General features: G+C 54.5%; 11 protein-coding genes and 2 non-coding genes across 22 annotated transcripts; 7 read left to right on the forward strand and 6 right to left on the reverse strand.

Annotated features, from left to right (window-relative positions):
• Nucleotides 1-2,980: 2,980 nt before the first annotated feature.
• On the forward strand, nucleotides 2,981-5,944 carry UBE2M (ubiquitin conjugating enzyme E2 M). Its single transcript, XM_022564888.3, has 6 exons — nucleotides 2,981-3,308; nucleotides 4,499-4,593; nucleotides 4,716-4,754; nucleotides 4,867-4,970; nucleotides 5,280-5,343; nucleotides 5,429-5,944. Exons 1-6 carry the CDS (start codon nucleotides 3,200-3,202, stop codon nucleotides 5,567-5,569), a joined length of 552 nt encoding a protein of 183 aa, XP_022420596.1. The 5' UTR covers nucleotides 2,981-3,199; the 3' UTR covers nucleotides 5,570-5,944.
• A 636-nt stretch (nucleotides 5,945-6,580) lies between these two features.
• CHMP2A (charged multivesicular body protein 2A) lies at nucleotides 6,581-9,480 on the forward strand. Of its 2 annotated transcripts, none has more exons than XM_022564883.2 (6): nucleotides 6,581-6,749; nucleotides 7,510-7,701; nucleotides 8,604-8,783; nucleotides 8,857-8,987; nucleotides 9,078-9,139; nucleotides 9,258-9,480. In XM_022564883.2, the coding sequence occupies exons 2-6, from the start codon at nucleotides 7,534-7,536 to the stop codon at nucleotides 9,383-9,385; spliced, it is 669 nt and encodes a 222-aa protein (XP_022420591.2). In that variant the 5' UTR covers nucleotides 6,581-6,749; nucleotides 7,510-7,533; the 3' UTR covers nucleotides 9,386-9,480. The 2 variants fall into 2 exon arrangements, with proteins under 2 accessions (XP_022420591.2, XP_022420592.1); XM_022564884.2 differs by having other exon boundaries at nucleotides 6,636-6,749; nucleotides 7,488-7,701.
• Nucleotides 9,481-10,145: 665 nt separating this feature from the next.
• Nucleotides 10,146-16,519, reverse strand: TRIM28 (tripartite motif containing 28). The gene is made up of 17 exons (XM_022564814.3): nucleotides 15,900-16,519; nucleotides 15,453-15,565; nucleotides 15,094-15,226; nucleotides 13,299-13,434; nucleotides 13,106-13,222; nucleotides 12,892-13,006; nucleotides 12,587-12,733; nucleotides 12,369-12,483; nucleotides 12,181-12,287; nucleotides 12,054-12,090; nucleotides 11,926-11,971; nucleotides 11,593-11,845; nucleotides 11,186-11,505; nucleotides 10,984-11,107; nucleotides 10,815-10,901; nucleotides 10,599-10,736; nucleotides 10,146-10,504 (listed from the first exon to the last, which is right to left on the reverse strand). Exons 1-17 carry the CDS (start codon nucleotides 16,246-16,248, stop codon nucleotides 10,328-10,330), a joined length of 2,514 nt encoding a protein of 837 aa, XP_022420522.2. The 5' UTR covers nucleotides 16,249-16,519; the 3' UTR covers nucleotides 10,146-10,327.
• A 14,611-nt stretch (nucleotides 16,520-31,130) lies between these two features.
• ZBTB45 (zinc finger and BTB domain containing 45) lies at nucleotides 31,131-36,380 on the forward strand. The gene is made up of 2 exons (XM_089901992.1): nucleotides 31,131-34,658; nucleotides 35,283-36,380. Exons 1-2 carry the CDS (start codon nucleotides 33,374-33,376, stop codon nucleotides 35,537-35,539), a joined length of 1,542 nt encoding a protein of 513 aa, XP_089758118.1. The 5' UTR covers nucleotides 31,131-33,373; the 3' UTR covers nucleotides 35,540-36,380.
• A 1,087-nt stretch (nucleotides 36,381-37,467) lies between these two features.
• Nucleotides 37,468-44,915, forward strand: SLC27A5 (solute carrier family 27 member 5). Its single transcript, XM_022564838.3, has 10 exons — nucleotides 37,468-38,160; nucleotides 38,553-38,762; nucleotides 39,163-39,321; nucleotides 41,189-41,313; nucleotides 42,221-42,415; nucleotides 42,498-42,588; nucleotides 43,610-43,808; nucleotides 44,012-44,109; nucleotides 44,240-44,370; nucleotides 44,454-44,915. The coding sequence occupies exons 1-10, from the start codon at nucleotides 37,482-37,484 to the stop codon at nucleotides 44,628-44,630; spliced, it is 2,064 nt and encodes a 687-aa protein (XP_022420546.2). The 5' UTR covers nucleotides 37,468-37,481; the 3' UTR covers nucleotides 44,631-44,915.
• Nucleotides 44,916-49,978: 5,063 nt separating this feature from the next.
• On the reverse strand, nucleotides 49,979-60,987 carry ZNF446 (zinc finger protein 446). 2 transcript variants are annotated; one of them, XM_089902023.1, is made up of 6 exons: nucleotides 60,640-60,987; nucleotides 59,046-59,426; nucleotides 58,769-58,970; nucleotides 58,330-58,424; nucleotides 57,108-57,192; nucleotides 49,979-56,945 (listed from the first exon to the last, which is right to left on the reverse strand). In XM_089902023.1, exons 1-6 carry the CDS (start codon nucleotides 60,985-60,987, stop codon nucleotides 56,341-56,343), a joined length of 1,716 nt encoding a protein of 571 aa, XP_089758149.1. In that variant the 3' UTR covers nucleotides 49,979-56,340. The 2 variants fall into 2 exon arrangements, with proteins under 2 accessions (XP_089758149.1, XP_089758150.1); XM_089902024.1 differs by lacking the exon at nucleotides 60,640-60,987 and having other exon boundaries at nucleotides 49,979-56,758; nucleotides 56,849-56,945; nucleotides 59,046-59,408.
• A 3,399-nt stretch (nucleotides 60,988-64,386) lies between these two features.
• Nucleotides 64,387-68,914, reverse strand: ZNF324 (zinc finger protein 324). 3 transcript variants are annotated; one of them, XM_022564835.3, is made up of 5 exons: nucleotides 68,584-68,914; nucleotides 66,846-66,972; nucleotides 66,407-66,523; nucleotides 65,990-66,319; nucleotides 64,387-65,786 (listed from the first exon to the last, which is right to left on the reverse strand). In XM_022564835.3, exons 1-5 carry the CDS (start codon nucleotides 68,611-68,613, stop codon nucleotides 64,387-64,389), a joined length of 2,004 nt encoding a protein of 667 aa, XP_022420543.1. In that variant the 5' UTR covers nucleotides 68,614-68,914. The 3 variants fall into 3 exon arrangements, with proteins under 3 accessions (XP_022420543.1, XP_022420545.1, XP_022420542.1); XM_022564837.3 differs by lacking the exon at nucleotides 65,990-66,319; XM_022564834.3 differs by having other exon boundaries at nucleotides 65,990-66,523.
• On the reverse strand, nucleotides 67,860-67,990 carry LOC115802616 (small nucleolar RNA SNORA30/SNORA37 family). The gene has a single exon (XR_004023118.1). It is a non-coding gene; the product is annotated as a small nucleolar RNA SNORA30/SNORA37 family (small nucleolar RNA).
• A 2,998-nt stretch (nucleotides 68,915-71,912) lies between the features above and the next one.
• Nucleotides 71,913-71,985, forward strand: TRNAV-CAC (transfer RNA valine (anticodon CAC)). The gene has a single exon. It is a non-coding gene; the product is annotated as a tRNA-Val (tRNA).
• A 2,276-nt stretch (nucleotides 71,986-74,261) lies between these two features.
• LOC111170044 (uncharacterized) lies at nucleotides 74,262-79,817 on the forward strand. The gene is given in 4 exon segments (XM_022564845.3): nucleotides 74,262-74,743; nucleotides 76,687-76,813; nucleotides 78,003-79,586; nucleotides 79,589-79,817. Coding segments are annotated over 4 exon segments (1,773 nt in total). The 5' UTR covers nucleotides 74,262-74,713; the 3' UTR covers nucleotides 79,621-79,817.
• Nucleotides 79,818-91,074: 11,257 nt separating this feature from the next.
• LOC111170033 (uncharacterized) lies at nucleotides 91,075-112,672 on the forward strand. The gene is made up of 3 exons (XM_022564823.3): nucleotides 91,075-91,692; nucleotides 93,875-94,001; nucleotides 97,339-112,672. The coding sequence occupies exons 1-3, from the start codon at nucleotides 91,594-91,596 to the stop codon at nucleotides 99,267-99,269; spliced, it is 2,157 nt and encodes a 718-aa protein (XP_022420531.1). The 5' UTR covers nucleotides 91,075-91,593; the 3' UTR covers nucleotides 99,270-112,672.
• Nucleotides 103,291-110,670, reverse strand: ZNF584 (zinc finger protein 584). The gene is made up of 3 exons (XM_022564879.3): nucleotides 110,320-110,670; nucleotides 109,332-109,458; nucleotides 103,291-104,403 (listed from the first exon to the last, which is right to left on the reverse strand). Exons 1-3 carry the CDS (start codon nucleotides 110,335-110,337, stop codon nucleotides 103,400-103,402), a joined length of 1,149 nt encoding a protein of 382 aa, XP_022420587.1. The 5' UTR covers nucleotides 110,338-110,670; the 3' UTR covers nucleotides 103,291-103,399.
• A 5,493-nt stretch (nucleotides 112,673-118,165) lies between the features above and the next one.
• On the reverse strand, nucleotides 118,166-122,409 carry RNF225 (ring finger protein 225). 6 transcript variants are annotated; one of them, XM_089902003.1, is made up of 3 exons: nucleotides 121,065-122,409; nucleotides 119,769-119,804; nucleotides 118,166-119,485 (listed from the first exon to the last, which is right to left on the reverse strand). In XM_089902003.1, exons 1-3 carry the CDS (start codon nucleotides 121,958-121,960, stop codon nucleotides 119,305-119,307), a joined length of 1,113 nt encoding a protein of 370 aa, XP_089758129.1. In that variant the 5' UTR covers nucleotides 121,961-122,409; the 3' UTR covers nucleotides 118,166-119,304. The 6 variants fall into 6 exon arrangements, 5 of the variants coding, with proteins under 5 accessions (XP_089758129.1, XP_089758130.1, XP_089758132.1 ...); XR_016390806.1 differs by having other exon boundaries at nucleotides 119,407-119,485; nucleotides 119,769-120,514; XM_089902004.1 differs by lacking the exon at nucleotides 119,769-119,804.
• Between the last annotated feature and the right edge of the window lie 502 nt (nucleotides 122,410-122,911).

Raw genomic sequence — 122,911 nt, forward strand, 5'->3', positions numbered from 1 at the left:
ATCTGTGCAGACACAACTACATAAAAACATGAAATTCCACACAGGAAAAATTACAGCAAACATAAAAAGCATGGAGACATCCGGCCAGGGCCCCACACCCGAAGCCTTGAGAAGTCCATGGACCCACCTGCCAAAACAGCCCTCTAAGAAGTCAACATGAACAGCTATGTGAGCGCCACCCATGAAAGGTCATTTCTGCAGCTGGCCAGGCACACCTCTGCAATCCAGTCATGTGGCTGCAGGTCGAGAACCCAAGTGTTACCATACTATCATCAAGGGCTGAGGGCTTGGACAGAATGACCACTTCGCCCCACTTGGCCAGAGCCGTATGAGGAACCCAGGAGAGGAATACCTAAGTACTGGTCATCTAAGAAAGCTACAACAGTGCCCAGCCAGCCTGTCCCTGGACTGTCTGTACCTGAGCCCATATTGTTCACTCCCAAGCCCGGCCTCCCCATGCCACGTCCATCCAATTATTCTCACCGGAAGCCCAGCCTCCCGAATCTATCCACTTCTCTCCACCCCCCAGCACTGTTCTGATCCCAGCCGTCCATCTCCTGGAGGCCCACGGCACTCAGCCTCTCTTCCCTGCCTACTCCTGCTCCCTTGTTCCCCAAACAGACCCTTTCTTCCCAGTGTCAGCTCCCAGAGGCTACGCTAACAACCCTACGTGCACTTCCACCCTCACAACTCACCCGCCACGTTCTGCCCAGTCCCTCCAAGGCACTGGCCCCAGCTTCCCTCAGGACCTCTGCATGCGCTAAACCCTAGGTTGCATCCTAAGAGGCTGCAGGCCCAAGGGCCACAGGCACCTTTGCCACCAAAACCACCTGTGCCTCTCTGCCACTTGAGTGGCCACGAAGGTGACAAAGAATATACAGCTTAGCTGCACCACTTCCAACCCAGCCCCCTGGGTTGAGGGGATGAGGGGGATGAGGCCATCCCCTCCTCCCTGGTCCAGAAACCATGGCCCCCTTTGCCTAGCATTCTGTTGCATGGTCAAGTCTTCCCCCACTGGACGGTGGGGAAGCCACAAGATCAGAGATCACGTGAGTCGAGCTTTGGCTAGTCCTCTCCAGGGAACCAATTCCCCATCCCCAGATGGGACCTTAGCGGAAGGGCCTAAGCAACTGGCCTGGGGATGGGCACATGAACCAGACTGGCCAATAGAAACCACCCCTGAGACTTTGGCTGGAAACCACAGTATGGTCATCAACCCTCACGTCCTGTACAAAAATAAATAATCAGCAAGAGCAGAGCGAATGAGAAGAGCGGAGAGGGAGAGGGAAATTGAGTCTGGAAGAGCCCTCTGGGTCCCAGGACCAGCCATGTCTGAAGCCTGAGAACCCTGGGATGGCTGCAATCTTGTCAGCCCCAAACCTGAGCCGTTTGCAGCTTCTGATCTCCCATCCTCACTCCGGCGCCTCTCCAGCACTCAGCTCTCAGGGGAGTCAACGAAGCTGGGAGTGTGAGGCTAGGACAACTACAGGGCTGAAGAGGGGCGTGTGGGATGGTGGAAAGAGAATGGAAAGGGGCAAAAGGGGGAGCGGCTGCACAGACACCACTGGGATCAGTCCACGGAGCCCAAAGACGCCGAGGATACCCGGGCAGGGCCTCTGAGGAGGCTGGGGCCGGGATGGACGCCAAATCAAGACCCGAAGGGGTAGAGCCGACTCCCTGGGGTGAGGATGGGGCCGGGGTCGTTCGCCAAGAGGAGGCCATGGACTGAGCCTGCCCACCCCCAGCGCGGGCCCAACTGGGCCGCCGCGACTACTTCTCCCTTGGTGGTCCGTATGATGGCGGCACGTCGCCTCAGCGACTGGATGGGACGTGCGGCAGGAGCCTCATTCAGACGCGGGCAGGCTGAGAGACAGAGCCCCCGCCGCCCCACGGGCCCGGCCCCCCGCCCCAACCAGCCCTCGCGGCACCGCTCACCGCCTGACGGTTCCCTTGGTGACAGCCTGAAATCGCAGAACCGCTCCGCGCCGCTTCCTCCCGCCCCGCCGAGGCACGCTGAGCCGTGATTGGAGGGGAGATTGGCCCCGCCCACATCTCACGCGCAGCCGGCGGAAGGTCGTAGGGCACCTCCGCTGGAACTGTAGACCCGCGCAGAGAGCGGCCCTCCCCACTTTCCGCTTCCGAAGTGTGTCAGCCTGTGTAAACCTCCACAGTGCTTACTACTCTCTGACACAATACACGTTTTATTTGTTAGTTTACCTCAACCAGACTCTCTGCGAGAGGGTTCTTTGGGTTTGCGATGGGACACCGAAAGTGCTGGACCACGCACCCTCTAGGCAACGCCCCTGCCTTGCTCAGGCTCTGACCTGACCCAGCCTCAGTCTGTGACCCCCGGGGCCAAGTACTTCGTTTGGCCCGCCTACGCCGCCGTCTGCACAAGTGCAAGTGGGAATGGTTGGACCGGAAGCGAAGCTGCCCGCATCTGCCCCACTTAAAGATGGCGACAACACCGCCCCACTCCCTGGACTCGCAGGCGTCCCCGGAAGTGACCGGCCGGCCCGGCCTGCGCGAACGGAAATACTCGAGCCTAGCCGAAGGAGCCCGATCCCCAAGTCCCATCGCGGAGCAACGCGGGGCGGTGGCGTCGGCGGCTGCGCAGGCGCACAGCGCAGGCCGGGCGGAAAGAGCCGAAGCGGGCAGGCGGCGGAAAGAGCCGAAGCGGTGGGGCGCCCGAGGCCGTTGCGGACCTCCGCGCCGAAGCCGTTGCTGCCGCGGAAGCCGACCCTCCTCCAGTACACGGCCGTCACCACCGCAGCCCCCGCCTCCCTGTTCCGACCCGAGCCGCAACCCCCTCGGGAAGGGAGCGAGTGAACGGGCCAGTGGTGCGGCCTGAGGACCCCACGTCCGCAGCCGCAGCTGGGCCTGAGGACACCGGGGCGGGAGAGGGGGAGGAGGGAGCGGCGGGTGGGGGCGGGGCCGAGCGGACACGAGAACAGCCGAGTGGGCCCGAGTGCTGCCGAGCGAGGCCGAGGCGCCGGGCCAGGCCGGAGCCGACTACGGGAGCCGACGCGGGCCGCGCGGTGGGCGCGGAGCGGCGCGGCAGGCCGGGCGGGCGGCGGCAGCAGCCGAAGAGGCCGCGGCGGCGGGTCCGAGTGGCGGAGGCGGCAAGGGCGGCGGCGGCGGGGGGCCGGGTGGCCGGGGTCCCGGGCCCCGCAGGGGCGGCAGCGGCGGCGGCGGCAGGATGATCAAGCTGTTCTCGCTGAAGCAGCAGAAGAAGGAGGAGGAGTCGGCGGGCGGCACCAAGGGCAGCAGCAAGAAGGCGTCGGCGGCGCAGCTGCGGATCCAGAAGGGTAAGGAGTCGGGATGGGGGTGGAGGTCGGAGGTCAGGGCCTGGCTTGGGGTAATGCGGTCGCCAGGGGTCAGAGGTGTCAGAAATGGAGGGGCCGCGGATGTGGGGATCGGAGATCAGGGCCTGGGGATTGAGGGATCAGGGGTGGAGTAATAGTCACTGAAGTGGTCAGAGATGCGGGGCCGAGGATGGGGCACTGAAGGTATTTGGAAAGCCAGATGTCTGATATTAGGGACTGGGAATCTGAGGGTGGCAGTGTAGTGGGGGGACCGGGAACTCGAGAGTCTGCGGGGTCAGACGGGAACCTGGGTGAAAGGCAGAGGAGATATGGATAGTGGGGGCCGAGGATTGAGGATCCGAGTGGGAGATTTAGTGTCTTATGCTGGGGTCAGTGGGAATCAGAGTCAGGCGTGGTGAAGTACGTTCTGGGGCCTGGGTTTCGTGAGTCTGGGGGGGGGCGTCACATGGCAATTTGGGGTTTAGGGTGACAGGAGGAGGAGGGAGGGACAGTGGGTGCCAGAGATTAGAGATAGGAGTAGAGTTGGGTTTAGACCATGGTGCTGGAGATGCTGGAAATCTTATAGTCAGAACAGTGTAAGGTAGGAGGGCTGGGAACTAACAGATCTGGAGGTCAGATGGGAACCTGGGTTTGGGATGATAGGCAGAAAGAGGAGTATATGGATCGTGGGGACCAGGGATTGGTGGGGGGATGATTTAGGGTGTGGAGGGGGAATAAGGTCTTTGAGTTTGGGCAGATAATTGGGGACTCCTCTAGAAGGTGGGGGTTATGGCCAGGGATCCTGGGTGTGGGGTAGTCAGAGGCTCTTGGAGGGCACAGGGGAGTGGGGGCATTTAGGAGCTGGGTTGCGGGGGCACCCAGCTGTTGGGTGCTGGGACTTAGGGCTGTGGATTCAGAAGAGTTGGAACTTACCCTGGGCCAGGAGCTCAAGCACAGTCACAATTGAACATGTGTGTTTGTGGTGTTCTGTAGATCCAGAAGAGCCTGCCTGGAGACTGGGGAGCAGAAAGAGCAGGGAGAGGGTTGGGGATGTGTCCCACTGCCCAGGACAGAGCTGGGGTCCTGGAGGAGGCTCTATGGAGGCTCTGCTGTTACCTGCACCTGCTCTGAACACCCCCCTCTCTCTCCCTCTTCCTTTCTCTCTGTTTCCCTTTTCTGCTGTGAAAACCTAGACATAAACGAGCTGAATCTGCCCAAGACGTGCGACATCAGCTTCTCAGATCCAGACGACCTCCTCAACTTCAAGCTGGTTATCTGTCCTGATGAGGTGAGGGCACACTCAGCTGGACTCCCAGGCACGGCGGGTGGCCCCACCTCAAGTAGGGATACCTGGTTCACCTGCCAGGCCTTGCTGGATGGGATCCCAACTCCTCTTTTCTTCCTTCACAGGGCTTCTACAAGAGCGGGAAGTTTGTGTTCAGTTTTAAGGTGAGTCTCGGTGGGCCGGGGTGGCTCCCTGGGCTGAGGAAGCAACAGCTGAGGCCCCGGCCAGGCACTGCTGGGGCATCTATCCACCTCCCCTCTCTTTTCCTGGAGCCAGGTGGGCCAGGGTTACCCGCATGACCCCCCCAAGGTGAAGTGTGAGACGATGGTTTATCACCCCAACATTGACCTCGAGGGCAACGTCTGCCTCAACATTCTCAGGTGAGGGCACTAGCCCTCCACAGCTCTCCCCAGCCCTGCCTGCCAGGCACCCTTCATGGCCTTGCACTACACCAGTCTCTGTCCATTCCTTACCCCTTGTGGTGTGTGTTCCTCTGTCTCTTCATCTCCACGTTTTCTTCCTCGTGGCTTGACCTTGGCTTTCTCCAGCGTCTGTCCTTCTCTGCACCCTCCTGCTAGCTTCTCCCATCCGCACTGTCCCGTGCCCTGGGCCTGATCTGTCCGGTCCCAGCAGGGCCTCTGGCGGCTTCCCACTCACCAGCCCCTAATCATGATGTTCTCTGCCCACAGAGAGGACTGGAAGCCAGTCCTTACGATAAACTCCATAATTTATGGCCTGCAGTATCTCTTCTTGGTGAGTAGGGGCGGGGGCGCTGGGGCTGGGGGAGGTTGGACTTCTGCCCCTTGGGCTTGTTGACCCCCACCCATACCGGCCACAGGAGCCCAACCCTGAAGACCCACTGAACAAGGAAGCCGCCGAGGTCCTGCAGAACAACCGGAGGCTGTTTGAGCAGAACGTGCAGCGCTCCATGCGGGGTGGCTATATTGGCTCCACCTACTTCGAGCGCTGCCTGAAATAGGGTTGGCGCATACCCACCCCTGCCAGGGCCACCAGCCCCGGCATCCCCTGCAAATATTTATTGGGGGCCACAGGTGGGGGGGGGCATGGGGCAGCCGGTGGGGGAATCCCATGCCCTGACCTGCCACCCCTCCCCGCCACCCGCTCCTAGTTTTTTTTTTTTTTTTTAAACCACCATGTGATTGAGGTCGGTGCTGCCTCCCCCGACCCGCTCAGCGATGGGAAATGAATTGGCTTGTCTAGCCCCACGCTGGGTGCTGTCCAGCCCCCCTAATCTGGGCTCTGGGGTGGGAGGCCAAGGGTGGCTGGGCACCCGGCACCCCACCCCTGCACCACTGGAGGTCCCGCCAGGCTATTAAAGGGGAATGTTACTGCATGGCCTCTGCCTCTTCCTTTTGTGGGGTGGGAGGGGCAGGTGATGTCCACCAGGGCTCCTGCAGCAAGCGTGATGGGAGTTGTGTGATCACAGGTGGCATTAGGGCCCCCCCCCCCGCCCCCGCGTCAGCAGGCTGCCCAGTGCCTGGGGCAGCCCTGGGAGTCGTGAGGGGACCAAGCCGCAGGCCTCGGCAGGGTGGGATGAATCCCACTCCGGAACAAAGGAGGGGCAGGATCCAGTAACCACAGGCTTCCTGGCCAGTAAGCCAACATACAAGAAAGTCCGCACCATCTCCTGTTCTGCCCCCTTCTGCCATGGGAGGGCCTGACGAGGAGAATGCTGTCTGGTGCCACCGGCTACCTGAGGTCCAGAAACATCAGCGAGAGTTCTGGGTCCCTGAGATGAGCTGGGCCCTACAGTGGGTAACGTGGTGGGGTGCAGGGCCTCTGGGTGGCTGCCCGGAAGGGCGCCAACCCCGCAAGGACCAGGACCAGGACTCCGGCCGTGGCTCGGCTCCCTTAGGCTGGACTTGAACCTGTGGAACACCGAGTCTGCGGCAGGGACACGGAAGCTGGTGCGCATGCGCCTGGGGCCGGCCTGGTCCCCGGCGCGTGCGCACGCGCGCTGTTGTCCCCGCCCAGCATTCCGGGCGCCGGCGGGGCGTGTGACGTCAGGTGGTTTAATCCGGAAACGGCGGCGACCGCCGACGCGACAGAACCGAGGGTCTGTCGTTGGTGGGCGCTCCGGGGCTCCCAGCGAGAAAAGCGTGACCCGGAAACGGAAGCGAGTCCCTGTCGCAACTCCGGTGAGTGGCCCCTACTGGGGCGCGGGCCCTGGGTGGACGCGTGGGTGGCGGCGTACGAGGGCCTCGCCCCTCTCTGGGACCCGGCCTTATCATCAGAGGACCCCATGCTGTCTTGCCTTCAGTGGTCAACACCCCGAATGGCCCCCCAGGCTTTCCTGCGTGAACAAGGCACCCCAACACTTAGCATCCCTCCCTCTGTACAGGAGTCCGCAACCCTCCCCAACCTTATTCTCCGCGCCCAGATTCCCTCGGCATTTAGGACCCCCGCCCCAAACCGAATTCCATGCATACGCTGTCAGCTTCAGGGCCGCCCCCATCCACCCTGTTTCTAGCACTCGCAGCCTCCACCTCCTCCTGGCAGGGACCCTCTCAAGTGCCCTGTCCTTGGCGCTCAGGGTTCCAAGTGCCCCCTACCCCCGTCAGCCCACACACGGCCATCTCCAGTCTCAGTCCACCGAACACGCTAGGGCCTCATCGCAGGGTCTGCAGGACGAGGTGGACGCCTTGAACCTCTGTGGGGGCACTGTGATGGAAGAGGGGTTGGGGTGGGCACGTTGTCCCCACTCATGTCCCTGGGGCTACCCAAGTTCCAGACTCCACTCTTTTGGCCTTCCATTCACGCCTTTTCTCCCTGCTCAGCCCTTTCCATTTTGGGAGTCCGCATCTGTCCCTGCCCATACACAGTGTGACCCCAGCTCTGCCTCATGCTCTCGTTTTGGGCCTCACACCACTCTGCAGTAAGGCTTCACACTTGCCCTAGTCCTACCGGTGGGCTCCTGCGGCCATGGACCTGCTGTTTGGGCGCCGGAAGACGCCGGAGGAGCTGCTGCGGCAGAACCAGCGCGCCCTGAACCGCGCCATGCGAGAGCTGGACCGTGAGCGACAGAAGCTAGAGACCCAGGAGAAGAAAATCATTGCAGACATCAAGAAAATGGCCAAGCAGGGCCAGATGGTAAGCTCGATTGGGCACAGCCTGGGACACAGGCCAGTGCTGTTGCTTGTTCAGACACTGGGGCTGCAGCAAACTGGACATGCTGAGCACCAACAGGGAGGTACTTCTAGGGAAATGAAGGGTTGAGTGGGGCTTTCCCTAGTTTCAGGGTCCAAAAGGCTGCCTCTGTGGAGGTGGTATCAGAGCCAAACGTTGAGTAAGGAAGAGAGTGAGCCCGTGAAGATCCAAGTGGCAAGTGTGTCAGATAGAACAGCAAGTGTGTCAGATAGAACAGCAGATGCTCCATGAGAGTGATGGGTGAGCTCAGAGGAGTGGATGTGGGCCAGACCACTTGGAATCGTGGGCCACAGTGGGAGCCCACGTGGCATGGGATGCACTGGCCCTGGGGGCCAGTGAGCAGAGAGATGGGCACAGCCTGAACTGCTGGGGAGCAGCACCTTTGATGGGCGACAGAGTTTTGGCCTGAACAGCTGGGTTGAGGTGCCATTTCCTGGGATGGGCAAAGCAAGGAAGAGCTCTGGGGAGGAAGTGAAAAGGTGAGGTTTGGAAGTGTTCATGTGTGAATCAGGATCCTGTACTTGAGGTGAGGGCCTGTGTGAGGTGGAGGGAGACACACATTCTTTGGCCAGGAGAGAAATTCAGGAATGGGTGTTGACTCTATAGACATGGAGAGAAAAGGACCCCTCAAGGGTGGCCCCACCTTTCTCCCTCTCATTTCTGGAGCAGAGATGAGAAGCCCGCGGAGGAGTCTGTGCAGTGGTGACCCAAGAGGCCTGAGGGCGAGAGGGAACAGTGGCCAGTGGGAACAGGCACATAGGAGCCCCTGAAAGCCTCAGTGGGCATGGTGGAGTGGCAGTGAGCATACTCCCAAGGCTGGCTCACTGCCACCTGTCCCCTCGCAGGACGCTGTGCGTATCATGGCAAGAGACCTGGTGCGCACAAGGCGGTACGTGCGCAAGTTTGTGTTGATGCGGGCCAACATCCAGGCTGTGTCCCTCAAGATCCAGACACTCAAGTCTAACAACTCAATGGCACAAGCCATGAAGGGCGTCACCAAGGCCATGGGCACCATGAACAGACAGGTGCGCCTCTCCCGATCCCCCTCCCTACCCCTGCTAACCTCAGGAGCCAGACTCACCCTCCTCCCACTTCCAGCTGAAGTTGCCCCAGATCCAGAAGATCATGATGGAGTTCGAGCGGCAGGCGGAGATTATGGACATGAAGGAGGAGATGATGAACGATGCCATTGACGATGCCATGGGTGACGAGGACGATGAAGAGGAGAGGTTTGGAGACAGGAGGCAGGAGGGTGGGGACAGAGGGGATGCCTGGCCCTCCGGGTGCCTGACCCTCATGGTTCTTTTTTTTTTACCTAGTGATGCTGTTGTAGCCCAGGTCCTGGACGAGCTGGGGTTGAGCCTGACGGATGAGCTGTCAAGTGAGTGTCCAGACCCTGGGCCCTGTCCTGCGCGCAGCTCAGCCATCGCGCAGACCCTCCCTCTCCCAGCATTACTCCTTCTCGCAGGGGCTCTCTTCCTAACCCCCCTTCTCTGCAGACCTCCCCTCCACTGGAGGCTCCCTCAGTGTGGCTGCCAGTGGGAAGAAAGCAGAGGCTGCAGCCTCCGCCCTAGTCGATGCAGACGCAGACCTGGAGGAGCGGCTCAAGAACCTTCGAAGGGACTGACTGCACACACAACACACCCCCGTGCCACCCTAGGGAGCCAGCGGAGGGCCCAGCATTTTCATTGTACCTTCTGCAATAAAAGAAGTTGGGCACTAGTCTTGGGCCTGTGTGAGTGGCCTGACGTGAGCCAGGCTGGGTTAGGGAGTCTGGTGACAGGGCTGACAGGAGTTGCTCAGGCAGGGCTTGGTAATGTGTGCCACATTAGCTGGGGTATAAGACAGAGGGCTGGAGGTTTTCTCGTTTTGGCGGGAGTGGACAGACCAAGCCCACCCGTCTTCAGGGCTTGGGATGTGAAAATGAGCAGCAGACACTGGCCCAGAACCCCCAAGAAGGCAGGCTCCCCAGACATCCTGATAGCATCCCAGGAGTCCAGGCCTGTCCCCCAGGGATACACTGCCCAACTCCGCGTAGCCCAGCCCACCCAGCTCACTTTGATGAGCTGGTTGCGAGAAACGGTTCCAAACCAGTCCAGGAAGCTCTCGGGGAGAATGAGCTGCCGTGCAGCACCTACCTGGGGATTCACCCTGCCTGCCCACAGGTTAGCCTGGGTCTGCCTACCTACCGGGTGGCCCTCCTACCCACCAGACACTCCCCAGATCGCAAAGGGCCCAGGAGGGATGCTGCTCCCCACTCCCTGGACACCCAGGTGGCTGGAGACAAGTGCCCCACCCCCATCTGGCCCAACAGGGTTTGGTGAGGGATCGGTAACAGCCAGAGACCAGGCCCCCAGGACCACTGCCCCCACCAACCAAGGCCTGAGTAACGGGTGAAGTTTTTATTAAATCCACAGAAGTAAAAACCATATTGTGAGGGGCTGGGGTATGGGCCACCAAGGAGTGGGAACCAGGCCACCGGAGAGAGGAGAAGAGGAGAGAGAAGAGGGGGTGACAGGACAGAACAGAGAACAGAGCCAGGTTGGAGCGGCTCGGGGGCTGCCCAGCCTCAGGGGCCATCACCAGGGCCACTGGACAGGTCCTGGGCGCTCAGGCCAGCACCAGGCAGGCTCAGCGGCGGGGGCTCCACCAGAATGGCGGAGAACTTGGTGTCACCAAAGGCTTCGTTCATGCGAGTCTCAAAGAAGCGCTGCAGGCCAATGATGGACTGCACATCGGCCTTGTCCTGCCGGGCAAATTACAGTGGATGGGTCCTAGGTCGCCCACCTCTCTGCCCCCAGCCTCCCCTCCCCAACCCATCCCCACCCCAACAGGCTCACCTCTGTCAGCTTGTTGAACTGCTTGAACATGCGGCCCACATCCTGGGCAAACTCCTGGGGGGAGCTGTAGGGGGGTGACAACTTCTCCTGGAGACGGGCTCGAATCAGCGTCAAGTCCAGGGTGCCGCCGGGCTGATCCTTCAAGCAGAGGCCACAGGCTGAAGGTGAGGCCAAACAGCCCCTGCACCTCCCACCCTCCCAAGTCCCAGAACTCACCAGGGAGAAGGTGGAGTCAGTAGCCAGCTGGTGCAGGGGCCGGCAGGGCTCATGGCAGAAAAGGGCCAGCAGGACGCGCTCACACTTCTGCAGGCATTACATGAACATCAGAGTCATAGGGGACTTGGTGTGCTGCTGGCCAAACCAAGGGAGTGGGCCCCACCCTCACCTGCTGGTTGGCTGGCGAGAGCTTGGCCACCACACCAGTGCTGTCACCCCCATCCAGGTTTAGGCTGCCATCCTCCTCCTTCAGGTCGGGTAGCACGTGGCAGAGAGAGCAGCTCCACTCCTCCCTAGAGGGAACAGACCGTGAGGGGCTGCACGGCACCTGGCCCAGCCCTCCACCCTACAGACCCCGCACAGCCTCGCACCCTGGCACATCCTGCAGGGCAGGCAGGTGGCAGTCCAGGTGGAAGCAGAACTCGCACTGGTTGCACATGACCAGGTCACCTGGCTTCTGGCAGACACGGCAGATGGTGGCACTGTCATCCAGGGCACCTGCGCCACCAGCTGGGGCTGAGGTGCCCTCTGGAGCCACCACCTCCAGGCCTGAGCTGGTGCTGCCACTGGGTGAAGCCAGGCGGGGGCCCTCGGCGCCGGGGCCCTCCGCCAGGGCCATCAACACAGGTTTGGTCTCGGGGCCCTCAGTGGCAGCAGGCGGGGCCCCAATGGCAGCCTCTGTTTCTTCCTCCTGTGAGGAGGTGAGGGGTGTTCAGTGGGGTGCCGGCCTGGGCAGTAGATCCTCATCTCCCAGCCACAGTCACTTGGGCAGGCTCACCTTGACGATGGCCATGCCAGGCAGGGGCGGAGCGCCAGGGGCCCCTGGGGGCGCAGTCCCAGGCTGTCCAGCTGCAACAGCTGCAGCACCTCGCTCAATGACGATGAGGTTGTAATCCTCAGTGGTGCTGCCTGGGAAGACCTTGAAGACTGGTGGCTGGCTGTCAGCCGTGAGATCCAAGTCCAGGCGTTCGAGGCTCACCCGTGGCACCTTACGCATGAGGCCACTCACCTCACCATCACTTGAGCGGGACCTGTGGGCGTGGCTTGGTGTGAGCGCCCCACCCCTATGGCCACCCTGTCCCTATAACCACCAAAGGGCAGCTACACTCACCGCTTCACCCCTGACACGTGGGGCTCTGCACTCGAGTAAGGGTCATCTGCTCGGAACACAGAGAACAGGTTGGGGTGGACATAGGGCACTGCAGCTCTCCCACCTACTGGGGGGGCAGAATCACTCACCTGACCCGAAGCCATAGCCTTCCTGCACCTCCATAGGCTGTGGGCAGAGCAAGTGGACCTCAGTGGACAGGTATCCCACAGGACCCCGTGCCTCTTTCCTCCCACTATGGTCCCCTCCCTGGCTCACCTGGCTGCTGCCAGAGCCCTGCTTGCTCAAAGGCCCTGGAGCCCGAGGAGGGGCCATGGGTACAGGGCCTGTGGAGTTGGTGCCAGGACGTTCTGCCACGATCTTGCCTGCAGTAAAGAAGTAAAACAGTGTAAGAAAGTGCAGTGCCTGGGATGGCAGGGTACAGCAAGAGAAAGACAAAAACCCACCAAAGGCCTCTGCACTCTTGGTCCAGGCATTGAGGTCCCACTGGAACTTCATCTCACCGTGTGGCTCCACGGGGTCCACGATCATCTTGAGGGCCCGGTGCAGCTGGAAGTAGATCTGGGGGTGGGCAGTACATGAGCACACGGGCAGTGAACAGGGCTCCAGGGTCTTGGGAGGTGCCTACCTGGAACCCACCACCTGGGTGCCCACCAGCACACACCAGCTTCTTGGACAGTAGCAGAGCAGTGTTGTTGTCACTTTCCAGAGCCCATGAGGCAAAGCGCAGGATGTGTTCCTGGTGCTTCTGGATCTTGGTCATGGTCCAGTGCTGGCGCTCCAGGCGCTCCTGCTGCCCCTCAGTCACCTTCTGCAGGTGGAGAGCAGATGGGGTCAGGGAGGACAGAGCACTAGAACCTCTCCCCACCCGAGGAGGGCATCAGCAGCCAGCAGAGGGCGCCAAACCCCATGACGATTCCACCTGAGGCAGAGTGAGCTGCCAACAGAGAAGGACCACGCAGCGGGTACCTGGGCGTCGTTAACCAGCACACGACCCCGCTTGTTCAGTTCCTTCATGATCTGCAGGATGGCCATCTTAACGTCCACCTGCACGCGCTTCTGTACGTCAGACACTTGGCGGATCCTGGGTAGCAGGGTGGGTGAGGTCAGGGCCACTCAGGCAGGTGCTCACCCAGAGCCACCCCACCCCCCGCCCCAGCACAGCACTGGCACCCACACTTACGAGCTGCGAACCTCCTTGGTGTTCTTCTGCAATGTCGCATGCTTGTCCCCGAGGCGCTTCACCAGTGAGGCCAGGAGCTTGCGCTGGTTCCTCACAGCATCCTCCAGGAACTGGTACCTGAGGGCAGATAGAGGTGGGCCCGGGCGCCCAGCACAGAACAGGCAGAACCCACCCACCAAGCCTCAGGACTCACTGGTGGTCCTTGTGGGCGTTGAGCTGGCAGTCCCGGCAGGTGAGGGTGTCGCAACTCTCGCAAAACAGCACAAGGGGCTCGTGCTTGTGCACGTTGCAATACACCGTGCGCTCACCGTCCCTCGACTTGGCTGGTCCTGGGGAATGGGATCTATGAAGCGGGAGCTCATCCTCACCACCTCCAGCTCGAGGAGCAGACAGAGATCAGGGCCTCACTTCCTGCCTGTCCTGCAACCCTGGGCTATCTGCCGGAAGGACCCAGAGGGCCTACAGCAGTGGACAGGGAGGAGCAGAGATCCTTGCTCTCAGCCTGACCAACAGGGTCACACCCCTCTCCTTTCAGCTTCTGGAGGTGACAGCTTAACGTAGAGTGACAGCCTCTGCCAGGAGAGACCTCCCCGCTGTTCCCTCTGCTGAAACCTCCTCCAGATGGACACTCAAGAAAGCTCCTCCACCTCTGAAGCCCTGCCCCCATCCGCCACTGGGCTCCCTTTCTCCTCCACTCACAGAGGATTCTGTCCAGCAGGGGAGGGGATTCTGGCTACTGGGGCATCCCAGCACACACAACATTTGCTTTCTGGCTCAGACAAAAAGCAAATCAGGGCTTAAAGAGACCGTCAGATACATTTTCCTCATAAGCCATGCCTGGTGACCTCCCCTCTCTTCTCTGCTAAAAGGAGACCACACCATCTTAACAACCCACGGGGGAACCTGCAAAGCCTTCTCAGGCTGGAGAGATATCAGACCAGGACCCTGAGAGAGACATCAGGCCCCTGTGCTGGGACAAAGGTCCTACTGCTCAGAGCAACACTCCCCCAAAGACTAATATACCACGTTGACCCCCCAGCCCTCCCCAAAGGCTGTTGCCACTAGAAAACCGAGAACATCCATCCTCCTTTCCTCCCCAATCCCCATCACGTGTCGTTACTACACCAGCCCAGCGTGAGACATAGGAACATTTCGATACAAATAAACCGAGCCTCAGCTCCTCTAAATATTGCCCGCTCTTGCACCCTGACCCTTGCCTGGAACCCAGGACCCCCTGGAGACCCCTGCCCTTCTCTCCTGGCTCCTCATGCCCCACAGGAACCATCTCTACCCAAGTTTTCCCATCAAAACTGTCCTCTGGCCTGGCGGAGCCACAGTGTGACTACCAAAACGCCACTCATGGGGAGTCCTGGGCCAAAAACCAAGCGCAAGGCCCTCTCCATAGCACTTCCAGCACATTCACAGAAAAATCTGGAAATACCAAGCTAGGCTGTGAAATACCTGTGACCCAATGATAAGAACACTTCCAGCACTCACTGGTCAGTGATAGTCTGATGACCCTACCAGCTTGTTAAGACACAAGGCCCAAAGACCCCACTTTCCCCTACAGTGGCTTAAAACAGGTGCCAAGGAACCTCTGGTCCAGGAGGTCCCTCACATCATTGCCCCAACACCCTGCATCTCCCTATCCACACGTGCGGATCTCTCTACCACTGGAGGCCTATCCCCTGCCTAGGGGGGTTCCCTGATGAGCTTCCTCAAGCCCTCTATACACCCCCTGCAGCACCATGAGATCCCCTGTGAACTCCCCCCACTCCCTGCCTGTGGCTTTTCTCCTGCCACTGGACCTGCAGAGACTGCCCACCAGAGCCCCAGCCTCCCCCTTTTTGAGTTCTGCCCTCAGGCCCTTCAGTTGGTGCCCCGTAGAGAAGCTCCCTGAGATCCTTCCACCATCTGCAACTACCATCATAAACAACGGAAGGCATATAGAGGAGAACAGCAAGGGCAGCCCCCTGCACGTTGCATACCAGTGGAACGCACAGTGTGGTCCTTGGTGTACTTCACCCGCTGGTGTGCCTCCACACACGTCTCACACAGCGGCTCAGAGCACTCCACACAGTAACTGGTGGCCGGGGCATTATCCTCACAGCTAGTGCAGCACTGCTGAGCAAAGGCAGAGTCAGAAGAGACAGAACCACCAAACAAATCTGCATTTAGAACCAAGAAATACGACATGAAGAAAGATGGGGCCCTTACTTAGCCTAGACAACCTGCCCTAAGCTTTCTACTACGGGGACACTAAAGCCCGGAGCTGGTACCACGCTCTGGTCTAGTGACCCCTACTCATGGCCAGAGACCTCCTGGGGGTTGCTTGGGCGAGACATACCTGATTCGCATCCTGGGAATCGGTGGCAGCCTTGCTGCCACTGTCGCGCATGAAGTAATTCTCCACAATATCTTTGGAGAAACACTGCTGCTTACATACTGGACAGTCCACCACTACGAAGAACACGAAGAAACAAAACCATCGCATGGTGAGCGCATCCCCCCACTGGGCCCCAAACTCCATCCCCTGCCGAGCCGAGGCGACCCTCCCCTCTCGGGGGAAGAACCAAACCCTTCTTTTACCGAACTTTAAACAGTCGCCCCATCTCAGTACCCGGGCCACAGCCCACTGCCCACACACGTTCCGGCCACTCTTCGGGTCCCCATCCTCTCGCCCAGGCGACCCCCGCCATCGTCACGCTGGGAACCGACCCCCAGTCCCCGAGCCTCAAAGGGATCAAAGGCTGCGGGGTGGGGGAGGGGCCGCCCCCGGCCCCACCGCACTCACCAGCGCCGTCGCCCGCCGCACCTCCGTCCCCTGAGCTGTTGGCGGCGGCAGGCGCCGCGGGCCCGAGGCAGGCGCTGCAGGCCGAGTGCAGGCAGGGTAACAGGCGCGGTTCCCTCTCGGGCCGCAGGCGCTCCCGGCACACGCCGCAGTGCTCCAGCAGTTCCAGCGCCTCGCCGCCGCCCCCCGCGGGCGACGATGCCGATGCGGACGCCGCCGCCGAGGCCGAAGCCGAGGCCGTGGCCGAGGAGGCGGCGGCGCGCTTCTCGGCGCCCGCCGAGCCCTCTCCCGGGCCCGGGCTGCCGGAGGCAGCCGCTGCCGCCGCCGAGGCCGCCGCCGCCGAGGCCGCCATTCACACGCCGCCGGGGGCGCCCAGGGGGGAGGAGGGGCGCGGGGCCCGCCGCGCAGGCGCAGACGCGCTCGCCGCCAACGGCTGGGCCGCTGCCGCCGCGAGGCCTAGCGCCGCCACGCGCCGCCTAGGTCGCCGCCCGCTGCGCGCGGGGCGCTGCCGAGGCCCGGCCGGCCGCTGCCCGCTCTCCTGCCTCCGCCGCCGCCCGCGCTTCCTTCTCAGCGGCGACCGAAACCAGCGCCACGCGGCACGCGCACAACCGCTCGACCGCGCGCCCGCTCGCAGAAAGAGCCGCGGTTGGGGGGCGGGACAGAAATAACTGGCGCCGACGCCGTCGCGCACGCGCACTGGGCGCCTCTCGCCCGGGGGCGGGGCCGGGGCGGGCCGGGGCGGGGGAGGCCATGAGTACGCACGCGCCTGAGCGCGCTCCTCCCACCCCCGCCTCCACCACCCGCAGCGCCGCTCGTGCGGCAGGGGCGGGGCATCTGCGTCGTCGCCGCCGCAGCCTGGTCCACCGACCGGGCTCGCGTCCGTTATTGTAGTCCCTGCTCCAGGCCGTTTACTCCGCACGCGCGCCGGCAGTCCGTTCTTCCACCTCGATCCCCGCGCCTTTGCCCGCCTGGGGAGGTCTCCAGTTGCTGCGTCGACTAGCGTTCCCTAGAGGGGGCGGGGCCGAGAGCTAGGGAAGATGCTGGGCCCAGGGAGAGGGGCGAAGGGTCCCCATCCCGTGGAGGAAGTACTCTTCTAAACCGGGACTCAGACTTTGGGGTTTTAACCTTTTTATTGTTTAACATGAGAAACACTGAAACCTGACTAAATCAAATAGATCCCACGGGGCTCAGAATACCGAGACTGAAATCCCGCCTGGCCCTGCAAGCGCCCCTTGCCATATTTTAGCCCGCCACTGCGCTGGCCTTGATGCTTTTCAAGCGGGCGGACTGAACCGCAACAGTGGGGAAATTCTGAGAGGGAAGCAGGGTCTGCGTGGGGCGATCCATCTGTGGGCGGAGGCAGGATCTGTAGGGAGGGGAAGCCTGCCTCAGTGGGGAGCAGGATCTGCGTGCGGGGAGGGTGTTCCCGTCTGAGGAAGGACGTAGAGTGTCTGGTGAGAATTCTGTCAGATGGGGGAAGCTAGGCCTGGAGGAGGAATCCTATTCGAGAGAAACGGGGGTGGGGCAGGGTACGTGGGGAGAGAGGAGTCCTGTCTGAGCTGAGAAGGAGGGAAGCAGGGCCTAAGGCTGGAGCTGGCGGAGGAGGGGTCCTGACGGAGAGGAAAGCAAGATCAGTGGGAAGGGATCCCGTCGGAGGTGGGAGTGGGGCCTGTGGGAGGGGATCCTCTCTGAAGTCACTAGGCACGGAGAATACTTGAGGCAAGGGTGCCTTGGAGCCTCTGCCTGGGGTGGGCCTTCGTCCCTGTGCAGGGCTCCTCAGTCCTGCGGTTGCCAGTCCAGGGGGAGGCTTGGGCGGCAGCTTTGAGACGATGCAGAGAATCTGGAGGGCCGGCACGTCCAGCCCCCAGGCCCTACTCCGCCTCGCGCGGGCTCGACCGCGCAAAAGCTTCAGGGGAGCGGGGCGCAGCCTCCCCCACCCCAGCTCCCCTAGGCGCCCACACGCGGTGTAGGTGGCGGTGGTGGAAGTGCGTCCGGCGCTGCTCTTGTTCCCGCAGGGCCTGGGGGGAACTCGGGCCTATTGTCTCCGCGCCTGCCTTTGTTCCAGCTCGAGTGCGGCCCCCAAATCCGGGCCCCGCCCCGCCCCTTCAGCCGCCGGAGCGCCCACCGCCCGGTCCGCGCGAGGCCCCTCCCCCCCCGACTGGCCCGCCCCGGCTCAGCCCCTCCCCCCGAGGCCTGGGCTGCAGACCGTCGCCTCCTTCCTCCGACAACTGGGAAGCAAAGTTGGTGGCTGGCAGCGCCCAAGTTGAGGTGCGGAATCCTTTAGTGATATTTGTTAAGTACTTTCCATGCCCCCTCCCGCTCTCTGCGCTGGGCCCCAAAATCACCGGGTTGTGTGGGGTAGAGATGATCCATACCTACCCTGGCTGCCCAACCCCGCCCGGGCAGATGCGGGGCTGTCGAGGGCCAGACAGTCACAATAAGTAGGTGATGGTAAAGAGTGTAGGAGTGGACTTGCCTCGGGGCTGCCCCCAAACACCTGGGGGAAGAACCGTTCAGGGGAGAAACAAGTGCAAAGGCCCGGAGGCAGACAGGCACACCCGGAGGAGTGACAGGAAGAGTGGTGGGAGATGCCTAGAGGTTGCTGGACAGCTTGCTGGGGATGGGTTGGGCCCTCCGGTTGCCCCTGGTATGGTCCCTTCACTAGACCTTGGCAACTGTTTCAGAACAGCATCCGTGCGGGCAGGTTCACCTGGAAATCAGGCTCAGGCAAACTCAGGGAAGCGCACGGGAGCATCCTGGGACTGGCCGAGCCAGAGTGGGCATACAGGAGGGCAAGGCCAGGCCAGAACCCTTCCTCAGAGGCCCTCTCCAAGGAGCCAGCCTGTCCAGAGGTGAGTGGCAGGACATGGGCACATCTTGACTCTGCCTCCCAGTGGGCCAGTGTCATCGTATACTCTCATCCCCTGTGTGCCTTGTCCACCCTTCACAGGCATCTCACCCTTTCCAATCCTGGACCACTGGAAACTGCCTATATCCTGGCTTTGCAGACAGGGCTCAAGGGGTGAAGCAATGTGTAGGAGGTGCCAGCCAGACCACCACCCATTGCAGGCACCTGCCTGCAGACAGCCATCCTTACTGCCTCTTCACTTCCCAAACTCTGCGCTTGCTCCCGATTCTCCCTCTGACCTTCAGGTGTCACCCCCAAAGCCACTTCCTGGGGAAGCCTTGTAGCTGCATCACTCTGATCTCTTTCTCCATCTTCACAGGTTTCATTTGGGAACTAGGCGATTGTGGTAGTTGCACAACATCATGAATGTACTTAATGCCACTGAATTGTATACTTACAAAGCGTTGAAATGGCAATTTTTTTTTAAATTTTTTTTTTGGCTGCGTTGGGTCTTTGTTGCTGCGCGCGGACTTTCTCTAGTTGCGGCGAGCGGGTTTCTCATTGCGGTGGCTTCTCATTGCGGAGCACGAGCTCTAGGCGCGCGGGCTTCAGTAGTTGTGGCACGCGGGCTTCAGTAGTTGTGGCTCTCAGGCTCAGTAGTTGTGGCTCGCTGGTTCTAGAGCGCAGGGTCAGGAGTTGTGGTGCACGGGCTTAGTTGCTCCGAGGCATGTGGGATCTTCCTGGACCAGGGCTCGAACCCGTGTCCCCTGCATTGGCAGGAGGATTCTTAACCACTGCGCCACCAGGGAAGTCCCTGAAATGGCAATTTTATATGTATTTTAGCACACACATAAAAATCAGATTTTGGTGAGTCTGTCCCTTCTGACCTCTGACCTCACCGCTTGGCTCCAGCCATACAGGCTGACCTGTTGTTCCCACCTCACAGCCTTTGCACTTGCCGTTCCTTCTAGCCAGAATGTTCTTCCCACCTCCCCTTCTGGCTGGCTCCTTCTCTTCCTTCACATTTCAACTAGTGAGAATCACAAGGAAGTGAGCTCCAAACTGTTTACGTCACTGCTGCGTCTGCCATGTCTTGCTTGGGGCCTGCTCCACAGTGGGCACTCAGTCAGTGAGTAAAAGGACAAACAAATGCATGAAGATAATGACTGTCTCTACCCGGCCAGTTTTGTGGGCTACAAGATAAGGTTTGAGTTCTATTACTTTTTAAGCTTTCTTTTTAAATTGTGTTAAAACTCACGTAATATCAAATCCATCAATTTAGCTATTTTGAAGTGTAAGTTCAGTGTTATTTCATACATGTTGTGCAACCACCAGTTCATCTAATTCCAGAACGTTTTCATCACCCCAAAAGGAAACCCAGTATCCATCAGCACTTACCCCCCATTCCCGCTTCCACCGGCCCCCAGCAGTGACTACGCTGCGTTCTGTTTCTATGGACTTTTAAACCTTTTGATGGAGGCTTATGATGTATAGAGAAAAGCCTACACAGTGTACGTACAGCGAGCACCCTTGGTAACCAGCTCTGATAGCAAAACACAGAATGTCTCTGGCTCTCAGAAGCCTTCCACACCCCTGGCATCTGCCGCCATCCTGACTTCTCCCACCCCGGACAGGCTTTCCTGGTATACATACGGAACCACACACAGTTTGCATGTCCACACCGTGTGTTCACACGCCTTCTTCCCCGCGTTCACATTCACTTCACATTCACGTGGCTGTGTGTGGCCTTGATTCCCTCTGTGCCCACAAATATCCTACAGTTTGTTTACATGTTCTCCTCTTGGCGGCGCTTGGGTCTCTGTCCTGCTTGTGCTGCAAGCACAGTAGGGCTGCAGCAGCACCATAAGTGGCTTTTTTTTTTTTTTCGTCGCCAGGCGGCTTGCAGGGTCAACCAGAGACTGAGCCTGGGCCACAGCAGTGAAAGTGCCGAGTCCTAACCACTGGACCACCAGGGAACTCCCAGTTCATGGCTTTTGGCTGGGCTTTTATTTCACTGTAAGGCGCTAACAGAAGGGTTTAGAATATGGCAGGATCGGACGCCCATTTTAAGTGTTCTAGGTAGGGAATGGATGGTAGGAGCTGGAAAGCAGAAGGTAAGCGTCCATGCCGGCCAGGCAGAGAAGGCACTAGATCCCCTAAAACCACGCTTTAAAGTAACTATGGTTCAGGAGTTCCCTGGTGGTCCAGTGGTTAGGACTCTGCACTTCCACTGCAGGGGGCACGGGTTTGATCCCTGGTTGATCCCGCAAGACGCCTGGCGTGGTCAAAAATAAATAAATAAAATTAATTAATTCATTAATTTAATTAAACAACTATGGTTCCTCCATTAGCTTCCTGTGGCTACTGTAACACATTACCACAAACTTGGTACCTTAAAACAAAACTTTAGGGACTTTGCTGGTGGCGCAGTGGTTGAGAATCCGTGTGCCAACACAGGGGACACGGGTTCGAACCCAGGTCCGGGAAGATCCCACATGCCATGGAGCAACTAAGCGCATGAGCCACAACTACTGAGCCCGCGGGTCGCAACTACTAAAGCCCGTGCACCTAGAGCCTGTGCTCCTCAACAAAGAGAAGCCACCACAATGAGATGCCCTCACACCACGACAAAGAGCAGCCCCTGCTTGCTGCAACTAGAGAAAGCCCGTGCGCAGCAACAAAGACCCAATGTAGCCAAAAATAAATAAATAAATAAATTTATATTTAAAAAAATTTAATTCACAGTTCTGGAGGCCAAAATTATGAAATCTAAATGTTAGGGCCACACTTCCTCTGAAGCCTCTAGGGGTGAATCCTTCCTCACCTCTTCCAGTTTCTGGTGGCTCCAGGGGTACCTAGGCTTGTGGCTGCATCACATCAGTCTTCAAGGTCCACATCTTCAAATCACTCTCTGTTCCAACTTCATACTGACTTTTCCTCTGTTTGTCCTTCTATGGACAGAAGTGTGTCCACCCCAAAATATAATGTGATAGTATTTGGTCATGGGGCCTTTGGGAAGTAATTAGGGTTAGATGATGTCATGAGAGAGGAGCTCTGATAATGGGATTAGTGTCCTATTAAGAAGAGGCACCAGGGAGTTCCCTGGTGTCCTAGCGGTTAGGATTCCGGGCTTCCACTGCCGTGGCCAGGGTTCAACTCCTGGTCGGAGGGACTGAGATCCTGCAAGCCGCATGGTGCAGCCAAAAATAAATAAATTTTTTTAAAAAGAGGGGGAGACACCAGAGAGTTTGCTGTGGTCACAAAGAAGAGGTCACGTGAGCGTACAGCAATACAGCAGGCTTCTCCAAGCCAAGAGAAGGGGCTTCAGAATGAAACATACCTTGCCGGCACTTTGATCTTGGACTTCCCAGCCTCCAGAATTGTGAGAAGTAAATTTCTGTCCTTTGAGTCACCTAGTCTATAGTATTTTGTTATGGCAGCCAAGCCCAACTAAGACAGTTGACAAATTTCCCTCTGCCACTCTTGTAAGGATGCATGTGAATTTACGTTTAGAGCCCACCCAAATAACAAAGAATGATTTCCCCGCTTCCAGATCCTTAATCACAATTGCCAAGATTCCCTTTCCTGATAAGGTAACACTTCCAGGTTCTGAGGATTAGGATGTGTATATCTTTGGAGCCACCTTTCTGCCTATTGCAGCCCACATTCCACGGATGGGAAAACTGGTCTCCAGAGAGTAGAAGGTGTCATCCAGGGCCGCACAGCCTGCATGAGTTCAACCCAGTTCTGGGGAATCTCTGGCCCCCAGGGAGGGCAGGGAGGGAAAGGACAGGACACAACCAGAGCCCAGAGTTTCAGCCCTTTCCCTGCAGTTAGGAACCAGGGCTCCTGGGAGACAGCATTCCAGGGAAAGCCCCAGGTGAGCCCCAGGAGCACGAAAGAAACCTGTTAAAAGGACACAGAAGCCATACATGATGATACGACTCAAGCATCAGAAAAACAATGACTGTCATTGACTGACACACAATGAATCCACCCTATCCATGAGTTAAGGGTTCTCAAAAGGAAGAGTTGAAAAATAAGCCCATCTGTCACCACATGGTGCTGCTTTTTTTTTCTCTTTTTTAGTATATTTATTTATTTTTGGCTGTGTTGGGTCTTTGCTGCTGCACACGGGCTTTCTCTAGTTGCCGCGGGCGGGGGCTGCTCTTTGTTGCGGTGTGCAGGCTTCTCATTGCGGTGGCTTCTCTTGTTGCAGAGCGCGGGCTCTAGGCATGCGGACTTCAGTAGTGGTGGCACGCGGGCTTAGTAGTTGTGGCGCACGGGCTTGGTTGCTCCGCAGCATGTGGGACCCTCCCGGACCAGGGCTTGAACCCAATGTCCCCTGCCTTGGCAGGCAGATTCTTAACCACTGTACCACCAGGGAAGTCCCCATGGTGCTGCTTTTAAGGCAGCTCCTCACTCTGAGAATTCAGCACCGATTCTGCCTCCCCAATGGAACCTGTATTTCAGGGAACACATGGCCCCAGTCCTTGATGAGATAATTAAATGCTAGAGTTTGGAAAACATCACTTCCCAAGTGGTAATGAGATTCCTGAGCAGGCTAGGATTATCTGGTGTACATGCTATGAGGTGAATGGAGGGTGGGGTGTCAATGTGGACATCTGGGGGTGGGGACACACGAGTGAGCAGAGCCAGGCTGTTACTGCCCTCTTGTTAGGGTCAGCAGCACCGAGGTCCTGCATGGGATGCAATGGTGCCCATCTAACACCTCCTGTGAGGGGTTCTAGCCAACAATATTTGGCCCAAAGCCCAGCGAGTCTTTAGATCTAATTTTCCATCCGTGGGCGCTAAAGGGGATGTTGGGGGGAGGGAGAGAGGCCATCTGGATGGGGCGTGTCCTGCTAGAAGCCAGGGTCCACTGTGCCCGCCCAGTCCTCACTGAGGGGCTGTGTCTCTAGCCAGACGTTGGAGCAGTTGCTGCTGGGGCTGGAGCAGAAATGGACACAGACCACACAAAGGAAGTTTTAAGGTAGAGGGAAATGCTCTAAAACTGAATAGTGGCGATGGCTGCACGATATGAATATTAATCTACTACAAGTCTTTGAAGGGTACCTGCTGTGGGTGTACGTTATGGCATATAAATTCCACTTCAGTACAACTGTTGAAAAAGGAGGGCAGGTCCAAAGAAGATATACAAATGGCCCGGACAATAAGCACATGAAAAGACATTCCGCATCATTAGTCATTAGGGAAATGCGAACCAAACCACAGTGAAGTACTGATTCACACCCACGTAGGATGGCTTCAAAAAAAAAATGAAAAAAACAAGTGCTGGCAGGGATGTGGAGAAATTGGAACCCTCCTACATTGCTGGTGGGAACGTAAAATAGTGCAGCCATCCTGGAAAAAAGTTTGGCAGTTCCTCAAATGGCTAAACATAGATTTAACTTGTTGATCTAGCAATTAATTCCTAGGTATGTATCCAAAGGAATTGAAAAAGGTGTTCAAACAAATCCTGGTACAGGACTGTTCACAGCAGCACTATTCACGATAGCCAAAGGCGGAAACAACCCGAATGTCCACCAATTGATGAATGGAAAAATAGATGTGGTATTTCCATACAATGGAGTCTTAGCCATAAAAAAGAACAAAGTACTGGTATGTGCCACAACATACATGAACCTTGAAAACGTTATGCTAAGTGAAAAACTCAGACACAAAGGACCACATATTGTATGATTCTATTTTTATGAAGTATCCAGAATATGCAAATTCATAGAGACATAGAGATTATTCATTGCCAGGGGCTGGAGGGAGGGGAAGATGAGGAGCTACTGGAGTGAGGAAAATGTTTTGGAACTAAATGGAGGTGGTGGTTACACCACTTGCAACTATACTAAAATCCACAGAGGACTTCCCTGGCGGTCCAGCGGTTAGGACTCCATGCTTCCAATGCAGGGGGCACAGGATTGATCACTGGTTGGGGAAGTTTGCAGGCCACGTGGCACAGCCAAAAAAAAAAAAAAATACAAACAAACAAAAAATAAAATCCATTGAAGTGTTCACTTTAAAATGGTTAATTTTTGTGTTATGTGAATCACCTTAATTTTAAAAGGAGAGGTGAGGCTTCCAGATCAATAGGGAGCAAAAGACTTGAGCCATCCTGAATGGGTCCTGGGCAGGGACAAACCAGCCATCAGGGCCTGTTTGTGGACAGCTGGTGACGTGGGGATGTGGATTAGACATGCTAAGGAGTCAAGGAAGCTTCCAAAGACAGGCAACTAGGCAACCTCCTTGTTTTTAAAAGATGAATCCGGAGGTTAAAAGAATTAACCAAAGAAGACATAAGGATGGCCAACAGCCACATGAAAAGATGCTCAACATCGCTAATGATTAGAGAACTGCAAATGAAAACTACAGTGAGGTACCACCTCACACTCGTCAGAGTGGCCATCATTAAAAAGGCTACAAATAATAAATGCTGGACAGGGTGTGGAGAAAAGTGAATGCTCCTACACTGTTGGTGAGAATGTAAATTGATACAGTCACTATGGAAAACAGTATGGGGGTTCCTTAAAAAACTAAAAATAGAGTTGCCATATGATCCAGCAATCTCACTCCTGGGCATATATCTGGATAAAACTATAATTCAGGGCTTCCCTGGTGGCGCAGTGGATAAGAATCCGCCTGCCAATGCCGGGGACACGGGTTCGATCCCTGGTCCGGGAAGATCCCACATGCCACGGAGCAACTAAGCCCATGCGTCACAACTACTGAGCCCGCGTGCCTAGAGCCCATGCTCTGCAACAAGAGAAGCCGCTGCAATGAGAAGCCTGCGCACTGTAATGAAGAGTAGCCCCAGCCACAACTAGAGAAAGCCCGTGCACAGCAACGAAGACCCAACGCAGCCAAAAAAAAAACAACAAAAAAAACCTATAATTCAAAAAGATACACGCAGGGACTTCCCTGGCAGTCCAGTGGTTAAGACTCTGCTTTCCAATGCAGGGGACACAGGTTCAGTCCCTGGTCGGGGAACTAAGATCCCACATGCCTCACAGCACGGCCAAAAAAAAAAAAAAAGAAAAAGAAAAAAAAAGATACATGCATCCCAATGTTCACAGCAGCACTATTTACAATAGCCAAGACATGGAAACAACCTAAATGTCCATCAACAGATGAATGGATAAAGAAGATGTGGTACAGGGACTTCCCTGGCGGTCCGGTGGGCAAGACTCTGCTCTCCTAATGCAGCGGTCCCAGGTTCGATCCCTGGTCAGGGAACTAGATCCCACATGCATGCCACAACTAAGAAGTCCACGTGACGCAACTAAGACCCAGCACAGTCAAAATAAATAAATAAAATAAAGTAAAAATAAAATTAAAAAGATGTGGTACATATATACAATGGAATAACACTCAGTCCTAAAAAATAATGAAATAATGTCATTTGCAGCAACATGTATGGACCTAGAGATTATCATACTAATTGAACTAAGCCAGACAGAGAAAGACAAGTACTGTATGATTTCACTTATATGTGGAATCTAAAATATGACACAAATGAACCTATCTACGGAACAGAAACAGACTCACAGACATAGAGAACAGACTTGCAGTTGCCAAGGGGAGGGGGGTGGGGGAGGAATGGATTGGGAGTTTGGGATTAGCAGATGCACACTAGTATATATTGGATGGATAAGAAACAAGGTCCTACTGTATAGCACAGGGAACTATATTCAATGTCCTGTGATAAACGGTAATGGAAAAGAATATGAAAAACAATTGTATATATATATATGTATAACTGAATCACTGTGCTGAACAGCAGAAATTAACACAACATTGTAAATCAACTATACTTCAAGAAAAATAAAATAAAATAAAAAGAGTTAGGACTTCCCAGGTCATCCAGTGGGTAGGACTCCACGCTCCCACTGCAGGGGGCTGGGGTTTGATCCCTGGTCGAGGCACTAGATCCTGCACGCATGCCACAACTAAGAAGTCTGCATGCTGCAACTAAGACCTGGTGCAGCCAAAATATATAAATTAAAAGAAAAAAGAAAAAACAGAAGAGTTAATCAGTGTCTTAAACACAAAGAGGGCAGAGTGGAGGGAACCAGGTCTGGGTGGGCGTCAGCCACCATGGACCCAGCAGGAACACAGCCTGGAAAAGCAGGCCTGGGAGGTTTCTGCATTAGTCACCCACCTCGGCAGGGAAGTGATTTTCAGACCTGAAGCCAAGGGTACAGCTCCTGAATGGAAAACAAGGAACAATCCAACCAGACGAAATTCACATCTGGGTGGCTGGCACACCAGCCTGAGGCAAAGTGATGGAGACCCCATATTGTGCCGTTTCATTGCTATGAAATGTCCAGCACAGGCAAATCTATAGAGACATTAGATTTGCAGCTGCCTGAGACAGGGTGGGAACAGAGACTCGCAGTAGATGGGCAGAAGATTTCATTGGGAATGGCAGAAATGTTCTAAAACAGGAGGATGCTAAGTGTTACAGAAAATGGTAGATTTACTAAAAATGACTGGATCATATGTGCACTTGAGATGGGAGAATCCTATCAGAGAGTTTGGTGTTCAGAAGTAGGAAAGGTGGACTTCCCTGGTGGCGCAGTGGGTAAGAATCCGCCTGCCAATGCAGGGGACACGGGTTTGAGCCCTGCTCCGGGAAGATCCCACATGCCACGGAGCAACTAAACCCATGCACCACAACTACTGAGCCTGTGTGCCACAGCTACGGAAGCCCGCGCACCTAGAGCCTGTGCTCAACAAAGAGAAGCCACCGCAATGAGAAGCCCGCAGACTGCAACGAAGAGCAGCTCCTTCTCAAGGCAACTAGAGAAAAGCCCACGCACAGCAACGAAGACCCAACACAGCCAAAAATAAGTAAATTTTTTTAAAAAGTAGTTTAAGAAAAAAAAAAAAAAGGAAGTAGGAAAGGCTGTACTGGGCCCCTGTGCCAGGGTGCCAGGAACTCCCAGCCCCAGGGCACCGAGGAGCAATGATGGATGGGAGGGGAAGGGATTAGAACATTGATTAAAACAAACATTTTAATCTGGCCTCAGGGATGCATTAAACCGGGATGGAACAAGAGGCCATAAGGACAGAATTGCCTAGGTGTGCCACCTCCCAGGGCTTTCCCCTTCACCTACAAGCTTTACTTAAGAAAAAAAAAAAAAAAAAGGTTTTTACTTGAAAAAAATATTTTTAGTGTACTAAAAACAGGAGGAAAAAAAAGGACAAAACAAGAATATTTGCTAATTTGAGAGTGTGAGTGGTCCGGTGTGTGCTCTACTGTTTTCTGTTTCTTGGGGGTTTTTTTTGGTTTGGTTTTGTTTTTGAATTTCTGAATTTTATTTTATTTATTTTTTATACAGCAGGTTCTTATTAGTTATCTATTTTATACATATTAGTGTATATATGTCAATCCCAATCTCCCAGTTCATCCCACCACCCCCCCGCCACTTTCCCCCCTTGGTGTCCATATGTTTGTTCTCTACATCTGTGTCTCTATTTCTGCCCTGCAAACCGGTTCGTCTGTACCACTTTTCTAGGTTCCACATATTTGGGTTTTTTAACTTTTGAAAATTAATCCAAGGGCCCGGTACGTGACCTAGGTGCAGGGACCCTGGAGAAGCGACATCGGTAGCTGTGCAGTTAAGATTGTTATTTCAGTTTAGGTCTCCTCCTCCCCACAGTTTCCTCAGGCCACAGGGCTAGTAGGAGGTTCGTTGTCTTTCATATATAAAAGCAAATTGAAGTAGCAATTATTCCCCCCCCCCACCTCTACCCCCTCAGTGACAGTCCTTGATGTCTATCTGGATGTTTCTTTCCTTCTAGGGCCTTTCTGGTGTATTAGGGATCCTGCCCCTGCCCCTCCCCCAGCCCAAAGGGCTCTCCATTTCCTCTCAGCACGTCTGGAGGGCTAAACTCTCCACTGCTGGTACCTGCCTTGCCAGGGACCTCCCTCGGTCTCCACCCAGTTTCCTGGGGACATCCTTGGTGTCTAACCCCGGGCTGGCCGAGGGAAGCTCCTGGCAGACTGAGGTGTGTGCCTGAGTCTTGGGCCCTGCATCCCACACCTGGCACAGTCCAGAACCACTAGGATAGGGCTGGGCTTGGAGACCTGAACACTGGGCTTCCCCCGTGGACAGTGGCTGGCACGGCAGGAGGTTGGAAAGAGGCTGGGGACCCTGGTTGAGCTGGGAGGAGGGGCTGAGCCTCCTGACTGCTGACATAAACTGTAGGGGCTTCCCTGGCCGTCCTGTGGTGAGGATTCCATGCTCTCAGTTGCGGGGGGTGGGGCACGTGTTTGATCCCAGGTCGGGGAACTGGGATCCCTCAAGCCGTGCAGTGCGGCCAAAAAATAAGCAAATAAATAAAACGAAAACTCTGTGTGTGTGTTGGGTGGCTGGGGGTGGTGGCCTGCCTCCCCGCTCAGGAGGCCCAGTCATGTGGGAGCTCAATTTCCTCTGCTCCTTTCATGTGTCTGTGATAGCCCTGAGCTCTCGGCTTCTTCCCTTCAGTGTGGCCTTCTCATCCCCACCGCCTCCAAGACTCTCAGACCTGGTCGGGAGCTTGCCATATTGGCAGGCCACACGGGCCCACCCCTGGCATCTTAAACCTGCGTCCTCAGCCACACTATTTATTCTTCGAGATGCTCCCACAATCACAGGCCAAGGTCTTTGGAGAGAAAAGCAAAATAGACATTTTCTGGGCCTCCCTGGTGGTGCAGTGGTTGGGAGTCCGCCTGCCGATGCAGGGGGGTGTGGTTTCGTGCCCCGGTCTGGGAGGGTCCCGCGTGCCACGGAGCGGCTGGGCCCGTGAGCCGTGGCCGCTGAGCCTGCACGTCCGGAGCCTGTGCTCCGCGACGGGAGAGGCTGCGACAGTGAGAGGCCCGCGTGCCGCAGAAAAAAAAAAAAGACATTTTCTGAAGGCTTGTATCGCTGGAGGCCACTGCTCCCATCTCCTTTGCAGCCTGAGAGGGGTCGGGGCTTGGGTGTTTCCTCTTGTCTCTCACACTCCTTCAGGACCAGGTCCTCCATCGCACCCTCATCTGCTGAGAACGTTTCTGAAGCCGCGCGTGTCCTCTCCTTCCTACCCTGACTCTGCCCGCACCTGGCCTCCCCTGCTGAGGTCTGAGCCGCCACTGCTGCCTTCGGGACCTCTTATGTGTGCTGCCCCACTAGGTCCACTGTCCTCCCATTTGGGTCGCAGTGGCAATAGTTGTCTGTCAAGGTGAAGGACACAGATGAACCCCTAGTCTCACAGGTCGAGGTGGGCACAGCAAGGGGCCTGTGAAGCCAGAGAGGAATGAACAGCGATAGGAACTGGGTAGAGGAGGTTGGATGGAAGAAGACCCAGTGAGCCGGGCAGGCCATCGTGGAGGACTTAGATTCTGAACAACGACAATGAGGACAATGAGGCCACGGGACTGGGATTTTAAGGAGGTTCCTCGGGGCATGGGCCATGGAATGCTTCCCACCTGGCACATCCCCTCCCTTCCCTGCCTGGAACACGTCTACAACACAGCCGCTCGCTCGGCAGCTGCCTGAGGCTGGCATGCTGACCTTGTCCTCATACTGGCAGCAGAGAAGTCAGCCCCTCCACTCTGGACTCCACACCTGCTGCACAAGGCATGGGGTCCACTGAGGTCTAGGCACCGCTCCCCCCCGACTCCCCTCCTTCCTTCAGCCCCCATGAGTAGGGCACAAGGCCCAGCCAGCCCACCACTGCAGCCTCACCATCTAGTGGGCCTGGTTCACGGATGTCCTGGACAACCAGCCCCACCTCAAGGCCCTTGCGGATCACGGCTGTTCCTCTGCCCAGACAGCTCTTCCCACAGATTCTGTCCCCTTAAGTGTCTTCTGGTCTTTGGAGTCTGGCTGTTCACCACCCTCCGGGCAGACGTAGGACCCAGCTCACACACATACACACACCCCCACTCCCCTTCTTTTCTCAGCTTCGGCCCAGAGTGTGGCATGCAGAGGGAACTAAGTGAACACTACTCGCCCTGGGGCAGGTGGGCCTGGTGTAGGGGCATCGAGTCTGGCTGCCTCCATCTTCTACCTGGGATCCAGGCTCAGGGCCGGCCCGAGTTGGCGTCCGCTCCCACATCCCACTTGCAGCCCCCAGGCCCCACTCGGGCTGGAGTCCCACACCAGGGGCGAGCCCTACTGCTGCTCCATCCATATGGGTGGAAGGCTGGGGTGCAGTGGGGTTTAAACCTGCCGGGACCCGCCGGGGTCTTCGGAGCCGACCGCCCTCCCACCCTCTTTCCCTCTCACCTTCTTCCGCCCCTTAGCACAGGCGAGTGGGTGCGGCCCACAGATTGACGGCACAGGTTCCGCCCCCGCCCCGTCTCTAGGGCGACACTGCCTGGTTGTCCCAGCCCCTGTGACTTTGCTCGGAAGTGCGACCTTGCAGCGGCGACTAGTCTCCATGGAGACACCGGAAACTTGCTCTGACCTAGTAGTTCGCCGCGCCGCTACAGCGGCGGACTTTGGTTCCGCCGGCGTTGCGGCCCGGAAGTGCGGCCTTGAAAGTGGTGAGCTGGAGGCGGCCACCGCCCGGCCTGGTGCCTGAGGAGGAGCCGGAGGTGGGGTCAGGCGGGCATCCCCCTGCCGCAGGGCCGGCGGGGAGGCCGGGGCGTGCCAGGGGAGGGGCGCCCGCGCTAGGCTTGGAGCGCGCGCCGCAGACGTGAGGGGGCGCTGCAGGACGGGGGCACTTCGCGGGCAAGAGCGCGGAGGCGGGAAACCTAGTCGGCTGGGGCTGGGGCGGGCGCAGCCGGGGCAGGTCAGAGAAGGGGGTGCTGGACTCAGGGTGAGGCGCGGGCAATGGCGCAGAGAACGGGAGAGGGTGCTCGGAGCAAAGTGCATGGCGTGGGCAAAAGCGTGGTGGCGAGGACGCCTGGGTGCAGCGTCTCAAGGTGGGCCTTTGTTCCGAGGCGCCCAGAGGCTCTGCTGCACCTGCACTATAGTTGGAGCCTGCTGGGGAGCACGGCGGGGGTGGATCGGAAAAGGAAGGGTTCAGTCCCTACGGATTGAGGCGCAGGTTTCTGCCCCCGTTGCCCGGGCACGGATTTGAAGTCCTTTAGGTGCTGGGTGAAAAAAGACGGTGAAGGGTGCTTGTGGCAGAGGTAACGGTACGTGCGGAGTTGGCCTGTTTAAGGAATTGCCTGGAGAGCTCTGAGCTAAGGAGGGTCCCGAACTGTTAGATCTGAACAGGCTCCCTCTGGCTGTCGCGTCGGGAATAGACCGGGAGGTGGGGGGACGCGAGGAGGTTACTGGGGCAGTGGAGGTGTGCAAAGTGGTCTGAGGCGTCAGATATGGATCATGAATGGCCCCAGCAAAGGAAAGGATGTTTGGGCTTAAGGCGCCCGAGGGGGTGAGTCTGAGACCGAAGTAGACCCCGAGGAGTTAAGAGAGGCCTCACCTGAGCCAGGCTGGCGCAGAGTGGGTGAGTCTCAGGGTGTGTCTTTTGTCCTGACTGATGCTTCTCCCCTAGACTGGAGGTGTGTGTGGCCTGGGTGTGGGGTGAGCCAGGTATCTAAGACAGAGGGGAAGCTGAGGCCAAGCAAGCATGTTGCCTGTTTGTTGGTGAAGTAGCTGAGCTTCTCAGATTCCCATTGTTCCCAGGGGGGTGGTACCCCTTTCCCTTTCCAGTGCCTGAGGCTGGGCAGTGCTGGGATTTCGAGGCCGCAGTTTAACAAGAAGTGTCCATATTGCTCAGCCATGCTGATCTTGAGGCCTCTGCCGCTCGACCTGCACCCAACCAATCACACACCCCTGCACAGTCCACAAGCCCCCTCTCTATGCCTCACCCACACCCTGCGCCCCACAGGCCCAATCAAGATTCCAGGAAGCATCAGGCTGCAGGAGGCGTCTCCCGCTAGCTGTGCTGGAGCGGGCCAGAGACCATGTATTTTCCTCCCGCAGGGCACCTGCTAGGCTAATGCCCAATCTAGTCTCAACTCTGTGTGACTATGCACACCCCGAATCGCTTAGCCCCAGAGGCGGTTCATGCCAGCCACACCCCTGCGAAGACTTCCATATACACTAGTTAATGTAGCCAGGTTCCGAGGCAGCAGACCTCGGTCTGCACAGGGCCTTGGATGTTCCAAGGTTGGGGGCTGTATCAAGGGGAGATCAAAAAGAAGCCACTCGTGGTGGGAGTCGCAGCCAGCAGGGTGGGGAGTGGGTGAGACGTGGAAGCCTGTTCTAGATAGGGGTCCCCGCCCTCTCCTCCACAGGGTGTCGTGTCAGAGGAGGATGTGGGGAAGGCTATGGATACCAGAGTTCCGGGAAGGGTGGGTGGGGCAAAATAGGGGAAGCGAGCCCTGGAACTCCCCACGCTGGCAGTAAGCAAGACCGGAGGGCAGCAAACCTTTGGTATCCCCAGCCCTCTCACAGCGGTGTGCTGTGGACTTCAGAGGTAGAGGGGGCTGCAGAAGTCCTGGGGCGGGGGCAGGGAGTCCTGCTGTGTTGGGAACCAGGACTTCGAGGGGCCAGGGGCATTGGAGAAGGTTGGGGTTCCTGAAGCCTGGGGGTGTGGTTCACCCTTGGGCCCTGTCCCGCTGAAGGGATGGGAACGCTGGGGCAGGGGGGGATCCCTGGCTGACTTCCTCTTGCCCACACCCGCTGGTCCGGTGCAGATGGCGGCAGCGGAGGCGGTGCACCACATTCACCTGCAGAACTTCTCCCGATCCCTGCTTGAGACCCTCAACGGGCAGCGGCTGGGTGGGCACTTCTGTGACGTGACTGTGCGCATCCGCGAGGCTTCACTGCGTGCACACCGCTGCGTGTTGGCCGCCGGCTCGCCCTTCTTCCAGGACAAATTGCTGCTCGGCCACTCTGAGATCCGCGTGCCGCCTGTGGTGCCCGCGCAGACGGTGCGCCAGCTCGTCGAGTTCCTCTACAGCGGCTCGCTCGTGGTGGCGCAGGGTGAAGCGCTGCAGGTGCTCACGGCCGCGTCGGTGCTGCGCATCCAGACGGTCATAGACGAATGCACGCAAATCATAGCCCGCGCCCGCGCCCCTGCCCCGGGCCCCCCAGCGCCCGCGCCCCTGCCCACGCCCGTGCCCCCGCCGCTCGCGCCCGCGCAGCTGCGCCACCGCCTGCGCCACTTGCTGGCCGCGCGCCCCCCGGGCCACCCCGGTGCCGCGCACACACGCAAGCAGCGCCAGCCCGCGCGCCTGCAGCTGCCCGCGCCCCCCGCGCCTGCCAAGGCGGAGGGATCGGATGCCGACCCCGCCCTGACCGCTGCGCCAGACGACGGCGCGGACGACGACGACGACGAGACCGATGAGGAGACCGACGGCGAGGATGGCGAAGGCGGCGGCCCGGGTGAGGGCCAGGCGCCCCCTTCTTTCCCCGACTGCGCCGCCGGCTTCCTACCCGCGGCCGCGGACGGCGCGCGCGAGGAGCCGCCTGCGCCCGCCGGCCTCTCCGATTACGGTGGCGCCGGGCGGGACTTCCTCCGGGGAACTTCGGCTGCCGAGGACGTGTTCCCCGACAGCTACGTCTCCGCTTGGCAAGACGGAGATCAAACCGCCCCTGAAGGCTGTCCCGCCGAGACCCCTGCCCCGCCCGACTGTGTCCTATCCGGACCCCGCCCACCTGGCGTGAAGACCCCCGGGCCGCCCGTCGCGCTTTTCCCCTTTCATCTGGGCGCTCCCGGGCCGCCAGCGCAACCCCCTCCCGCGCCCTCGGGGCCGGCCCCTGCGCCCCCACCCGCCTTCTACCCAGCGCTCCAGCCGGACGCAGCTCCCAGCGCGCCTCTAGGGGAGGCCCCGGCCCCACCGGCCGCTCCCAGCGCAGCCCCGTCGACCACCCCTGCGCGCGCCCCGGGTGCCGAGCCGCCCGCCTATGAGTGCAGTCACTGCCACAAGACGTTCAGCTCCCGGAAGAACTACACCAAGCACATGTTCATCCACTCGGGTGAGCCGGGCTGGGTCTCTGAGCCCCTCGATCATTGGAGATAGGCTTTTTGTTAATACTTGATGACCCTAGGGGTCAAACACGGCCTGTCTCCCCCTGTCTGATTCAGGGGGAGGGGGCAGCCTACTCTGTCACCCCTGGAACATGATAGCAGCCAGAAGGGAGGGGGTAGGTATGCCGGGGTCTTTCCCAGTGTAAGCGTGCTGGGCCTTGCTAGACTGTCCCCAGAATGGTGGCCAGCGACCAGACAGTCCAGAACGCTCTGTGAGCGCGGCAGGGATGGGGGAGGGGTAGCCCGCGGCCCTGTGCCAGGCACGGTACGGTTTGGGGGCGGGAAGGTCCTTGGAGGTGGGGGTAGACCTGAGTGGTCAGCCTCAGTGGGCAACGATGTCCCAGACCTGCGGGGTTCCCCGCTGGGAGGCTACCTGTTGGAGTTGTGGGTCACAGACTGGCAGTGACATCCCGGTATGACCCTAAGGTTCGGGGAGAGGGGCGTCGCTGCCGGGCGGGGGGATTCCGGATGGATGGCTGGTCCGGTTGGGGAGGGGAGTCCCTGCCTGGCAAAGGCGCCCCGGGGCCCTTCCCCAGCTGACCTGAGTTTGCTGCCCGCCCTGTCGCCCGCAGGGGAGAAGCCCCACCAGTGCGCCGTGTGCTGGCGATCCTTCTCGCTGCGCGACTACCTGCTCAAGCACATGGTCACGCACACGGGCGTGCGCGCCTTCCAGTGCGCCGTCTGCGCCAAGCGCTTCACGCAGAAGAGCTCGCTCAACGTGCACATGCGCACCCATCGGCCGGAGCGCGCGCCGTGCCCCGCCTGCGGCAAGGTCTTCTCGCACCGCGCGCTGCTGGAGCGCCACCTGGCCGCGCACCCTGCGCCCTGATCCGGGCATGGGGCCTGGCCACGCCCACCGAGGGATCGGTCAAGCCCCACCCGCTGTCACGCCTGCCGCGGCCACTTGACCACGTTCCCGCCACCAGCCCACGCTTTCTCCTGAGATCAGGCCCTTCTCCTGCTTCCACCCTTCTCTCCAGCCCAGCCCGCCTTTTTCCTCTCCTCCTACGTACTCAGCCCTCCGGGTGGGGGCTGGCTGGGGATGGTCAGGGACCCGACCACCTCTGAGAACTGGATCATCTCCAACCTGAACTAGGGCTCAACCACGGTGCGGGGCCCAGGATTCATGGCTCCGACTCTGGTTCACGCCCCTCCCCTCCCATGAGTGGGGTGGGGTCTGCTCCCCTGCCCCTGTGTCAGGCCGGGAAATGTCCCCAGCTCCCCGACCCGAGCTAATCCTCCCTCATCTGGCGCCTGGGGCGTCTCAGGTGGGCCCATCATGGACTGAGGCGTGGTCTTGGGACCCCTGCTCTGTAATAAAGGACTGTGGGCCGTGGGGCCGAAAGCTGGAAGCGTGTGCTCCCGGACCCGTGTGTTCCTCTTCCTCACAGACCGTCTGTGGGTGTTGGGCCTCAGTGCCCCTGTCCCTGGCAGCATCCCTGCTGCTCCCTGGGCTCCTTTGGGCTGCGAGCGGATGATCCGCTTTGCCATCTCGCGTCTCTGTTCTCTGGGTGGGAGTGGGGTGCACGTATGACTGGCGCTTGACTCTCCCAGAGCCCTCGGTCCTGTGGGGAGGGGTACAGGCGGGTCTCGGAGAGGGAGGCCACGTGTGGGAAATTCGCAGCCACAATCCCAGCTGCTGCCACCCAAGATAAAGATTTCGAGGCCCCTCCTCCCATATCTTCCAGACAGAATCTCTAGCCTTCAGAGTTCTCCTCCCCTGTCCTGATGGGCATGATGGTTGAGCACCTCACTTTTGGGGGTCCAGGGGGTCTTTGGGGCCAGGCTGCCACTAGGGGGTCCGAGCCCCAGGATAGCTGTCCTGGCCGGCAAGGTCGGGAGTGCCAGGCAGGGCTGGGGTGGGGGCAGGGCAGAAAGCGGCAGCCGGGACCCTTGGGCCGCCCATTGGGCTGCGGAGGATGGCCAACCAGTGTCAGTTCGAGGCTACTCTCCGCGTGCCCCCAACACACTGTCGGCACGTGGCCTGGGCACCCTGGTCCAAAGTATCTGGAGCCGGTGAGGGGGGTGTGGCCTGTAGGGCACTCCAGTAGCCCAGCTTGCTGTGATCCTAGGCCAATGGCAACGTTTCTCTGTGCTACCCCCTGTGACTGCCTCCCAGAGGAGGGGGGCTAAGGCTTTCCTGGTCCAACCGTGCATAGACTGCCAGACCCACATTCCAGGCAGAGTTCAGCCTCCTGAACCCTAAGCATGGTCCCCATTGATGCCAAGGGTAAGGCAGAGAGTCAGAGTGGACCACATGGGTTGGGGGTCAGAGCTGGGTTTGAATTCGGGCACTGCAGGTGTTCAAGGGCTTACTGAGCACCTGCTGTGTACCTGGCAGGAGGCTGGGGGCTCATCCCAGCCAGGCCCCATCTCCCGGAGGATTCAGATTAAGTAGTTGCCACAGGAGAACTTCCTGGTGAGGTTTGCAGATGGGAAGGCAGTGCTTACAACCAGAGCTGCCCTGCTATCCTGCTGAATTTGCATTTGGCATGGCTGGAAGTTCAGTTTCCTGATAGAGGGTTTTCTGCCTATTTCCCAAGTGCCTGGGCCACAGCGTGGGGGACAGAGGCAGAGGGGCTGGAGCCACGCGGAAGACCAGGCAGAGTGAAACAAACAGTTGGGGTTAAAAAGGGCTGGAGGCAGAGTCCTGGAGCCACCACCATGGCCAGCAGCCTCTGGGTCACCGCCAGGGGGTGGGGCTGACGGGTTATCAGCCCGGGCAAGAGGTGGGCATTCCTGGACGTGTCCCTGAGGCAGGAGCAGGTACGATGGGCATCTGGGGACGACTGGCCTTCTTGCTGTTGCTGCTGCAAGGCCTGGGGCAGTCCTCATGGCCTGCAGCAGTGGCCCTGGCTCTGCGCTGGCTCCTGGGAGACTCTGCCTGCTGTGCGCTGCTGGGCCCGGCTGTGCTGGCGTGGCCCTGGCTCGGGCCCTGGATGCCCCACTGGCTGAGCCTGGCGGCCGCGGCCCTCACACTGGCTCTGCTGCCCAAGCAGCCGCCCCCAGGGTTGCGCTGGCTGCCTGCAGACCTGGCCTACATCTTCAAGGTTCTCCGCCTGGGCCTGAACATCCGGGCGCGCTTGAGCCGCCAGCCACCTGACACCTTCGTAGATTCCTTCGAGCGGCGGGTGCGAGCGCAGCCAGGGAGAGCGATCTTGGTGTGGACGGGGCCGGGGAGCCGCTCGGTCACCTTCGGGGAGCTGGACGCCAGGGCCTGCCGGGCGGCGTGGGTCATGAAGGCCGAGCTGGGCGGCGCCACGGGACCCCACGCTCAGGAGCCCACCGCCCTCCTCGTGCTGCCCTCGCAGACCATTCCTGCCCTGGGCCTGTGGCTCGGGCTGGCCAAGCTGGGCTGTCCGGTGGCCTGGATTAATCCACACGGCCGGGGGGCGCCCCTGGTGCACTCGGTGCTGAGCTCTGGGGCTCGGGTGCTGGTGGTGGACCCAGGTGAGGACCTCAGAGACCAGCGGAGGTCGGATGTGGTGGGGACAGGGGCAGGAGACAGACGTGGAGGATTGCTGTTCAGAGGGTCCTGGTGGGGGCTGGGCAAGAGCTCCGCGTCCCTCACCCACCCCCAGGCAATTAGGGCCAAAACTTAGTTGCTGGGAAGTAATTCTGAGGGCACCAGGGCTTTGCTTTGTGTTTTCTTCAACATGGCTATTTCAACTTTTTTGCCCCCCAATACTAATTACGGGGTTCTTTACAGATAAGGCAGATGCTCTTCTCTGCTGGCTGCTTCCTCCATGGCCGGCAGTGGGCTCCTCTCCCACATCTCGGGTCCCCCCCACCACCTCAAAGGTGGGCCGCCTCTAAATTCCTCCTCTGGCCCATTCCCACAGACCTCCGCGAGAACCTGGAGGAGGTCCTTCCCAAGCTGCAGGCAGAGAACATCCGCTGCTTCTACCTCAGCCATTCCTCCCCCACGCCGGGGGTGAGGGCTCTGGGGGCTGCCCTTGATGCTGCACCCTCAGACCCCGTGCCCGCTGACCTTCGAGCTGAGATCAAGCTGAGAAGCCCAGCCCTGTTCATCTACACCTCGGGGACCACCGGTGAGGGCGCCCAGCAGTCCTAGCCCAACCTCTGAACCCTTCTGCTGACATGACTCCAAGCCTGACCTGTGCCTCAAACTTGACCTCTGAAACCCACCCTGCCCTTTGATTTTGACACCTGGCCGAACTCTGACCCCCAGTGTTATTTGAATGGTCAGTGCCAGAATCCTGCCTCTGCCCAGTAAACAGCCACTGAAACCCTGAACTTTGGAATTCAGCCTCTGAACTCCAGTCCAACGTGTCCTCCCTAAACCCACCCACAGGTCCCATACTTGACCACCTTTCGAGAGCCTCAAACCCCTGGCTGTGCAGACCTGATCCTGGAGACCCACTCCCGCGTGCGGGTCCCTCTAGCGCTGTCCGCGCACCACCCCACTCTTCCCATTGCTTCTTCCCCCAGGGCTCCCGAAGCCAGCCATCCTCACGTACGAGCGGGTGCTACAGATAAGCGGGATGCTGAGCCTGTGTGGGGTCACAGCTGATGACGTGGTCTACACGGTCCTGCCTCTGTACCACACGATGGGGCTGGTCCTTGGGGTCCTTAGCTGCCTGGAGCTTGGTAAGCCCTTCGCTGAGGACCACCCCCCAATCCACAGGACTGCCAGACTTGATGTCAAGGCCCCATAGGTTACCCAGCACCCCAGGTTCTTACCTTTGACAAGGGACAGTGAGCCCCAGGGCTACCTGGACAGAGGGCTGGACACCCAGACAGTCCTTAATGGCTGTGCTGTGGTCGGGAGGTGAAAGAGCTGATGTGAGTGTCGGTCACTCATATCCGTCATCGTCACAGGCGGAGCCAGTGAGGGAACACTCACCAAACATTCCATCTGGTTGTCGTCTCCCTAGACACCTGACCATGAATTCTGTCAACAGACTGCGCTGGTCTGTTTTTTTTTGTTGTTGTTGTTGTTTTTTGTTTTTTTTTCCCTGAAATTTTAACATGGAAAATTTTGAAATATAAAAATTTCTAAAATTCTCTACATGTATCCTCAAGTACTCACCACCCAGCTTCAGCCACCATCAGCATTCTGCTCTTCTGTGTTTTGTTTATCGCCTCCCCCTTATTCCCACTTGTCTTTTTACTCATACTTTATTTAAAAAATTTAAGTCATGGACAATTTCAAACATACACTAAAGCAGAGCAGTCAGCTTGATGATGCTTCCCATATCCTCACCCAGCCTCAACAATTGTTAACATGTTGCCAATTTTATTTCATATGTACTCCCTTCCTTCTTTCTGGATTATTTTGGAGCAAATCCTAGGCACTATCTTTTTGTTGGTAAATATTGCAGTATGTATCTCTAACAGGCAAGGCCTTAAAAAACTGTAACCAGAGTGATCGTCACACCTGAAGAAATTAACAGGAACTCTTTGATATTATCTGATGTGCACTTCATGTTAAATTTTCCCCAATTGTTTTACTGTCTTTTGGCAGTTAAACTGTTATTGTACTTGCTTGCTTGGTCTCCCTCCCACACTTCCTGGTAGACTAGATGTTCACTCTAGAGATGTTTTCAGATTCAGTCCAAGTATTCTTGACAAGAACCTTGGTGGCTGCAAAGTGCCTCCTGATTTGTCACGTTGGAGGCTGCTCAAAACTGGGATCCTACCTTAGGCTAAGAAGAATTGGGAAGCTTTCATTGGAAAAATCCTTATCAACCTCCCCCCTGGCTTTAGCAGCTCTTGAAGACCTTTCCAGCATCCAGGCATCTCACGAGGGGCTGCTAACAAAGCTATCGGTTTCAAGGACCCAGCATCCATTTTCACAGAGAGGGCATTATATTTCACCTCTGTCAAGATACAGCCTCGAAGAAGACACACTTGCCGCCTCACCAAGCACACGAGCCATCGTCCCTTTGGGTGCAGGGATGACATTTAGCTTTCGGGTTTTGTTGAGGATTAGGGTTGAGGTAAGGAGAGTGCCATCCATGGAGCCAGCTGCAGAGGAGGGGATCAGAAAAGGAGGGAGCAATTTCCTGGAGTGGATGTAGTGGCCCCTAAGATGTATTAATCCATGTGTCCATCCTTCAGAACATCCATATATCCATCCACCAACCCACCCATCCATCACCCATCCACCCTTCCACCCACCTTTCCATCCACCTACCCATTCACCCATCTATCCATTTGCCGAGCTAGACATTCCTAAGACAGTTATCACAATCAAGAGTGATTCCTACTCACAGCCCTTATTCGGCAGTGCTCACTTTGTACCAGGCACCGAGCTTTCCACACATACTGGAGACGGGATTCAAACTCAGGCTTGGCTGTGCTCTTCTCATGGGAATAGTTCTGGCTGGGCCAGCAACACAGAGATGAGCCTGATGTCATCTTGGGTTTCAGGGGCCACAGCCAGGTGATCAAAGCAGCTTCTCACAGTGGCTTGGAAGCATGACCTGAAACCCTTTCCTCTCCTCCCTCCAAGGAGTGACCTGTGTCCTGGCCCCCAAGTTCTCTGCCTCCTGCTTCTGGGACGACTGTCGGCAGCACGGCGTGACTGTGATCCAGTATGTGGGCGAGGTCCTGCGGTACCTGTGCAACACTCCCCAGGTGAGGTGCTAAGATTAGGGCTCCAAGGTGAACACCCCAGGAATCATCCCAGGTAAAGATCTCAGGTAGATTCAGTCCAGGACTCAAGCAAGGTCCCTCAGGTATCAATAAAACACCCCAGACAAGGGGCACGGACAGTGAGTCCCACACAAGGTTTCCAATCATGGCTGCTTTGATGATCAGCGGTGCTATCTTGGGCAGGTGACTTCACGTCTCTCAGCCTCAGTGTCCTCTTTGGGAAATCAGGAATAATACCTCAAGGGGGTATTGTGAGAATTAAACACGTAAAGTGCCTAGAACAGGGTGTGGCTCAGGATAAACTCACTAGATGCGAGCTGGCCTCATGCTATGTATCAATGATGTATGGACCCTGGGTAACTGTCTCTAAGCAAGATCTCCAGGTATCCTTCCAAATATAGTCTCTAGGTAACCCCTCAGGGAAAGGTTCCTGGTAACTACCCCCAAGTAAGGCTCCCAGATAACTCCCCAAGATAAAGCTTCAAGTCACTCCCCAGGTTACCTTCAGGTAAAGGCCCCCAAGTAACCCCTCCTGGTAAGGCCTCCAGTTAACCCCGCCCCCCCAGGTAAAAGCTTCAGGTAACTACCCCTATATAAGACCCCAGATGTTTCCCCTAGGTAAGACCCCAGATGAGGCCTCCCATCGCCCCTAGATATCGCTCCAGGTAAGGTTCCCAGGTAACCTCTGCAGGTAACCCCTGCAAGTAACTCTCCAGGTACAGACTCCAGGTAACTGCTCAAGTAAGAACTCAGGTAGATCACCTAGGTAAAGACCCCCCATCACCTCCCAGGTAGCTGCTCAGGTCAGGACCCAAGATAGCCCTCCCAGGTAAGGGTTCCTGGGCACACCCGAGGGCACCTCCTCACCCTTCTTGGGGCATCCCTGCAGCGGCCAGAGGACCGAACACATAAAGTCCGCCTGGCGATTGGCAGTGGACTCCGGGCAGAAGTGTGGGAGACCTTCCAGCAGCGCTTTGGCCCCATTCGGATCTGGGAAGTCTACGGCTCCACGGAAGGCAACGGTGGCTTTGTCAACTACCCAGGGCGCTGTGGGGCCCAGGGCAAGACAAGCTGCTTCCTTCGAGTGAGTGTGTGGGCGTGACAGTGGCCCTGATTGAGGCTGAGCCCACAGGACCTCTGCTGACACCTCCCCACCCTCCACTCAGATGCTGTCCCCCTTCGAGCTTGTACAGTACAGCATGGAGACAGAGGAGCCTGTGAGGGACAACTGGGGCCTCTGCATCCCTGCGAGGCCAGGTATGGGGGCTGGGGGACCTTCCCTGGGTGTGGGGAGGGTGGAAACCCTAGGTCTCCTCCGTGGCTGGAACAAGCCACCCAAAGCCTTGAGGTTGACGTCCAGTGGCGGTGTCTGCGGTCCTCACCTGGACCCCGAGTCCCAGGCCTGTCTGACAGCGGTCCGGGGCCCTCTCCCTCTCAGCTTGTCAGCTCTGCCCAGCTCCTCTGCCTCAGCCTCTTGTCCATTTGAGTTGTTCTCTTGAGCTTTCTGTGGAAGTCACATCCTCCCAGGCATCAGTCTCTTGTCCTGAACCTTCTCCTAGGGTCTTCTCTCCGGGGGCGTTGCAAGGTCCTGGAGGAATCTCTCTCTTCCCACCACCATTTGCCTCTCTCCCTCGTCCATCCTTGTTAGCCTTTCCCTATTTCTTTTCTTTTCTTTTTTTTTTTAAACACTTAGATAACATTTACTATGTGGCAGGTATTGTGCTATACATACAATTATTTAATATCTACCCCCAGCATATTGTCTGGCCCACGGCCAGCGGTCAGTTTGTTGAGTGCATGAACCCAGCCCCTATGTGCACACCCGCAAAGTTGCTGACTACCCCCTGGAACAGCCCATTACACTGAGAGATAACTGGTGATTGGAAGGATCTTCTTTATATTGACCCCAGCTGCCTCCCTGCAGTTTCCACCCTCTGATTCTATTTCTACCCCTGTGGGGCCACACGGTACGAGCCTTAACTGTCCTCCCGCAAGCTCGACTTCGCAGCATCTGAAGACTCACCCGTCCCCCTAGCTCCTCCCTTCCCGACACTCCCTGCAGAGACTCCTCCGGGCTCCTTTCCGCGGCGGTGGTCCCCCTGTTTCTAATGGACTCCCTGACGCCACCTTCCCTCTCCTTCTGCCTCTCATTTTCTGTCTCTGGATCTGTTTCTGGGTCTCTCTCTGCCTCTTCTTTGGCAGAGTCCCGGCCGCGGCCTGGTGGGCTCCTGATGTCCTCGTCCACGGCTAATGCTGGACTCCCACTCCTACCCCCCAGGGGAGGCAGGGCTCCTGCTGACCCAGGTGCTGCGTCACCAACCTTTCCTGGGCTACCGTGGGCCCCGGGAGCACACAGAAAGGAAGTTGGTGAAGAACGTGCGGCGCCCGAACGACCTTTACTACAACACCGGGGACGTGCTGGCCCTGGACGACGAAGGCTTCCTCTACTTCCGCGACCGCCTCGGGGACACCTTCCGGTCCCGCGGGGTTTCTCAGGGCGGGGCTTCTGGATTCTCGAGGGGGCGGAGCTTCGTGGACAGGAGGCGGAGCCTCTCCTTTTCAGGGGCGGGACTTCTGAATTCCAGAGGGGAGGGGGCCTAGTCGCCAGGAGGCGGGGCTTGGTCAGGGGCGGGGCCTCCTTTCCTGGGCCCTGGTCCCAGCACCCCCTCCAACCCCGCAGGTGGAAGGGTGAGAACGTGTCCACGCGGGAGGTGGAGGGCGTGCTGTCACTCGTGGACTTCCTGCAGGAGGTGAACGTCTACGGTGTGCCTGTGCCAGGTGCGGAGGGTTCACCTCATTCTAACCCCCCAACTGCTTTGTGGGTGGTGCCGGAGCTTTGTTACAGGTGGGGGGCTGCCAGCCGCGGGCACTGTGAGGTGGGTCCGCCGAGGATGCATGTGCTCCACAGGATGTGAGGGCAAGGTGGGCATGGCTGCCGTGCAGTTGGCCCGCGGCCAGGCGTTTGACGGGCAGAGGCTGTACCAGCACGTGCGCACTTGGCTCCCCGCCTACGCTACCCCTCATTTCATTCGTATTCAGGTGAGCTCACCATGGCTGGAGTAGGTGGGTGGGAGGTCTCGACGGGACAGTCACAGTCGGGGTCACAGTCCCTGCCCTTGCAGGACACCTTGGAGATCACAAGCACGTTCAAACTGGTGAAGTCGCGGTTGGTGCGTGAGGGCTTCAACGTGGGCATTGTTGCTGACCCCCTGTACCTGCTGGACAACCAGGCCCGAGCCTTCCGGCCCCTGACGCCAGACATATACCGGGCAGTATGTGAGGGAGCCTGGAGACTCTAACCATCGGGTCAGCCCACAGGACATCCGAAGGCACTAGGCCCAACGCTGATCACCACCCCCTCTTGTATTGTCACCCACACCCCAGACCTGCACGGCGTCGTCAGGAATCCCAGCCTCTCCTTATCCCCAGCTGCACACGGTGGGATGACCCTGGCCCCGCAGCAGAGCGAGAATAAACTTGGATGTGTACACAGATGTCTGTGTGGATGGGGAAACAAGCAAGCAGTGCAGGGGCCAGTGCCCTCACTTACTTCAGGGTCCCCCCCTCCCACTTGAGGAGTGGCCTTGTCTGGTCAAGGCCAGGGGTGTGGGAGGAGCCCACAGCTCCACAGCCACCCCAGGTGGAGAGACAATTCTATCTGTGGGTCATTTGTGGCCTCTGATGCAGCTGAGGCTTGGCTAGGCCAGTGGATGTGGACGTGGTCTGGAGGATGTGGGGAGAAGTGCCATGATGGGCAGTCTGACAAAGGCCAGAGGGCATTGGACTGAGGCAAGAAGGGTGTGACTGGGGGAGGAGTGTGTCTGGCAGAGTGCATGTGCAAAGGCCCTGTGGCAAGTCCCTCTGGGGGAAGCAGAGGCAGAGGCTTCTGGAGAACAGCGTACACAGTGTCTTAGGGTCCATTGTGGGAGCAGTGGGCAGGGGGATGTTAGCAGGAGCAGTTGTTGCTGGGTGGCGTCCCCGAGGCAGTATCATGGTCCCACGGGCCCCTGGGCACTTTAAGGTGGGTTTGCTATGAGGATCTTCTGGTCAGTGGCGGCGGCCGGGCGCTGTGTGCGGCCTGAGCAAGCAGACCAGGCACTGCGGCCATCCCTGTGCTTATCTTCCGGGATGTGGCAATTCCTGTTGTCATTGACTGTTTCTCTGCCCCTGGGGCCAAGGGAGCCCCGTCTGTCCGCCACAGAACCACAGCCCCTTCTTGGCACTGGTGCACACAGCTGGGCTCAATCTGGGCTTACCGTGGTCCAGCCCGCCTCCCTGCACACACGAGGTCATCAGGTTTGTTCACACGCCTGTTCCCTCCATGACAGACCCTGGCTAGGAAGGGAGCTGGGGCTGTGTGAACATAGCAGCAGAGGCCCAGGCTGGCCATCCCTGCTTTGGCCCAGGCCTACTTCCTCCTGGAGCACACAGTAGGTCCAGTATCGTTTGACAGCTGGCACGTAGCAGCAGAGACTGGGCTGGTCCACGTTGAGGCCCAGTGTCCTGCCCTTAAGGCCCTTGTACCCTCCGGGACCAGAAACCAGCTTGGAAGAGAGCTTGGAGTGTATGGATGAAGCAGTAGAGGCTGCCACTGGCCACCCCACTGCGACCAAGTGCTCCTGCCATGACTGGTCACTGTCCCTTAAGACCTGCTGGGCACTGCTCTACAGGTTCTCCAGGCTTCCCTGGAGAAGGAAAAGCTGCCCATCGCCTGTGCCAGCATGAGCCGATACGTCCACTTCTCTTGCATGTACCATGCTGCGAGTGGGGTGAAGTTGTGGCCATCCCCCGCGATGAGGAACACTGCATTCCTGCACCCAGGTCAAGGGGCCCTGACTGGTGAGGCCGTGTCACTGCATTTCCTCTTGACAGAAGAGGCTAGCATCTGGGATGTGAGCCAAAGAGACCCACCCAGTCAACAGAAGAACATGTGCTGGGATGCCTGGAGAGTGGCGCGGCGGGACATGTGCTGGCGCGAACCTGGGTCTGTGGATCCCGGAGGTTTCAGTGTGGATTGAGAGCTGGCCGCTTACAGCCTGGATGGCCTGGGTCAATGCCTAGAACCCCTTACCTCCCGAGCACTGTCTTTCTTCATTGTAAAATGGGACTGGTGATCGTGTCCACCTCAACAGATGTTTATGGGGATTAAACAAGATAGAAGTGCAGGGAAAGTTCCCCACAAGGGCTACCTGTCGGCCCTGACATTGGCATCCTGGCTCGGCCCTCACTGCGCGCCTGTTTCTTCATCAGCAGCGTCACTGGGAGGGATCATTGTCAGCAACAACAGGATTAAACTGTACCTAAGAACCCTCAAGATTGCCCTTGTAGCTGGGCTAATGCGGGTACGTCTCAGTCAACAGTCTGTGTCACCCTCATCCCATCTCACAGGGTGGGTGTAGCGTTATTCCCACTTTACCGTCAAGGAAGCCCCGGCTGAGGGGGTGCTTCAGCCATGAGTTATTTAGCCAGCACCATCAGGGCAGGCGTCAAGTCCTTCCGTCATCGCATGGATGTTATAAAAAGATCTCACTATGGATCTGAAGGCTTACAGGTTCACCAGCACTTTAAACAAATTCCTGCCCCTGCAAGCCCCAGTCAGCTTCGGACATTCACAGTTTTTGCTATTACCTTTGCAAGGATTAAAACATAATTGTTGGGGCTTCCCTGGTGGCTCAGTGGTTAAGAATCCTCCTGCCAATGCAGGGGACACGGGTTCGAGTCCAGGTCCGGGAAGATCCCACATGCCGTGGAGCAACTAAGCCCATGAGCCACAACGACTGAGCCTGTGCTCTAGAGCCCGCAAACCACAACTACTGAAGCCCGCGAGCCACAACTACTGAAGCCCATGCGCCTAGAGCCCACGCTCTGCAACAAGAGAAGCCACCGTAATGAGAAGCCCACGCACCACAACGAAGAGTAGCCCCCGCTCGCCGCAACTAGAGAAAGCCCGCGTGCAGCAACCAAGACCCAATGCAGGTTAAAATTTAAAAAAAAAAAAAAATGTGGCTGGTGGCCCCAGCTTTCTCTCCCAAAGGCTGCTTCATGTTAACACCAGCAAGGAGGTTTGCATCTGTTGTTGTTTTCTGCTGCCTTGTCAGGTAGAGTCACAGCTTGTAGCTACTTTAAATCCCGTGTCTTCAAGCGACAGGGACATTGGCTGTTCCTCCTTGCGACTTCTCCATTTGTGTGTTTTGCTGACTTTCCTTTGGAGGTTTGCCTTGTTCTTAACAATTTAAAGGAGTTCTTTAAATTTGTCTTTTCCGGATATTAGCCTTTTATCTGTACTGGGTGGCACAGATTCAGTGCAGACTCTCTTAATCTTGTTTCTGTATCTCTTTGCTGTACAGAAATTAGACTTTTATGTAGTCACATAAGATTAAGCCAGTTCAGTAAAATAACTGGATAGATTTCTGTATCCCTGGGCTTCTGTTGTAGAAAATCCATTACTAATGGATTTTTAAATGTGTTGCCATGGGGTTGCTCATAATATACATAAATTTATATTTCCTTATATCTCTGATACAAGTCTATTTGGTGGGTACATTTCACTCTTTTTTCATGACTAGACTTACATGCTTTAGTGGCCTCTCTCATTTCTTTGCTCAGGTTCAGTGGTGTCATCTATTTTATTTATTGTTCTGTGCAGAGAGCTCTACTTTGGATTTATTTGCTCTACTCTTCTGGATTGGTCTTTTAAGTTTGTGTACTGTCCCTGCCTGTGTAAACTTCTGGGGTGACGAGCGGGCATGGCCGGGAGAGCCGGCACAAGCAGTCCTCTCCGCTGGGCCAGGCTGTCCTCGCTTCAGCCCTGAAAACAAGATCCCTGTAAGCCTACCCTGTGAGCAGAGTCTGTGAGCCACATCTAGCTTCACTCTGCCGTTGTTTTGTGACTTCAGGCCTTTACCCCAAACCATGTCTCCCTCACGCTGACTTGGGCCTCAGGGCCCTAATATACATTTTGCAACAGAAGAAAAGCAAGTTCGATAGCCCCCGCGAAAGACTCTTTCCCTTTTGGATGTCAGCAAATAGATCGTACAGCAAGACACAGTCTGATTTGGGAGTCCCTTCTTGGCCTGGCAAATTCAGTGGACAAGAGTCAATTTACTATGAAACAGCGATTCCTTCTCTGATCCAGAGGTCTTTTCGGGAGAATTGTCAATAGTTTGCTTTTTTGGTCTTATTTCTAAATGTGTTTGATTACGATTAAAAAGGTAGATCCTATAACACCTCTTTATCACACTTCACACCCTTTAGCGTGGTTCTAAAAAAAGACAATAACGGGCTTCCCTGGTGGCGCAGTGGTTGAGAGTCCGCCTGCCGATGCAGGGGACACGGGTTCGTGCCCCGGTCCGGGAAGATTCCGCGTGCCGTGGAGCGGCTGGGCCCGTGAGCCATGGCCGCTGAGCCTGCGCGTCCGGAGCCTGTGCTCCGCAACGGGAGAGGCCACAACAGTGAGAGGCCCGCATACTGCAAAAAAAAAAAAAAAAAAAAAGACAATAACAAGTGTTGGGGAAGGTGTGGAGAAACTGGAACACTTGTACACTGCTAGTGAGAATGCAGAACAGTGCAGCTGCTTCAGAAAACAGTCTCAAGGTTAAATGTAGAGTTACTGTATGATCAGTAATTCCAGTTCTAACATAATCTTTTTTTTTCCCTATAAATTTATTTCTGGCTGCGATGGGTCTTCGTTGCTGCGCGGGCTTTCTCTAGCTGCGGCGAGCGGGGGCTACTCTTCGTTGCGGTGCACGGGCTTCTCACTGCGGTGGCGTCTCTAGTTGCGTAGCACGGGCTCTAGGCGCGCGGGCTCAGTAGTTGTGGCTCGCGTGCTCTACAGCGCAGGCTCAGTACTTGTGGCGCACGGGCTTAGTTGCTCTGTGGCATGTGGGATATTCCCGGACCAGGGCTCGAACCTGTGTCCCCTGCGTTGGCAGGCAGATTCTTAACCACTGCACCACCAGGGAAGTCCCCTAACATAATCTTATACCCAAGACAGATAAAAACATATGTCCACACAAACCCTCGCACATGAATGTTCATAGCAGCATTATTCACAGTACCAAAACATGCAAACAACCCAAACTGTCCAAACAACTTAGGAATGGATAAACACAATGTGCTACATGCATACAATGGAATATTATTCGGCAGCAAAAAAAGAAGCCCTGATAGATCCGCAGAGACAGAAAGGAGATTGGTGATCGTCAGGGGCCGGGGAGGAGGAGTTAGGGATGACTGCTCACAGGTGTGCATTTTTTGGATAATGTGAGAAAATGTTTAAATGTGTGATGATGGAGGCACAGCTCTGTGGATAGACTAAAAACCACTGAATTGTATACCTTCAAGGGGTGAATTGCATGGTATGTGAATATCTCCATAAAGCTGTGAAAAATCTCTACACTGAAATGTAACATTTTATGATGTTTGCATTCATTTTTATTTTGTAGAATATGAAGCTATTACCTGTCTTGATGGTGAGCCTGTGGCCTCCCTTCAAAGGCCTGCTCTCCTCGCCCTGCTTCAGCCTTGCTCAGCAGCTTTGGGGTGTGGTGCCCCACCCAACTCTGGAGCGTCTTCATCTAGTACCATGGCTCCCACAGTGGGCAGTGGGCACCCGAGGGGGCCCACTTTTTTTTTTTTCCTTTAAAAATTTTTTTTTTGAATTTTATTTTATTATTTTTTTTTAGACAGCAGGTTCTTATTAGTTATCTATTTTATACATATTAGTGTATACATGTCAATCCCAATCGCCCAGTTCATCCCACAACCACCCCCCCCACCACTTTCCCCCCTTGGTGTCCATACTTTTTTTTTCTACATCTGTGTCTCTATTTCTGCCCTGAAAACCAGTTCATCTGTACCATTTTTCTAGGTACCACATATATGCGTTAATATATGATATGTTTTTCTCTTTCTTACTTACTTCACTCTGTATGACAGTCTCTAGATCCATCCACGTCTCTGCAAATGATCCAATTTTGTTCCTTTTTATGGCTGAGTAATATTCCATTGTATATATGTACCACATCTTCTTTATCCATTCATCTGTTGATGGGCATTTAGGTTGCTTCCATGACCTGGCTATTGTAAATAGTGCTGCAATGAACATTGGGGTGCATGTGTCTTGTTGAATTATGGTTTCCTCTGGGTATATGTCCAGTAGTGGGATTGCTGGCTCATATGATAGTTCTATTTTTAGTTTTTTAAGGAAGCTCCATACTGTTCTCCATAGTGGCTGTATCAATCATTCCCACCAACAGTGCAAGAGGGTTCCTTTTCTCCACACCCTCTCCAGCATTTGTTGTTTCTAGATTTTCTGATGATGCCCGTTCTAACAGGTGTGAGGTGATACCTCATTGTAGTTTTGATCTGCATTTCTCTAATAATTAGTGATGTTGGGCAGCTTTTCATGTGCTTCTTGGCCATCTGTATGTCTTCCTTGGAGAAATGTCTATTTAAGCCTTCTGCCCATTTTTGGATTGGGTTGTTTGTTTTTTTGTTATTGAGCTGCATGAGCTGCTTGTAAATCTTGGAGATTAATCCTTTGTCAGTTGCTTCATTTGCAAACATTTTCTCCCATTCTGAGGGTTGTCTTTTTGTCTTGTGCATAGTTTCCTTTGCTGTGCAAGAGCTTTTAAGTTTCATTAGGTCCCATTTAAAAATGTATTTTTATTTCCATTTCTCTAGGAGGTGGATCAAAAAAGATCTTGTTGTGATTTATGTCAAAGAGTGTTCTTCCTATGCTTTCGTCTAAGAGTTTTATAGTGTCCGGCCTTACATTTAGGTCTCTAATCCATTTTGAGTTTATTTTTGTGTATCGTGTTATGGAGTGTTCTGATTTCATTCTTTTACATGTAGCTGTCCAGTTTTCCCAGCACCACTTACCGAAGAGGCTGTCTTTTCTCCATTGTATATCCTTGCCGCCTCTGTCATAGGTTATTGACCATAAGTGCGTGGGGGGCCACTGTTTCAATCATTTTCTGTTCAACCAGCCCTAGGGCTATGGGAAGTGGCTGCACGCACAACACGTGTAGATGAGCTCACAGCCTGTGGAGGAGAGCACCTCACACCACACAGGGTCACGTGCTCTTGGGTGGCCCCTGGCCCCTGCTGCAGGATGTGTGACTGGCTTTCTGGAATAATTCTGCAGGCTTGGCAGGATGAGCCATTTGATGAGGAGGGCTGTGTGACTTGGGGCTGTTACTGCAGGAGTAGCGGAGGGAGGGAGGGGGGACTTGCTACCTGCCCTTGGGGCTCTCCTGGTTTCAGGAGTTAGGGAGGCACCTAGAATCGGGCTTTGCTTTTAGCCTTTCCCCACATCCACAGATGCTTCCACAGTCAGACGGACCCGCGTCAGATTTTGGCTCTGCCAATCACTGGGTCACCTCAAGTAGGCTGACCTCAGGAGCAGCGGCCGAGGAAGGAGAAGGGGCTGGAGGGAGACCCAGGCGAGGAGGAGGGGCGCTTGGGGTGGTCGTGAGGATCAGAGGAGACTGGGGGTGGGGGGCGAGCAGCTGGAACTGGGCAGGAAGACACCTCCTGCAGCCTCAGCCCAGAGACAGCCCAGGGGATGGCAGGGGTGAGGGGGTGCCACGGGAGGGGTGGCCTGGCCCGGTTTCTAACGTGAAGAGGTAGATTCTGGAAGCTGCCCTGCAGGCTGACCATGCTGCTGAGCTGGCTGGGGCAAGCAGTCTAAGAAAAGCGAGGGAAGGGACTTCCCTGGTGGCACAGTGGTTAAGACTGCGCTCCCAGTGCAGGGTTCGATCCCGGCTTCGATCCCTGGTCAGAGAACTAGATCCCACATGCATGCTGCAACTAAGAGTTTGCATGCCGCAACTAAGGAGCCCACCTGACGCAACTAAGACCTGGGGCAACCAAAAAAAAAAAAAAAAAAAAAAAGACCCGGCACAGCCAAAGAAAGAAATATTTAACAACGACAACAAAAAAGCCACAGAAGATGAGGACCGTGATGGATCTGACTACGTGAAAACTCAAAAGTCAGATCAGATGCATGAAGATGTGACCAACGGTGTGGCCCACACCGTGCATTCATGGGAGAGGAAACCCACGTGAGCGGCTGTGGGGAGGAGGGTGCAGCCTGCCTGGCATCCATGGAGAAACAGTGCACTTGGGTTCTGCCTGCAGGATGGAGAAGACGGTAGAGAACGGGAGACCAGGGCGTTCTAGCTGCCAGGGAGCCCTTCTGGAGGGAAGGCAGACAGGCGGGCCCCACGTTTCCGGAAGACACTGACGTATCCATGAGAATTTAAAAATCCCATGGCCCAGGGCTTCCCTGGTGGCGCAGTGGTTGAGAATCCGCCTGCCAATGCAGGGGACACGGGTTCGATCCCTGGTCTGGGAAGATCTCACATGCCGCAGAGCAACTAAGCTCGCGCACCACAACTACTGAGCCCGTGTGCCACAACTACTGAAGCCCGTGTGCCTAGAGCCCGTGCTCCACAACAAGAGAAGCCACCGCAGTGAGAAGTCCGTGCACCGCAACGAAGAGCAGGCCCCGCTCACCGCAACTAGAGGAAGCCCGCGCACAGCAACGAAGACCCAATGCAGCCAAAAAAAAAAAAAAAAATGTTCTGGATGATCCGGGTGGGCCCAACGTCACCACGAGGACCCTCAGAGGTGGAAGGGGAGGCAGAGGACAGTGGCAGGGTGACGCCCTGTGGGAGAGAGCCGACTGGCCACCGCTGGCTCAGAAGGTGGGGAAGGGCCGCGAGCCCGGCTCGCAGGCCATCTCTAGGGTGGAAAAGTCGAGCACACGGGATGGGTTCTCCCAGAGTTCACAGAAGGCACTCAACCCTGCCACACCTGGAACTTAGCTTAGTGAGACTGTGCCTGACCCCTGACCTCCAGAACTATAAAATAATGTTTTGTTTTAAGACAAAAAGAAAAAGGAAAAAACAAGAACAGAAATCCCACGCTCCCAGAAACTCACCGCTCCCACTTTGGGGGGTGTCTGTTTTGAGGAAACAGCTAGGTTGCATCTGGGGTGTCTGCTCAGGTGCGGCCACCACAGCACTGGGTGCTAAGGGGGCCGGGAAACAAGGAACTATCTGGGCTTGGTGGGAACAACACTGCTGGCCAGAAAACGGGATTTCCACCCCGGCATTTTTAATAACACAGGGAGCTGCGTGGTAAGAGCACGATTCACAACGCACAGTAGTTTCACAAGCTGTGTGACACAAGCCCCCGCGGATGAACACTGAGAATAAGACAGCAGCATGAGGAATCATTTTTGCGATCTCCTTTGCCCTCTTGTATATTTCAGATTTCTCTAAGTGAACATAAACTACTTTTAAATATGGAAAATTGCATTAGAAGGTAGCCCACCGCTCTCCCTCAGCACCTGGCGGTCCTGACGTTGGGCCCTCGGCCTGGCCTGAGTGCTCGGGCCCTGCTCTGTCCTCTTCCGCCGTGTCCCCGGCATGGATGAAGCTTCCTGCTTGCCAACCAGATTGTAACAGGGAAGCACCTTTGTATTCTGTTACAAGTTAGTAACCGGAGGGATGTTGCCTATAACCTTCAATATACAAAATGGCCCATTTCTGGGAGCCCTGCCTCCCAGGTATAATGGGCGTTAAGCTAAAATACCTTTGTTCAGCTCCCAGGAAACCTCCTGACCAGGCCCCCCTGTGAATGACTGCAGGGAGAAGAAATGAACACATCCCCTCCCGGAGCTGATCTGAGCCAGGAAATGTTTCACTTTACTCCCTCCCCTTTCAGTATGAAAGAAACCTGAATTTTAACTCAGGCAAGATGGTTCTTTGGGGCATGAGTGCACCACTTTCTTGGTCCGCTGGCTTTCTATTTTTTTTAAAAGCATTTTCTTTTTTTTTTTTTGTGGTACGCGGGCCTCTCACTGTTGTGGCCTCTCCCGTTGCGGAGCACAAGCTCCGGACGCGCAGGCTCAGCGGCCATGGCTCACGGGCCCAGCCGCTCTGCGGCATGTGGGATCTTCCCGTACCAGGGCACGAACCCGTGTCCCCTGCATCGGCAGGCAGACTCTCAATCACTGCGCCACCAGGGAAGCCCAGCACTTTCTTTTTCAATTAATTTTTGGCTGCGTTGGGTCTTCGTTGCTGCACGCGGGCTTTCTCTCCTGTTGCAGCGGGCTTCTCATTGCGGTGGCTTCTCTTGTTGTGGAGCACAGGCTCTAGGTATGCGGGCTCAGTAGTTGTGGCTCTTGGGCTCTAGAGCGCAGGCTCAGTAGTTGTGGCGCACGGGCTTAGTTGCTCTGCGGCCTGTGGGATCTTCCCAGACCAGGGATCGAACCCGTGTCCCCTAGGTTGGCAGGTGGGTTCTTACTACTGCGCCGCCAGGGAAGTCCCGAGTCCGCTGGCTTTCCGAATAAAGTCACTATTCCTCGCCTCAACAACTCGGCTCTCAATTTATTGGCCTGTGGTGTGGCCAGCAGTACAAGTTGGGACTTGGTAACAAGATCACCAGTGCCCGGTTCCATCTCCAGCCTGGCTCTGCTTCCCCAGGCCTGAGTGTGGTCGACAGGTCAAAGGCCCTCAGAAGACTGGGCATGGAGGAGACGGGTCCTCCAGATGGAGGCCTCTTCCTCCCAGTTTCAGGCTGCAGCAAGGTCCTCCCCACGCAGCCCAGGTGTCCACCCCACCTCTGCTAGTAACCATGGTCACAGCCACACTCAGCACCCACCTGCCACCCCTGCATGAGCCTGAGGCTGCAGAGGGCTCCTTCTGTGGGTGTACCTGTTTCCCTGAAACCACGTCCCACAAAAATGTCCCTTGTTTTCAGTGCAGAAAGGTGACAGAGAAGGGTGTGGAATAACAGTCCCCAAAGACACCCATGTCCTAATCCCTGGAACCTGTGAATGTTGTCTCACATGCAGAAGGGATTTTGCAGATGAGATCAGGTGTGTAGGTGGGGCATGGATGAGATGTGACCCCGAGATGGGGAGACCATCACGGGTTACCAGGGCAGCCGTAGATGTAACCCTGAGGGTTCTTACAAGGGGGAGGCAGCATGAGACTTAACCATCCACTGCTGGCTTTGAAGATGGAGGAAGGGGCCACCACCGAGGAACGTGGCAGCCTCTACAAGCTAGAAAAAGCCTTAAAGTGGATTCCCCCCTTAGAGCCTTCAGGAGGAACCAGCCGTGCTGACACCTTGATTGGGCCCAGTGAGACCCAATTCAGAGTCCTAAGAGAGTACGTTTTGTGTTGTTTCAAGCCACCGAGCTCGTTAGAGCAACAGTAGGAAAGTAGTACAGTACACTGGCCAAAGTCCTGAATGCCCACAGACGGACTGCCATGGGCAGCAGGCAGCTGATCCTCCACCCTCCTGCTCTGTGACTCACTCACCTGCCAGCATGCATGGCCTAAGTCACATCTGTTCTCAGATGCCATGCTTGTCCATCCATACTTGGAAAGAAGTTCCCTTAATGTCCGTTCAGGCTGGGACTCGACAGCTGGAAGGACAAGGCCAGGGAGTGATGTGTGTGGCCGAGGAACAGGTAAGCCGGACACCGGCCCTGCTCGTGGGCAGGCAGCTCTGAAGCTCCAACTGCTGGGCAGGAAGGGCAGAGGCTGCTGATCCGACCAGCAGAGACCAGAGATCAGGATTCTTATGCAGAAGCTTCTCCAGGATAAAACCGGAATTTGTTAAAAATCTAAAACGCACAGTGGACAGACTTTAGCCTTCCACCTGCCTGCAAACAGAAGCAGGCTGTGCTCTCCTGGGCTTTCTGCACCGGCCTGCACCATGTCACAGGAAGGGGTTTGGAAGTCACCTGGCCACCGCGGGTCCGCTGGGTCGGTGCACTGGAGCCCAGGCCTCTCTCTCTGAAAGGTGGGGTGGGCGAGACAGGAGAGGAGGGAGCCGCGGCATTGGGGGGAGACTGAGCGGGGGTGGGGGACCCTCCTGGGACTCTTGACTTCTGGCCTGGGCGGCCTCCAGCTCTCCAGGCTGCGGCGGAGTGGAGTAGCAGGGGCGGGCTGGGCCCGGGGCCCCGGCGAGGCGCCCCTCCTGCGCTCACGGGGCCTCGGGCCGGTGGCTCTTGCGATGGATGACCAGCTGGGACTTCCAGTCGAAGCTGTGGCCGCAGTCGCCGCAGAAGTGGCGCCGCTGGCCGGCGTGGCCCTTGCGGTGGATGACCAGCTGCGACTTCCAGCTGAAGCTGCGGCCGCACTCCTCGCAGGCGTAGCTGCGCGGGCCCGGGAGCGCGCGCCGGGGCGGCCCCACCGGCTGCTTCTCGGCGCCCGGGCCGCCCGCGTGCGCGCGGCGGTGGATGACGAACACCGACTTCCAGTCGAAGGTGCGGCCGCACTGCGCGCACGTGTAGGGCTTGCTCCGCGCGGGCGGCGGGGCCTCCGGGCAGCCGGGCCGGCCCTCTCGGGAGCTCTCGCTCTCTCCTCCTGGGGGGGGGGCAGAGGTGGCAGAGCCAGGTCGCCTGGTGACTCCGCCCGCAGCCCCCCAGGCGCGGGGCGGCCTGGGCTCCCCGCCCCCCCGCCCCCGTCGCCACCGGGGAGCGGGAGGCCACTCACCCGGGAGGAGGCTTCTCGCTCCCTCGGATCCGGTGCTCAGCGCCTCCGGCTCCGGCTCAGTGCGCGCCTCCGGCAGGGGGCACGGCAACCCTGCTGGGGTCGGGGGCCCATCAGGCGCCAGCCCTGGCACGGGGGCGTGAGAGGTTCGCACAAATGAGGGACAGGGGTGGGGGCCCCGGCGGGTGGCCAGGGTGCGGATTGGGAAGCGCCGGGAGGCAAGGTGCGCGCAAGGACCCGGAGGAGAGGGGTCCTCACCCAGGGAGACCACCGTGCCGTACTTCTGCAGCATCGCGTCCCAGTACACCTCCTTCTGTGACCGGTCCAGGAGCCCCCACTCCTCCTGCAGTGACGCGGCCCATCACCCACAGAAGGCCCGTCTACCCCGCACCCCACCCGGCCCATCCCATGGGCCCAGCCTTGTTAATCACCTGGGGAGCGGCAGGTAAAGCACCCTCACCTGCCTGGGGGTGGGGCTAAAGAGGAAGCTGAGATGGGAACCTGTCAGTGCTGGGGATGCAGGGCCGGGAAGGGAGCTGCCTTCTGGCTCACCTGGGGGATGCACCAGTCCCCCTCAGCTGCCCCACCCCATGTTCTGGACGCACAGATGGAAGCTGAGGACCCATCAAGGATGGGCCTTGAACAGTGTGTGCTGCACCGAAAGCAAAAGGCCAGGGGAATGCAGGGACCCCAAGCACCTCTCCCAGGCCTCTGGTTTCAAGAGTAATGGAGATCCTCCTTGGGGAAATGCCACGGGCCTCAGCATCCCTGGCTGTGGGGACCGGGCTGCAGGGAGGCAGGTGCCGCAGAGGGCCAGGCACAGCCTCCCACTCAGGACATGGCTGGGCTGGCTCCTGGGTGCCGGGGGTGGAAGCAACCATGGCCTTCAGGCTGCGGCTGGCTCCTGGGCGACTTCTCAGTGTGGAGTGGATTAGGAAGTGTCGCTGGGAGAGGACAAGACCCCTGCTGCCCACACTCAGGAACCAAGCCCTCTGGGTGGCAGGGGCTTCCATGCCCAGCTGGTCGCAGCTGAGGGCTGGTTGGCCTTGGAGAAAAGCCCGGGCAGAGGGGGAGCTGCGGGCATTTCCTGGGAAGATTGTCTCCACTCTGATCTCAGGTGTGCAGGAGAGGCCAGACTGCTGGGTGGCACTCAGGCTTTCCTGGTCATCCTGTCCCCTCCCCAGGTGCCAGCTCAGAACTGCTGGGAGCTGTCAACACCCTAACTGGCTTCTCTGTAAGTGGGAAGCCAACCCCTGCCAGTTCCAATCACTCTAAACCAGAATCCCAGTTACCTGAGGCCAAAATCCTTTCCAAGCACTGGTCTGTCCCCCTGCCCCCCAGGACCTGCAGGGGGTACCCTGATACCAACTCCACTTAGGGGGAGCAAAGAGCACAAGAAGTGCTGGCCAAGGAGCCTGGACAACTGGCAGGACACTCTCCTCCCACTGTGGGCCTGCACCTGTCACCAGGGGCTGCTCACCTGAATCCTGGGTGGCTGAAAGGGCACGGAGGTCAGTTCCTGTTGTTCAGCGGGCCCCTCATGGGACCGGGCTGGATGTGGGGGGCTGGACGGTGCTAGGAAGCAAGGCAGACAGGGGTCAGGGGCTCCCACGTGAGCCAGAGCAGGCGAGGAGCTGGCGCTGGCGTCGCAGCCTGGGCCCTCCTCGGCAGCAGGGAGGAGTCCTCTGTGTGTACCAGGCACATAGCAAGCAGGCAGGCAGCCAGCCCTTCCCTCCGGCCTCCCGGGCACCCCGCTCTGCAGTCTGCAGTCCCTGCGGGTCCCGCTCCCAGGGGGGCACACCCGCACTCCCTCCAGGAGCCCCCAGCTCCAGCACAATCTCACCTGGGTTCCCCGCCCTAGCTGGGGACGTTTGCACTCTCTCAAGGAGGCCCCAGCCCTCGCGCACCCCCGCTCTCACCTGTCTCCTGCCCGTAGCCATCAGGCTCCTCCTTCACGCTGCAGCTGAGCTGGGCGTTCCCCTCCAACTGGGCATCCTTGGACCCCTCCCAAGAGGCTGCCTTTAGGGGCTCCACTGTCCCTGAAGGGTGGGAGCTCCCCACAGACTCCTCTGTGTTCTGTGTGGCTGGGAGCACCGCTTGCTTCAGGACACGTGCTGTAATCTGAGGGGGAGAGGCAAGTCATCGGGGCGCTACTCTCACTCTGTCCCTCCAAGAAGCCAACACCACCACACTCACCCAGCCCAGCAGCTGCCCAGGGTCATGCCGCAGGCCCTCGACCAGGACAGTGGCCTCCTCAGGGCTGCCTGGCTGCTGTCCCCGCACCCAGGCCTGGATCTCAGGGGGCAGCGCGCCCAGGAACTGCTCCAGCACCAGCAGCTCCAGCATCTGCTCCTTGGAGTGCACCTCGGGCCGCAGCCACTGGCGGCAGAGCTCCCGGAGCTGGGCCAAGGCCTCGCGGGGACCGGCCACCTCCTGGTAGCAGAAGCCCCGGAAGCGCTGGCGTGCTGCCTCAGGATCCTCCAGGGTGGCCTCGGGGTCCACAGAGGGCAGACTCGGGGGGCCCAGTGGGGATGGCATTGTTGTGCAGGGAGTCTTCTTGGAGCCACCAAGGGGGACCTGCAGGAAAGGAGGGGTCAGGGTGCCAGCCACAAGGCCACAGCCAGGGTAAGGCACTGTGCAGAGAGGCCCAGCCCAGGGGGCTGAGGCTGTGACAGAGAGGACCGTGGTGTGGGGATGCTTGCGGCTGAATTGGGGAAAGCTTCATGGAGGGAGGGGTCGCAGGAGCTGGAACTGAGAGCAGAAGGAACCGACACTTGGAGGCAAGTTGCCAGTGGAGCTTCCAGGAAACTGCAGGGAACTGTCTGTCGGGAGATGATTCTGGAGCGCAGGCAAGAGGAGTTAGCACAGGCTTTCAGGGTCAGGCTGAGGAGCCCCGGCAGGTGCCCCCGCGGCGGGGAAAGGGGTTAGCCAGGGAGGCGGTGGGGCCGTGATCCAGGGTGAGAACTGGGGCCAGGCTGCCTGTCCCCACCATCTCCGGGACACGCTGACCCAAGTGGGGCACCCTGAGGGGCTGGCTTGCGCCATGGCTCGAGGCAAGGGCTGATGTGGACCCCGAGACACCGTGCTCGCTGACCGCGGAGAGCTGTGCATGATTCACACGGTATGGACCGTGCATGTGAAACGCAGAATCAAAGCAAAACGGAATCACGAGTTGTGTGGAGCGGTGGACGGGCAACTGTGTCCCGGCCCTGCAGAGGCTCTGGAGTGAAACACGCCCACTTTGGGGGTGGGGGGGCCTGTCCGATAGGCTGGACTAGGTCTGACTCCTGGAGTCCGCCTTCCACAGAGGAAAGGGGGGCAGGTCTTCCCGAAGGAGAGGAACGGGGCTGCGGAAGGGAGGAGGGGCCCGGGAGAAGGCTCGGAGGTGGGGCACGTCGGGAGGTAGTGGAAAGGCCACGCCCACCCAGCCGGCCGGTGCTCACCTCGGCCACCCGAGGCCGCTTCGGGTAAGTGGGCCCACGCGGTCCCGCGCGCCTCTCCCCGGACCCAGCGGTCAGCCCCTCGCGCGTTGCCCTGGCGACGCCGCTCTGGCCAATCACACGTCTGCTCCGAAGGCAGCACCACCCCCTCCCTTCGGACTACATTTCCCATGAGCCTCAGCAAACAGGGACAGGCGCGGCCTCCGCCAGTAGATGATCATTTTCGGAGGCCTCTCACGACTGAGAGGCGCCCCATCCCTCCGAGAGGAATCTGCAGAGTCGCAGGGTTTGGGGGACTCCCTCCCCTCCCCGGCAGCCGCTCTTCCTTTGTATCGCACCCTAAGACTCACCAACGGCGGAGACGTACGGGACCTTCGAATCCTGCGCATGTGCACAGCAGGCCCGGCGCCTATTGGCAGGAGGTGACGGATGGGGAGGAGCGTGACCTTTCGGTCAATCAGGGTTGGCGCTGCGCCTAGGCTCCTCCCCCAGAGCCCTACCTGAGGCTTCTTTCTGGTCGCCCGGCGGACGCCTTGGTAACCCCTGGAGCATAACCAACCTGCTCCAGCTGTTTCCAAGACAACGGCCCGAGGTCCTAGGAGGAAGCAGGGACCTACCGGGAAGGCTGGCCTAACCCACGGGCTTTCTCCGCCATCCCCGGGAATTTCTCCAGCGAGGATGGTGCTGGGGTCCTTCATTCGACCACTGCTGAGCGCCCTGCAGATATGCGGGGACAGCAGGCACCCATCTCCTGATGAAGAAACTGTTCCATGATTTCTACCCTCAGAGTCTCAGACATGCCTTCAGCTAGATCAGTACTGCAAAGTGAGGGCTGGAGGTTTTTGTCCAGAATTATGGGACGTGTTCAGCCTTTTATTTACTTTGGGGACCAGAACTAGTATATATCAGTAGACGATGTTAGTGTTTTTAAAATCTGACTGTGGGTCAGGGTGTTTTGCTTCCACACATCAAATGGCTGAACAATGACTTATTTATTGATCCTAAGGTGCATCTGCCTGCCTGTTTGAGTTTCTTCTAATACCTAGGAATCCCTGGCTACCAGCGATTTGATTTTTTCTCTGGGACTGTTCGGATTCCCCAGAAAGGACTCTTCCACCATCTACCCTGTGGGAAGAGCTGGAGCTCTAACAGCTTCTCCAGGAGCTCCCACTCAGTCATCTTTGTTTTGGGTCTCCCCTTCCAGGGGGCTGCTGGTTTTCAAGCCTTCTGGAATTCTGCAGCGTAAGCCTGATGGAATCTCCTTCCACTTCCGCCAGCGCCAACTCAGCATTTGGCTTTCCCCAAATCAGTGACAGCTCTCCCACCCCCAACTTCTTCTAGCTTCAGAATGCCGCTGCCTCCTCTTTTACCATCCTCATATTCGTGGGTTTGTGTTATAGTTAATTTATTGGCCGTGCCGCTTGCGGAATCCTAGCTCCCCAACCAGGGATCGAACCCGAGCCCCCTGCAGTGGAAGCGCAGAGTCCTAACCACTGGACCGCCAGGGAATTCTCAAGGGTTTGCTTTAAGGGCTCTCTGTGGTTTCAGTGGGCTTCTGGACCAAGTGAGATGTATGTGTTCAGTCCATCGTCTTGACCCAGAAAGCCCACGGATACCTTTTATAGTCATGACCCATTCACAGTTGAGTGGAAGGGTCAGCCTGGCAGGACGTGGCCCAAGATGATCAAAAAGGTTTGGGGGAGGACAACTTAGGGGCCAAGACATGGGGGAAGGTGGGTGCTCATGGTTGCTATTCCCACAAGAACAGGGCTGGAGCCTCTGACCACCCCTGGTGCTGGGAGGGTGGACTCGAGGAGGGTGGAGGAAAGGAGGGATAGTAGGGGCCAAGCACACAGGCAGGAAAGGCTCAGTGAAGCAGGGAGGAGGCTGGTGGGGAGACAGAATAGAGCACCAGGCCCAGCTTCTGTCCAAGGCGCGAAAAAGGTTGCAAGTGGCTCTCTGGGCGTCCACTTGATGTTCAACACTCCTTTGCTCCTGAACCCCACGGGCTCCCTACAATAGCCTTCTGTAAGCTCTGTGGCGTTTGTCTGCATCTCACAGCCACCCACACTGACCTGAAGTGAGCTGCTCAAGAATCCCTCATGGGGGCCAGCCTGGGGGAAGATGAAATAGGGCGAGGCCAGGGCATGGACCAGCTCAGAGAGAGGATGGGCCCCAAGAGGGGTGGACAATGGCTCAGAGGACCTGCCCTTGAGGAGTTTTGGGGAGCTGGCCCTGTGTGACTCTTCTCCCTACCCCTTGTCTCCTTTCCTTGCAGGAACTTGGGAGGTTTCAGGGGCGGAACCCTGCTGGCAGGTGGAGAGTTGGGGGTGTCACGTCTCTGTTCTTTGGCAATGGCAGATACCTGCGAGGTCTTTGAGGTGATTGAACGGGAGCACCCACTGGGTTGGGGTCAACCTTTCGGGTCTCCACGTGTGCCCCCTGCCTCAGATTCCAAGGCCTGGATCCACAAAGGCCCATGTCCCAACAGAGCTGCTGCTTGGGGCAGCCCCACCCTGTCCATGTCTCTTGGCTGCCAAGGGGACACAGACCTTCGGTGGGCCGCAGACAGGCTGCACCTCTACCCTGAGGCCTCTCAAAGGGACCAGGGTTGAAGCCAAGTCCCTGCAGCTGTGTGATGACACGTTTGCATCGTGCTGGGATGAAACCGGTTTCAGGCTGCTACCACTCACGTTTTTAAAAAGAAACCTTTATTAGAGAGCCTCTCTGGACTCTGTATTGTTAAAACCTTCTGAACCATGACCTGGAGGCTGAGGCTGTGGACCTACACAGTGCCGTGCAAGAATTTACAGTGTCCATCCATTCCAAGCTGTAAGTTCTAGTCTTTTTTTACCCCCAGTAAAAACACCATTAACTTCCCTGCGGGTGAGGCCTAAGGTGGAGATGGGGCTTGTCTGTTGAAGGCCACAAGAAGCCAACCAGGCCCCCACCTAACTTGTCTGCCTCAGTGTCCCCACCCTGTGGGTTATGTCACACTGGGGAGGAGATCTTGGGAGGGCGCCACACACAGCCTTAGGTAATGGCAGGCACGTGGCCATTGGACCCCAGAGAATCAAGCAGCCCCATCTTGTCTCCTCTGCACCTGTTGTTACGGTCACCTCCAGTCAAGGCAGTGGGGATGGAAAGGCTCCTGTATCGCTGACTTCGGTAACAACAGGACACGGCCGAAGCTGAGGCTTGGACCACACTCTGAATGCACCAGCACAGCTGGGGAACCATCACTCTCAATCTCCGTCCTTCACCTGGGGACTTCCCGCCCCCACCCTCCTCCACCTCCTGAGGGTCCGCCGTGAGCCGCAAGCCACGCAGGCTTCACCCAGCCCTCAGAGCTGGCAGGCTAAGTGTGGGGTAAAGTGGTGAGCTCTCTGGATGCTGGGCCAGTGGCCCTGCTGTTGTGCAACTCACGTCCCCTCTCTGTGCCTCAGTCTCCTCATCTGAGAAGTGGGGATACTAACAGCAGCCACCTCACAGAGCTGTCAGGAGAAACTGTGCAGCGCTCAGAACGGGGGCTGGCGGTTGGCACATATTGGCCCTTATCAAGATGCTGCCTGTCAGGGTGCTGCAAATACCCTCTGCAGGGCTGAATCTTTTCTCTTCCCTAGAGGAGGGAGCTGAGGCTCAGAGCCCAGCCACTTGTCCGAAGCCAGTACCTGCCTCCCCCATGACTTCCTGTCTTCTGGGCCTGTTCCCAGGAAGCCCTGGATGAACTGAGGGCTGGGGGAATACGCTGGGGGTAGGGGTGGAGAGGTTCCACACAGACCCTGCAGGTTGGGTGTAAACCTCAGAAAGTTCTCAGGACCACCTCCACCCCGCCCCAGCGCTTCCCGTTCGCGCGCACAGTCAAAATATGGGCGAACTGGCAGCACCATGCTGGCCTCCCCCTGGCCTTTGTTCAGCGTGACCGCTTGGGGCTGGAGGAGTGAGCTGTGGCTGACAAGAGGCAAATCTTGTCACCACGTGCAGGGGGAATGGCAGTGCACGCGCAGAGCTTCTCCACAGCGTGGCTCTGCAGAGGGCGGGGCCCCGTACCCATGGAAGGGACTCACAACAGGCCGGGGAAGGTCGGGGCTGCGACCTCAAGGCTCAGCCGTCTTCGGAACCGTGGCTGGGCCCGAGGCAGCAGTGGGCCCGGCTTCCCTCCCCAGTGTGCCTTCACACGATGCCCCCGAAGGAGGCCTGGCCTGGGGGAGCGAGCTGGCCCGGGGCCGCCGCGCTGGCTTCTCACCGGTGTGGAGCCTCTGGTGGTGGAAGAGGGCCGGGCGCTCGCGGAAGGCGCGGCCGCACTGTGCGCACACGAAGGGCTTCTCGCCCGTGTGGATGCGTCGGTGGCTGAGCAGCACGGCGCCCTTGGCGAAGGCCTTGCCGCAGTCCGAGCAACGGAAAGGCCGCTCTCCCGTGTGCAGCAGCCGGTGCTGCCTGAGGTTGGAGCTGTGGCTGAAGGCGCGGCCGCACTGCGCGCAGGCGAAGGGCTTCTCGCCGGTGTGCACGCGCCGGTGCTTGAAGAGCGACGAGCCCTGGCTGAAGGCGGCCCCGCAGAGCGCGCAGGCGAAGGGCTTCTCGCCGGTGTGCGTGCGCTCGTGCTGGATCAGGTGCGAGTTGCGGCAGAAGCTGCGGCCACAGCGCGTGCACGCGTAGGGCCGGCCCCCGGCGTGGATCTTGCGGTGCTGGCTGAGGTTGGAGCGGTGGCTGAAGGCCTTGCCGCACTCGGCACAGCGGAAGGCCTTCTCGGCCGTGTGGATGCGCTGGTGCCGCACCAGCGAGGAGCTGTGCCGGAAGGCCTGGCCGCAGGCCGGGCACGTGTAGGGCGTCTCTCCGCTGTGGATGCGCTGGTGCTGCGTCAGGTGCGACGTCTGGCTGAAGGCCTTGCCGCACTGCGCGCACTCGTACGGCCGCTCCCCGGTGTGGGTGCGCAGGTGCTTCAGCAGGTCCGAGCTCTTCACGAACACCTTGCTGCATGCCCTGCACTCGAAGGGCTTCTCCCCAGAGAGGAGGCCGGGTCCAGCGTGCAGGGCCTCGCCCAGTTCGGCCCAGGTCGGGGGCTCTGAGACAGCGAGCAGTCTCTGAGGCTCGCGCCAAGCCTCACCCATTCCTCGGTCCCCCTGAGCCTCTGGGGCGCCCGGGAAGGCTCTCCCCGGGGCCTCACATGCGTACAGCTTCTGCCGCTCCGATGCCCTCGGCTGCTTGCCTGGTGCAGGGTGGTCTGCGAGGGCCTTCTCCCCGGGTGGGGCCCGCAGAGAAGAGGTCAGCCGCAGGCTGACGCTGGCCTCGCCGCTTTCCCAGTAGATCACAGACACCCCTGTGGGTTTCCTCTCCCGAGAGGGGGACACGCCGCGCCGACCCTCCAGGCTTTTCCCACGCTCAGAGGCACCAGCACTGGGGAGAACCCTAGTCGGTGCCAGAGGGGGGCCGTCCTGGAAGGCCCCTGGCAATGCTGCTTCTCCAGAAACATCTCTGTCCTCTGCCAGATGAGGGGAAGCTGAAGGACCAGAAACGGTGGACGCCTGGGTCACCCAGACAGGCCGCGTGGGTAAGCAAAGGGGCCCGCGGGACCGGCCGTGGAGGCTGGGGAGAGGAGCTGGGGCCAGACTCCCTTCCTGCACGGAGCCCGTCCCCAGGGCACTCCCCAGGTGGCTTTGCCCCTTACACTGATGGCTACCTGATGGAACAGATTTTACTCACCAGCTCTGCTTGCTGACTGCCTCTCCCCTAGCAGGGTCAACCCCACAAAGGCAGGACCAGGAGCGGTCTGGGCAAGGCTGTGTCCCCAGTGCCGCGAACGGGACTGGCCACTGCAAGTGCTCAACGATGAACACGTGAACAAACGGCCCCACAGATGAGGTGGTGAGGGAAGACGGGCAGGGTCTGAGGCCACACAGACTGGCTGAGGGTGGGATTCTGAGCAGGTCTCACCACGGCCTGGGGGTGGCCCTTGGAGCTCCCCTTCAAGGGCAGCCAAAGCCGGAGCCTCCAGAAGAGGCTGATGGTGAAAGGAGTCGGTCGGGTGGGAAGCTGGAGAGGAGAGCATCCAGGAGGGAAGGTGGACAGAAGCTTGGCCATAGGTTGGCCCCAAGCTCACACCCCTGAGCCCCCACTCACCAGGGCTCGGCCTCCTCTGGGCATTCCTGGCCAGGGTCACATCTGTCCCATTGAGAACCCAGGGCTCCTTGCCACACTCAAGCTGGATGACCACGTGGGGTCGGGAGACAGAGAGTCCTGTGAGAGAAGACAAGCAAGTGAGGGGTCACCCCCGGCAGATGGCAGGAGTCAGGGCTTCGTGGGCCACGGACGGCATCATCTGTGCAACCAAGGATACCCGAGGTCACATCACAGAGCACATCAGAGCAGCTCGATGGTTCCTGTGAGGAGAACCGTGTTGGCAGCACCAGAAGGGGACTGAGCACAGAGGCACCACAGCTAACAGGGGCACTCAGCCAGAGGACATGTGGCTGCTCACAGGCTGCCGGGTGGTAAGAGGTTAGTGCTGGCAGCCTAGCCTGGCAACACATGAGCTCCCCATGGAGGACCCAGGGCTTACCCAGCGAGGCCAGGAGCGTGAAGTTCTCCAGCATCACACGGCGGTACAGAGCCCTCTGGGCTGCATCCAGGAGCCCCCATTCCTCCCGAGAGAAGTACACAGCCACGTCTTCAAAGGCCATTAGGCCCTAAGAGAGTTGGAAGATGGACATGATCTAAGCTATAGCTGTGTGAACCAAGACCCAGCTCCGTGCCCCAAAGGCTACCTCCGCTCGTGTCCCTCAGATGCTCACCCTCCTCCTGCAAGGCTCTGCAGATGGGACTTCCCTCACCTGTCTGGACCCCTCCCCTCCACCTTCCCCATCTAGGCCGTAGATGCCTCTTTAACCCGACCTGGCCACTCTACACAAGGCAGCCAGAGGAAGCCCCTGGCCTTCTGCCACACCAAGGCCAGCCCCTGGCGTCCACTCATTCTCCAGCCTTTGCACAAGCTGAGCCTCCCCAAAGGTGCTCTCATTGCTCTTGCATAAGTAACTGTACAAGTCCCAGCTGCAGAGCCCCCAGGACATGCCCATCCCTGTAGGGATGCCCTCTCCTGCTGAACTTGCCTGACATTTTAAGGTTGCTCTTTGAACCTGAAGGACTGGCTGATCCCCTCCAGTTGCCACAGGGGTGGCGCCAAGGATCTGGTGGGCACACAAGAAGCCATTTCCCTCCTCCCTCCATAGCCAGGCCCCCTCTATTTCCTCCTCAGGTGGCTGCCACCTTCCCTTCCCTCAGCCACCTGCCAGACTTCCCCTGAGAGCCCCAGGGGCTGCCAGCCATTCCTCATCTCCCTAGAGCCCTAACTGCCCATGCCTATCCCTGGCTGAGTCTGTGAGATGTCCTCTTCCTAAGTTTGATTCCTAGGCTCTACCTCACTCAGAACATCAGGACTCTGTCCTTGGACATCTACAATTCCAGGTCCATGTGACACCTCCACTCTGAGACAGCACAGACTCTTCCCAATTTCCCCCTGAAATCTACTTTCCCTTCAAATTCCTAATTTTGTCTACAGCAGCTCCGTTCTTTTTTTCTCTGTCCCATTGAGTGACAGTTGCCACTGGCACAGCCCCAGGGCAAGGATACAATCAAGGGTTTTCAATTTCAGCACCAGCTACCAAATCCTGGCCCCACTGCCTGGGGGAGGACCTGTGAAAGTGCTAGGCAGCTCCATTCTTTTGGGTGCTCCGGCGGAAAACCTTAGACTGGCCCTTCACGCAGGACACTCCCGCACACCCCGCACTTGATGCACCAGCAGATCTATCCAGAATCCAACGGCTTTTCGCACCCGCACTGCCCGGACTGTGACAGTAGCCTCCTCCCTGCACACCGCCACGCCCCTCTGCTTCTGTTCTCCACTCAACAATAGGTGGAATACCCTAAAAAATCGTTAACTTAAAGCATGTCCAGTCTCCCGGTGCCCTCGGGATAGTCTTAACTCCTCGGCCTGCCCTTTCAGACATACATATCTTCTCCCCGCCGAGCAGCTCAGTTCCGGAAGCGCCTACACACAGGCTTCCCTCCCAGGTTTTGCAGACGGGGGACCCTCCCCTTGGAACTTCCTTCTACACCTCACCCCCTTAGCTGCCAGAAGTGGGGATCCCACGCGTGCACTCCCAACCGGCCGGGACAGCAGGGCCTAGGACGAAGCGCGAGGGGAAGACAAGACGTCCAGGTAAAGTGCCTCCCTCGATCGGGGCTCGGGTCCATGAAGGAGGCATCCGGGTGGGTGGGGGCCTGGGGTTCCCGCTACTCACCTGCGCCGGGTCTGTCTGCGCCGCCGCCATCGGAACCTGCAGAAAGGTGCGGGCGCTCAGGCTCCGGGCCTCTCTCCCAATCCGTCAAGGGCGCCGCGTCGGGACGGCGTGGAGGCCGGAGCACGTGGCTTGGGGGGCGCACACGCCGCACCCCGGGAAACTGAGGCCGGGGACTGGCCGTGGGCCCCCGGGCTCGGCTGCCCGTGCCTCGGATCTCCGCCTGCACGTCCTCGCTGCCCGCACGTCCTCGCTGCCCGCACCTCGGGTCTCCAGACCCTTCCGCAAAACCGGCCCCGACCCGGCGCTCTCCGGCCGTCACCGGCGTGGCCCGACGCCGGCAGCCAAGTGACAGTCCCGGACGCCAGAAGTCCAATCTCGCGAGCCCTCATTGGCCCGTGGCGCGCTGCGGACGCACGCGCAGAGCCTTCTGGCTGCCGGCGCGGTAGGCGGAGCGCGCCTGGTCTCCACGGCAACGGCCAAGCGCCGCCGCCGGAGCCGCTGGGAAGTGGAGTCTGCAGCAGCTCCAGGCTTCCGGGCTGAGCGTGGGGTGGGGTGCTGGCGGGGTCGTCAGCGCTGCGGTTGAACGCTGAATTGCTGAGGGCCCGGGAGGGCCTCCCCCACCTCCCACCCCCGCCCAGCGCAGCACCGGGGACGGAGCACGACCGGGGTCCCATCCCATCCCCGCCTCCTGGGGCCTCGCACCAGGGCTGGGTGTGACCCCCCCGGGTCAACGTCCTGTTATGGTTGGGAACAACCCCCACGCCGAGTCGCAAGGCCCTAACCTGTTTTTCTAGCGTCTGAAATCATTCTGAGACTTCCTCCACCATCTGTTTTCTTGGCTCAACTGGGCCGCGCAAAAAGTACTTTCCCCGACTCACTTGTCCCTAGGTCGTCTAGGTCTTGCCTTGCCCCGCACGTCATGGTGTTGATTCCCTGTTCCTTTATTTGGGGGGGAGGGGGCAACCTACATGGGTACGACACATAAAATCAAACGGAAGGGTAGTCTCAATGCAGACTGACTGCTGCTGGCAGAGAGTAAAAGGTTTTCTCTTTGTTGTTTCACTCTGAGGGTCTTTTTTTCAGGGTTCTTAGTCCTCATACACAAAATGGGACAGTAATGGTACCCGCCGCATAGGGCTATTGTAAGTTAATATGGAACCAATCTGTGTCGAGTTCATTCACTCTGTCTCCCTCCCTGCTTACCTCCCTAGGTAAGTTATAAGTGATTGTTATAACATCTATATCAGCTCTGTCTGCAGTATCACTACTCTTTGTAAATCCTTGTAATGCAAGAGATAACATCAATTTTGGAGTATTTGTGTGTAAATTTTGCTCACTTTGAAATAAATGAAAATCTAATGTATTTGTGGTTAGGGAATGTTTCTTGCCATTCCAGTAAACAAAGAATGTTTGAGTCCCTCCCTGGTGGTCTAGTGGTTAAGACTCCATCCTCCCGATTCAGGGGGCCTGGGTTCATCCCTGGTCAGGGAACTAGGTCCCACATGCTGCAGCTAAGAGCCCACATGCCGTAACTAAAGATCCCGCATGCCACAACGAAGATCCTGCATGCAGCAATGACTAAGGGCCGGCACAGACAAATAATTAAATAATTAAAAATATTAAAAAAAAAAAAAAAAAGAATGTTCAAATCCCACGTGAGGTTCACCTTGAACCCACGTGCCGAGACTAGAAGCCAGCCTAAACCCAGATTGGGACTTGAACCCACGGTCTCTTTTTTCGGCTGTGCCGCCCGGCATGGGGATCCTAGTTCCCCAACGTGGGATCAAAGCCACACCCCCTGTAGTGAAAGCGTGGAATCTTAACCAGTGGACCGCCAGGGAAGTCCCAACCCCCAGTATTATTTTTTTAAATTTATTTCTTGTATTTATTTATTTTTGGCTGTGTTGGGTCTTTGTTGCTGGGCGCGGGCTTTCTCTAGTTGCGGTGAGTGGGGCTACTCTTCGTTGTGGTGCGTGGGCTTCTCATTGCGGTGGCTTCTTTTGTTGGGGAGCATGGGCTCTACGCGCGTGGGCTCAGTAGTTGTGGCTCACGGGCTCTAGAGCGGAGGCTCAGTAGTTGTGGCGCACGGGCTTAGTTGCTCCGCGGCATGTAGGATCTTTCCGGACCAGGGCTCGAACTCGTGTTTCCTGCATTGGCAGACAGATTCTTAACCACTGCGCCACCAGGGAAGCCCCAACCCACCGTATTTTAACTGAGATGACACACCTGGTCTCAGGACTTAATGAAGCTCAGGTTCTTTATGTCTCATCGCAGAAAGAATTCAGTGAGATGCAAAGTGATAGGTAAGAAATGGATTTATTTAGACAGATACATATTCCATAGATAGAATGCGGTCTGTCTCAAAAGGCGAGAACAGCCTTGGGAGAAACACACTCCACAGAGTGTGGGCCATCTCAGAAGGTGAGAGGCCCCGAAATATGGGGTGGTTAGTTTTTATGGGCCGGGTAATTTCATAGACTAATGAGTGGGAGGATTATTCCAAGTATTTCGGGGGAAGGGGTGGAGATTTCCAGGAATTGGGCCGCCACCCACTTTTTGACATTTTATAGTTGGCCTCAGAACTGTCATGGCACTGGTGGGTGTGTCATTTAGCTAACGTATTACAGCGAGCATAAAATGAGTCTCAAGGTCCACTGGAAGTTGAATCTTCTGCCATCTTGGACCTAGTTGGTTCTAAGCAGTTTTTGTCATGTCCTATGTGTGTCATGTTTTTAAAGGTTGTGCCCTGCCCCCTTCCCTCCTGTTTCAGAGGGACCAGCATGTGCAAAGGCTTGGAGGCAAGCTTGCAGGTGGGCATTCAGGAAACCTGAATTGTGTGTGGAGGAGCTAGAGCTTCAGATTTCTTTGTGGAAACTTCTGCTTTTATAATTTTGGCACCTGTTTTATTTTATCGTTTTGGCCGCGCTGTACGGCATGCAGGATCTTACTTCCCTGACCAGGGATCAAACCCGTGTGCCCTGCAGTGGAAGCGCAGAGTCTTAACCACTGGACCCCCAGGCAAGTCCCAGCACCTGTTTTAAAATATCTAATAGCCATGTGAGTTCAATGTGGTAGGCAGAATCATGGTCCTCCAAAGATTCCCACATCCTAATCCTCAGAACCTGTTACTATGTTACCTGACATGGCCCGCTTTATGGATTAAGTTAAGGATCTTGAGACGGGAAGAATATCCAGGATTGTCTGGGTGAGTCCAGTATAATCACATGAGCCCTTGAAAGCAGAGAAACATAACACAAATTATTAAAAATTTCTGGATGTCATAAGTCTGACACTTGTGTCAGCTACTCTAAAATCAAGGAATCGGGACTTCCCTGGTGGTCCAGTGGCTAAGACCCTGCGCTCACAATGCAGGGGGCCCGGGTTCGACCCCTGGTCAGGGAACTAAATCCCACATGCCACAACTAAGAGTTCACACGCCACAACTAAAGATCCCGCATGTAGCAACGAAAATACTGTGTGCCGTAACTAAGACCCGGTGCAGCCAAATAAATATTTAAATATTAAAAAAAAAATCAAGGCATCAGCAGGACTGTGTCGCTTCTGGGGACTCTGGAGAAGAATGGGTTCCCTTGCCTTTCCAGACTCCACAGTCTGCCAGCATTCCTTGGTTTGTGGGTCTTTCTGTCTTCAAAGCCAGCAACGGCAACTTCTTTCTCACATTGCATCACCCTGACTCAATCTCTCTCCATCTCTACCGCCTCCCTCTTCCACTTTTAAGGACCCTTGTGATTACATTGTTTCATCTCACCCTCCCAACCTCAGATAATCCAGAATGATCTCCACATTTCAAGGTCAGCTGATTATCAACCGTAATTCCATCTATCATTTTAATTCCCCCTTGCCCTGTAACATAACATATTTACATACTCCGGAGATTAGGTCCTGGACATCTTGAGGGGAGGGGAAGGCATTAGTCTGCCTACCATGAGCATACTTAAAAAAAAAACCAAAAAACATTAAACATTGCCTACCTGGCTACTCGTTAAGTCGAGAATGAGTAAAAATAATAAGAACTGGCAAAAAAAAAGAATGAGTGCATTTTATATTCACATATTGAGGGATGGGGAAGTCATTCTGGCTTATACATGATTTGACTTTTTTATGCTAAAACAGCCTGTTTGTGGCCTACCAAAAACACATGGTACATCTGCTGTAATCATTAAAGAAAAGGGTGCATTGACCAGAGGTAAAGAATGTCCATGTTAAAAATAAAGTTTAGGGCTTCCCTGGTGGCGCAGTGGTTGGGAGTACGCCTGCCGATGCAGGGGACACGGGTTCGTGCCCCGGTCCGGGAAGATCCCACATGCCGCGGAGCGGCTGGGCCCGTGAGCCATGGCCGCTGAGCCTGCGCGTCCGGAGCCTGTGCTCCGCAACGGGAGAGGCCACAGCAGTGAGAGGCCCGCGTACCGCAAAAATAAATAAATAAATAAATAAAATAAAATAAAATAAAGTTTAAATGCCTCCCTTCCTGGGATGCCAATGCTGGTATTCCTTCAATGATAAGACTAGCTTCTTCTCAAGGCCATATTGACTGTGTGCATGCTGACCTGTTTTGGTTTTTTTTTAAAACCTTGAAGGAATGCATCCTTGACCTGTCTGATGTTCTTTGTTCTGACAAGATATAAAAATGTGCCATGATTCAGTGGAGCAGTTCCTCAGAGTTATCTGAGAGGCTGTCTTCTGGGCTATAGTCCTCAGTTTGGCTCAGATAAAACTGTCTTCTATCCCTAGTAGAGATTGTTTATTGATTACTTCCAGCGACAGTGTCAACAAGCATTCTGTAGACAGGCATCTCTTACTTGCTCTCCCTGGCAGTGTATGTAAGAGCCTTGGGATGATGCTGCTGGTGACGATAAGGACAATAACAGTACTAGCTCTCTCATATATGTAGCACCACGTGCCTGGCCCTGTGCTAAGCACTTTTTTTTTTTTTTTTTTTTTTGCGGTACGGTACGTGGGCCTCTCACTGTTGTGGCCTCTCCCGTTGCGGAGCACAGGCTCCAGACGCGCAGGCTCAGCGGCCATGGCTCACGGGCCCAGCCGCTCCGCGGCATGTGGGATCTTCTCGGACTGGGGCACGAACCCGTGTCCCCTGCATCGGCAGGCGGACTCTCAACCACTGCGCCACCAGGGAAGCCCAGCTAAGCACTTTTCATGTCACCTCTCATGAGGAAAGTTGTGGTATTTTCCAAATTTTGTCACAGGACTTTGAATTAGACCTGATTCTTTGAATTTAGAGCATCAGAATCTCCAGAAGGGTTTGTCAGGCTCATCCCTGTGGGGGGGTGGGGACAAGAATTTGCATTTCTAGCCAGTTCCCCAGTGATGCTGATTCAGGGACCACAGTTTGGGGACCACTGAATTAGAGAGACATTTAAGGTTACTAAAAAAGTCTCCATGAGGAAGATAGTATTTTCACTTGACACCCTCAAAGGCAACAAGTGGTTCCCCAGGGGCCTCCTCACGGCTTGTTGTCCGAGGCCCAGGACACGGGTCACTTGCTGGACAACAATCTCTGCGGGAGGAAACCTGGGAGCGGCCCCTTTAAAAGGAAGCAAAGACACGCTCCTGCCAGTCTTTTTTCTCAGCTCTCCATTTCCCAGCGCCCTTCTAGAGGTAGCTTGGCGTTGCTATGGAGAATGGAGAAAGTGTGGGCGCCGCGCCGGGGGGTGGGGTGGAAATACAGGACTGAAACTACATTGACCACAAGGCATCGGGGGTGGCGGGTTCTGGACCAATCACAGCCCAGAACAAGGGCTGTTTCCTGCTGCTCGGTCGGCGGGGGCGGAACTTCCGGCGTCGCCATTGTTGGCATTCCTTCTGCTCTTGACAGGTCGTTTTCCACTGCCCTTGGGGACCCGAGTGTTGGGTCGTGGCCGTTTTCCAGGCTCCTCCTCGGGACCCGGCCGAGGTGGACAGTGAGGAGGATGGGACCGGCCTCCAGGCTCCGTATGAGCCGCAGTGTCCTGTAACGTGGTGTCCTGCGTCCCCACGGTCCCTGGAGGCGGCGTTTACACCGTGGGGACAGAGGCCCCGCGTGCAACGGGCGGTGGGAGGCCCCCGGCCTGGGGCTGGGGCTGTAGGGAGCGGCAGAGCCCGCCTGGGTCTGATGGCGGTGGCGCTGAGGGACCCGCTGCGGGTGAGTGGAGGGTCCCCGCAGCCCCCACTCACTCGGACCCCTACCCATGTGGCCCGGGACCCCCGACAGAGGGGAGGGGTTGCTCCCGGACTGTGCCCCTCCATCTTCGCTACTGGGACCCTGGGGTCACTGAAAGCCCAAGGTGCCGCGTCCTGGCCAGGTTTTTTTGTGGAAACGTTCTCATTCTGGAATCCAGCGGGACAAGGCGTGCAAAGCAGTTTCAGGCACAGTGATCAGGATGTGCACATGCTTGGCGGTGAAGCTCAGTTGGGAGTGTTCAGGGAACTGAAGGTCTCCCTGCTGCCTGGTGGACAAGAGCTTGGCCTGTCACCTGAGGGTGGCGGGAGCCACGGAAGTTTTGGAGCAGAAGAGGGAGGTGATCTGACTCAGGCGTTCACAGGCTTCCTCGGGCTGCAGAGTGGAAAACAGACAGGAGAGCGAGAGTGAGGGAAGAGAAAAGGAGGCACACAAGGATGCTACCTTAATTTAGCAGTGGCTTGGCCAGAGCGGTGACTGGAGTTGGGAGAAGTGGTTGGAGCTTGGATCTGTCTTTTAAGTTAAGCCAGCCTGATTTTAGGTGGAGAGAGAGAGAGACAGAGACAGAGACAGAGACAGAGACAGAGACAGAGATGGAGTGGTTTCAGGGAAGATCAGGAGGTGGATTTTGACCATGTGGAGACTGAGATGTCCCAGAGACTTCTGAGTGCAGGTCGAAGTTATGCTGAGGGGTTCCACTTGGAGACATCCAGTTGGCAGTAGCCAGCCTGTGAAGTGAGGTGGAACTCAGGTGCAGATTTAGGAGGGAGCGTCTTTAGGGCATGGTGATGGATGCCCCATGGGGGCAGCTGAGGGTACCTGGACAGGGATGGTGGGTGTCACAAATTCAGGTGAAGGGAGGCGCAGCCACAAAGGAAGGGGTGTGTGGGAGAGGAGGGTCCAGAAGGGGCCCCCGGTCACTGGGGTGGAGGCTGAGGCATATTGTAGGTGGAGGTAGGTGACAGCAGGACCAGGGCTGGTGGCCATTCACCTCTCTATGGCTCACCAGCCTTTCTTGGCCCACTCTGTGGGGCCTGTGAGTTTCAGTTAGGATAGCAGGTTAGCTCAGTGGCAGGCAGGCAACTGGGAGTGTCGCAGGCCTGGGGTGGGAGGTGGTGGGCCTGGACTTTGAGTATACATTAGGAGAGAAGAATACAGTGGCTGGGGAGGTGACAGCATGCAGAAAGTCAGAGGCCAGGACATGCCAGAGATCCATGTCTGGCCTTGGTGGCTGAGAGTCAAAGGTAGGAATAGGCCCAGTTGCAGAAACAATGAAGGAAACTCTGGGTGCCACCCCTGGCAGTTGGAATTCTTTGAAGTCTGGGTCAGGAAGGGGTACTGGTTGACCTCACCAAGTAGCCAGGCTCTGGACACCATTTGCACAGTGGCATGTGGGATGGCTGGGAGATGCCCATTGTGTGGGCCAGGGAATGGTGTGGGGTCTGGAGATGTGCAGTACAAAGCCTGATGTGTGCATGCAGAGGAGATGAGTCAGCGGACTGGAATCTGGTACTGGGGGTCCTGTGGGAGAAAGGGGGCCTCCAGTTTGGTGTTTCTGGGTGGCAGGATCTGGGGACCCAGGGGAATTACCTAGCAGGAGGAAGTGGGGCCCTACATGCCAGGCTAAGGGTTTAGATAGCATCTATCTGTCCACCTGCCTGCTCTTTGAAGGACAGTGACCGATGGGACATGAGGAGACAGCAGCACCCATGACATTGCATCTGGGGGAAGTGGGTGACCTGGAGTATTTGGGGAGGATGGTTTAGGGGTCAGAGACTGCCCACCAGAGAGGTGGTATGATGCAGGGTGAAAGACCTAGGTATGTATGGGCTCATCTGTGCACTGTTTTTTGTTTGTTTTTCTACCACCCTTTGGTCTAGCTGACTTAATTGTCTTCATCATGGCAGGGCTGGGGGACCTTTGAGGACATTGCCGTGTACTTCTCTCAGGAGGAGTGGGGGCTCCTTGACGAGGCTCAGAGGCACCTGTACTGTGATGTGATGCTGGAGAACTTGGCACTTGTGGCCTCACTGGGTAAGGCCCTCCCAGCCTCCTAGGCTCTGCCTTTCCTTTTCTCCCAGAAGCAGCTCTGTCTTCCCGCAGCTGAGCATGGGTGCTGCTTGCTCCCCTGGACCATCTGCCTCGTGTTTGCCTGCTCCTTTCTCTGAGGTGCCCCAACACCTGATTCCGAAGCCTTCTGGGGAAGGGCTCAGGCTTCGGAGTCTCAATCCGGCTGCCTAAATTGGTCCGGATCGGTGGCACCTCTGTGCCTGGCTGTGCTGTGGACTGCAGACACCGACGTGGTCACTGCTTGTGGAGACGACTGGGCTGTTCCTGGGAGCCGCTCCTCAGGAGCTGATTTTGTAACACTGGGTTTTCTTCCCAGTTGCAAAGATGACACGAACTCCCTTTGGTCTGTCACCGGATAGGTTGCCCTGAGCTAGGCCACCCCCTCATCCGCTCTTTCTGCCAGGACTTGCATATTCCACGTCCTGTGTGGTTGCCCAACCACAGGAACAGGGCAAAGGACCCTGGGTGCCCATGTCTGCAGCCACAGCAAGAGAGGCTGGGAAGGGGCCTGGCTCTGGTGAATGGGAGCTGGGGGCAGAGGCGACATTGTGGTGGGCTCACATTATACTGGGTACTTCCCCTGTGTCCACTGGAGCTTGTTGCTGGAGCCAGTAGCCCCACCTGACCCCCACCTTCCTTCTTCATTAAGGACAGACCACCTACTTGCCATTTGTCTTTTGTACCTAGGCCCTGATGACGGACAGCCTCACTGCTCTGATCTCCATTTCTCCCCCATTCCCCGCCTTTCCTCCTTTTGCAGGGCTGTCCCAGGTTAGCCTACAGTCCATGTGTCATGACATGTATGTGTATCTCATGTAGACTCAGAGCACCAGGTTCCCTGGGTTTTCCTGAGCTTGTGCACATGGCTCTGTGTCCTCTTTTCCTGGCAGAGCTCTCACCTCTCCTGATGAAAGCTGAGGAATGAGTTGGAATCTCTGCTTCTCCTCCCAGCCTGAACCTCACCCATGTTCTCACAGGTGATGGGCCCTCGCTTTCTGTGGCCTTCCTGGGCCCAGTCCTGCACCACTGGCTCTACCTCACCCCAACTTGATCTACAGACTCATTCCTGAATGTGTCAGACACACATCTGTGAAGGGGCTGCCCTCTCCCAACAAAGCCTACATACATTTCACTGGCATTTCTCTGCTTTCAGATTATGGGTGTGGAGCAGAGGCTGAGGAGGCATCTTATGAGCAGAGTGTTTATGTAGCAGTGCTTCAGTCCAGGACCCCCAAGGCAGATCCATCCATCCAGAAGGCCAACACCTGTGATGTGCATGACCCAGTGTTAAAAGACATATTACACCTGGCTGAGCACCAGGGAATACAACCCAGGCAGAAACCGTACACTTGTGAGACATGTGGGAGAGGTTTCTGGCTCAGTGCAAACTCTCACAAGCACCAGAAGGAGCACAGTGAAGAGAAACCCTTCACATGCAGGGAGTATGCTAAGGCTGTCCTGGACAGCCATGGCCTCCAGCCCCAGGCCACCTACGGAGAGGGGACATCACACAGAAGCACCGAGTGTAAGGAGGCCTTCTCACCCAGCTCCATTTGGCAGCAACAGCAGGGAGGCCATGCCTCACAGAAACCCTTCAAGTGCAGCGACTGTGGACAAGCCTTCCTGAAGGCCTTTGCACTCCTCAACCACCTGATCACTCACGCCAAAGAGAGACCCTTCAGGTGCCCAGCAGGTGGAAATGCCCCCAAGGAGAGCTCAACCCTGTTTAATCACCAAAAAACTCACACTGGAGAAACATCCCATGTGTGTAAGGAATGTGGGAAGGTGTTCAGCCACCTGTTTAACCTGAGGACACATCAGAAAGTTCATGCTGGAAAAGCGCATCTCAGTTGCAGTGAATGTGGTAAAGTCTTCACCCGCAAACACTCACTCACTCAGCACCAGAGAGTTCACACTGGAGAAAGGCCTTATGAGTGTGACCAGTGTGGGAAAGCCTTCACTCGTAGCTTCCACGTTGTTCGGCATCAGAAAGTTCACAACGCAGAGAGGCCTTATGAGTGCAGACAGTGTCGGCGAGTCTTTAGCTGTATCTCCAACTTTGTCGAGCACCAGAAAATACATACCGGAGAAAGGCCTTATGAGTGCAGCGAATGCGGAAAAGCCTTCGTTAACACCTCCCATCTTGTCCGGCATCATAAAGTTCACAACACAGAAAGGCCTTTTGAGTGCAGTGAATGTGGAAAAGCCTTCCAGCAAACCTCCAAACTTATTCTGCATCAAAGGAGTCATACTGGAGAAAGACCTTATAAGTGCAACCAATGTGGGAAAGCCTTCAGTTGCCCCTCCAACCTCGTTCCACACCAGCGAATTCACACCGGAGAAAAGCCTTACAAGTGCTCCGAATGTGGGAAAGCCTTCAGTCAAAGCTCTGCCCTCATTCAGCATCAGAAAGTTCACACCAGAGAAAGGCCTTATGAGTGCACTGAATGCGGGAAAGCCTTCAGCTACAGCTCTAACCTTGTTAAGCACCAGAAAGTTCACACTGGAAAACGGCCTTATAAGTGCAGCCAGTGTGGGAAGGCCTTCAGCGAAAGCTCCATTCTCAGTCAGCACCAGAGAGTTCACACTGGAGAAAAGCCTTATGCGTGTAACAAATGCGGAAAAGCTTTCCGCTACAGCTCAAACCTCTCTAAGCACCAGAAGGGTCACACTGGAAAAGAGCCGTCTGAGTGCAGTGGACATAGGATCACCTTCAGCCAGAGCTCCAGCCTCCCTCAGCCCAGAACGGTCACACCAAAGAAAGGCCTTAGGAATGTGGCAAGAGTGGATAAACACTAGTGGGGACCTTCTCCTTGTTCCATAAAAGGACTCACTCCTGAGAAACTCCTATGAAAGGAACCTTTGTGAGGAAGCCATCAGCCAAAATTTGAAACTTGCGCATCCCACACCCCTACTGGGAGATTGGCTGTAGTGCCAGTGGTAAGTGGGAAGCTTGCAGGAGCTATGCAGCACTTTCTAACCTGTCCAGGTGCTTTGCCAGATTATGTCACTGCCAGGTGCCCTCTCACCTCTACCATTTGGCAGATCCCCACACCATGTGCCTGTCATCTCAACATACTCAGGGAATGCAGGCTTGTGTTCTCATTCCCTGGAGGGAGCCATAAACTTTGGGAGCCCATTGGGGTGGCCTCATTTTCCACCTCTCCCCTGTCCCCAGTGGCTCAGGTGTTGTCCTGACGTAGTTCTCTCCAGGAGGATCTGGAGTCTGACGATCTGGAGTCCAGAGGAAGTTTCCTTCTTCATGGGCATTGTTGAGTCTACAGATGATGCCTGCAGTGAACTGGTCCAGCCTCCATATCACCCAGCCTTGGAACTGTCTGCCTGCAGAGTGTGATAATAAAGACCTTATTGCTGAAACCATCTTTAATCCTGAGACTCCGTCCATTGTGTATGGGGAGAGATGGAGAACAGAATTGGGCTCTGATGGTGCCAAGAGAGGGAAGGGCTTTTGTGGGGGCCCAGACTTTGATAGTAGGATGGCAAGGAATAGCGTGCAGTCTAATCTAATTTGCCTTGTAGCCCAAGGCCTCCTGGGACAGACTGAAGGTCTCTGGGCCAAATCTTATATCCTGGGTGCCAGGACTATTTGTTGGGCCCAGAGCTTTGGGGTTTAAGTACTGGTGTGGGAATCTCCAGCAATTCCTGCACAGCATTCCTGGGAATGTCCCACATCCCTCAAAAGTGTTGAGGGGAGGATGTCTCCTGGGACCTGCCCATGGGTCCAGTAAGGCCTCTGATGTCCAGAATCTGTAGGTAGGTATCTCTGGATTTAAGATCTACAGGGGCCACGTAGAAGCATAAGTGGGTGTGGACACACTGGGTTTGAGCTCAGGAAGACTGTGACAAACGGAGATGTGGCCGACGCTGTGCCTGGGCCACGCACATCATACCCACTCACAAGAGCTGAGTGTGTTCAACATCAAGTGGGCAGCTTGAAATAGCCATGGTGGAATTTATACCACAGAAATTAGCAAACAATAGCTCTCGGGGAAAAAATAACACACCTGAGAAAACCTGATTTGTAGTGTTTGCCAAACTTGCTGACAGTGACCTTGGCCACAAGAGAGACTCAGCTGTACAGGGGAGTCCTGCATGCTCTTGCCTTGTCCTCCAGAACAAGTGCAATGCCACTTGAGGGGTGTAACCAGGGGTGAGGTGCTCACTGCCAGACAATAATCTTGAGGTGGTTTGGATTCCTACAGCCTCCCAGAGCTGCTCACTTCAAGGCCAACACTGCAAAGGCAGGAACCCTGGGACTGAGAAGGGAGGTCCTGCAGTCCAGGATTTTAGTGGCCCAGTCAGTATTCCAGGCGAGTGTGGTGGCCATTGGCCTTATCGTCTCCTGTTTTCTGCTGCCACTGAGGCACAGCTGTCCCCAGGTATAGGGGTCAGAGACGGTGGAATCAACATATGGTTTCCCCATTTTCTGGTTTTCCAAGAGGAGTGAGAGATCCATGTTTTTATGTGGAGGCTTTATATTTTATAAAGGTTGAAAACTATTTCCCCCAAACTTCAAAGTTTATAGGTACAAATGCAAACTATGTATATAGGTTCCATATGTGTTCCTGGACCAACACTTGTGACTCTTAGAAAATAAGCAAACCAGGCTTCAGGGAGCCCAAGGGTCCCTGGGGGTCCCCAGACACGAAGGCTTTTGGCCCAGTGTTTACTGCACAGCACGTAGCAGGGACAGTGGCACTGCTGCTACTCCACTCAGGATGACTCTCTGTACCCTACCCCCCCCAATCCTCCACCAGTTCCCTGAAACTGACCATATGAGGGATGGCATTCCTGGCAGGCTTGTGGTCAGCCGAGCACGTGGCAGATGTGCCTGAGCTCTCCCCAGCAACCCAAGGTGTCAGGGAATCCCCTGAACTCAGACCATCCCTTCTGGGTGTAATGATTGTCTTCCACCAACTTGGGAGGCTTGGGATCAGAGTTACATTCAGTTGAACCTTGGGGCCTCAGGCTTCCTGGCAAAGGGTGGACACATCATCAATGGCTCAAGTCCTTGAACCCGTGTTGTCAGCTGTAGTTAGGCCTCATAACACTGCCCCCAGTGCCTGGATGAAGCCCTTCACCTACCTTCTACTCTCCCCACCAGAGCTCTGTCACACCAGCCAACTTACTGGAACCTTAATATTTCCCTGGTGATGCCACAACATACTGAACAAAGGTGTGTTGGTTCTAAGCATTTGATTTCCCCAGAGTACCAATTCATCCCTAGCATCACAAGATATCCAGGGACCCTTGGCCTGCTCAGGCCCACTCTCCTGGGTGTATCAGTTGCCTCCCACCAACATGGGAGAGTGGCTTGGGATCAGAATTAAAGACCAGCTGAGACATGTGGAACTCAGGCCTCCAAGCAAGGTAGGGCAGACACCTGTCATCAGAGCTGAATCATTTGTACCCCAAATGGTCTGCGATGTGTAGATCCTGTAAAATGAAGACTTTTGGTGAAGAGTCCTTGATTTGGTGAAGTGTCCTTGACCTGAACCTGCCTTGTGGTCTCCCCAACAGGGCTCTGTGCAGGGCAGCCGGCCTGCGGGTGTGTGTGTGTGGGGGGGGGTGTTTGTGTGTGCACACACATGCGCCTGTGGGTACATGATCATGTGCATGTGCCAGAACATCCAAAATAAAGCCCTTATGGCTCTGAGCATCTATGAACTGGGGCTACTGACATCTGTCTTGACTCTACAGGAAGGCTGATCTGTGAATGAGCCACGGAGGAAGGCAGCGTTACTTGAGCCCCAGATCCACTTAGTGCCTGAAGCCAGATGCCAAGTGGACTTTTGGGTTCCATGTACCAAAACTGACCAAAGCAATTCACAGAGGAAAACGTAATTTTTTCAACCAACCAAATCAACAACTGGACAGCCATATATTACAACAACAAACTTCCACCCATACCTCAAGTCATGTGCAAAAGTTAACTCAAACTTGATCATAGACATACCTATAAAACTTATAACCATAAAAGTTCTAGAAGGAAGCATAGTGACCTTGGATTTGCTGAATTTCTTAAGTATATCATAAAAAGCATAACAAGAAAAATACAAATCAATTGGACTTCATCAAAATTTTAAACTTTTGTATTTCAACAGTCACTCTCAAGAAAATGAAAATGTAAGCCATACTGGGAAAACTATCTGTTAAAAAAACACTAACAAAGGACTTGAATCTCGATTATATAAAGAACTCTTACAACTTTTGTTTTTTTTGGCCACACCACAGGACTTGTGGGATCTCAGTTCCCCAACCAGGACTGAACCCAGGACACGGCAGTGAAAGCGACAAACCCTAACCACTAGACCACCAGGGACCTCCCACAGCCTAATTTTTAAAAATGGGCAAAAGTGACTTGAACACTCACTTCACTAAAGAAGATATCTGGATGGCAAATAAGCACATGGCTTCCCTGTAAAACGTGTTACTTATTTAAAGCTCATGGCACCCCCATAGGCGTTCTAGAAATACTGAGCCGGTAAAGGACACAAAATCTGGAGCTACACGTCACAGCTGATAATTAGCTGTGTGCCACTGGACATATTACAAAGTCTCAGTTCCCCCTCTATGTAATAGATTATTTATTTATTTATTTATTGGCTGTGTTGTGTCTTTGTTGCTGTGCACGGGCTTTCTCGGGAGGTCCCAATTCCCCTATATTGAACTGATGGCTTTGGCAGAGGTGCAGGTCTGCAGATCCTCAGAAAGTCTGCATACTCTCACCCCACATGGACTCAGTCATCAAAGCAGACTCATGGGCTTCCCTGGTGGCGCAGTGGTTGGGAGTCCGCCTGCCGATGCGGGGGATGTGGGTTCGTGCCCTGGTCCAGGAAGATCCCACATGCCGCAGAGCGGCTGGGCCCGTGAGCCATGGCTGCTGAGCCTGCGCGTCCGGAGCCTGTGCTCCGCAACTGGAGAGGCCACAACAGTGAGAGGCCCGCGTACCGCAAAAAAAAAAAAAAAAAAAAATACAGACTCATGACTGCTTCACAGAAAGGGCAGAGTCACTCCAGGCTGCCAGTCTCCCCCACTCTCTATTTCCTCATACCCAGTGTTCCTTTACCACTTAATATACCCACCTGGCTCTTACAGGAATACAAGGTGACCCTGCCTTTCAGGGTCTGGTGTCCGGAGGACATGACTTCTAGCCCAGGAGAAGAGCTTCCTGTCATTGCGGCTGGGGGTGCGATGTGAAATATCCTCTAGAACAAGAAAGCAGCAGCCTCGCCTCCTGGATCACTGGTATGTTTTCAGAGCGCCCTCTCCCTTCCCTGGGTGAGCTCTTAGCAGCCAAATCAAAAGATTTGGAACATAGACTCTTTCAGCCTTTCCCAGGAGAGCAGATATGCAAAGTAGGATACACACTGGAAAGGAAGAAGTAAAAGTGTCTTTATTTGCAGATGACGTGATCCTGTATGTAAAAAAATCCCAAGGAATCCATTTAAAAAAGAAAACCTCTATAGTAAATAAGTTTAGCAAGGGGCAGGATAAAACCCAAAATATATTAGCAACAATCTGAAAATGAAATTCATGAAACAACTCCATTCACAGTACCTTAAAAAAGATTAAGATGGTAATAAATTTAACAAAAGAAGTGCAATACTTGTACTCTGAAAACTATAAAACAGTGCTAAGAGAAACTGCTGAGAGACATTCCATGTTCATGGATTAGAAGACTCAATGTGTGGGACTTCGCTGGTGGTACAGTGGTTAAGAATCCGCCTGCCAATGCAGGGGACACAGGTTTGAGCCCTGGTCCAGGAAGATCTCACATGCCGCAGAGCAACTAAGCCCGTGAGCCACAACTACTCAGCCCACACACCACAAGTACTGAAGCCCATGATCCGCAAGAAGAGAAGCCACTGCAATGAGAAGCCCGTGCACCACAACGAAGAATAGCCCCCACTCACCACAACTAGAGGGAAAAAAAGCCCACATGGGGCAAATAAGACCCAACGCAGCCAAAAAACAAAACAAAAAAAAGACTCAATGTGTTAAAATGACAATACTCCCAAATTGATGCATAGATCCCATGCAATCCTTATCAAAACCACAGCTGACATTTTTGGTAGAAACTAACATGCTCATCCTAAACTCATAGATACGCAAAAGACAACAGCCAAAAGAATTTTGACAAGGATCAAAGTTGGATTTACCTTACCTAATTTCAAAAGTTTCTATAAAGCTGGGAATTCCCTGGTGGTTCAGTGGTTAGGACTCCCCACTTCCACTGCAGGGGGCACAGATTCGATCCCTGGTCAGGGAACTAAGATCTCACAAGCCAAAGCAAGGCCAATTAAAAAAAAAAAAGTTTCTATAAAGCTAAGGTAATCAAGACAATGTGGTAATGGCATAAGGCCAAACATACAGATCAACAGAATAGATTTGAGAGTACCAAAATGCCCTTAATTGATTTCCAACAAAGGTACAATGTGGAAAGATGCCTTTTCAGCAAGTGGTTCTGGGAAAATTAGATATTCACATGCAAAAAGATGAATTTAGATCCTTATCTCACACCATATGTAAACATTACCACGAAAAAGACCATAAATATATGAGCTAAAACTATAAAATTTACAGAAGAAAACAGAGAAAATTTTTGACTTTTGGTTAGGCAAAGAATTTTTTAGGTATGACATTATGACAATACATAAAAGGAAAAACTAATAAATTATACTTCAAATGTAAAATTTTGCTCTTCAAAAGACACCATTAAGAAAACTAAAGGACTTCCCTGGTGGCACAGTGGTTAAAGACTCTGTGCTCCCAATGCAGGGGGCTCGGGTTCGATCCCTGGTCTGGGAACTAGATCCCACATGCATGCCACAACTATGAGTTCGCATGCCGCAACTAAGGAGCCCACGTGCTGTAACTGAGGAGCTCGTGAGCCGCGACTAAGGAGTCCACCTTCTGCAACTAAGACCTGGTGCAACCAAGTAAATAAATAAAAATAAAAGAAAATTAAAAGATGAGCCACAGACTGAGAGAAAGTGCTTGTGTATATATATACGGATTCTGAATATAAAATCTATTAAGAACTTTACAATTCAATGATAAGAAGACAACCCAATTATCATCACAAAAGATAAAGAGATGGTTAATAAGTACATGAAAAGATGCCCAACATCATTACTCACAAAAAAAAATGTAGATTAAAACACCAGTAAGATGACTGCTTAATGAGTAGAGAGTTTCAGTTTAGGATAATGAAAAATTTCTGAAGATGTGTAGGAGTGACAGTTGCACAACTGTGTGAATTTATTTAATGCCACTGTACTGTACAGTTAATGGCACAGTCACTTTGGAAAATGGCTTTGGAGTTTCTAAAGAGTTAAACATAAAAGTATCATATGACTCAGCAATTCCACTCCTAGGCATTTACCCAACAGAAACAAAAACATATGTCTATACAAGGATTTGTAAGCAAATATTCCTAGAAGCATTATTTATAATTGCCAAGAACTGAAAAAAATTCAAAAGTCCATCAATTGGTGATGGACACATTTTGGTATATCTGCACAAGAGAATATCATTCAGCAATAAAATGGAATAAAATACTGATACATGATATAAGGAGCTTTTTGGGGCAATGGGAATGGGGTAAGATAATGGCTGCAGAACTCTTTACATTAATTAAAAATCATTAAATTGTATACTTATACTGGGTGTATTGTTGGAGGGAGGTATTCCCTGGAACAGAGACCATCATCTTGCTTCTTCCAGACCAAACACTGTCTTCCCCAGGAGAACTCCAGGTCAGAAGCTTCAGAACAGAGGCTTCCATCGTTTCATTTCACAGGGACATGGGGAAGAAATGCAAATTGAGTCACAGCTGGACACATGCTCCATGCCTTGCTGCTGTGCCTTTTTCCAGCCCAATGGCTAATTTGGGAGCACCTCTCAATTCAATGTTCTCAATTCACTCCACCCACCAAATAGGACTCCAATATCAAAGGTAAATTAATGATGTAGTCACTGTCAAACAGTACCAGGGCTGAATGACAGGAATGCACAAAACCATCATGTTACGAGTACTTGAAGCAGCTCTATGAAGGCATCACTGATATCAAATGCAGACTTCACAATGTCCATGAATAATGGGAACCTTACCCAGAAGGCCCCCAGAAGCCATCCCATCAGGCCCCTTGCTCAGAGCAGGAGTGAAGTCCATGCCCTACTCAGTAATGGGAGAGCAGCATGATGTCATGCCAATGGGTGCAGGGCCATCACCCTCCAGGGCACTGCAAACAGGGAACAGAGGCTGCTTTATGCTGAGCAATTGTGAGGTGACCATCAAACACAGCACGGCTTCTTCCCTAAGAGCCAGTGGTGCGACAACTCTCCCAAAGTCCCCCAACAAGTCACAAAGTACAACACTGCCCCTTCAGGCTTCCCCATGCGCAGGGCAGTCCTGGAGTGTCTCCTCTGGTGGTGGCGGTCCTTCTATACAAGGTCCAGCTTCTGCCTGAAGGCTACTCATGTAGGCTCTTTCTTGAGTGTTAATTCTCTTATATTGATAAGGTTAAAAAAAAGAGGCTGATTTTTTAAATAAAACGTTAAAAAAGGGGGGTGGAGAGCTGAAGACTTTACTGTATTCCCTGCCCTCAGAAGGCTTCTCTCCAGAGTGAGGCTTCTGGCATTGGGAAGAAGGAAGTGTGGCTGACACCTCTCCCAGGTCAGTTGTACACACAGGATCCTTCTCCAGTGTGAAGCGTTCTACGCGGAACAGGCAGGAGCTGCAGCTTTTTGCCCTCCTACTTACCTCACTCACAACGTGGTAACTTGCTGCTGCAAAACAGGATTAACTCTGAGAGGAGGCTTTCCAACACTAGCTGTACTCATGCCTTTCTCTGATGGGGACTGCATGAAACAGGTTTCATATTTTCCTGGAAGTTTTCACATAGTTACTGCATTTGCACAACTGTTGCCTGGTGTGAATTTTCTGGTGCTAATAAGAGTGGAGCTCTGAATGGAGATGCCCGTTCTCCACACTTGTGAGTCCTGATTATCAGTGTGAATGATTTGGTACAGGGGGAAGTGCAAAATTTTGCTCAAAATTTTGGGCCACACTCCCTGCCCTCATAAGGGCTTTCTATGGGGCAAATATTTTGGTGCTCAATGGAAATAGAGGTCTGGCTGGAGGCTTTCTCATGTAACATTCAAAGGTGTGAACGTACTCCTGCTTTCTCAGGATGGAGACAAAGGTGAAGGCCTTCAAAATGCACTTGGGATTTTTTTCCCCATTCTTAAGTTTTTTTTGGTGGTAGAAAAGGGAACACCTCTCCTTGAACACCTCTCCATTTGCTGTGCATTGATCAGGTGTCTCTTTCAGTGTCAATTCTCTGTGGATTCTGCAGAATGTGGAGCTGGCAGGGCCTCAGTGTCTGGTGACAGACAGGTGCTGTGCAGTGAGGGGAGTCCAGGCCTGGGACCCCTGACACTGTGCCCACCTTCCTCAGAGGGACAAGTCAGACTCATGGAAGAACAGGTTTTCAAGAACTATTTAAGGATATGTGAAGGGGAGGCCAATGATGGAGGACCTGGCCATAAGAGGGGAGAAAGAGAGAGGCTGAGAGGCAAAGGACCAAGAGGGTTTAGCCAGGGGACAGGAAGTCAGGGTAAATTAGGATGGGGTGTCAGAAAGATAGAAAAGAGGCATGGGTACTCACATTGATGCCAGGGCAACAGAAGACACAGGTCAGGTACCAGGTAAGAGATCAGCCCACTGCCACAGGCCCTTCCACACCTGTCTTGCACTCACCAGGACTGGTCTTCCATGGGTCTCTCTGGTCATGAACTGATTCGAGCCACCCTGTCCACCAGCTAGGTCCCCTTTCGATGTTCAAGTTGGGTGACCGCACTGGGGTGGGTGGAGACAGTAATTCTTAAGGGAGATCAAGGCGTTTGTGAGAGGTCAGGCAGCCCCAGGTCAGGGGTGATTCATTCCATGACAGACCAAGGTGGATGAGGATTACTTATGCATCTGGGAGAACTGAACCTCACAAAATGAACACTCCGGGAAGGCCTCACTAGAAAAGCTCAGTGGCCCCTGAATCAATGACCATGTTAGTGCCCATAAAGCCAGTAAAGGCGCTGACAAGGGGCAGCTGGCAGGAAACTTCCACTGGAGGAGGTGTGATAGAGGGACCGAAAAGTCACAGATCCTGACTGGTTCATCAGACCAGAAAATAACCAAGAAATATATATATATATATAATATAACAAGAAAATAACCAAGAAAATAACCGGCTACTCCGGTTGTGGTATTTTTGACCTTGGACCACAGTTGTCAAGGTCCCAAGGCAAAAGGTGTTGGGGGTTGTTTATACTGTAGTCTGGGAGGAGAGGTAGCAGAACATTGGACAGAACTAGGGCCAGCAGCACCTCTCACGGGGAAACTGGCAGCCTGACCTGGTGAAGACAGCACCATATCGCAGCAGAAGCCCCACTGGGCCTCACTAAGGAGACCCACTTCTTCTGAAAGAAAGGCACACGACCTTGTCCTCAAAGGTCACTGGGTCCTGCAACAGCAGGCAAGGGGCACATGAATGTGTTCTAAGCATCGGGCACTGGACCTGACACGCCAGTCTCTGTCCTGCCACACACTTCCCCTTATGTCTCCCAAACCCTGTCCCCTGTCACACCTGCCCACCCTTTCGTATCTGAGAGCATGGGCCGTCCTCCTGGGTATGCACTCTCCCCATGTCCATTGGTGTTTGGACAATGCTTCTCTTTTTCTGCACCCACCTCATCTACTCAGCTATTGGTCCTTAGCCTGGACACCCCACACTCACCTCAAGGCCTATCTGTAACAACCTAAGAGTTTCCTTCCAAAATCCCATTCTCAGCATCTTCCCTGGTCCAGGCCATCAGTGCACTGCAGTCTGGACATCAGGAGGCCAAATCAAAATCCCCTATCTGTTCACGGGCACATGTGTCACCTCCACCTAGAGGCCTCCAGACAACTCAGTCTCTACCCGTACAAAACCCAACTGCTAATCTTCCCCCAAATGTACTCCTCCTGCCAACCTCCGATCTCCATCTCATTCTTCATCTGAACACTTACGGTAGTCCTTTACCCTCCACTACGTTCACTCTCCAGGTGTAACTGGAGGTCCCATCGACTCCACTTTGAAAGACGCATCCAGAATCTGAGTATCTCTCCCACCACTCCTGCTTCTATTCTGAGCAAGCCACCCAACATATACCTGCAGCAGCAACCTCATGAAGCTGCCTGCTTTCAGCCCCACCACAACCCCTCTCCCACAAGGCTGCTCAGTGTGTTTACGCGGGATCCACTGGGATAGTTTCAAAATCCTAACTCAGATCATAGCCATCCATCTTCTAATGAAAAATTTTTGTGGCTCCCAGCATCCTCAGCCCGTCAACAGAGTTAGGACTCCTATCCTCACGCTCTCGGTTACCCGCAACGGGGACTGGAAAACTTTCCTGAATGCTCAGGTCAGTCTCACCTCCAAGTCTTCGCACATGCACATTCCTCCGCCTGCACGCTCCACATTTTATCACACTGGATTCTGAAAGGCAGACCCCCGACCTGTGAACGTTCCACTGTCCTGAACACCCAGGCCTGAGGCTGAGTCAGGGACTTGGGGCACTGGGGTTCGGAGTCCAGCCAGGTGGAGGCCAGGAGACTCTACCTCATCCGTGCCTAGTCGATCGGCTCGCTTATCACGCCCGCAGTCCAGCTACATAATGGGTCAAGACCTCGGAATGGCTGGCTTTCGAGCCTGGGTCTTCTTCTCCGTAAAGCGGACACAACGCACAGGGCGACGACTCCGGGGTGGCCACGGACACAGACGGGCCTTGACGGAGGTATCCGCAGGGCACCCCGGCGCCAGGCGGTCCCCCGACAGCCGAGGACACACGAGCTCGGGGAGGCGGGACGTTCGCTGCGGTCATGGGGCGCACAAGGCACAGCGGGTGGACCACCCAGGCTCTCGTACCTACCCTACTCCCGTTTCCGCGGGCCCGGGGAGCCTCCTGGATGCTGTCCACAGCCCAGCAACTACGTCCCTCCACGAAGCGCCGACATAAAGGCGGGACAAAGAAGCAATGGTCCGACCCCGGAAGTCCCGCCCCCGCCGGCGCGGCCATTTCGGAAACGCCCCCTCACTTAGGTTATCATTGGTTCCTATCCTGGGCTCTCATTGGTCGACACTGTGTGCGGTCGCACGGCGAGGGTGTTTCTGGGTAATGTAGTTCGTGTCTCGTGAGACGTGACGCAACGTGCGTCCTTCCTGATCACCTAGGCAACGACTAGGCGGCACCGCGATTGGCTCCGGGAAAAGCGTCATAGTCAGCCGCGAGCCTTGAACCAGTGAAGGGTCAGGATTTGGGCGTTTTCGCGTGGGCCTCAGGGGGTGGGGCGGGACTTCCGGCGCGGCCATTGCAGTCTTCGTTTTGTGGCGGGTTGGGCTATGCGCAAACCGTCGCTGGGACGTGCGGCGAAGGGGGCCGGGGGGGGGGACGTGCTGGAACCGTCATCGCACCTTGGCAGTCACTTTTACCCTCGGCTGACGGCCCTTCTTTCCTGAGCCTCGGTTTTCCCGGAAGTGGAACGGACGCAGAGAGTCTCCGCGCCCCGCCTTCGTCCCACATTCCCGGGAGACAGCTCCTATATCATACTGGGGAAGACAAAGGCCTTGAGTGCGACCGTCAGCCTGCGGTCACTCCACCCAGTGGGTGTGGTGGTTCGGATGAGCCCGCTGGGCTCCTCCCGGTCGCCGCCTGGCAGGGCCCCGCCCAGCCCACAGGTTGTGACCGGGCCTGCAGCGTCGCAGATGGACCCGGCGCAGGTGAGTGGCGGGTGCGCAGGTCCTCACCCGCTGGGATCCCCCCCTCCTGTGCCTGGAGCCCGTTAGAGAATGGTCGTGTCCCGAATTCTTCACCTGCACATGAGTCTGGGGCCCTGAGAGTCACTTTCCCCTAGCATCCGGAGCCTAGGCCAGAGGTTAAATGGAGCGGATCACGTGGGATAAGGTCTGGAAAGGTGCCCCTAGCACAGGGATCAGCATGTGCCAGTTGCTTAGAGGTGAGTATAAGGTGGAAGTGTTCAGGGAAACCACAGGTCTCCATTTCGTCTGGTGGAAATAACGAGCAGGGGAACTGGAAGCAGGCCTGGAATAGCAGAGTGAGGTGCTGGGCCTGTTCGCAGTGTGATGCGAGTCACGGGAAGTGTAGAGCAGAGGAGGGAGGTGTTCTGACTCAGATCTTAACAAGCTCCCTCTGGATGCTGGGTGGAGAAGAGACTGGCAGGTGGGGTGCTGTTGCAGGCAGGAAGACCATTGAGGAGGAGACCGCAGTAGTCCAGGTGTGTGCTCTTTGTGGCTGGAGCAGAGAGGTGCCTGTGAGGTAGGAGAAGTGGTTGGCTCCTGGATGTGCTTTTTAAGTAGGACGGACTAGATTTCCTGATGTGTGGCAATGAGGTATCATGGTTGACCCTGATAGGTTTTCCGGATGTGGAAGGTGGTGCGAGGAGTAGATTTCAGAGGGAAGATAAAGAGTTGGGTTTTGGCCTTATTGTATTTGAAATGGCCCAGAGGGACTTCCCTGGTAGTCCAGTGGGTAAGACTCTGTGCTCCCAATGCAGGGGGCCCAGGTTCGATCCCTGGTCGGGAAACTAGATCCCACATGTGTGCCGCAACTAAGAGTCCTCATGCCGCAACTAAGAAGTCCGCATGCCACAACTAAGAGTCCAAATGCCACGATTAAAGATCCCGCATGCCGCAACTAAGACCCAGCACAGCCTAAATAAATAATAAATAAATATTAAAAAACAATGTCCCAGAGACTGCCAAATTGAGGTGCCAAGTGTGCTTTCTGCTGGGTCCAGGCTGGAGACATCTAAGGGGTGGAGGCTTGTGCTTAGACACTGTGTGCAGCTGTGAGCTGGGTACAAGATGATGACCAAGCCTCTGAGTAGAGTGTAGACTTGGGATGAAAAATGAAGCATGGAAGTAACTGAGGTAGGATAACAGAGGGGCCCGAGATTAGATTGTTTTACCTCTCTACAGCTCACCAGGTTTTTGTGGCTATCCTCCTTGGGTCCAGGGGTTTTTGTCAGGCTATTGGAGTAGCAGGGACATAAAGGGTCAGCCCAATCTAAGAGTTCCTAAGCCAAGAGTGGGGCCAGCGGGTCTGGGATTCGTGTATTAGGAAGGGCAAGGACAGCTATGACTGGTGAAGGGACAGCATGCACAAGGTCAGAGCTGGAAGAGAATAAGGGTGTTTGAGATCTTACTCATGGTTCTGGGGGGCAAGGTTGAAGCAGCAGAGCAAAGAAGGGAGGCATTAAATAGAGGGGTGAGGGCTGTCTCTGTCAGTGGGAAGTTTTGGCAATCAAGGGCAGTCCAAGGTTAGTATTGGATTTTGCTTGCCTTTGTCGGCAAGCTATGTACATAGTGGTATATGGGTACACTAGGGAGATGCTTGTGGTGTGGCCAGGGAGAGGGGCGATGGTATTGTGGGCTGTGGGGAGTGGAGATATGAGGAAGGTATGGTCCTATGTGTACAAGGTAAGGGAATGAGCCCTGGTACTAGAGGCTTAAGGAAGAAAACAGAGCCCAAATTTTCTTATATTTGGGAGGTGTGACCTGGAGGACACAAGGGAAATTGTCCAATGGGGGAAGTGGGCTGTGTGCCAACCTAGAGCTGAAACAGCATCCATCTATCCACCTTCCATTTGTTCCTCTTGTTTGGTTTGGTCTGGATACAGTGGCCAGTGGGAGTATGAGGAGAGAAGGACACCAGTGGTGCCAGCACCTGTTGTCTTCTCTGAGGTGAGGGCCTGGAGAGGGGGGTGAGCTGCAGGTAGGTGAGGGGAGGATGGACTGAGGGGGTCATGAGAAGAGGCGATGACAGTGGTAGATGTGGCAGAACTCTGAGTCACAGGTCAAGGGCCTGGATGTGCCCATTTGACTATTTGTTTGTTATTCACCCACCTATTGGCCCCCTGGCTTAGCTGTCTCATCATTGCAGAGTCTGGTGACCTTTGAGGATGTGGCCGTGCACTTTTCCAAGGAGGAGTGGGGGCTCCTTGATGCAGCCCAAAGGCAACTGTACCACAGTGTGATGCTGGAGAACTTGGAGCTCATGACCTCACTTGGTAAGGTCCTTATGCCCTGCCCAGCCTGGTGGCCAGCATCTGCCTTCTGCCTTCTCCCCACAGAAAGCTCTGTTCATCCCAAAGCTGGACCATGGACACTGCTTCCTTCCCAGGTTTCCTGTTGTAGGTGCTGTGAGTGCTGGGACTGAGCTGTATGCACTCGCCCTGTTTCTCCCTGAGCAGCCTGATGAGCAATCCTAATAGCTGTTAGGTCCCACAGAGGCCTTGTGGGAGAAGAGGTTGGGGATCAGGCATTCTGGTCTGCCTAAAGGATCCCACTGAGCTTGAGCAGTTCCTGGCAGGGTGACCCAGTGTGGGGCCATGCCTAGGTTCTGCCCCTTCTCCCAGAGACATTTTTTTTTAAATGGCTTTACTGATACATATCATAACATTCACCTTTTTTTTTCGGCTGTGTCGGGTTTTAGTTGAGGCAAGTGGGATCTTTGATGCAGAATGCAGGCTCTTTGTTGCAGTGCACACAGGCTTCTCTCTAGTTGTGGCACACAGGCTGCAGAGCACGTGGGCTCTGTAGTTTGTGGGACACGGGCTGCCTTGTTAAGGCTCACAGGCTCAGTAGTTGTGGCACACAGGCTTAGTTGCCCCGCAGCATGTGGGATCTTAGTTCCCTGACCAGGGATCAAACCTGTCTCACCTGCATTGGAAGGTGGATTCGTTACCACTGGACCACCAGAGAAGTCCCACGTTCAACTTTTTTTTTTTTTTTTGCGGTACGCGGGCCCCTCACCGCTGTGGCCTCTCCCGTTGTGGAACACAGGCTCCGGAGGCGCAGGCTCAGCGGCCATGGCTCACGGGTCCAGCCGCTCCGCGGCATGTGGGACCCTCCCGGACCGGGGCACGAACCTGTGTCCCCCCCATTGGCAGGCAGACTCCCAACCACTGCACCACCAGGGAAGCCCCAACGTTCACTTTTTTAATGTGTACAGTTTAGTGGTTTTTCATATGTTCTCATTGTATAAATATCACCATAGTCCATAAAACTCCTAGAAAAGAACATAGGCAGTATGTTCTCTGACATAAATCATACCAGTTTTCTTAAGTCAGTCTCCCAAGGCAATAGAAATAAAAACAAAAATAAAGAAATGGGACCTAATCAAACTTACAAGTTTCTGCACAGCAAACGAAACCATAAACAAAACAAAAAGACAACCTACGGACTGGGAGAAAATATTTGCAAATGATACAACTGACAAGGGTTTAATTTACAAAGTATACAGACAGTCCATACAATTCAGTAACAACAACAAAAAGTCCAGTTGAAAAATGGGCAGACACCTGCTGGGCCTGTGTGCCACAAATGCTAGGGCCTGCACACCTGGAGCCCATGCTCTGCAGCTGGAGAGGCCACTGCAACGAGAGGCCTGCATACCACAGCGAGGAGTGGCCCCACTTTGCTGTGGCCAGAGAGAAGGCCATGTGCAGTGGCAAGGACCCAGCACAGCCAAAAATAAAATAAATAAATTAAGAAAAAGAAAAAGAAAAATGGGCAGAAGACCTAAATAGACATTTCTCCAAAGAAGACATACAGATGGGCAATAGGCACATTAAAAGATGCTCATCATTACTAATTATTAGAGACGTGCAAATGAAAACTACAATGAGGTACCACCTCACACTGAGCAGGATGGCCATCATTAAAAAGTCTACAAATAACAGATGCTGGAGAGGGTGTAGAGAAAAGGGAACCCTCCTACGCTGTTGGGGGGAATGTAAATTGGTGCAGCCACTATGGAAAACAGTATGGAGGTTCCTTAAAACACTAAAAATAGAGTTGCCATATGATTCAACAATCCCATTCCTGAGCACATATCCAGAGAAAACTTGAAAAGATACGTGCACCCCAATGCTCACAGCAGCACTATTTACAATAGCCAAGGCATGGAGACAACCTAAATGTCCCTCAACAGATGGTAAAGAAGATGTGGTGTATATATACAATGGAATATTACTCAGCCTTATAAAAGAATGAAATAATGCCATTAGCAGCAACGTGGATGGACCAGAGATTATCATACTAAATGAAGTCATAAGGAGAAAGACAAGTACCATGTGAGATCTTATATGTGGAATCTAAAATACAACACATGAACATATCTATGAAGCAGAAACAGACTCACAGATACAGAGAACAGACTTGTGGTTGCCAAGGGTGGGAGTTGGAGGAGGGATGGATTGGGAGTTTGGGATTAGCAGATGCACCCTAGTACATACTGGATGGATAAACAAGGTCCTACTGTATAGAACAGGGAACTGTATTCAATATCCTGTGATAAACCATAATGCAAAAGAATATGAAAAAGAATTGTACATATATGTATAATTGAATCACTATGCTGTACAGCATAAATTAACACAACATACTTCAATTAAAATTTTTAAAAATTAGAGGTAATAAATATCACCATACTCTAATTTTAGAACATTTTCATTACCTAAAGAAAAACTTTGTAGCCTTTAGCAGTCACTCTACACCCCCCCTCATCCCTTCCTCCTGAGTCTTAGGCAACCACTAATCTACTTTATGACTATATAGATTTGCTTATTCTAGATATTTTATACAAATGGAATCATATAATATACATTTTTCTGTGACTGGCTTTCACTTAGCATAATGTTTTTGAGGTTCATCCATGTTGCAGCACATATCAGTAATATGTTGTTCATTTTTATGGCTGAATAATATTCCATTGTATCAATATACCAGTTTTTTTTATCCATTCATCAGATGATGGGCATTTGGCTTGTTTCCACTTTTCGACTGTTACAAAAATTACGGCTGTTATGAACGTTCATGTACAAGTTTTTGTGTAGATATGTTTCATTGCTCTCGGGTAGATACATAGCAGTGGAATTCACAAACTGTTTCCCAAACTAGCAGCACCATTTTACATTCCCACTGCAGTGTATGAGTGTTCTGAGTTCTCTACTTCCTCATAAACAACTTGTTACTATCTTTTTTCTTATAGCTATCCTGGTGGGGTGGTATCTCATTGTGGTTTGAGTTTGCATTTCTCTAATGACTAATGCTGTTGAGCATTTTTTCATGTACTTACTGGCCATTTGTGTATATTTATCTTTCTTTGAGAAATGTCTTTTCAAGTTCTTTGCCTCTGTGTCCATGCCTCTGGTAAGGCCCCTTTACTCTGTGGCTTGCTGGGCCCTGTCCTGCACAGTGAGCCTTTCACTCTTACTCTGGCCCCCTTGGCCTATCAACAAACCCTTGGGCCCATTTCCGTATGTGTCAGTCACACATTTCTAATGAAATCACCCTTTCCACTAAGTGGAACACTCAGTTAACCAGAAATTTCTCGGCTTTCAGGTTGTTGGCATGGAGTGGAAGATGAGGAGGTATGTTCCAAGCAGGATGCTTCTGTAGATGTGGTGTCACAGGTCAGGATTTTCAGTGCACATTCTTCTACCCAGAAGGCTGACAGTTGTGACATGTGTGACCCATTCTTGAAAGACATTTCGCACCTGGATGTACATCAAGGAACACATGCTGAGGAGACTCCCTACACATGTGTAGCACGTGGCAGAGAGTTTTGGTTTGGTGCAAACCTTCACCAGCATCAGAAGGAGTGCAGTGGAGAAAAGTCCTTCAAATGGAACGAGGACAGGGACTTGTTTGTGCAGAGCTCAATAGTCTGTCTATCAGAGAAGCCCTTTACATGTGGATTAGGTGGTAAGGATGTCTCAGACAGCCATGACCTCCTCCAGCACCCAAACACAGATGGCAGTGGGAAGCCACACAGCAGCACAAAGTGCAGGGAGGCCTTACCACACCCTTCCAGTCTTGGGCAGCTCCCAGAAGTCCATGCCTCACAGAAGCCCTTCAAGTGCAGTGACTGTGGAAAAGCCTTCCAGAAGAGTTCTGTCCTCCTCAACCACCTGAGAACTCACTCTGAAGAGATACCATTTAGATGCCTAAGAGTTGAAAATTCCTTAGAGGAGAAATTAACTCTTGTTAATGACCAAAAGTTTCACACTGGAGAAACATCTCACGTATGTAAGGAGTGTGGCAAGGCCTTTAGTCATCCGTCTAAGCTGAGGAAGCACCAGAAATTTCATACTGGAGTAAAATACTATGAGTGCAGTGACTGTGGGAAAACTTTCAGCCACAAACTCACACTTGTTCATCACCAGAGAATCCACACAGGAGAAAGGCCTTATGAATGCAGTGAATGTGGGAAAGCCTTCAATAACAGGTCACACCTCACTCGGCATGAGAAAGTTCACACTGGAGAAAGACCTTTTGAGTGCAGCAAATGTGGCAGAGCCTTCAGCCAAAGCTCCAATTTCCTTCGGCACCAGAAAGTCCACACCCAAGTAAGACCTTATGAGTGCAATCAGTGTAGCAAAGCCTTCAGCCGCAGCTCTGCTCTCATTCAGCACTGGAGGGTTCACACTGGAGAAAGGCCTTATGAGTGCAGTGAGTGTGGGCGAGCTTTTAACAATAACTCCAACCTTGCTCAGCATCAGAAGGTCCACACTGGAGAACGGCCTTTTGAATGCACTGAATGTGGAAGAGACTTCAACCAAAGCTCTCACCTCCTTCGACATCAGAAAGTTCACACTGGAGAACGGCCTTTTGGATGCAGTGAATGTGGGAAAGCCTTCAGCAATAGCTCCACCCTCATTCAGCACCAGAAAGTACATACTGGTCAAAGGCCTTATGAGTGCAGTGAATGTAGAAAAGCCTTCAGTCGCAACTCCAGCCTGATTCAGCACTGGAGAATTCACACTGGAGAAAGGCCTTACGAGTGCAACGAATGTGGGAAAGCCTTTGCTCACAGTTCCAGTCTCATTGAGCACTGGAGAGTTCACACAAGAGAAAGGCCTTATGAGTGTAGTGAATGTGGGAAATTCTTTAGCCAAAACTCCATTCTTATTAAACATCAGAAAGTTCACACTGGAGAAAGGCCTTATGAGTGCACTGAATGTGGGAAGTTCTTTAGCCGCAAGTCCAGCCTCATTTATCACTGGAGAGTTCACACTGGGGAAAGGCCTTATGAATGCAGTGAATGTGGGAGAGCCTTCAGCAATAACTCTCACCTGGTTCGTCACCAGAGAGTTCACACACAAGAAAGGCCCTATGAATGCAGCCAATGTGGGAAAGCCTTTAGTGAAAGATCCACACTTGTTCGACACCAGATAGTTCATACCAGAGAAAAGACTTATGAGTGTGGCCACTGTGGGAAAATCTTCAGCCGCCTCTGCAACCTTGCTCAGCATAAGAGGATTCATACCTGAGTGGAGCCTTGTAGAAATGATCTTCGTGAGAAAATCTTCAGCCACATCCAACTTTATGCAGCAGAATACCCACAAAGAAATTACCTAAGTGTGACTAATGTGGAAGAGCCTTCAGAAGCTACTCTGCCCTTTTTGAGCAGCTCAGGCAGCACTGTCTCGCCTCTGGAGCATAAACCTCTTTCTAGCTGTCTGGATCCAAATATTTGCAGCAGTCACCTACATATACATGGAGAGAACACATCCCTTTGCCTCCCTTCTCCTTTCCTGGAGGGTGTTGGGATTGTCCTAGGCTCACTGGAATGGCTTCATTCCCATTGCCTCTGAGAGGGTTAAGGAATGAACTGACCCCATGCCGGTTGAGAGATTAATTAATCAAGACACATGACAGTCCTAAATGTTAATATACCTAACAGTGCTTCAAGGTACATGAAGCAAAAACTGATAGAACTGCAAGGAGAAATAGACAAATCCACAATTATAGTTGGAGATGTCCACATCCATCCCAGATAATCGGTAAGGACAGAGAAGACGAACAACACTGCCAACCAACTTGACCTAATTGACATTTATAGAACATTCTGTCCAATAAAGGCAGAATACACATTCTTTTCACAGGCACATAGAACATTTACCAAAATGGAGCATCTTCTGGGCCACAAAACAAGGCCTGATAAATGGAAAAGAATTGAAATAATACAAAGTATGGACCCTGACTATGAGAGAATTCAATAAGAAGTCAAGAATAGTATGATGTGTGGAAAATCCTCACTTGGAAACTAAATAGCACACTTGTAAATAATCCATGGTCAAAGATGAAATCAAAAGAAAAATTAGAAAGTATTTTGAATGAAAATGAAAACAGAGGATATCACAACATATGGAATGTACCTAAAACAGTACCAAGGGAGAAATATTTGTGTGTGTGTCTCCATGTATACTAGTGAAATAAGAATAAGCCCTATGGAGTGTAAAAAAGAATCATTAAATGCTCAATTTTTTTAAAGTTACAACAAAAGAAGCAACCATGACAAATACAAGCCATAATAACTTCTTCCCTTCACTAAAAGGTAAAAGCCAATTGCAGAGGTCACCTGAGCCCCCAGGAGACAGAAATGCAGAACGTCAGGAGGGGCCTCATTGACACACTCGGGGCCCCTCCACAACCCTGCTCACAGTTGTCAGTTGTGTGGTTTCTTAAGGGATGTCTGTCTCCCCGTGTCTTAGTCCATTCCAACTGACAGAACAAAAATACCATAAACTGGGTGGCTAATAAATAATAGAAATTTCTCACAGTTCTGGAGGCTGGAAAATCCAAGATCACGGTGCCAGCAGATTTGGTGTCTGGTGAGGATCCTGGATAATAGCTGTCTTCTGTGTTTTCACACAGTGGAAGGAGAGAGGGAGTTCTCGGAGGGTCTCTTTTATGAGGGCACTAATCCCATTCATGAGGGTTCCTCCCCCATGACCTAATCATCTCCCAAAGGCCCCCACCTCCAAATACCAAACATTGAGGGTTAGGTTTTAACCTATGTATTTTGGGGGGACACAACATTCGGTCTACATCACCTACTAGAATGTCTGTTTCATGCAGGAGGGCCCCTATGGGTTTTGTCTCTGCTGGGTGAGTTCAGTCTCCAGAGCACAGCAGCAGTTTACACAGCCTGGGGTAGGTGTGTAAGCACTCAGGGAGTGCATGAAGGGGGATGTACTACTCTTTCCCTGTGCTCTCCTACCTTCTCCCTCCTGAGTCAGCTCTGATGACAGGGCTGTGGTCTGGGCCCAGCACAGTCCTTCAGAGCAGCCAAACATTCCCTGGAGTCCTTCTGTGTGCCAAGCTCTTGCCTGAGCTCTGTGGTAGATCCATTTCATCTCCATCTGATGTGCAGTACAGAGATTTAACGTGCAAACAGACTAAAGCAGCGTCATTGTAGGGTGGCTGGAGCTATGAAGGAAATGAAGCAGAGGTGACAAAAGTGATGGCTGCTACTGCAGATTGGTTGGGGAGAGCTGAGGAGGTGACTCCAGGGGAAGGGTATTCCAGCCAGAGGGAACCGCAGTGCAGAGGCCCCAGGCAGGAATGAACAATGAGGAGACCCAGTGGCCCATGAAGAGGAGAAGAAGGCCAAGAGGTCAGGAAACAGGTCATGCCGGCCCTTTTGGCTGGGGTGAGGAGTTTGGTTTAGTCTACCCTACCCCCACTTGTTTGTCATCTGAGCCCTACTCGGCTCAGCTGGACTCTACTCTGCTTCCACACAGACTGCCATGCCAGGGGCAGACAATTATTACCCACAGGGAGAAGGGCCTGAGCAGGCCTGGTGGTGGGCGTATGCCTTACGGTGTTGGAGAGACATTGAGCAGACTGGCCGAGAACTCCGTAGGGTCCTACCCCACGTGGCCACCACCCCTCCTGCCATCAGGGGGTGGGTGAGAGTAATCACTGAAGCTAAAGGAAGCAGCTGTTTCCAACCCCAACCCACAGTACTGGCTGAGCACCATGGCCCAAAGCCCCTCAAGTCCAGGGTTGGTGGCTCTCTCCCTAAACATACCTCCCAGCTAACATTTCCTTCTTGACATGAAGCATGATTTCTAGACCAGGGACACAGCTACAACCACATAACAACTTTCGCTGAACTGACATTTTATTTACCTTTTGAAAAAGTTTCCAAAATTTTAAACATAGATCTGGATCCATATGTTGATTCAACCACTTCTTTCCCTGGAGCCCTGGGAGAGCGGCAGCAAAAACAGCCAAAGCCATGGTGTGCAGAGACATCAGGAACACTAGCTGGGTCACAAAAGCCACATCCTAGGACTACAGGATCTTCTTTCAGTCCCAGGGTGATGGCCATGAGGTGAACATGCCCGGAAAGGCTCTGAGAATCCAAATAACCTGTAGATTATTTGCTGACAGTGACCTTAGACACAGGGAACAGGTTTGCAATTCCTGAGAAATTCTGCATGCCGCACCCTGTGAAACCATGGTTCCTGGAACATTTGTGGGTGCCTCTTTAGAACCAGCTCAAACCCTCTCGTTTACCAGATTCCCCACTCCACAGGACCTCACTCAGTGCTTCTGTGTCCACTTACTCTTTCCAACAGGCCCCTGTAGGACTTATGGCCAGTCTAGAACTTACCTCCACGTTCTCGATTTCAGGGGGCATGGCTTCTGAGCTGATTCTGGAAACAACTTCTTCTGACCAATGCTGGAGATTGCAGAACATTCCCTGGGAACAAGGAACCCAGGTGCTTGTCCCTAGTCACCCGGGGATCTTATACCAACCACCCCATTCTTCAGGTGAGCTCTGAATCCTCAAGTAAACCTGATATCCAGGCTGAAGATTTATCCACAAAGCCCTTCAATCTTTCCCTGGAGGTCTCAGGCACAAGTGCAAGTTAGGCCAACCTTGACTGGAGCTGTCCTCTGCCATCCTGCTGGCCCCACTGAGGCAGACAAAAGTCAGGGACCCCCACAGAAACCGTTCCCTCTATCCATGAGCCCAATTTTGTTCTCAATCCTTCCACACACAGATCCCAAAGATTAAGGGTGGTTTAAACAAAAAGGCCTAAAGATTACCAGACATTCCAGAGCAGTGTGAGCCAGTTCCAGGGTTGGATAAATGCATGACAGGGACCAAATGTAGTGTCAACAGTGTCCATGAAAATGGTTAACCTTCCCTGGAAGGCCCCAGCAGACACTGCTCAGCTGCTCTTGGCAAGAACTAGGTCATGTCCACACCTAAACCAGTTGGAGGGGGAGAGAATAAGACCCATTATGGGCTCCACCACTCATGATTCTCTCCTTTATCAAGTGGGGAACACAGAGGTCAGCTTCCCTGAGCACACACAGTGACTGATGCTTACCACGGGGACCTGCCAGGTGGTAGAAGTGGGATGGCTTCTGTCACAGTAACTGGCAGTGACTCAACACTGCCAACAGCCTGGGCAGGTGAGAGTGCAACACAGCTCCTGAACGCTTCCCATGTACCTGGCACCAGCCCAGTGTGGGTGCTGGGGTGTGACATGTTTAGCTTTCAAATGGCTACTCTCCTCAATCTCCTTTCTGGAGTGAGACCTTTCATGTTGAACAAGGTGCCAGCCATGTCTAAAGGTTTTCCCACATCCCCGTCCTCCTATGGCCTTTCTCCAGTGTGGACTTTCTTGTGCTGAAGGAGGGTAGAACTATGTTTAAAGGCTTTCCCACATTCTGTACATTCATAAGCCCTCTCTTCAGTGTGGAACTGCTGGTGCCGATTTCGGTAGGACCTGGTAGTGAAGGTTTTCCCACACAGGCTGCACTCGTAGGGACGTTCTCCAGTGTGGACTTTCCAGTGCTGATACAGCCCAGAGCGGGTCACGTAAGTTTTCCCACATTCACTGCACTCATAGGGCCTCTCTCCAGTGTGAACTCTCTGGTGAAGAATGAAGCTATGGTTGTATTTGAAGAATCTCCCACATTCCCTGCACTCATAGGGCCTTTCTCCAATGTGAACTTTCCGGTGCCGAATGAGGGTAGACAGAACGCTGAAGGACTTCCCACACTCGCTGCACTGGTAAGGCCTCTCTCCAGTGTGAATTCTCTGGTGCAGAACAAGTGCGTCTTTGCGGTTGAAGGTTTTCCCGCACTCACCACACTTGAAAGGTTTTATGCCAGTATGAACCTTCTGGTGCTTCCTCAGTTTAGATGGGTAACTGAAGGCCTTCCCACACTCACTACACACATGGGATGTTTCTCCAGTGTGAGTTTTTCGGTGATGAACCAGGGTTGAGCTCTCCATGGGGGCATTTCCACCTGCTGGGCACCTGAAGGGTCTCTCTTTGGCGTGAGTGATCAGGTGGTCAAGGAGCGCAAAGGCCTTCAGGAAGGCTTGCCCGCAGTCGCTGCATTTGAAGGGCTTCTGTGTGGCGTGGGCTCCCTGCCATTGCTGGCGAGTGGAGCTGGGTGGGAAGGCCTTGCGCTCGGTGCTTCTGCGTGGTGTCCCCTCTCTGTGGGTGGCCTGGGGCTGGAGGAAGCCTAAGGCGGCAGGGATGTCCTTCCCAGACACCCTGCACAGAAAGGGGTTCTCTGACAGGCGGACTCTGTGGCTCTTCACCTGCTCGGGAGGGGCTTCCTCATCCCGCAGTCTACACAGAAAACCTGAGACAGAAGAGTCAGTCACTGAGAGCTGGCTTAGACGGAAGAGGCACCTTCATCATCAGTGCATGTCGGACACACCCATAAAGGAGTCCACAGAATTGCCAGGAGGTTGCAAGGAAAGGTCTGGATGAGAAAGGGCTGGCCCAGTGGAACAGGGCTCTGCCAGAGCCCAGAATAGGGGAGACCTCAACAGGGACCAGGACACAAAGATGGGAACAGTGCAGGGAAGGGATTCAGGGCCTCTAAGTCACTCCTGTGCAAAGGGTATCGGCAGGGCCTTAGCTACTGGAGACAGCAAGCACTGTGAAGAGGCTGTGTCTACTCCAATGAAAACATGACTGTGACACAGTAGCTGGTGCTCAAGTATTACTGAAGGATATGTACGCACCTCAAATCACACACACAGGAGGTCACAGTTGACAGTTCTGCACTGGCACAGAGGAGAGGAAATGACAAGACACAGAGGCCAGAGAGGTGGGTCATCCAGAGCCATGGTAGAGATAGCAAGACCACACAGTGAGTCCACAAGAGGGGAGAGGAAAGGTGGGAATAAGGTGTGGTCACTGGCCCCAGCACCAAAATGCCAGTGTACTCAGATACCCGTTACTGAAACCAAGGCACCCCCTAGCCCCATTCACCAAGACCAGGACCCGTCCTGGCCTCTGCTCTGCTGACCACAGTCATATCCACCATGTTGGGCACCCAGGGCTCTTCCTCACCCTTCATTTGGGCCACCTCACCCTTCATAGGGACCTCAAAGGTGCAAAGCCTAGGAGGTAGAAAGGTAATAAGATACCAGCCCAAATCAAGGCTGACCCATCCCTACACGTACCACAGGAAGCTCATGTCACCATGGCAACCAGCTAGGAAACCAAGTATTAGAACATGAACCTCTTCTGTACATTTAAAAAAAAAAATTGTCAGAGAAGCAATTGTAATGTTCATTTTTTAAAATTTATTTTTTAAGTTGAAATATAGTTGATTTACAATGTTGTATTAGTTTCCGGTGTTCAGCAAAGTGATTCAGTTATATAAATATACACATATATTCTTTTCCATTATAGATTATTATAAGATACTGAATATAGCTCCCTGTGCTATACAGTAGATCCTTGTTGGAACCTCTTCTGTTTAAAAATTTGTTAAGAAGGTAGATCTCATGGTTTATTTGCTTTACCACAATTTTTAAAAAAAGACCCTCCTGTGAAGCAAAACTGACATAACTAAAGAAAGAAACAGACAAACAATAATATTTAGAGACTTCAATTTCTAACTTTCATATATGGATAGAACAACTAGGCAGAAAATGAACACGGATATAACACATGAATAACACTAAAAATCAACTAGACCTCCAAGACATCTATAGAACATGCCACCTAACAACAGCAGAATACATATTCTCCTCCATTCTCACATGCACATGGAACATTCTCCAGAATAGACCATTTGCTAGGATATAAAACAAGACTCAGTAGACTTCAGACAATTGAAATCATACAAAGAATGTTCTCTAACTACAAAGGAATTAAAACAGAAATCAGGGCTTCCCTGGTGGCGCAGTGGTTGAGAGTCCGCCTGCCGATGCAGGGGACATGGGTTTGTGCCCCGGTCCGGGAAGATCCCACATGCCGCAGAGCGGCTGGGCCCGTGAGCCAAGATCCCACATGCCACGGAGCGGCTGGGCCCGTGAGCCATGGCCGCTGAGCCTGCGCATCCGGGGCCTGTGCTCCGCAATGGGAGAGGCCACAACAGTGAGAGGCCCGCATACCGCAAAAAAAACCAAAAAAAACCCAGAAATCAACAACAGAAAGAAATTTGGGAAACTCACAAAGTTTTAAAAATTCGTTCCCATTATGGTTTATTACAGGATATTGAATATAGTTCCCTGTGCTATACAATAGGACCTTGTTGTTTATCCATTCTATATATAATAGTTTGCATCTGCTAGTCACAAACTCCCAATCCATCCTTCCCCTGCCCTCCGCTTTCCCTTGGCAACCACAAGTCTATTCTCTATGTCAGTGAGTCTGGGAAACTCACAAATTTATGGAATTTAAATTAAGTACTCCTAAATAACCACAAGGAAAGTTACAAAACATTTTGAGACGAAAGAAAAAGAGAACACAACATACCAAAAGTTATCAGGAAAAGTATTGCTTAGAGGGAAAATTACAGAAACATCTCTGAGCTGTCTTATTCACAACACTTCTGACACCACACGCATGGGGGCTTTCCCACACCATTTCTCCAGCTCTCTGACACCAACTGGGTGTTCAAGGATTCAATCCAATTCTGACACCAACTACCTGGAATTAGCATCAGATCCCACAGGTTATGGACGCAGTCCCACAAGACTGCCCCCACTTCAGACATCAACGGATAGTCCCAGGGCTCCTGTACTTTCTGACCAACTGACTATAAATCTGGGATTCTCACAATTATTGATTCCTCCTCAGGTTCAATAATTTGTTAGAACAGATCAGAGAACTCGGGAAAAGAGTTTGCTTACTATTACCAATTTATTTTAAAGGATACAACTAAGGAAGAGCCCAATGGAAGAGATGAAAAGGCCAAGGTATGCCAGGGGTGGGGATTGAGGACATAGGGGGTAAGAAGTGTCCATGCCCTTGTGGCACCATTCTCCCAGCATCTTGCTGTGTTCACTAACCCAGAAACTCTCCGAACTGGTCATTTAGGAGTTTTTATGGATGTTTTATCACATAGCCATGACTGATTACATCACTGGCCATTGATGACTGGCCCAATCTCCAGCCCTTTTCCCTTCCCCAAAGGTCAGGGTAGCGAGGTGGAGAGAAGGGGTTGGGAGTAGCTGAACACCCAATCTTACAATCATGCCTTGGTCTTTCTGGTGACCATCCCCCATCCTGAAACCATCTAGGGGTTCCCAGCCACCGTCAACCCATTAGCATACAAAAGACTCTCTTATCACTCCAGAGATTCCAAAGGTTTTAGGAGCTGCATGCCAAGGAACTGGGAACAAAGACAAAGTATATATTTCTTATGTCACAACACACATATTAAAAAAAGATCTCTATATGTGTAACTGAATCACTTTGTTGTACCCCTGGAACATTGTAAATCAACTACACTTCAATTAAAAAGAAATTTAAAAAATTTTAAAAAGAATCTTCAATATCCTAACTTTATACTTCAAGGAACAACAACAACAAAAAGCAACCCAAAACTAGAAGAAGGAAGGCAATAAAAAAGAGCAGAGATAAACTGACTGAAGAAGAAACAGAACAGCTGAACAGACTTAAAAACAAAAAACTTCCCTTACAGGAAAAAAAAAAACCTAGGCCGAGATGGCTTCACAGTTTAATAATAACACAGGAATAAGAATTAACACCAGGGGACTTCCTGGTGGTCCAGTGGTTAAGAATCCACCTTCCAATGCAGGGGACTCGGGTTGGATCCCTCGTTGGGGAACTAAGATGCCACATGCAGGGCATCTAAGCCCAGGTGCCACAACTACAGAGCCCACATGCAGCAACTACTGAGCCCATGTGCCACAACTAGAAAGCAGCTCACGTGCCGCAACAAAAGATCCCGTGTGCCACAACTAAGACCCGACGCACCCCAAAATAAATAAATAAATTTTTTTTTAAAGAAAAGAATTAACACCAATATTTCACAAACTGTGCCAGAAAAAGAAGAGAAGGGTACATTTCCCAACATCCACTGAAGCCAAAATTATCCTCATACTCAATACAAATAAAGACATAACCAGAAAAGAAAACTACACCATTGATAACTCTTATGAATACAGAAAATCAATTACTGTAATATACCACATTAACAGAATAAAGGACAAAAATCACATGGTCATTTCAATAGACATGGAAAAGCACTGCACAAAATCTAACGACTTTTCTCTATAAATGCCCTCAACAAACAAGAGAAGGGAACTTCCTCACCTGAAAAGGGCATATGCAACAAACCTACGGCTAACATCATACTTAGTGAAAGACTGAACGCTTTTCCCATAAGATCTGGAACAAGACAAGGATGTCTACTCTTACAACTTATATTCAATAAAGTACTGAGGTTCTAGCCAACCAAGTCAGTTAAGCAAAGAAAGAAGTAAAAATATCTCACAGATGACATGACATTATATATAGAGAAAATACCAAGGAATCCACCGAAAAGAATAACCATTAGAACAAATAAATGAGTTTAGCAAGGTTGCAGGATACAAGATCAGTATACAAAAATCAATTATATTTCTATACACTAGCAATGTACAATCTAAAATAAAGAAAGTAATTCCACTTAAAAGAGCATTAAAATGAATAAAATATTTAGAAATAAATTTAGCCTTGTAAACTAAAAACACTTTAAAAAATTACAGAGCTAAATAAACAGAAAGACAACCATGTTCATGGATTGAAATACATTAAGGTGGCAATCCTGGGAATTCCCTGGCGGTCCAGTGGTTAGGACTCCACGCTTTCACTGCCGAGGGTGCGGGTTCAACCCCTGGTCGGGTAACTAAGATCCCACAAGCCACTCAACGCGACAAAAAAAAAAAACGGCAATCCTGCCCAAATTGATCTACTGATTTAAATTCATGGCTCACACCTGGCCCAGAAAGGCCCCTATAAAACTTCTTTTGGAGGAAGAAGGCCAAAATCAGAACAGAGAGGGCCCACAGCTTCAGCAAAGTCACGAAGCCAGAAAGAGGAAGAGCTGGATAGGATTTGTTAGGCAAACTGTAGACATCTGAACCCCAAGCCTTACTCCAGGAGCCTGTAGGGCAACAGGTGTTGAGGCTGCCAACAGGGCTGCTCAGAGAGAGGCAGGGGAAGAGCACACAGCCTCTGTGGGCTTTAAGATACACAGAACTTCCCGTGGATTAAAGGCAGAGGTGGTCAGTTTGCTGAGGGAAAGTGTGAGAGACTTACCCAGTGAGCCAATGAGTGCAAAGTTCTCCAGCATAACATCACGGTACAGGCTCCTCTGGGTCAAATTAAGGATCCCCCACTCCTCTCGGGAGAAATACACAGCCACATCCTCAAAGGTCACAGGGGCCTGTAATGATGAATTCAACTGAGCCTTAGGGTCAATAGTGGGCAGAAAGCCAACTAAAATATGAACAGAGAAACACATCCATGCCCTTGACCTGTCTCAAGGTCCTGCCACATCTCTCACTGACATCATCTTTCCCTTTGAGCCCGCACCCCTCACATACCCTCATACCTCCTTCCTCCTAACACCTCGATCTCAAGGCCCCCAGTACCATTGGTGCCTCTCCCTTCATGCTGCTACTAAATTCTGCATCCAGCCCACAACAACAGGCTGGTGACCAGAGAGATGCCATCTATGTACCCCGCCAAGCACTCAGGCCCCACCCTATTTCCTGCCAGCCAATTCTCTCCGTGTCCCAGAGGTCACCTTTCATAAGGAAAAAAGACTATGTTCTCCTCTCTCTCTTAGGCCTGAGTACATCATCCAAGGGCCCTCCAGTCTGTCCTGCATGCAGACACATAACTGTACCGCAGCATGGTACAACTCCACACCCTCACCACAGCCTCGCCAGTCCACCCCACTGGCAACTCCCGCGTTCCACTGTGCACAGTGGTGTGTGTCTCCAGTGCGCTACCACAGAGAGCATCTTCAATCCCATCCTGCCTCGTCCACCCCACACCTCCCATGGCCCACAGCCAAGGACAACCCCCAGCTCTGCACAGAGGACCTACTCATCCTTCAACCCTCAGCCGCCGGGATCCACACACGGAGCTCCGAGACCCCCAGCCCTCCTCTTCTCTATTTCTGCATAGACTGTTCCTTCACCTGTCATAGCCTTCCTCACCTGTCACGGGCTCATTCAGAGTCCGGACCCGCTGGGTGGGGATCCGGGTGGTGAGAGCCTGGGGCGCACCTCCCACTCACCTGAGCCTCATCTGCCATTGGAACCTGTGGGCGGAGAGTTTCAGCGGACGCAGCTGAGAACCGCACCCGCCACCCCGCCCAGCGCACTGGAGCCTCCGGCCGACCGAGGAAAATGTGCCCGAGGACTGGGAGCAGCCTCGGGACGTTCTCAGGGTACGACAGCGAGTCTCAGGAAAAGCAAGTCATGCCCGGGGGTCACGGAGCAAGCAAAGGCGTGGCGAGGGTCCCTGCGGTTCTTTCAGCCGGGATAGTCTCTGCGGTGCGAGCGCTGCCCTCAAAAGTGCTCGCACCGACCACCAGCGGTGGCAAAACGAGTACCACAGGGAAACGCCGGAAGTCCCGCCCCGCCCCGCCCGTGCGCCTCCGTTAAGTCTGCGCCCGCGTTACCCGCGACCTCGTTCGGGGCGGGCGCGAACTACGTTTCCCATAAGTGACGTCGCAGACTGCGTCCGTACCGACGTAGCCAATGACAGCCCAGGAGAGGGGCGTTTCCGGGAGAGCCTCGTGGGCGGGGCAGGGACTTCCAGTGTCGTCTTTAGTTCCTTTGGACCCGCGCCGGGGCGGAGGGAAAGGGCTGCGGCAGCGGGGCGTGGCGTCCAGGAGGCTCCGCGGGCCCGCGGCCAGCGGAGCGGGCGAGCTGCGAGAGTCGGGGAGGTCCCACCACGCCCTGTACCCGCGGTGACCGAGCCGAGGTGACCCCGGCCGTAGAGAGGTGCAACTGAAATGCACTCATTTCAAGTGCAAAGTTTGATGAGGTTGGAAAAATAAATACACCCATTAATTAGATTCGAGTCACTCTCTGGAGTTATCTCCTTAGCCCAATACAGCTTTGTCCCACCCACCTCCATTATGCTGTTATTGGCAAATATATTTGTTTGTTATAGGCCAAACAGTACAATTATACTGGTTTTATACAGTTGCTTTTAAAATAAGAAATATGAATTTACGCTTTCTTTTATACACATGTCAATCATTACAGTATCATACAGAATAGTTTTGCTGCATGAAAAATCCCCTCTGCTCCATCTATTTACCCCTCTATCCCCCTGAGTCCCTGGCAATCACTATTTTACTGTCTCTATAGTCTGGCCTTTCCCAGAAAGTCATAAAGTTGGAATCATACAGTATGTACCTTTTTCAGACTGACTTTTTGACTTAGGAATACACATTTAAGGTTCCTCCATGCCTTTTTGTGGCTAGATAGCTCAGTTCTTTTTATTGCTAAATAATATTCCATTGTATGAATGTACCAGTTTCTTTATTCATTTACCTATCGAAAGGCATCTCAGTTTGATTCCAGTTCTAAGCAATTATGAATAAACCTGTTATAAACATTCCTGTTCTAGTGTCTGTATGGACAAGTTTTCAACACATTTATATAAATACCTAGGAGTGTGACTGATGGATCATATGCTAGGACTGTATTTAAGTTTGTATGAAACTGCCAATTGTCTTCCTAAGTGGTTATATCATTTTGCATTCTCACCAGCAGTGAGTGAGAGTTCTGGTTCCTTCTGTTGTCAGTATTTTGGATTTTAGCCATTCTAATAGGTATGTAGTGATACTGTTTAAATTTGCAATTCCTTAAAGACATATGATGTTGAGAGTATTTTCATCTGCTTATCTGTGCCATCTGTGTATCTTCTTTGGTGAGGTGTCTGTTCAGATCTTTTGCTTTTTTTTTTGGCCATGCCACGTGGCATACGGGATCTTAGTTCCCCTACCAGGGATCGAACCCACGCCCCCTGCAGTGGAAGTGCAGAGTCTTAACCACTGGACCGCCAAGGAAGTCCGCATTATCCTTTTAAAACTGGCTTCGTATTCTTGAATTTTAAAAGGCTTTGTTTATTTGTGGGGTTTTTTTTTTGGTACATTTTGGATAAAAGTCCTTTATCAGATTTATGTTTTGCAAATATTTTCCCCTAGTCTATGGCTTGTCTTTTCATTCTCTTTCATGGTATCTTTCACAGAGCAGAACTTTTAATTTTAGATAAGTCCAACTGAATTTTTTTCTTCATGGATCATGCTTTTTGTGTTCTATCCAAAAGTCATCTCAATGCCAAACTCAAAGTCACCTAGATTTTTTTTCCCATGTTATCTTCTAGAAGTTGTACAGTTGTACACATTTAACTCTATGATTATTATTTTTTTTTTTTGCGGTACGCGGGCCTCTCACTGTTGTGGCCTCTCCCATTGCGGAGCACAGGCTCCGGACGCGCAGGCTCAGCGGCCATGGCTCAAGGGCCCAGCCGCTCCGCGGCATGTGGGATCTTCCCGGACCGGGGCACGAACCCGTGTCCCCTGCATCGGCAGGCGGACTCTCAACCACTGTGCCACCAGGGAAGCGCCAAGGATTATTTCTTAATGCTCAGCTAAGTGTGAGTCTTTAAGACTGAACCACACGTTAAAAAAAAAAAGGCACTAAAAGCACACTGAATCAAGATGAATGGGAAACCATCCTAATAAACACATTTTAGATTAAAAAAAAAAGACTGGACTACATGTGTCACAGGGGTGGTCTTCTGGGTGGAAGGACCTCCCTTGAGGACTTGTGACACTCTTACAGAAACACCCTGCTTGAAAGATGCCTCCTCATCCCGCACTCCAAGTCAACAACGGGAAAGCCAAGAAATGCTGGCAAAAGTGCATCTTGACTTTGATAGGAGAGGACAGCCCCATCACACATGTGTGTCTGACACCCAGAATATGTCCATTGAGGAGCTTGAGTCAGGTTAATGGGCTACTGTGCAAGATCACAGAGTGGAAGATTCCTCATGAAGGGCAAGGAGACAGGGATGAAGTACAGAAGATGGAGAGTCTGCTTGGAGGAAGACTCTCAAACACACTCCTCTGTAAATGGGTTTCATCTGTGAACATTGTGTAGAAGGATGTGTTCGGGCCCAGGAAAATCCAACTGTAACTGAGTAGCTGGTGTTCAAGGACTATTCAAGCATATGTGCGCACCTCATGATACACTAAGTGAAGGCTGACTCGGAGAGCACTGCAGAAGGAGCAGTGAAGAGTGAAGGAGCACTGCAGAGAGGAGCAGATAAGAGGCAGAGGACAGAGAACAGAGAGGTGGGAAACAGGCAGGGGAGGAAGTCAGACTAGAAATGGCAATCCTGGGAGTTCCCTGTTGGTCCAGTGGTTATGACTCTGCGCTTCCAATGCTGGGGGCCTGGGTTCGATCCCTGGTCGGGGAACTAAGATCCTGCAAGCCGTGTGGCATGGCCAAAAAAACAAAAAAAGAAAAAAGAAATGGCAAGAGGGTGGAATGTCCAGAAAGGGGAAGGAACAATAGGCGTATTCATTTCTTAGGCTGCCATAACAAAGGACCAGGAACTGGGTGAGTTAAAACAACAGACAGGTCTTCCCTGGTGGCTCAGTGGTTAAGAATCCGCCTGCCAATGCAGGGGACACAGGTTCGAGCCCTGGTCCGGGAAGATCTCACATGCCACGGAGCAGCTAAGCCCGTGTGCCACAACTACTGAGCCTGTGCTCTAGAGCCCGAGAGCCACAACTACTGAGCCTGCGTGCCACAACTACTGAAGGCCACCCGCACACTGCAATGAAGATTAGCCCCCGCTCGCCGCAACTACAGAAAGCCCATGTGCAGCCACGAAGACCCAATGCAGCCAATAGATAAATAAATAAACAAACAAAACAAAAAAATCCAGACGTTTATTGTCTGACAGTTGTGGGGGCTAGAAGTCCAGAATCAAGGTGTCAGCAGGATCACGTGCCTTCATAGTGTCCAGAGGAGAATCTGTTCCTTGCCCCTTCCATCTCCTGGTGGCTGCCAGCCTTCCTTGGCTTGTGGCCACATTACTCCAATCTCTGCCTCCGTCGTCACATCTCTTTCTCTGTCTCCTCTGTCTCCCTCTTGAAGGGTACCTGTGATTACACTGAGGGCCTACCCAAAGAATCCAGGATAATCTCCCCATTTTAAGATCCTCTATCACATCTGCAGTTTCTTCAGCCATATAAGGTAAGTAACATTCACGCATTCTAGGGATAAGGACATGGATATTTTGGGGGCCATTATTCTTCCCACTACAGAGCCCTTCACTCTGCTTAAGGGGGAAGTCCAGAACTGCTGGGAGCATCAAGCTCTGGACTGGCCTCTTGGCAAGGGAGGGGCCACCTGTGTTGATGAGCCAAGTCTGTATCCCATGGGGGGTTGGGGGGACCACCCAGAGTGGGCTGGATCAGAAGAGCCATACTCCAGCCTGGTGCAGACGTGAATGATGCTTCTCAGACCACATGCACACAACCAGTCAGGAAAGGACACTCGCTTCTAGGGATCCCTGGAAATCAAAGTCGAGAGTCGTGAGTAATTTAAGCCAGGGCTCAGCAGACTACAGCCTGTGGGCCAGATACAGGCCATTTTCTATTTTTGTCTCGTCCCCAAAATGAGAACAGTTCTTACGTTTTTTTAGTGATTGAAAAAGAAATCAAAAGAATACTATTTCATGGCATGAAAATTACATGAAATTCAGATTTCCATGTCCATAAATAGAGGTTTATTGGAACACAGCCATGCCATGCATTTACATATTGTTTATGGTACTTTGACTCTGGTGGCAGAGTTGAGCAGTGACCAGAAACTTCACATCCTGCAAAGGAGAAAATATTTACTATCTGGCTCTTACAGAAAAAGTTTGCTGACCCCTGATTAAGAAGTCATAGAGCTGAAGAATTTAACCAGAGGAGCGGCGTGTAAAACAAAGGTGGTTGGAAGGAATTTGCTGGAGGAGGAGAGGATGGGGATGGCCACACTCAGCAGTTGCAGCGCGACTGACTCCAACGCTGCCTGCAGGTGAAGATCGAAGATCGCAAGGGCGCCCTCTCATCACAAGTCAGCAGCTGGCAGGAGGCGGCCATGCCAAGCCCTGCCAGACAGCTAGGAGCTACCTCAGAGCCCTCGGTTCTGAAGACTGACTAAAAGGACACATTGAACTCAGAAAGTCTGTCAAACTCTTAGTTACAGTTTATTACAATGAAAAGGTACAAATTAAAATTGGCAAAGGAAAGAGGCATACAGGGCAGGTTCTAGGAGAGACCAGGCACAAGCTTCCAGGTGTCCCCTCCCAGTGCAGTGCCGGATTCTCCCAGCAACAATATATGACAATAGAAAAGGCTGAGACAGAAACTAATACAGGCAGAAAGATCAATGTCTTCTTCAAGACTGCAGCCTAATTCTTTTTTTTTTTAAATATCTTTATTGGAGTATAATTGCTTTACAATGGTGTTAGTTTTTGCTTTATAACAAAGTGAATCAGCTATACATATACATATATCCCCGTAGCGCCTTCCTCTTGCATCTCCCTCCCACCCTCCTTATCCCACCCCTCTAGGTGGTCACAAAGCACCGAGCTGATCTCCCTGTGCTACATGGCCGCTTCCCACTAGCTCTCCATTTTACATTTGGTAGTGTATATATGTCCATGCCACTCTCTCACTTTGTTCCAGCTTCCCTTTCCCCCCCGCCAATCATGTCCTGTACGTCTGTGTCTCTATTCCTGCCCCCCTTTTTTTAAAAAAAATTATTTATTTTGGCTGCTCCAGGTCTTAGTTGCGGCATGTATGTGGGATCTAGTTCCCTGACCAGGAATTGAACCAGGGCCCCCTGCATTGGGAGCGCAGAGTCTTACCCACTGGATCACCTGGGAAGTCCCAACTGTAGCCTACTTCTTAGCACAAAACACGATGAGGCTTTAAACCCCCTGGAAAACAGGCAGCATCTCTCAAGAATAAGCTGCCTCCTTATCTTGGGGATACCTCAAGTATGAGAACATGAAGCTCATAAAGTACCTAGGCTGGCTTCCTAAATTAATACCTTAAGAAAGAAAGAGAAACAAAAGAACCCACGTATCACTAAGTGCTCTTTACCAACATCAACCCTCCCACACTCCTGTCCGTCTTGGCCACCCCTCCTCCAATGGCCCTCTGCTTCTCACGGTGGTGCCAGTAAGCCTGTCCCTGCATCAGGGCCTTTGTTCTTGCCATTTTCTCAGCCTTGCAGGCTGTTCCCTGGCCTCTGCTTGCCTTGTTTGGGCATCTGTGCTCCTACTCCCTGACCCCCCCCCATCGAAGTTGGGCCCCCGACAGTCTCTGTGACATCATTTTGCTTTGTCTTCTACAGAACACTTAGCTTTGACCTAAAGAATACTATGAATGGTTTGTCTGGCTGTGGACCGTCCAGCTCTGCCCTGGAACGTGACTTCTAAGGAAGAGAGAAATAAGAACATCTGTGACCTTCTTGTTCACTGCTACAACCTCAGCAGCCAGCCCAGAGTCTGGCAAATATCACAGGGGCCCCTTGAGATAAGGAAAGAACTGAGATGAAGTTTCAGCATGCGACAGATACTGAGTAGGTCCATGGCTCACTGGGACAAATGCTTGGCCTGAAACAAGGCTGACCAGAGGACAAGCCCCCAGGGCCCATCTGCTCCTGTTGCGTCTGGCCTCTTGTGGCTCCTTAAAATCCAGCAGAGACCCTCAGCCCTCTCACAGTCCACCAGTACCTGAGAGCAGGGAGCACGGCCTGAGTGAAGCCAGGAGAGCCCAAGGCCAAATGTACACCCCACCTCTCCCCAAGTGGAGAGTGAGTTTCAGAAGGGCTAAGAACAAGGCCATAATAGGAGTAGGAGTCACACCCACATCTCTCTGGCTCCAGAGTCCACACCCATGGCTGAGCTGGCCCCACCAGTTGGGAAGAACAATCCACACATTGCTGTTTTTAAGAGTGGATTTCTACAAACTGTATGATTCTATTGGTACGAAATGTCCTGAATAGGCAAATCCATAGAGACAAAAAGTAGACTAACGGTTGCCAGGGGTTGAGGAAAAGGAGAAATGGGACATGACTCAAAAGGGTATGGGGCTTCTTTTTGTAAATGTTCTGGAATTCGATAGTGGTGATGGTTGCATAAACTGTGTGATCATACCAACAACCCGAGGAATTGTACACTCTAAATGGGCAAATTGTATGGTGTGTGAATTACATTTCAAGAAAGCTATTACTAAAAATAAAAACGAGTAGATTTCTGGAAGATTCCTGGGAGAAGTCCCTTACCCCATGTGGAGTTTTCCACGGCCATTAGAGTGGAAACATACATGCCCCAGAAAGAGGGACGCAGGTCATAGGTCTCTCCTGGCCCCTCTGGCCCAAGCCTCTGCAGAGACTGACAGGGCAGAGGAAGTCGCAGCTCAGGAGGACAGGCCCAGCTCTGCCCCGCCAAGGTGTGTGGCCCTAGGGGAGACGCTCCCCATTCCAGCCTGTTTCCCCCTTGGGACGGAGGATCCCAGCACTTCCCAGGTCGGCCTTCGCTTCAGCTTCGGGCTCCTGATTGGTCGGACACACACACACACACACACACACACACGCCTCCCCCAGTTCCACACACACACACACACACACGCCTCCCCCAATTCCACACACACGCCTCCCCCAAGTCCACACACACACACGCCTCCCCCAATTCCACACACACACACACACACACGCCTCCCCCAATTCCACACACACACACACACACACACACACACACACACACACACACACACAGACGATGCGCTCGACAGGCCGAAGGCGGGCAAAATCGCCACAGCAACGACAGTCTCAAGCTTTCGATCGGCTATCAGCGCTGGCGCGCCTTCTCTGCTCCTCCCACCAGGCTCCGGGAGGGGCAAGATGCGCGCGCAGCCCTACAGAGCGGCGGGGCGAAGGCGGGCCAGGTTGCTATGGCAATTAACGTCACGCCCCCATCCCAGAATGCGGCCTCCGATTGGTCCGCGTTGCTGACAACCTCTTAGCTTTCCCCGCCTCGAACACCGCTTAGGTTTGTGAGCGGGAAAGACTCAGAGGATGGCAAACTCGGAGGACGGAGGAGAGCTGCGGTTGCGGGGCCCGGGGAGGAAGGAAAAGCGAGGCTGCCCTGTCAGGGTGTGGAGTTGAGGGGAGGTGTTTTGCAGAAAGCTCTCTGGTCCCTGTTCGAATCCACGCCCTGCCCCGCCCCCAGCCTCAGTTTCCCCATCTGTAAGCTGGACACTTCCGCTCTCAGTGTCCAGCGAGGGCCCCCCGTGGGCCTTATTCCCTCGGCCTGAACACAAGAGGCCCCAATGACAGGAGACGAGTGTGGTGTGGGCAGAGGCCTCCCCGACCCTCGTGAGGAGAAAGGCTGGCTGGATCCCGGTAGAGTGGAGCACTCGGCGCCCCTCGGGGGCAAACGCAGGAGACCTGGCGGAGGGCCTGGAAAAGGTTTGGGGAGTTGAGGGCCCCACGAGCGTGGAGGGGGAGGCAGTGTTGCCAAGATGATGGCTCCTCTCCTCAGCCCTCTGGACACCATCTGCCATGCGAAGTCCCTCGTTCACAAGGTGCCCCGAGTCCCCCCTTGGTACACAGCAGGCGCTCAATAAATACTTGTGGATGAACGAACTCTTCCTGCAAGTAGTTTATTGTCTCCCGTTTTACAGAAGCGAGAACCAAAGTCTGGCCGGTAAAGGCGTCCCTGGGCACCCATGCCAGGCACTGAGGCTAACCCCCACTCTCTGGGTGTTCACAGGCATTGGGACCAGTGGAAGGAGGAGCAAGCCTGGGGCAGATACGTGGGCGGGGGGGGGGGGTGCGTCCGGCAGGGATGGAATGGGCATTGGGAGGGCCGGGAGAGCACAGCTCCAGGTGGCCACAGAGGCTGGCAGGCAAGTGTCGGGAGGAGTCCCCTCTGATCCTAGCCCCGGGGTGGTTTCAGGCAGCCCCTTTGTTCGTGGGCAGTGGGCGGGCAGACATCGAAGTCGGCTTCATTTTACGGGAAGAGAGACTGAGGTCTCAGGCTCCCAGCTGGGAGGGTGGAGAAGCAACCCTTCCCCACAGTCCCGAGGAGGAAGCACGTTAGGACAGGGAGGAGCCAGCTCTGCCCAATGCCCTCAGCCACCAGCTCCCCGCTTAGGGCCCCCCCACCCCCGCCTCAATGCCAGCTGGCGTTACCCCTTAGCATCCTTAAAGATACAGCCCCGGGCTTCCCTGGTGGTGCAGTGGTTGAGAGTCCGCCTGCCGATGCGGGGGACACGGGTTCTTGCACCGGTCCGGGAAGATATCACGCGCCGCGGGGCGGCTGGGCCCATGAGCCATGGCCGCTGAGCCTGCGCGTCCGGAGCCTGTGCTCTGCAACAGGAGAGGCCACAACAGTGAGAGGCCCGTGTACCGCAAAAAAGAAAAAAGAAAAAAAAAAAAAAGATACAGCCCCGAGGCCTCTTCCTCCAGGCAGCCTTCCTTGAACACCCTCAGGCAGAAAGCATCATCTTTCTCTTCCGTGCACCACCAGCCAAGGGCCCCTTCTGACCCCCCTGGCTGGGCCCATCCCTGCCAGTTCTACTCCCTCACCGTAACTCTCCCAGCCTGGGGGGGTAGGAGGGAAGGCATGAGGAGGGGCATATTAGATCCCAACCTGGGGTGAAGTGAGGCAGACTCGGGGCTCCAGGGCCTGGGGGGGAGACAGAAAGTCCATGTTTAGTTTGTGCAGAAGGTGGCTGCTATCTACACCACTGTGACTAACCCAGGAAGGCTTCTGAGAGGAGGACCACTCTCCCTGCCGAAGGAGGGCTGAGGCTTCATTCACCCTGGCGTACAGCAGGCTTGCCACAAAATGCTGATGGAGCCCTGGAGGAGGTGAAGTAACCGACGCTGAGTATTTAATGAGTGGAGATGGGGGTGATGAGGGCTCTAGTGGCTAAGGAGAGGGGCCAGGGATGTCCAGGAGCGATCCCTCACCCCAAATCACGTGACACTGTCTGACCCAGAGGGCAACCTTGGCCTCTTTGAGGCTCAGTGACCGCAGCTGCCCCTCAGCATATTAGGAGAATCTCAGAAGCCACTAGCCATAGGGGAAGTCGAGATCCCACTGCAAGTTGATATTCAGGACCCAAGTGGGAGCCAGTTTTTGAGGCTCAGGCCCTGTCTGTCTCTCCCCAGTCCTGGCCAGGGCACACCTCCCCCTTCAAGCCCAAGCCCCAGCCAGATGTGTAAGGCAGCAAATGCAGGACCAGCATGGAGATGGCTGGATCCCACCCAGGCTCAGCCTGCCGGCAGCAACTCCACAGCCTGGGGAGGAGTGGGGTGGTTGGTCCTGCAGTGGGCCACTCACAGGTGTGGCCAGGGAATAGTCTGCCATCCAAAGATGGGGGCCCCCAGCACCTGCAGAAAGCCCAAAGGATGAGTAAATCAGAGACTTAAGCTCTGGTGCCAGCCAAGGATGAGCGTTCTCCTGGAGTTCTGATGATTGGGGTGTATTCAGTAGGACCCTTACGAGGATCAGGGATGGGGTACCCCTAGCAGGGCCACTGCACGATGTTGGTCAGAGGGACCCTGCAGCTGGACTCCCACAAGAGCTGAGGATCGAGTGTACCCCCAGCTGGTTTATGAGTGCCTCCCAGCAGGACCTTTACAGACATGGGGGTCCCACAGCTGGATGCCCACAGAGATTGGTGTCAGGGGTGCTCCTTGAGAGGGTCCCTGCTCTGTGCTAATGATGCCAGGAATGATCCCTCCAGGCCTCTCTAGAGAAATGGGTGCTGGCCATGCGCCCTCTAAGGCCTCCACGGGGATCATGGCGAGCATCAGGATGACACTGGGGTCCCCAGGCCTGAGGCAGGGCCTGCGGCGCGGACGCTTTTACTGCGCCCCCCACCGCCTCCACCCGCCGCGTGCCCGCGGGGCCCAGTCAGGCCAAGCCTCCGCCCCCCACCTGTGGTCCAAGGACCCGTCCGGCGTCTCTGTCTCTTCGGGAACCCCCTCGGGCTCCAGCGCGTCCTCTGCAGCCCCCGGTGGGGCGGCGTTCAGGTCATGGCCCACGGGGCGCGGCATCCAGCCGGGGGTCCAGGGCGCCGCCGGCGTGGGCCGAGGCAGGAACCAGGAGAAGCCGGGCGCCGGGGCGAGCGCCACGAGCTGGGGCCGAGCGGGGCTGGAGGTGGTGGCGCGCGGGATGAGGAAGAAGATGTAGAGGCCCGTGACCACGAGGCCCGCGGCCACAAGCACGGCCAGGGCGACGGCCGCGTGGAAGACCCGGGCTGATCTGGCCAGCGTCAGGCGGCGCGACAGCGGGCGGCCGAGGCGCAGCGGCGGCGGCGGCGGGGGGCGGGCCTTGCGCGGTCCGGGCGCGGGCGGCGGCTGCCGCACGTAGAGCAGGCCGCGCCGGCGGTCGAAGCGCACGGAGCCCTGGCGCGGCGGCGGGGCGCGTGCGGAGCCGGGCAGCAGGCCGAGCTGCGTGGGCAGCGCGGGGAGCCCGCGGCGTGGGGCCAGGCGCGTGGGCGCGCGGCACACGGGACAGGCCACCGCGTCGCCGCCGCCCGCCGTGGCCAGAGACAGACGAGCCAGGCACTCGAGGCAGAAGACGTGGCTGCAGTCCAGGCACTTTGGCAGCTTGAATACGCTGTCGAAGGGCGACACGCAGATGAGGCATTCCACGGGGGACGCGGGCGGCAGGATGGGTCCCCGGCTGCCGTCCCCTTCCTCCCCATCACCCTCGTCTTCGTCCTCCCCCCTGCTGGGGGGCCGGAGTGTGGACGGCGAGTCCGGGATGCTAGGCTCCGAGCCCAGGGGGACGCGGGGTCGGCGGATCCAGGGCGGCCGAGGGCAGGGCATCTGGACCCGGCCTGCGGGGACAGGCGGTCAGGCAGCGAAGGGGCCGGGGGGAGATGGCAGAGGGGATCTGGGGAGGGTCAGGGGCTGGGCTCTGGAAGGATCACCCCACACAGGGCAGGGGCGTCCAGAGAAGGGGAAGCAGAGCCCAGTAGGCAAGGAGACTGGGAGTTGGGACAGAGTGTGCAGGTAGAGATCTGGACTGGAGGCACACAGGCAGGTGAGACCCAGAGGGGTTCCGAAGAGGATTAGGGACAGGGACAGACAAAGGGAGCACCGCAGATTCTGAGCTACACTTGGGGGATACCCCAGCCAAGAGCCAGGTGGACCTGGGTGACTCCAGGAAGGATCCCAGACAGGCGTGGAGAGGAGACAGGGACTCCCAGGAGAGCTGGGCAGAGACAGACCCTGGGAGACCACAGAAGACAAACGGGAAAAGCAGATGAAAAAGGATGGAAGCTTCAGGATAGGTGGCCAGCAGCCCAGGAGTCAGATTCCCCAGTGACAGACGCCAGCGGGCCAGCAGGCTCTTCCCACCTGCTGGTGCCTCCTCCCTCTGGCTGGCGCCTCCTTGCCTGTTCTGCCCGCAACCCTCGGCCTACCAGCCGCTGGATACTAATTGCTCCTCCCCATGGGAGGGTGCCTGTGGTGGGGCCACTCCCTCCAGATGCCAGGTTCCCACCACACCTGTCACACTGCCCTCCCCGCCCCTAGGGAGGTGCCACCAGGACGGAACACCAAGCCTGACAACGGCCAGATGTTGGGGGTGCAAGAAAGGAGGCACAGGCTGACAGGACGTTGACAGTCCAGGCTCATCAGGAGAGGGGGTCCCCACCACCACTCCCAGTCTTCAACACCTCATGAATCCTCCACCTAGAGCCACTGGTGGGGTGAGTGCAACCTGGGGTATCAGTGGCTCTGGGCAGGGGCAGCGTGTCCAGGAAGAAGAGTGGG

This window comes from Delphinapterus leucas, chromosome 20 (assembly GCF_059928025.1).
Source record: "Delphinapterus leucas isolate spDelLeu-1000000601 "Yukka" chromosome 20, BTC_Dleu_Yukka2, whole genome shotgun sequence".
NCBI lineage: Eukaryota > Metazoa > Chordata > Mammalia > Artiodactyla > Monodontidae > Delphinapterus > Delphinapterus leucas.

Bases quoted from the DNA above. Each gene is read 5' to 3' on its own strand.
- LOC111170033 (XM_022564823.3), top strand. From the start codon at position 91,594: ATGAGCCCGCTGGGCTCCTCCCGGTCGCCGCCTGGCAGGGCCCCGCCC. The intron at 91,693-93,874 runs GTGAGTGGCGGG...TCATCATTGCAG, and splicing joins CGCAGATGGACCCGGCGCAG to AGTCTGGTGACCTTTGAGGA. The intron at 94,002-97,338 runs GTAAGGTCCTTA...CTCGGCTTTCAG, and splicing joins GGAGCTCATGACCTCACTTG to GTTGTTGGCATGGAGTGGAA.
- UBE2M (XM_022564888.3), top strand. From the start codon at position 3,200: ATGATCAAGCTGTTCTCGCTGAAGCAGCAGAAGAAGGAGGAGGAGTCG. The intron at 4,594-4,715 runs GTGAGGGCACAC...CTTCCTTCACAG, and splicing joins TGGTTATCTGTCCTGATGAG to GGCTTCTACAAGAGCGGGAA. The intron at 4,971-5,279 runs GTGAGGGCACTA...CTCTGCCCACAG, and splicing joins GTCTGCCTCAACATTCTCAG to AGAGGACTGGAAGCCAGTCC.
- TRIM28 (XM_022564814.3), bottom strand. From the start codon at position 16,248: ATGGCGGCCTCGGCGGCGGCGGCCTCGGCGGCGGCAGCGGCTGCCTCC. The intron at 12,484-12,586 runs GTGTGTGCTGGT...GCCCACCCCCAG, and splicing joins TGCTACTGTCCAAGAAGCTG to ATCTACTTCCAGCTGCACCG. The intron at 11,108-11,185 runs GTGCGAGGCTGT...TGTTCCCTCTAG, and splicing joins GCCCTGCAGGATGTGCCAGG to GGAGGAGTGGAGCTGCTCTC.
- ZBTB45 (XM_089901992.1), top strand. From the start codon at position 33,374: ATGGCGGCAGCGGAGGCGGTGCACCACATTCACCTGCAGAACTTCTCC. The intron at 34,659-35,282 runs GTGAGCCGGGCT...TGTCGCCCGCAG, and splicing joins GCACATGTTCATCCACTCGG to GGGAGAAGCCCCACCAGTGC.
- CHMP2A (XM_022564883.2), top strand. From the start codon at position 7,534: ATGGACCTGCTGTTTGGGCGCCGGAAGACGCCGGAGGAGCTGCTGCGG. The intron at 7,702-8,603 runs GTAAGCTCGATT...GTCCCCTCGCAG, and splicing joins TGGCCAAGCAGGGCCAGATG to GACGCTGTGCGTATCATGGC. The intron at 8,784-8,856 runs GTGCGCCTCTCC...TCCCACTTCCAG, and splicing joins TGGGCACCATGAACAGACAG to CTGAAGTTGCCCCAGATCCA.
- ZNF584 (XM_022564879.3), bottom strand. The intron at 104,404-109,331 runs GTAAGTCTCTCA...CTTCTGTCTCAG, and splicing joins TGCACTCATTGGCTCACTGG to GTTTTCTGTGTAGACTGCGG.
- ZNF324 (XM_022564834.3), bottom strand. From the start codon at position 68,613: ATGGCGGCGGCGCAGACAGACCCGGCGCAG. The intron at 66,973-68,583 runs GTGAGTAGCGGG...CAACTCTCTTAG, and splicing joins CGCAGACAGACCCGGCGCAG to GGCCTAATGGCCTTTGAAGA. The intron at 66,524-66,845 runs GTAAGCCCTGGG...CTTCTCTCACAG, and splicing joins CACGCTCCTGGCCTCGCTGG to GACTCTCTGTCTCCCGACCC.
- ZNF446 (XM_089902023.1), bottom strand. From the start codon at position 60,987: ATGAAGGACCCCAGCACCATCCTCGCTGGAGAAATTCCCGGGGATGGC. The intron at 59,427-60,639 runs GTGAGTCTTAGG...CCTTTCCTGCAG, and splicing joins CCCGTACGTCTCCGCCGTTG to GTCCCCCTTGGTGGCTCCAA. The intron at 58,971-59,045 runs GTGAGTGTGGTG...TCTCCCCCTCAG, and splicing joins CTGGGCAGCTGCTGGGCTGG to ATTACAGCACGTGTCCTGAA.
- RNF225 (XM_089902001.1), bottom strand. From the start codon at position 121,960: ATGCCCTGCCCTCGGCCGCCCTGGATCCGCCGACCCCGCGTCCCCCTG. The intron at 120,515-121,064 runs GTGGGGGGCGGA...GGCTTTCTGCAG, and splicing joins GACGGGTCCTTGGACCACAG to GTGCTGGGGGCCCCCATCTT.
- SLC27A5 (XM_022564838.3), top strand. From the start codon at position 37,482: ATGGGCATCTGGGGACGACTGGCCTTCTTGCTGTTGCTGCTGCAAGGC. The intron at 39,322-41,188 runs GTAAGCCCTTCG...CCTCCCTCCAAG, and splicing joins CCTTAGCTGCCTGGAGCTTG to GAGTGACCTGTGTCCTGGCC. The intron at 44,110-44,239 runs GTGCGGAGGGTT...TGTGCTCCACAG, and splicing joins CTACGGTGTGCCTGTGCCAG to GATGTGAGGGCAAGGTGGGC.